At 36.2% G+C, this 134,490-nt stretch overlaps 11 protein-coding genes across 13 annotated transcripts in view; 6 read left to right on the top strand and 5 right to left on the bottom strand.

Annotated features, from left to right (window-relative positions):
• Positions 1-2,218, top strand: part of LOC118348855 (topless-related protein 4-like) — a 6,373-nt gene extending 4,155 nt beyond the window's left edge. Inside the window, exon 12 of the mRNA XM_035691361.1 lies at positions 2,150-2,218. Coding sequence (XP_035547254.1) covers positions 2,150-2,218 — 69 coding nt within the window. The remainder of the gene's footprint in view (positions 1-2,149) is intronic.
• Positions 1,086-4,680, top strand: LOC118343947 (beta-1,4-mannosyl-glycoprotein 4-beta-N-acetylglucosaminyltransferase-like). Its single transcript, XM_035683303.1, has 2 exons — positions 1,086-1,235; positions 2,963-4,680. The coding sequence occupies exon 2, from the start codon at positions 3,053-3,055 to the stop codon at positions 4,142-4,144; it is 1,092 nt and encodes a 363-aa protein (XP_035539196.1). The 5' UTR covers positions 1,086-1,235; positions 2,963-3,052; the 3' UTR covers positions 4,145-4,680.
• An 8,699-nt stretch (positions 4,681-13,379) lies between these two features.
• Positions 13,380-25,430, top strand: LOC108995645 (topless-related protein 4-like). 2 transcript variants are annotated; one of them, XM_035683302.1, is made up of 26 exons: positions 13,380-13,613; positions 13,757-13,919; positions 14,031-14,210; positions 14,339-14,452; positions 14,556-14,714; positions 14,813-14,990; positions 15,089-15,212; positions 15,611-15,723; positions 16,850-17,018; positions 17,148-17,257; positions 17,381-17,450; positions 17,609-17,682; positions 17,910-18,005; positions 18,078-18,173; positions 18,924-19,051; positions 19,163-19,400; positions 19,488-19,652; positions 19,718-19,801; positions 20,060-20,203; positions 21,701-21,811; positions 21,898-22,077; positions 23,255-23,383; positions 23,484-23,579; positions 24,021-24,209; positions 24,463-24,629; positions 24,715-25,430. In XM_035683302.1, the coding sequence occupies exons 2-26, from the start codon at positions 13,840-13,842 to the stop codon at positions 24,911-24,913; spliced, it is 3,393 nt and encodes a 1,130-aa protein (XP_035539195.1). In that variant the 5' UTR covers positions 13,380-13,613; positions 13,757-13,839; the 3' UTR covers positions 24,914-25,430. The 2 variants fall into 2 exon arrangements, with proteins under 2 accessions (XP_035539195.1, XP_018826779.1); XM_018971234.2 differs by having other exon boundaries at positions 17,381-17,468.
• A 590-nt stretch (positions 25,431-26,020) lies between these two features.
• LOC108995644 (actin-related protein 6) lies at positions 26,021-29,329 on the top strand. Its single transcript, XM_018971233.2, has 8 exons — positions 26,021-26,844; positions 26,938-27,154; positions 27,236-27,299; positions 27,952-28,036; positions 28,129-28,179; positions 28,336-28,398; positions 28,484-28,638; positions 28,775-29,329. The coding sequence occupies exons 1-7, from the start codon at positions 26,030-26,032 to the stop codon at positions 28,611-28,613; spliced, it is 1,425 nt and encodes a 474-aa protein (XP_018826778.2). The 5' UTR covers positions 26,021-26,029; the 3' UTR covers positions 28,614-28,638; positions 28,775-29,329.
• Positions 29,330-34,652: 5,323 nt separating this feature from the next.
• On the bottom strand, positions 34,653-60,872 carry LOC108995643 (WD repeat-containing protein 11). The gene is made up of 20 exons (XM_018971232.2): positions 59,711-60,872; positions 56,305-56,785; positions 49,752-49,839; positions 49,458-49,639; positions 48,992-49,128; positions 47,486-47,552; positions 45,723-45,891; positions 45,422-45,536; positions 44,607-44,682; positions 44,316-44,498; positions 43,600-43,760; positions 41,823-41,928; positions 41,096-41,300; positions 40,721-41,007; positions 40,416-40,537; positions 38,155-38,299; positions 37,957-38,049; positions 37,224-37,297; positions 35,491-35,544; positions 34,653-35,413 (listed from the first exon to the last, which is right to left on the bottom strand). Exons 1-20 carry the CDS (start codon positions 60,709-60,711, stop codon positions 35,113-35,115), a joined length of 4,047 nt encoding a protein of 1,348 aa, XP_018826777.2. The 5' UTR covers positions 60,712-60,872; the 3' UTR covers positions 34,653-35,112.
• Positions 60,873-74,007: 13,135 nt separating this feature from the next.
• On the top strand, positions 74,008-76,052 carry LOC108995615 (protein LURP-one-related 5-like). The gene is made up of 2 exons (XM_018971205.2): positions 74,008-74,408; positions 75,621-76,052. Exons 1-2 carry the CDS (start codon positions 74,172-74,174, stop codon positions 76,026-76,028), a joined length of 645 nt encoding a protein of 214 aa, XP_018826750.1. The 5' UTR covers positions 74,008-74,171; the 3' UTR covers positions 76,029-76,052.
• A 2,314-nt stretch (positions 76,053-78,366) lies between these two features.
• LOC108995665 lies at positions 78,367-81,134 on the top strand. 2 transcript variants are annotated; one of them, XM_018971268.2, is made up of 5 exons: positions 78,367-78,571; positions 79,115-79,371; positions 79,461-79,575; positions 79,693-79,807; positions 79,996-81,134. In XM_018971268.2, the coding sequence occupies exons 2-5, from the start codon at positions 79,271-79,273 to the stop codon at positions 80,877-80,879; spliced, it is 1,215 nt and encodes a 404-aa protein (XP_018826813.2). In that variant the 5' UTR covers positions 78,367-78,571; positions 79,115-79,270; the 3' UTR covers positions 80,880-81,134. The 2 variants fall into 2 exon arrangements, with proteins under 2 accessions (XP_018826813.2, XP_018826812.2); XM_018971267.2 differs by lacking the exon at positions 78,367-78,571 and having other exon boundaries at positions 78,812-79,371.
• A 9,152-nt stretch (positions 81,135-90,286) lies between these two features.
• Positions 90,287-91,198, bottom strand: LOC108995609 (umecyanin-like). Its single transcript, XM_035683244.1, has 2 exons — positions 90,905-91,198; positions 90,287-90,633 (listed from the first exon to the last, which is right to left on the bottom strand). The coding sequence occupies exons 1-2, from the start codon at positions 91,104-91,106 to the stop codon at positions 90,311-90,313; spliced, it is 525 nt and encodes a 174-aa protein (XP_035539137.1). The 5' UTR covers positions 91,107-91,198; the 3' UTR covers positions 90,287-90,310.
• Positions 91,199-96,662: 5,464 nt separating this feature from the next.
• Positions 96,663-98,231, bottom strand: LOC108995606 (umecyanin-like). The gene is made up of 3 exons (XM_018971195.2): positions 98,187-98,231; positions 97,885-98,081; positions 96,663-97,150 (listed from the first exon to the last, which is right to left on the bottom strand). The coding sequence occupies exons 2-3, from the start codon at positions 98,069-98,071 to the stop codon at positions 96,864-96,866; spliced, it is 474 nt and encodes a 157-aa protein (XP_018826740.1). The 5' UTR covers positions 98,072-98,081; positions 98,187-98,231; the 3' UTR covers positions 96,663-96,863.
• A 15,904-nt stretch (positions 98,232-114,135) lies between these two features.
• On the bottom strand, positions 114,136-115,310 carry LOC108995669 (cucumber peeling cupredoxin-like). The gene is made up of 2 exons (XM_018971276.2): positions 115,028-115,310; positions 114,136-114,923 (listed from the first exon to the last, which is right to left on the bottom strand). Exons 1-2 carry the CDS (start codon positions 115,209-115,211, stop codon positions 114,334-114,336), a joined length of 774 nt encoding a protein of 257 aa, XP_018826821.1. The 5' UTR covers positions 115,212-115,310; the 3' UTR covers positions 114,136-114,333.
• A 12,775-nt stretch (positions 115,311-128,085) lies between these two features.
• LOC108995622 (early nodulin-like protein 1) lies at positions 128,086-129,747 on the bottom strand. Its single transcript, XM_018971213.2, has 3 exons — positions 129,346-129,747; positions 128,826-129,179; positions 128,086-128,607 (listed from the first exon to the last, which is right to left on the bottom strand). Exons 1-3 carry the CDS (start codon positions 129,530-129,532, stop codon positions 128,201-128,203), a joined length of 948 nt encoding a protein of 315 aa, XP_018826758.1. The 5' UTR covers positions 129,533-129,747; the 3' UTR covers positions 128,086-128,200.
• Positions 129,748-134,490: the final 4,743 nt, after the last annotated feature.

Here is a 134,490-nt window from a genome sequence, read left to right as displayed (position 1 = left end):
TATTTTAAAAATTAATATAATTTGGTATAATATGCTAAATCTATTTTATAATAAAATAATTTTATGATTTAATGTGTTATGTCAATTTATTAAGTTTTTTTTAATTTTTATATATAAGTTATATTATCTAGTCAGTGTGTAGAGCATATCTAATAATATATTTGCATGACATAATTTAATTTTTAAAACTTTAATCTTACAAATTAAATATTATCATTTAAGTGATGTAAGATAATATGCTCTATACACCGACTTGAAATTAAAAATAGAATAACTATTTTTATATGGACGAAGTAATTTTCTTAACAATTTTATAGTTCGAGTAATTAAAGTAAAATTTTTGAGCGGTATCCTTAACAAAAGGAAAATACTATAGACACAAATGAATCCCACAAAGTAATTCCACATAGCTACGTCTCCCCCCTATTTTTTTTCCTCTTTCTTTTTCCCTCTCCTCCCACGCTCGCCACCCCTGCCCTCTCCCTGTGTGCAGGTTGTGGTGGTCGAGGATCGCATCAGGGTGGGCAGAAGACATCGATGGTCCAAGCAGCATTGCAGCGTGGAGCTTATGACAGCTCATCGTGCACATTTCGCACACTTTGTGCATGGTTGACCACTGCGTGACCGCCGCTAGGTGGTCGAGGTGATCGAGATTTGATCCGACGGTTTGCGGGGTGGACGATCGTCGTTCTTTGGTCGTCTATGGTAGTCGAGAACCACCTTGGGAGAGAGAAAGAGAAAGGGAAAGGGATGCACACTATGTGCGTGCTCGACTGCTGCGTGACCGCCGCTAGGTGGCTAAGGTGGTCAGGATCTGAGCCAACGATTTGCGTGGTCGACGATCGTCGTTTATGGTGGTTGGGAACCACCCCGAGAGGGAAATAGGGAGTAGGGGAGAGGGGGGAGAAAGAGAGAGAGGGAAAAAAATAAGAAAAAGGAGACGTGACAGTGTACCATATCTGTGTGAGATCCCTTTGTGTCTTTAATGATCATTTTGGCAAAATAACACTTTTCCTCCACGCGTCTTGCTTTCGTTGGTTACCTTTTCAGTAACCCTAAGGTCGCAAGAGCAGACCCGCAGGGGATGGAATCTGTCCTCACTCCTCGGGTTGTCTCTCCTTGCTTCACTCCGCCATCTCATTCTCACGTGGGCGGTCGACTCTGCCTCTCTTTCTCTCTCTCTCTGGAACTGGAACTGGCGGGAATGCATTCAGGACCCATGCAAATGCAAAATCGTGAGTATTAGTTTGTAGCGTGATTTTCTGTACTGCTTTTCGAATTTATTTGAACTTTGTTTCATTAAATGGAAGATTTTCCATTATATCTTGTATTTGGGTTTCCAATTTATATCTTGATGTTCCTTTACCAATTTCCATTTGGGGATGAGCTATTGTAAGAACTACTTGTCCTTCTTCATCGAACCATTAAATATTTTGTTGAATGTTTGGAAACTTACCCCCAAAAAATAAGCTTTATTTCCTTTGTTCCAATTTTAGTTAGCTATGCTGTAAAATTTTATGCATCTGTTTCAATGCCCTTCACTTTTAGCTTCATCTCATACATATTGCAATGTCCTGTAAAGAATAACTGTGCTTTATATGCATATTTATACTGCAATGTCCTGAATAGAACGAACTCCAGCTCGTAATGTGAGTGATCATACTCATGTATTTGGGCTAAAACACGGCGCTCGATTTTTCCATCTTTTTTCCCTTTTTGAGTAGGTCTTTATTGGAAACCCAGGTTGTGAATCACAGGGACCGACACTGTTGCAGTCATATAATTATTAAGGACACAAAGTTCTCTAAATTGGTTACAGGAAAATGTTAGATATTTTAATCTAAAGGTTTCTCTTTTCTCCCTAAATCTTTAAGCAAGCTAGATTCTGAGCACGTTTAACATTTCCCTGAGAAAGAGGTTGCATATTCTATTTTTCTATTTTATTTTCCTTATTATTTTTTATAATTATAAGAATCTTCCACACTTTTCTCCGGGTTTTAACTAGCTTGTCATTGCAAATTTTTATTATGGAAATCTAGTCCTCTCCCAGCTCACAACAGTGATGTTTGTTTAGACTTTCAAGCACGGTGTCTTTTGTGAGGACAAGTTCGAGTTTTGCAAGATCCTGTTTTATTTCTTGGTTATGCAGATCTCAACTTTGAGTGCATCTCTAAGGGTTCCGCTATTGGGAAGAGAACCAACGTGGGGCTGCATCTAAAGAGTAATGCATACAGTCATGGGTTGTGCAAATGCCACGCACTTCTTTTGAAAAAGATTGGAGTCCTCTATTAAAAACTTAATTTTTTCATGTGAGTCCTATATTTCTCATTTTTCATGTAAATGACGTCCACTGCTATTGGTAAGATGTAAGGAGGCATTATAACTGATAAGAAGAATTCCATATTTTATGGTTAGCAGACCATTCGTTTATCTCTTTGTAAGATTTTGAGGATTGTCGCCCTTGTGATCCTTGTCCTACAAATAAACTTGTGCTGACAAGCGTGACCTGCATTTGGGTTTATGCATCAAGAACTCTTTATCTCTTTGTAAGATTTTGAGGATTATCACCCATTGGATCTTTGTGCTACAAATAAACTTGTGCTGACAGTTGTGAACTGCATTTGGGTTTATGCATCAAGAACTCTTTAGACCAATTTCAAAAGAAACCCTGAGGTTGGGAATACTTTATACTGGATTTAAATGTTTGCCCGTCTTTACCTATCAAAACATCTTTGCCTGTCTAGAGTGATGAATATTATGTTATGGTAAATTTTCCATCTATCTTGGAGAAGGGATTGTTAATGCTTAGATGATTGAACGTGATTTGACTAGAAAGTTTCTTTCTGTAGGCAGTTTCCCCTTTTAACATTGCCCCGGTGCTGGCCTTACTGGCTAGCTCCTGCGTTAATTTGTTTATTGTAGTTATCATAGAGTTCCTAACATATATTTTGATTTTATGCAGGTGAGCGAATTTGGAAGGCACTTGATTTTTCCGGTAGTTGAATTGGCACAACCATGTCAAGTAGTTATCCTAATCATTCTCCTTCAAGACATGGCAACACGAGCTGTCCGCCTGACCTCCAAACGATCACCACCTAAGTTTCTTTTCGTCATACTCCTGATACTTATTCCTATTTGTGTGATTGGGATTTTTACCCATAGCCAGAACATATCCTATTTTTTCCGACCTCTATGGGACAATGCCCCACCCCCCTTCAAGCACCTCCCACACTATTATGCAGAAAATGTATCAATGGACCACCTTTGCCACCTCCATGGCTGGTCCCCGCGCTCCCAACCCCGTAATGTTTTTGATGCCATCTTATTCAGCAATGAATTGGACATACTGGAGATCAGGTGGCGCGAGCTTTATCCCTATGTCACAAAATTTGTAATCCTCGAGTCCAATACCACCTTCACAGGCATTCCCAAGCCTCTCTTCTTTTCTTCAAACCGAGCTCGATTTGCTTTTGCTGAGGGGAAATTTGTCCATGGTGTGTTATCTGGTCAAGTGGCAGTTCACGATTCATACAAACACCCATTTGAACTCGAGACCCAACAACGTAAGGTTATGAATCGATTAGTTCGCCAGTCAGGGATTTCTTATGGTGACATTCTTATCATGTCAGATACTGATGAGATACCAAGCCCACATACCGTGAAACTAATGCAATGGTGTGATGGAGTGCCACCTGTAATGCATCTCGAGCTCCGGCACTATATGTACTCATTTGAGTTCCCCGTGGATTATAGCAGCTGGCGAGCCACAACCCACATCTATGGCCCTGACACCCATTATCGGCATTCTCGCCAAACTGATCTTATCTTCTCTGATGCTGGATGGCACTGTAGCTTTTGTTTTCGGCACATCCAGGAGTTTGTGTTTAAGATGACTGCTTATAGCCATGCAGAACGTGTTAAGCAGAAAGATTTTTTAGATCATGCAAGAATACAGGAGCTCATTTGCAGGGGCGATGATCTCTTCGATATGCTACCTGAAGAGTACACCTTCCGGGAGTTGATTAAAAAGATGGGATCAATTCCCCGATCGGCTTCTGCTGTTCATCTTCCTGCCTACTTGATAGAGAATGCAGATAAGTTTGAGTTCCTTCTCCCAGGGGGCTGTTTGAGAACATCTGAATGAAGGTTTCTGGTCATCCAAAGTACAAAATTTTGGAATTTTGTAGCTTGGAACTTGGGTTGTCCCGTCTCCTTTTTTCAATAAAGAGGCTCTAATGCCTGGAAGTTCCCGAGGATGTGAAAATTATAGCGCTCGTTCCTTTGGATTGCCTTTATTAATGCACTCGAACAAATGAGAGTTGTACTCAACCTTTTCCGCCTAAATTAGTAGCTGCGAAAGGATACCCTTTTGATCTAAACAGAATACTGCTTTGCCTGTTTCTCTTGTCTATTTGATTCCATCTACATTTCGTATGAACATCTGCATTTTGTTTTGCAGCTCTTCTAGCAGAAGATTGCTAGCACTACTTACATTTATGGCCAATGTAATTACTCTTTTCCAAGGAGAACAGGGATTGATACGTTGTAGGCGGGCAGGTAAGCGGTCTTCTAATGGGCAAGCAATAAAAGCAAGGATATACTTATATTTGCAAGATAAGGCCTCTGTTGTTCACAATTATTTTCATTTTATCTCATTTAATTATTATAATTTTTTTAAAATTTTCACTTAAAATAAAATAAACAATTTATTGTATCATTATCCCCCGTTGAGTATCATTTATGTTAACTAGCCGACAATTAAAAATATTGTTGCATAATTTATTTTTCATCCATTTTAAGGATAAGATCCATTTTAAGAATAAGATCTTAAATCTTGGGTATGCAAGTTGCGCATAGTCTTTTTTAAAAAATAAATATATCTAAGACCAGTATGAAAAAATTATTTTTTTAATGATGAATTTCACTTTATTTAAAGAAAGTATACACGACTTGTACAGCTTATAACTATATCTAGCATTACGTTCTTATAATTTATATTTAAGATTGGGATGCTAGATAATAAATGAATGGTTTGAAAGCCACATTGCAAAAAGAAAAAGATGATAATATGGAAGGTTTAATTTACACCACAATGAGAGAGACCAAGACTATATTATAGAGCGAATGGAAATCACTACTTCAATTATTGCAGATTTTATTCTTTTTAGCCCCTCGCAAAGTGACTGAGAAAAGTTGAAAGCTCCCATTCCTACTTCTTACCCATGAAAATAGAGTAGGAAAACACTAAACTCACCGAGGGTTTGTCCCGACAATGGGTCCTGATGGGTGTTTTTTATTTTACATAATGAAAAAAAAGTATTTTTTTAATAATTTTATAATTTTTTTTAAAAAAATATTTATAGGTATACAAAAAAATGTATAAAAAAATAAAAAATAAAGGCCAAATGATCTTCTGGAGAGAATTTGTGCGGCTAATAGAGGGTGTAGCCCGACTCAATAGAGTAAGCTAGAAATTGCAAGAGATATTCCACTTGGTCCTTATCCAAGAATAGGTGTCCTTCCAATTCAAAGTTGGCCTATTGGACAAAGGAGAATTCCATGTATTTTTTTAAAGAAATGATGGTTTAACTTTACATAAAAGTTTCTCTAAGTGCATCAATCAATTTCTTGAATATGGTACTTGATAATATGTGGCACTTAGTAACTTAAAATATAAATGGTTTCTAGAGAAAACCAGGTATATTAGGAGGATTGTTTCCCAAATTCATATGAAAGTTTAAAGAATACTTGCAGTATAGTGATCAAAATTCCTATTTTCAAGTTTTAAGTTATTGTTTGAATTTGAAGATCTTAAATAATCGAGAAATTAATAGATTTATGAAGTTGGTTCTATAGTATTTATTGTTATCTATATCAAATTTTTTTAGAAACGTTCAATATTTAATAAAAATTTTAAGATCCAGTTTATATATTATTTCTCTATCTTTTTCTCATACATAGTATCGATCGACCAAGCTGTTAGTAAGTACTTAATACCGTGGTTGGTATTTACTCGTACGTATAAATCTAATCAACGCACCATAAAAAGTGGTGGGAAAATGTCCAAAATATAGATAAATCATGCAAATCCTATAATGTTTAATATTGCATGTACACCATTTTTAATGTCATGTCTATCATTTTAAATTTGACTATCCAATTTTATTATAGCTCCGTAAAAGTTATTGAATTTACGTAGTAGGAATCTCAATATAGGATCTTAGATTCACTTCCCTTATATGATCCAAATTGGGTTGTTGATCTGATTGACACAAAAGTGGAATTGATAGATGTATAGCTCTATCTCTTGGCATTAATTGAGTTGCATTTAGATAACTATTGATCGAATATTTATTGAAACTTTTCTTAAGGGACTTAAATAGCTGAAGTATGAAGTATTTTCAGCGCATGATTGTTGCTAATACTATTTTAATACAAAAAGTAAATGAAAGTTACTGGTGCTGTTTACATGTGGCCTAAACAAACAATCTATTCAAAGATTTTCAATGTACCTAGTCGTTTTTTATTAACGACCTATTGAATAAAATTGGGTTCTTTGAACGCTGTTGACAATCTTAGAAAAGTGTCATCCTAAAAGATATTGCGAACTGGTTGTCTTAGATAATTAATTGTCGCCTAATAAGATATTTTCCATACTATGAGGTGATGAAAATGAGTTTGTGAAAAGTAGCTAAGACTTCACGTCTCATAAGATTTTGTATAAGAAAAACAGTTTCTAGAAGTTTTTGTTCAAAATCCATAGATAATTAATGAGATGGACAATACCAAAGAATCTAGTTTTGATTCTACTATTTTGTGTTTCCATTATGGTTTGCTCATGGGAGTTAGAGGTTAAAATTTTGTTAGAGGGTAAATATGGCTTACTTGATTAAGTGGATTTGTGATCCGATTGTCGTTAAAAGTAATGATTATACTATTATGATTGTCTTTAAAGGCAAATGCCCTAATCGCTTTACCTTCAATGAAAAATTAATTATGGTTATCTCACATGCTATCTCACATGCTTTCATTGAATACAAGAGATTTATATGAAACCTTGAAATCGTAAATTAAGTTTGATGAATGACATTTGTTGTCACTTTATAGATTCTTAAAAATCGCAGTTGGAATTGCTGACTTGAATCAAAGTTTATATTGTGAGTTTGATCTAAATGAAATTCGCAATGAGTCGTTGCTGACTTCATGGTTTTGCAAAGGGTTTTTATATGTGAAAGCAGAGTCTCTTGGTAGGAGCATGTTTTGAAAAGTTACTACATATTAGAATGCGCATGGAGAGAAATAGTCATTAAACACCACTTGAGAGTTGTGGTTTAATAATTTGTAGTTGACCATATGATTTCTCTCTACCTCATGGTATTACTCGTCGTGCACATGATACTGATGTGTTCTATGATCATGTGGCGTAATTTGAAGCATTTTTTGGTAAGTACACACATTTACCATAAATTCAGGACTTATGGTGAAAATGGTATATTGACAGGTTTAGATCGGCTTACTCACACGAGTGATCGTCTTTGGTACTACAAAGAAGTAGCGAGCAAATATGAAACAATGTGTCACTCGGTACTTGTCTAGAAGGGATAAGTTGTAAGACACAAAAGATATGTCGTCTTAGTGGGAGCTAAGATGAGATCCATCATATTTAATATAACCGTGCATGGTTACCCATAATCCATGTAGCCTGTGGTTTAGCCAGATGTGAGAACCTTTTTGGCGCTTCGAATAGCAAGCAAATGGAGAGACTCAGGTTAGGTGCTGAGACAGCGACTAGACTAAGATCTATACAGTGTATTGAGATTAGATATAAGCTTTTTCTTTTTTTAAAGAGAGCTCCACCATAATATGTATTTCATACTACATGTGTTTTTACGACCAACTATAGAGGTGAGTGAATGAATCTCTGCTTCCTCATCATGTGAGTCTTGTAGATTATAATTGATGACCTTAATTTATTTATGTCTTTAGGAGACCTTTGACTATATCACGAGATTGATGTTTTAGTGTATGCTACTTGACATGTTATCTATGGCCATGAATGATATGGTTTAAATAGACATTGCTGGAAAAACGACTAAACTAAAACTAAATGACGTGAGAGCGAAGTGAAGACTATTTGTTAATACATCAATAATGGTGTGTACTCACTACCGACAAGTTATGTTACTTCTTACGAGTTGGAACATAGCTGTAAGTACATTATGTTTTATGGAGATTGAACATTGCTCTGAGTTATTTAGACTCGAGATGGATTAGAGATACTTAGTCTGATGTGACCAAATGAGTCGGAGCATAACTAGACACTTTTAGGGATGTTGCTATGCTGGCCTTCTCTCAAAGAGATTTGGTATAGTGCTCCTATTTTTCTTTTACAGCTATGCTCGATGTTTGTACGGCCTATTTGCCAGTATGAACAAGATTGAAAACATATTAAGGAATGCAGACTTGAAGTTTTGTCCACTATCTGAGTGGAAGATGTAAAAAATGGGTATCCATAGTGGGCACCCCTTCACATTTTCTTGAAAGTTATAAAGTGGTTCTTAAACCACTTCATGAAACTTGATGGCTAGCTGAGGGTTACACACTCCACCATCGATGTGAAGATTGAGGATGAACAACAACGCTGAAATATTCGTGGAACAAACGCACTAGATCTATGATTTACCAACAAGGTAATATCGCTTCCGTTATGTACTTTGATATAGTATTTCTAACAATATAAAATACAAAGATTTTGAAGTAAGAGTATGTTTAGAAACACAATTGTTTTAAGATATTCTCAAGCTATTTTATTATTATTCATAAATTATTCACTATTATTTCACTACTATTTATAAACTATTTATTACTATTCATACATATTTCAAGATATCCAAATTATTAATATCTTGTATTAATATCCAAATTATTCCTAAATAACCATACTTCTTGCCAGTCAAACAAATGAAAAAGCCGTTAAACAAGACAAAAATCTGTCCTTTTTTTTTCCTATCTAAATCAGGACATAAATCCGTCACACACGTCAATTTGAACAAGTAAAATTCTACAAGTTATACTTTTATCAATCTATGCATGCTGGTCTTCGGCTGAAAAAGGAAGAAAAGAAAATACATCGCCATTACTCGAATAAAGACTCCTTGAAAATGACTTTCCAAAGTAAAGAACAATCCCGATGGAAGAATACATTAGACACACTAAAATACGTGGTATGGAATACTTGCGTGTTTCGTTTAAACTCGTGTGTATGGTGCAGTACCGCTCCATAATTAATACGTAGATTAAAATTTGCCACGTCACTATCTGTAATCAAGAACATAAATGATATACACAATCTTTAAATACACAAATCTCTCACAAATCAGTTATAAAAAAGTGAACCCTATCATGTAAAAGTGTGGATTTTTTTATTTTTATTTTTTATAAAACCTACATTTTTTCAAAAGGCTCATACAAGATTTGTATATTTGAGGTTTATAACTAACAATACTCTTATAAAAATAAATTTATAAATTGATGTGGTAGGTTAAATTATAAAATTATTTTTATTGTAAAATAGATTTAATATATTATATAAAATCATAGTGAGTTTATTTTTATAGAATTTTTTTATTATAATACTTTGATTTTTTTTTTTAAATTGATAAAGCTAAAAACGTAAAAGAAATGTCCAAAACTATCCTCTAAGAATTGTATCTAATATTATTCCTATTCAAAAAAAAAATAATAATAATAATTCTACTTCCAAGAGGTACGTTACGACAACCCCACAACAATCCCAATTGCAGGTCTTCTAAATATAAAATGATAATTTAATAAAATCCAATCCAAGGTCGGGGGATTATTTAAAGCATATATACTTCAAAATTATTGCTGAAGGTTACTGCCAGAATCCAGACAGTGATTGTTATATGTACAATCACTTTGCTTGTCGTTTACATCTCTTTGATTTGAGAGAGTAGCTTTACTCTTCTTTATAATGCTAGTCATGTTGAAAATATATTTATTTTTATTATTTACTATTCAATTGGATGTCTTGGTCTATAAAATTAAAAATATATATATATAGGCATACAATCATTTTTACAACTCTTTACATAATTATATTTTAAATAAATATTTTTATAAAATAATATATAAATAACATCACTTTATATAAATATCTTAGTTTTAAAACATAATTATATAAAGAGAAATGCTGTAATCACAAAAAGATCATATAAAAATAAATTCATAAATTTGAAATAGTTTGATATAGTATATTAGATTGTAAAATTAATTTTATTATAAAATAAATCTAATATATCATATGAATTTATATAAATTTATGAATTTATTTTTATGAAATTAGTTTTCTCAATCTGTTTGTGACGATAGTAATTATTTTATATAAATGAAATAATCTAACCACAAATGAAATACACAAAATTAATCCACAATCTAATGTGGTCTGATGTGGTTTATCAGATTGTAAAATTATTTTTATTATAGAATAGATATAACAGATTAGATAAAATTATATTAATTTGTAAAATTATTTTGTATAAGAGAAATTCTATTTGTAGTCTTTATTTAGAGACTGTATGTACATATATTTTATTAAATAAGAAAAAATATTATTTTATGAGAGATAATTTTATAATTAATTTTAAAAATAAAATTATTTACAATCCTTAAATAGCATTGCAAGTTATATAGAGAGTACTGCTACGACTAAATTGCGGATCATTACCTCTCGCCATCAAGGTTCTATACTCGTTATATAAAGAGTACCGCCACATCTATAAAACGGTACTCTTTATATAACGGTGAGGTCCTTCCCACTTGATCACTACCCCCGCTCCTTTAGACATGATTACAAAATGAGTTGAATATTGAGCTTTTGATTGTAACCGTCTAGAATTTGTCTTCCGTCACAGCCGGAATTGCGAGATGACGTTACACCATTAATATTCCCCGGTACGATATTTTGAAAACTTTAAGATAAGTTTTCTTTCTTCGTTGTAAAATATCTTTCAAAATATCTTTCTTCGTTAATTCCTTTTCCAAATTTCAACTGACGTCTGTCACACGCCTGTACGATAAGCGACGTATTGATGGCTGGGCAACTTCTCAAGCCTTTACTCGCTCAACTGTACAATGTCCTCTACTCGCTGCATATACTACGTCACACGTGTTTGGTATTTTGCGGTTATCAAGGCAAATTATGGTATTTATTGTGTATCTAACTTTAGAGCAGTACCGCCAAAGGCACTTGACCTGATTAATTTCAGACTTTAAAATAAAAATTTAAAGTTCAAAACCTTCCTTCTCTAAATATATATATATATAAAAAAAAACTTTATAGCAGTACCAGTACCAGTGGTCCAGTGTACCACCAGACGGTCACGATAAGAGGATTTTTTTATTATTATTTTTATAATTTTAATGTACCACATTAAAAGATGTTAACTTTTAAATAATCTATTATGACTAAAATATTTCTCTAACTCTTAGGGTTTGTTTGGATTCGTAAGTCATCTCAACTCATCTCATTACTATTTATTACTATTCAGCAACTTTAACTCACAAATTTTACTACTATTCACAACTCATTTTATTACTATTCACAATCCATCTCAAGTCATCTTCGAATCCAAACATCTCCTTAACCTATTGGCCTTGAAAAAGGTAGATATATAATACACATAATCTATTTGATGGCCCGTATAGGCGACTTAATCGATAATGTAACAAAAATAGGCCTCCAATATACGAGTTTTTTGTTTTGTCACGCTTCTTCTAATCCTTGCTTTTTAACTTAGTACTGAAGCTATTCATCATTGTAAAAAAAAATTACAATATTACATTTTGTTAAAAGAGAAATCGGTTGATTTGAAGTTCATTCAGTATGTCATCTCTTATTTATAAAAATAAAAAAGAAAAGAAAAGTCGTAGATATAATTATTACGTATGTACGTATTGCAAAAAAAAAAAAAAAAAAATCTTTTATATGTTACAATAGAATTGTAAATATCATTGGACCAGTTTAAAAAGAAAATCCCAAGAAAAACAAACTTATAACTTGTAAGACCTGATGCTTTATGTTTTTTTTTGCGTTGGACACAACTTAAGGGGAGGTTCGGATACAAATAGTTTTTTAACTCATTTTATTTTATCTAATTTTTATTATTTTTTTAAATTTTTATAGAAAATAAAAAAATAATTTAAAATTTTATAATAATAATATTAAAAAATAATATTTTATTTAAATTTTAACTTTTATTTCAACTCAATTCATCTCATCTTAACTCACTATTCAAACTTCTCTTTAAACACAATTAAAAAAAAGAAAACACATTTAAAAAATCTTTCTCTAAAAGATAGTGATAGACTTTTTTTTTTTGATAAGTAGATAGTGATAGACTTATTAAATCCTACTACCCTTTTACTATTTCATTTACTTTTTTTTATTTACGCTGCGTTTAGATGTTGAGTTGAACTGAATTATTTATGAATAATAATGAATTGAATAGATGAAGTGAGTTATGTGAGATTTATTTAAAATTAATTTAGATGTATTTAGATGTTAAGATGAATTTAATACTATTTATAGAAAATTAAAAAAGATTGTGAGTCTCATGTATAAAGATGTGTTGAGTAGAAAAAGATTGTGGATTCTACGTGTAAAAATGTTTTGAGTTGAGATGAATTTAATAATTTGAGAGTTTAGTGTTTGAATGTTAAAGTCAGTTTAAAATTAGACTGAACTGAATTGATCTCAACTGAATCTTTTAATCAAATATAGTTTTAATGGTTAAAAAAATAATTATTAATGAAATTATATATTTTTTTAAATAATTAAGGATGTAAAAAAATATTTAAAATAAAATAATAAATTTTAAATATATTATAAAATAATAAATAGATGATGGAAAGTAATAAGCTTGCTATCCTCACTAAATATCAAAATTCGGAAAGTTGTTACCGTGCCAAAGATCTTTTACAAGGGATGTCTTGATAGTTTGGGGGAGTTGATGAATTGACAATAAAGCCCACCTCATTAATGATAGCTTTAAAGAGAGTTTAAAACCCTCCAAAGAAAAGCGACAATACAAAAAAGAAACTAGTAATTAACTGTGAGATCAGTGAGCACCTAGAAAATCCCACCCCTAAATCAAATAAAAACAAGATCCAAATCTAGGGCATATACATGCTCCCTATAAGCACATTTGCCTATATATTGCCATTGCATAAGCACTAGAACTTATCACTTTGTAATAAGTCCGCGTACTTATCACACAAATCCATCTCCTCTCTCTCTCTCTATGTCTCACGGTAATTATAAATCTGTCCGACTCCTTATGTTTCTTCGCTTCACACCCCTGACTCTCTCTCTCATTCTTTTTTCCAAATCCCTAATCCTTTCTTTCTCTGTATAAATACTCAACAGACGCGTCAGTTGCGAATGAAAGACTGAAGAAGAGTCAGAGAAAGAGAGAGAAAGCTCTATTCTCCAAAGCCAATGCTCTCTAGAGCGATTGAGGAAACAAAACTAATATATAATTCTCAGAAATTCTGTAGAACCTTCCGATCTGGGCTGCCAATCTTTGTTTCCGGTATGCACCGTCCTCTCTTCTTCCTCTTCCTCATTTTCTTCTTTTTCTTGAATTTTTTTCATGGATTTTGCTCTGCGGTTGAATTCTTGGATTGAGACTACTTTTGTGTTTTGGTTGTTGGATTTATTCGCTGCATAATTTAGGGGTTTGCATGCTCAACTGCTATCGATCTGTGAAGCTCTAAATCTGTGTGGTAGTTTTATTCGGGTTCCTCAGCTGCACAGCCATGTCTTCGCTTAGCAGAGAACTAGTGTTTCTCATACTTCAGTTTCTCGACGAAGAGAAATTCAAAGAAACCGTTCACAGGTATGGTTAATTTTCCATTTTTTTTTGTTTCCTGTGTATGTGTATGTTTGCATATATTGTTATCGTTTTATGGATTAATTTATTTATTTTTGGGTGATTGTGGTTGTGAAGGTTAGAGCAAGAGTCAGGGTTTTTCTTCAATATGAGGTATTTTGAGGATATGGTGACCAGTGGGGAGTGGGAGGAGGTGGAGAAGTACCTCTCCGGTTTCACGAAGGTTGACGACAATAGGTACTCGATGAAAATCTTCTTCGAGATTCGCAAGCAGAAGTACCTCGAAGCTTTAGACAAGTATGTGTAAAAAGCTTACTGAATTTGATTTGCAAAAACCACGGCTTCTTTAGCTTGTCATTTTGTTTGCGCTACTTGGTAGGTTATTTGGTACGAAATATTGAGAATGAAATTAATAATAATTGTAGGGGGGATCGTGCTAAAGCTGTGGATATTTTAGTTAAGGACTTGAAAGTGTTCGCGGCATTTAATGAAGAGCTTTTTAAGGAAATTACGCAGCTATTGACTTTGGACAACTTTCGGTATGAAGAAATTATCTTCAATGGAATTGTTCTTGTAGATCCTGGTTTCTTGGATTTCTTATGATACTGACTATGTAAATCACTCCATGGTAATGATTTGCAGAGATAACGAACAGCTGTCTAAATATGGAGATACTAAATCTGCTAGGGGTATAATGCTTGCAGAACTAAAAAAGTTGATAGAGGCTAACCCCCTTTTTCGAGATAAGCTTCAATTTCCTCCCTTGAAGAACTCGAGATTGCGAACACTAATTAATCAGAGGTACTTGAGAAAGTTTTTCCTTTATTTTGTATTTGGACCTAATGGTTGAGCTTGGCTTTCAGTAATAGGTATATATATTTTTTTGTATTGAAATGCAGTTTAAATTGGCAGCATCAACTTTGTAAGAATCCAAGGCCTAACCCTGACATTAAGACACTATTTGTAGACCACAGTTGCGGAACACCTAATGGTGCACGGGCCCCATCTCCCGTCACGAATCCCTTAATGGGTGGTGTCCCTAAGGCTGGGGTTTTCCCGCCACTGAGTGCTCATGGTGTAAGTGGAAAGTAGATAAGAACTATGTCGCTTTTCTTGTAATTAAGTTGTTTCGAAGTTTGAATTTCTTTATCTGAGTCTGGTCTATATGTTTATAGCCATTTCAGCCCACACCGGTTGCTCTTCCAACATCTCTTGCTGGATGGATGGCTAATCCGTCTCCTGTGCCTCACCCTTCAGCCTCTGCAGGACCCATCGGTTTGACTGCTGCTAACAACTCAGGTATTGACATATACTTAACCTTTTTGACCAGCTGTGTCTGCAGCTGATTTGCTAGCTCAAGACACCTCCAATTGTAAATATGATATGAATGCATATCTAGTTGTTATGGTTGACTGTAATTGGCAATATATAATCAGGATACGGATACATAGAATTGTAGCAAAACCTGAGAAGCATGAAGTGTTTTACACTAATATACTTGCATTTATCTTACCCAAAAAAAGATACTTTTGCATTTGGTTTTCCTACATAATTTCTTTGTTTCCATCTCAATTGATGTACTTCTAACCTTTATATCGTACACCAAGATACTTTTGCAATCTGCTTTTATACCTGAATTATTTTATTTATCTCATTCAATACATTTCTACCTTTTTATTCATTTATCATCATGGCAGCCATCTTGAAGCGCCCTAGAACGCCCCCTACCAATAACCCAGTTATGGACTATCAAACAGCTGATTCTGAGCATGTGTTGAAGAGACCAAGACATTTTGGAATATCAGATGAGGTACTACACATCGTTTATAAATTCAATTTACAAAGTGGAAATCCGAGTCCTATTACTAAAATATTAAACTCTTGCTTATCTGATTTTGGATATATCTTTTAACATGTCTTGAGAATTGTGGTGCCACTCTATGATCCCTGAAGATCTTGATCAATGCAGTTAGTTAGATGTGAGGGTTCTCTTATTACACAATGGGAGTTGAATCTTCCTACCCCTCTCCTGGCCCCCTCGTTTCTTGTTCTTTCTTCGAGTCACAGTTGTGCCATTGTTGCAGTGTTCATCTCTTCCTTGGCACATTGTGAGATCCACCTTGTCACACAATGCAACATTGAATTTATTCTTTTATTCTTTTGTTCTGTTCCTGTGACAGTTTTGCTGGTGTTGCAGTTGAATTCTTTTTCCTTGTCACATTGTGAGTAGAAAATAGGTACCCATAGCGCATCAATGATATTTGTCTTACAATTTTGAGTTGATGGGGGTGCTCAAAAATGTCTTAGTGGGCAATTTTCACTCTAACTTGAAGATATAGTTACTCCTGAGATATTCCATACTTATTAAGTGATGATTAACTGACTTATCCCTTCAAGTGCTCTTGTCCCCCCTTACATATTAGAAACTCCTATTAAAATGGATTATTCTTTATATGTTATGAAAATAGAATGGTCATTATAATAGATTAACATAAATTCTTTTGAATCTAAGCTTATACTGGTTTTTTTTTTTTTAAAAAAAAAAAAAAATCAAATAGAGGGCAGGAATTTCAGAGAAATGTGTTAATTAGGTTCTTTGGGTTTTGGTTTGTGCCTGCCTTTTTTCATCGCACACACTTCACGGATTCCATCTAGTATTTACGATGCCAGAAGGGGGAAGGGGTGGGGGTTGGGGGGGGGGGATAACATGAATGATATGTATGACTGATTTATTTTTTTGGTATGCTACTATGTCATTTTGACGCTAATTCTTTATCTTCTGAATCTGAGGTCCACTCATGTTGTCTTTAAACCCAAAATTTAGCCTTTTCCTTTGCTTGAAAAAAAAATAGTATGTTAGTTTTGCCCTTGCTTGAAAGATCAATGCCAAAGAATAAGTCTATGTAATTGGTGATGCATAAATAATTTTTCAACAGGTCAACAATCTGCCAGTAAATATTCTGCCTGTGGCATACACCCCCCAAAGCCATGGTCAAAGTTACCATGGTACCGACGAGTTGCCCAAAACTGTTGTTATGACTCTAAATCAGGGTTCAGCTGTCAAGAGTATGGATTTCCATCCAGTGCAACAAATTCTTCTTCTGGGTGAGCCTTATTAATGTACTGAATGTAATTTCTGTTTCTATTCCTGTGGTGGAGTTTTATTTGAAATTAGGTTTTTGGAATTGCAGATCTTACCCTTCTTTTCTCTTACTTAATGTGTGCCTGTATCAGTTGGAACAAACATGGGTGATGTCATGTTATGGGAGTTAGGTAGCCGTGAAAGGATTGCTCTTAGAAATTTTAAAGTATGGGATCTTGGAGTATGTTCAATGGCCCTGCAGGTATGGCTTTTGATGCCGGACAATTTTTTTTCTTTTACATTTTTTTGACATGGCATGTTTATATGAGGCTTCTTAAATTACTTTATCTTCAATGAAAAATTGGCTTTTCTTTTTCTGTTATAGGCATCTCTGACCAATGATTATACAGCATCAGTAAATCGCGTGATGTGGAGCCCTGATGGAACGCTTGTTGGTGTGCTCACTAGCTTTAGTTGCGATATTTTATTTTTTAATCATTGCACATTTTGGAAATAAAATCCTGAGAATTGGTCCGTTATACCAGAGAAAAATAATGTTACGAGAGTGATAATAGGTTTGTTGTTGGTGATATATTTATTGTCCCTACTACAGGTGTTGCATACTCTAAGCATATTGTGCACCTATACTCATATCATGGTGGTGATGGTCTGCGAAACCACTTGGAGGTTTGTGCCCTCAACCAATTCCTCCAAAATGTTTTTTCAAGCCCTTTTATCTTAAATGTCTTCAGTAGGGTCATTAACAAAATTTTATCTTATTAAAAAAGTCTCTTCAGTAAGGTAGTAAAGTGATTGTTCCCTTTCTTTTTTCCTTTGATTTTTTTCTTATGCTTATTTGATATTATTCTTTTTGCTAACTATTTTTTTTCATGAATTTCTTCGTGGTTTCTCAGATTGAGGCCCATGTTGGTAGTGTTAATGATCTCGCTTTCTCTTATCCAAACAAACAACTATGTGTTGTCACTTGTGGCGATGACAGAGTCATTAAGGTTTGTTTTGTTATATTACTAGATCTGATTGTATGGGTTGGAAATTATTTTTAACATTTCAAGATTATACAGGTGTGGGATGCAGTCACTGGGACCAAGCAGTATACTTTTGAGGGTCATGAAGCACCTGTATATTCTGTATGTCCACATCACAAAGAAAATATTCAGGTAATGATTGTCATTCTATATATATTGGTCATAAAACAAGCAAACTGAGGTGCTCTTATTCTATTAATTTTTCATCTCCCTGCCCTTATGAAACGAAGATATTAGGGTCCTATATTTGAGGAAGAAAAGGAACGAGATTATGTATAATATATATATGTTTAAGTGAGATTATATGTATGTATATATACGTATTTGTATTCCATCTTAAATCTTGAAGATAGTCTGTATTAGTTTCTAACCCCCACCCCCCCACCACCCCAACAAAAAGAAGAAATCAATATAATTAAAATTCAAGATATCTAGAAATCCCTACAATCCAACTAAAAATTTTCTTCACAGTTGATTTGTATTCTAGTCTCAAAAAATCATACATTGTTTCTACATATCTAAATCAATCATAAATTGTTCCTTATCAAAGAGAAATCATAGATTAATTTTTAAAGAAAGGATTTATTCTCTTTGCCACTGTCCGGCCGAGCCATGAGTTAAAAATTCAGCCATCTAATGATTAAGCATGGGTAGTTAGAATATCTTACGGCTTGTTCACTTTTCCCTTAGCAAGATTGCTTTGAGACTGAATAGAGTTGTGAAACTTCTTTCATAATGTAAAGGAGGGAATTATCTAAGAGGGTAAACATTGAACAAGGAAAATGGACGTGCCTTATTTTGTTGGATTTATTTTTATTGCATGATTATCTAACTATTGCTGTTGAGACTTGGATTTTCTTACTGTTTTTACCCTCTCTTCAGTTCATCTTCTCAACCGCAACCGATGGAAAGATAAAGGCATGGTTGTATGATAACATGGGTTCGAGAGTTGACTATGATGCACCAGGCCATTCATCTACCACAATGGCATACAGTGCTGATGGGACAAGGTATGTACATGAATTTCTACTGCCTTGCAACTTTCCATTCATTTAGGTCAACATTTGGCATCATATGATGTTGTTACCTAACTATCTTATCATGATTTATGGGAAACTCAGATTGTTCTCATGTGGGACAAACAAAGAAGGAGAATCATTCCTAGTAGAATGGAATGAAAGTGAAGGTGCTGTCAGGCGCACATATCATGGTCTTCTAAAGCGTGCACACACTGGGGTTGTGCAATTTGATACAACTAAAAATCGGTGGTTAGCTGCTGGTGATGATAACCTGGTCAAATTCTGGGACATGGACAGAGAGAGGTTATCAGTAACTACTGAAGCGGAGGGCTCTCTACCGGTAATTATTGGTTACGCTTCAGTCCATGTCAATTTTTATCTAGAGAACTTTTTTGTCAACCAGTTATATTGGTCTTGAAACCTGCAGGCTTCTCCTTGTATTAGATTTAACAAGGAAGGAATATTGTTAGCTGTCTCAACAAATGATAATGGTGTTAAAATCTTAGCAAATCCAGATGGAATTCGGCTGCTAAAAACAGTGGAGAATCGCACATTTGATGCTTCTAGAGTTGCTTCTGCGGCTATTGTTAAGGTATTTTGCTCAAACTCAGCCGATCTTGTTTGATTAGAGTTCCTAATTGCACAATTCCTATATAGGCTCCCGCAGTAGGCACCTTTGGATCTGCCGTTGTAACTATTGGAACAAGCATTGGAGATCGTGCTCCTCCAGTAGCAGCAATGGTGAGTGTTAATGTCTTGTGGGTAATTCAGATGCTCAGTGAGCTTATTAAAAGAAGCAAATTGTTAATCTGATCTATGCATATTGTTTCATGTGATTGTGTGTTCTTGTTGATGCGTGCATCCATGGATGTATGTTAAGATTAAGATTTATTTGTCAAGCAGGGCAAGATCCTTTTCCTCATCTTAATGAGATATGTATCTTATAATAAAAACTTATTTGTCAAGCCGTTTAATTTTTTTTCTTTGGAGTTTGTGTAGAACAGTGATAGTCGAAGTGTGGACATAAAACCCAGAATTGCTGATGATTCAGTCGATAAATCTAGGATCTGGAAACTTACAGAGATCAATGAACCATCACAATGCTGCTCCCTGAGGCTCCCTGGTAGTTTAACGCCAGTGAGGGTATGTGCCCAATCTGTGTAATTTTATCACAATTTAAGCTAATTTTTGTGCCACTTCACCAACTTTTGTTCACTTTCAAATGGTGAAGGGCCTCCAATATCACTGCTGAAAGATTTATGCTCCATTTTGCTTTCTGGCATATTTTGCTTCTCTCTCTTTTCCCCCTTGATTCTATATCCTGTTCATTTGAGCAAGTGTAGCTGACAGTGCAGAGTTGTCTTCTTTTTAATTCTGGTGCCACACATTGCTCTGCAAAATTACAGCCAGTTTTCGTGCATCCAAGATAAATATGTGTGTACACACCACTGATGGTCGTCATGCATACTTTACCTAGTCCTTTCTGTGTGTATATATCACGTGTGATTATATCAATGGAATTTTTATTAGTAACATTTTTGCATCCTGCATACCATTTTTTTAAATAAGGAAATTATATTAGTCCCCTCACTTATGGTGGAGTAATACCGTCGTTACAAAAAACTCAACCCATGCCGTGGACTACAAAAAGAGAACCTATATGTAACAACGTGAAGAAGGTGATCCCACTTTATCTAATCTTCAGAAGACCTGTAATCTCAAAAGGCATCTTGCATACTATGCCTGCTAGTGCAACCTCTCTCTAGAGGTATATGATATTATACTTATTTTTTGGAGCATTTTATTTTAAATCCTTGATAAAAATGGCTTGATGAAACGTTTAAAATGTTCTATAATTAATTTTACGTAATCTATTTGTGTAGTTTTAATAATGATGGGATAATATGATGCTTTCTTGAGAATTTGCCATATCTCTATTGAAGTTCAAGTAATCAATAAAATGTGTTTTCCCAGTTTTGGCACCATAAGAACCTTACATGGTCTCTCACAGGTAGTAAACATAATAATGAAAAGCTATTAGTTTGTAGGTTATGACAGACTATAAGATTTATATGAGTTAGGCGGTTGAGTAATTATGATAACTTACATTTGATTCCCTTTGGATCGAATGGTTCACATTCTAGTGGAGGATTGGGGCCAATGAGGATGAACAGATTAGGCAACAGTGCCTATAAAAGATTGGAAAGTGATAGACGTACAACCCTTTTTACAACCTTTTATACAATTATGTTTTAAATGAGGGGCATTTTTTGTAAAATAACTTATAAAAGTAACATCACTTTACATAAACACCCTCATTTTAAAACATGGTTGTATAAAGGGTTGTGCATGTATCATTACTTATAAAGATTAGGTACCAGTGAGAATTGCTGTGGTCTAGGCTGAGGGATTGGACTCATTGACCAGAAGACTCAAAATACATGGATTTGCAGTTGGCTTGTGCTGCAAAATATTTTTCATGTACTTTTCAACTTGATTTGCAAACTTGATTGATTATAGTGTCTTGCATGCAATGGTAAAACAAAACGTGCATGGATTCCTTTGAATTTGAGGTGAAAGTTTGTGCATGTTGCTATTTAGTTTTCTCTTATGGTCTTGACATTTTGACAACTACTTCAGGTTTCAAGATTAATTTATACAAATTCAGGTCTAGCCATATTGGCCTTGGCATCAAATGCTGTACACAAGCTCTGGAAGTGGCAGAGAAATGATCGAAATTTAACAGGGAAGGTATTGAAGTTTCTCTTAAGGTTGCATTTTCTTTATATCATTTCAAAACCTATCAGCTTACTATTTACAATGACTGCCTCTTTTAGGCCACAGCTAGTGTAGTACCTCAATTATGGCAACCTCCAAGCGGAATACTAATGACAAATGATGTAAGCGAAACAAATTCTGATGATGCTGTTCCATGTTTTGCACTGTCAAAGAATGACTCTTACGTCATGTCAGCTTCGGGGGGGAAAATTTCATTATTCAATATGATGACATTCAAGGTAGATGGCTTCCTTTTTTTCACTGCATATATTTATTGTACTTGGTTGGTCACTTCTGGAAATCTTTTTTTATAGGTAATAGAATTTTATTGATATAAAAATAAGGCATAGCTCAGGTACACAGGATGTATATAAGATAAACACCTATTTGAAGATAGAAATAGTTACAAGGAAGTCGTGAAGACGGTCCATCAGAGTCTATAGCAATTGCCCAAAGGAATAGAGTATTCAAGAAAAAAGTTTTAAGTTCACCTATTGTCTGCCCGTGATCTCCAAAAAAAACTTCTATCATTCATTTCCCTCCAAATGCACCACAGTAAACATACTGTGCCTTATTCTACATTCCTACAACTTGTGAACTGCCATATAAACCACTTCAGTTTGCAAGGTCTACAACGCTTCAAGGCATAACCCACGCTAACCCAGCTCTGCCTAAAAAAAAAAAAAAAAAAATTCCATAGAGGCTTGGTAATCTTGCAATGAAGTAGCAAATGATCCTACAAATTCCCCACTCTTTTTACCCCTACAACAATCAACTGCAATAATCTGATGTTTCCTTAGGTTCTCCATGGTGAGGATCTTCATTGAAAAATCTGTTTTTAGAGACACTTTAGTCTTCCAAGTACTACTACAAGGAAAAGAATTACCATCCTAAGTAGTTCTTTTCCTAGAAATTACCAAACAGTCGTGATGTGTGGAAGCTGTTATCAAGGATAATCTACCAAGTAGCCGCAGAAATAATTTTCTGCTAAAAATCCATCATTGAAAATTTCCAATTTTAGTATTCAAGAGTTTTTTGACCTATTCTCTCTCCCCCATCAGCCATACTCAAAGTATACTCCCTATGTACTGTGATAATGCCCATGCTTCTTTTTTCTTGATTATAAATAAAATTCATCTTACCTATAAAAAAAATTCCATCCTTGAAACCTTTGATTGGTTTGAAGATCATTATCATAATGAATAGTTGTCTAATTTGGTATTCAGGATATGAGAATAGCTGTACTTTTTTCGAAGTATATTGTGTTGGGGGAAAAAACCAGCAGAAGGCACATTACTTACCAGATCTTATATTGGTTAGATTTTTAGTGGGGAGCTCTTGACATATTCGTACATTTTCAATAAATTTGCTTCTTTATATGTGATCATATTTTTTGTGATGCTTCCTCAATTGCAGACAATGACAACATTCATGCCCCCACCTCCAGCAGCTACATTTCTTGCATTTCACCCTCAAGACAATAACATTATTGCCATTGGCATGGAAGACTCTTCTATTCAAATCTATAATGTTCGGGTGGATGAGGTCTTACTCTATGTTACTAAATTTGGAACGTGCAAGTTAAATCTGTAATAAATAACTGGCATTTGGGATTCATAACAATTTGCATGCTTCATTACCACAGGTTAAGACCAAGCTGAAAGGTCATCAGAAAAGAATTACAGGCCTTGCCTTCTCTCACACTCTAAATGTGCTTGTTTCATCGGGAGCTGATTCTCAGGTAAAATACATAAGAGTTGCGTTATACTAACCAACCAGCTGCTGAAGTACTTACAAGGCCTCAACTGCATTCATGTTTGGCTGACACTTGGTTCTTTTTTAGTTACCATTCATCACTGTTCATGTTAAGATCTTTTGGTTAGGACCACAAGTGCAGGCGGAGACTGCAGAATGCTTTTCTAAAATGAATGTCACAGGAAACAGTTCTATTTACTTCCCTTGCGTCACTATTTCACAAGCCTTTTTTTAATGCCTTTGCACTTCTCTCAAAAACAATAATTAAAAAATAACTTAAGCCATTTTCTTTTTGTCCTCCTGTGCCTTTTCAATAATGGAGAAAATTTGAGTAATTTGACCAAGTAATTCCTAGTGGATACATCAACTCAAAAATCTCCATCTCACCTTTTTATTTTTATTTTTGGTTTTTATTTTTTCTTTACAGCTATGTGTTTGGAACACAGATGGATGGGAGAAGCAGGCTAGTAAATTCGTGCAGATTCCAAGTGGGGGAGCTGCAGCTCCTCTTGTAGATACACGAGTTCAATTTCATCTAGATCAGATACATTTGCTGGTTGTTCACGAAACGCAGATAGCCATATATGATGCACCTAAATTAGATTGCCTTAAGCAGGTGTGCCAGTTATATAAATACATGCATACAGAGATAGCATGCATGAAACTAGACACCTATTGTATTTTACAAATTTACTCACCCTGCTATAGATTTTTTTATTTTAATTGCATATGATAATTATATTGAAAGCATTGGGTATTTATGCAAGCTTTGTCATTTGTTGTCCAAACCAACAATGTGATTTTGAATTTAGTTTTATGTAGTTCAAGGCCACTGATAGCTTCTTTTTAAACTGTGTTTTCTCAAACAGTGGGTCCCACGGGAAGCTAGTGGTCCAATCACGCATGCTACGTATTCCTGTGATAGCCAGTCAATATACGTGAGCTTTGAAGATGGAAGTGTGGGTGTTCTGACTGCTTCAACGCTAAGACTGAGATGTCGAATAAATCCAACTGCTTATCTACCTCCCAACCCCAGGTGTGTACTATTATCCAATTTGGATTCAGCCATTTGATTTGTATTGTGCTTATCTTTGACTTAGCCATCGACATAACTTCTACAGCATGAGAGTGCACCCTCTTGTCGTTGCGGCACATCCATCCGAACCAAATCAGTTTGCATTAGGTCTTACAGACGGTGGTGTCCATATAATCGAGCCGTTAGAGTCAGAAGGAAAATGGGGCACCTCCCCTCCGACTGAAAATGGTGCTGGACCTAGCACCACTTCTGGTACAGTTGGTTCAGATCAACCCCAAAGGTGACAGATCCATGTCTACTTTCACCAAGGAACTTCAGTGTATGTATCTCTTTCATGTGACCGCATACCCGGTCGCAGCATATTAGATTTTCTAGGGAAGCTGTGGAGTTTAGGTATTATAGTCTTAGGATACATCAACTCAACCCAGCAGGGTTTGCTAGTGACATCTTAATACCAATTTGTTGTTGATCCATGGTGGCAATTGATTCCCTTCATTTAGCATGACTGGAGAAGTACGAGTTTATGATGTAAATTTGGAGGAAGGTAAAGGTCTAACTATAGAGGTACTCGGGGTCGTGAGTTGCTTTGGTCGCAGGCGCTGGCTGTTTTGTTCATTTGACTTTTCACTAAGTTAGTCTTTAAGTTTTTGTCCCTTTTTTCTTCGCTCATAAAATGAGTTGTGAAACACAGACATTGTTAGGTCTTTCTATGTGGCAAGTATAATTTTTTTTAATCTTCTGTGACTAATTGACTTCCTAATTAAACTTAGGAAGATGATAGAACCGCCGAGGATTTGTATCGATTATGTGTATCGAAATGTATGTGTTTTTAAGCGTAATGTTATATACAGTCGTGAAATGCGCAAACGCCGTGCAGTCGCTTTGAAAAATAGTGGGGTCTATTATTAAAAAATTAATTTCTTTTCATGTGAATCTCATATTTATTCACTTTTTTTAAAGTGACTGCACGACGCTTGCACACTCACGACTGCAAGTATCATTTCTCATTGTCAAAAGTACGAGATACACCATCCCGAGGGATCATCAAACTTTCATCAGCAACATTCCCCATTCATAGTGTTTGGATGCTTAGAATATTTAAGTTGAGATGTTTGATTAGATTTTAAAAAATGGGAGAAAAAATATTGAATAAATATATTATAAAGTTAAAATTTTTATTGAATATAATTTTTTTTTTAATTTGAAAGAATAGTATAACTTTTTGTGTTTTATTTGAAAGTTTAAAAAAGTTATCACATTACTATATAGATAATTTTAATTATATAATATAAGATGAAAATACTTAAATACTCTAAAAATATCTAATCATATTCCTATCATATAACATTATTTATTTATTTTTGGTAAAATCTTAACTCCGTTAAAACTAGAAGGATGGAATGATTTTTGAAGTAATTTTTTTCAGTTTCAAAAGCCCTACTACACCGAGACTCGAACAAATGCAAAAAATCCAGTACCAATCCCATTCTCACTTCCCGGGAGACATGTCGAACGTGGTCGTCGTCCTCGACAATGGCGGTGGCCTTCTCAAGGCCGGTCTCGGCGGCGAACGCGACCCATCCACCGTCCTCCCCAACTGCCTCCTCCGCCCCCTTTCCTCCAAGAAATGGCTCCACCCCTCCCCCACCATCGCCGCCTCCTCCTCCGAAGACCCACTGGACCTCACCTCAGCCGCTGTGCGTCGTCCCCTCGACCGCGGCTACCTCATTAACCCTGACCTCCAGCGAGACATCTGGGCTCACCTCTTTAACTCCCTCCTCCATATCAGCCCCTCTCAGTCCTCACTGCTACTGACCGAGCCCCTCTTCAACTTGCCCTCCATCCAACGCGCCACGGACGAGCTCGTCTTCGAGGACTTCAACTTTTCAGCACTTTACGTCGCCGACTCCCCCTCCCTGGCCCACCTCTACGAGACCAGCCGCCGCCACGTCGTCTCGAGGGGTGCGGCCCAGTGCAGCCTCGTGGTTGACTGCGGGTTCTCCTTCACCCACGCTGCCCCCGTGTTCCAGAACTTCACCCTCAACTACGCCGTCAAACGTATCGACCTCGGAGGCAAAGCCCTCACCAATTACCTCAAGGAGCTCGTCTCCTACCGTTCCGTAAACGTCATGGACGAGACCTTCTTGATGGACGATGTCAAAGAGAAGCTCTGCTTCGTCTCCCTCGACGTCGCGCGTGACCTTGGCGTCGCAAGGTTATTACTAGCTCAGGCACTCCACCGATTTCTAAATTCCGTATTTTTGAAATATTGGGTAGCTTAGAGTAATTGAATTTTCATTTCGTATAGGAAGCCCGGGAAGAAAAACTTGTTGAGGTGCACTTACGTGCTTCCAGACGGTGTTACGCACACCAAGGGCTTTGTTAAGGACCCGGACCAAGCGCAGAGATACCTGTCGCTGACAGATGGGGCTCCACCATCAAACTTAGGAGCTAAGGTGGATATGGACCACATTGAGGTTACAGAGAAACCTGAGGACCGAAAGAGAATTGATTTAACCAAAAATGTACTGGTGTAACCCCTTTCCTTGGAGCAGCCAATTCGTGTCTATTTTTATTGATTTTCAATATTTCTTTACTTTGTGCAGGAGTTTGACTTGACAAATGAGCGCTTCCTTGTCCCAGAGATGCTCTTCCATCCTGCGGATCTGGGTCTGTATAATCTTACAATACCTGCAGTTATTAAGTATATTTTAGGGGGTTTTCTGTTTGATCTGTGAAGCAAAGTTTTTGTTTTTGTAGAATTTAGCTTTTGTTGGATTGCTGGGTAATTATGTATGATAAGATTTCAGTCAGTTTTTCTGTTCATGGTCTAGGTTTGTAATTACCTTGATTCTTACACGAAAGGGCTCTGTCTCGTCTTCTTTGTTCAAAGCATAAACTTGTTCAACAATTTTAACATTGTAATCACATGAGAATGATAATGGTGAAAAGCTTGTTTTGTAGATTCTTTGGTTGGAGTTTGGGGGATCTTCCAATCTTGTAAATCTAGATTTACTTCTGGGAAATTGTATTCTTCTTCATTTATTATACTTGGGATTGGAGGTATAGAAGACCTTGAACTTATGGAAGAATTTGATGTAAACATTAGAATCAAGGTAGTTACATGCTTCCTCAAGTTGATTCTTCAACTTCTTCAAGTTGTTACATGCTTCCTCTTGAGCAATAAAATTGGAAAGAAATTGTTTGGAACATTTTGGAAATGTTGTTAAATCTAGTGAGAAATAAAATCTTAATAACTTCTGCCGATTGCCTCCTATTTGAGGTACTTTTACAAATTGTCTGACTTGAAGCCATTAATCAGGAATGAACCAGGCTGGGCTAGCAGAGTGCATTGTTCGAGCTGTCAATTCTTGCCATCCTCATCTTCACCCTATACTCTATGAAAGGTTTTTTTTTTTCAAACTCTTGGACTCTATGCTAATTATGTTAAATATATCAATTCAATACCAATGTCTGTTTAAATTTTGTGTTTGGACAGCATTATTTTAACAGGTGGAAGCACGTTATTTCCTCGATTTGCTGAGAGATTGTAACTTCTAATCACTCTGCCATTTCATTTTAGTCAATTTTTTTTACATGTGATTTATAGTCAAAATTACTAATAAAGCTTTATTTAGACTTGAATTTATTTTTTGGAAGCAAATTCAGACTTGAATTTTTATATTATTGCTTTATCAAATTACAGAGAGAGGGAGCTTCGGCCTCTTGTCCCTGATGACTACCAAGTGAAGATGACAACTCAAGAAAAGTAAATTTTCCTCGTAAATTACGTATTTTGTTTTCAAACATTCTACTGCATCCCATGGGCTTAAAACTTTGTGATGCTTGTTCAGTCCCATACTAGGTGTCTGGCGGGGGGGATCGCTTTTGGCATCCAGTCCCGATTTTGAAGCAATGTGTGTCACTAAATCCGAGTATGAGGAGCTCGGATCTGCCCGATGTCGAAGGAGATTCTTCCATTGAGTTCTTGATATCTTGAAGCCTGAAGGTATGTGGTTTCTGTGTTACATATGTCATGCATCATAGTATCTCTTATGTGTTGCTAGAGATGAAGTTTGGTTTCTTGAAGCTTTCCAAATTTTTATCAATTGGCGGACTTAGAAATTTTGTTGAATTTCCTATAGATTGGCAAGGAAATTATACATGACAGAGATGTTGCTGAGAATCGGACTGTCTTATAAACCAGAAGAGAAGAAGGGAGGAAGTACCTTTGGTGGTTTTATATGGGGACAGAGATCTTAATGACCGTGTTCAATTCGTTGCCATGATATAATAAAGTGCAACACTCTGGCTTCTTGGATCTTTAAGCTGAAGGATGCCCTGGGGTGACTTGAGCCATATATCAGAGGGACGGTCTGATACAGAGTCATTTGATACATGCAAAGATAGATGAGCCATATATTGTGCCAAAAAAAAGGTTCAACTCAAGTAAAACTGCAGGTTGTCGATGGAGGATATCAGATTCTTGCCTGTAGAAATGCTGAACCCCAGTCTGGTTTGTGGTGCCCCACTTCAGTTTCCTAAAAGTGTACCGCAAACAAATAAGCTTAACGTACGAGAATGTTCATTCACTTTAGTTTCTTATCTCCAACTGATTGCTTGACAATGTAAGCATTATTTTACATTTGCTGTTTGCCTTGAACATTAATCTATTACTTGTTTACAGCTGTCATTTACCAGCAGTGCATTAATTCATCACCATCCTCTTTAATAATGCGAGAACCTGGACATAATTTCATAGAACTGCATTTTGCAAATTGTATTAGTTATTTGACTTTGTAGTTTGTAGCGTCTCGGAACCAGGCGAGACCTTAATTTTGGACTTCTTTTCTGGTAATATGTGTAAAGAAAGATTTAAAGAGCAAACTACGAAAAAGAATATTAAGGAGAAAAGAAGATGAGCAATGCTAGATACAGTCCCCATTTGGGGACTGCAATACAAGTTTAGGTAATTTTATCTTTAATTTTTTTAAAAATTATAATACTATCCCTCTTGAAATGATGTTTTTTTTCATTTAATAAAGGGTCTGCACATGCAGTCCCCAAGTGGGGACTGCAAATAGAATTTCTCAAAGAAAAGAAAATAGCCGTGTTTTCACTTGTCACTACCCTTAAGGGCCTTTATAACCTTGAAAGTGCGATTTCTCATGGTTCCAAGTAGTTTCATTTATAGGAATGTAGCCATCAAGCCTAATCCAACGTTAAAGGGAACTAGATATTAGCCTTAATGCATATCGGATTTTTGGTAGGCAGGTATCGATTGGGATGACCATATTGTAGGATCTTTGGGTTAGAACATCCACATTGGGATGGCTAAATTTTAGTCAAAAGTCTTTCCCAATTTGAACTACTCATCTTTTCAAAATATCCTACATCTCACTTCCTATCATATCTCTATTCTATTAAAATAATTTTTTTCTATTATTTTTTTTTCTCTTACTTCACTTTACAATCTTGATTATTCACTCATTTGTCTTTTTCATTCTTTTTTGAACTATTACCCTCAGTAAATATTTTAAACAAAAATTTAAATCATTGTTTGTAGGTATGATAATATTTTCAAAATTATTATGTATTTAAGAATAATTTAATTTTTTGTCAAAATTTGCCTTCTCCAACATTGATATTTTGTAATAGTTAAATTCTCAACAGTAATACTTTTTTGTCCTTCTAATGGTAATATTTTTTGTCATTTTCCTAACGGTCATATTTTGGTGTATAAATAAGAGCAATTGCTCTTTCATTGACATGCAGAGCAACCAACATTTCATTTGAGATTAAGAGAAGATTTTCGTTCCGGCCTCATTCTTCACTTTTATCTTTAAATGACTCATTATTTCTTTTGCAAATTGTTTCATTACTTATTCTGAAGATGAGTTCAAGATAGTCCTCAACAAAGATGGAGGATCAACATCTACTTGTGGTGGTATTTGTCAACGTCGTAAGTATATAAGGCGTGATTATATACAAGGGCACGAACAACTATTTCGTGACTATTTTGCAGAATCACCAATGTATCTCTGGAATCTATTTCAAAGGAGATTTCATATGGGTCGTTCTCTTTTTCTTCTTATTCAGCATGAGATAGAAGCTTACAAAACCTATTTCATCCAAAGAAGATATAATGTTGGAAGACTCGGTCTATCTTCCATGCAAAAGATAACCGTTGTACTTAGAATGCTTGCGTATAGAATAACTTCTGATTTCATAAAATAATACATACAGATTAGAGAAAGCATCACTCCGCAATGGAGAGCTTGAAAAAGTTTGTGAAAGCGGTCGTAAATGTTTTTTCTAATGAATATTTGAGGACTCCAAATGTCAATAATATTGCTTGATTGCTCTCGTTGTTGGTAAACAATGTGGATTTCTAATGATACTAGGAAGCATTGACTGCATACACTGAAAGTAAAAAAAATTGTCCGGCTGTATGAAAACTATGTACTCTGGTCACAATCGTGAACCAACTATTATATTAGAATCAGTGACATCATATGATCTTTGGATATGACATGCATTTTTTGGATTACCCAGTTCTCATAATGATATCAATGTACTAGAGAGATATTTTATTTTCACTGAGCTCACCCAAGGGCGTGCTCCTCCAATTAATTACTCAATTACTAGTAATCACTACACCATGGGGTACTACCTTGTCGATGGTATCTATCCAAAGTGGTAAGCATTTATGAAGACGATTCCATCTCCATAAGGGAACAAGAATAAATATTTTGCAGCAGCACATGAATCAACAAGAAAGGATATAGAACGTGCATTTGGAGTCCTTCAACAACGCTTGCAATTGTTCGTGGACTAGCTCGAATGTTCAAAATTAGTGATCTAAAAAATATTGTGAAAGCATGCATAATTTTATATAACATGATTATTGAAGATGAGCGAGATAATAATGGGTTTCCTGACTTTGAGTGCGAATAAGTTGATGATAATCCTCCTGAACTATCGCACAATCCTACAATTGAACTTATGGAGTCCGTTCAACGTCATCATCAAATTAAAGACACATCAGCTCCAATCGAATCTAATTGAGCATTAATGGCAATTATATATCCAAATTTAGAAAATTAACTAGCTAGTTTAATATTTGTTGTCAGTTTGGTTTTTACATTCCCATGTACAATTTCAATTCCTTAATAAAAGTTATCACAACAAGATTTGGGCTAATATTTTCAAATGAATACCTGTTTACCACATTTCTATCCAAAACCAAGTTTACCATATTTCCAACAAAACAAACATTGTCCAATATCACAGACAATGTCCTCAAATCTAAATTCTCAATAGAAGAAGTTAAAGCGATACAAATTAACCAATGCTTGCTATTGGTGAAAACTATGGGGATAGATTAAATCAATTACATAAAATCGTAACAAAACAAACTATCATTGTTCATTTGCATTATGTTTTGCCTCAATTTCTATTTAATGTTGCTAGAAATATGTGCATTGTATTTCAAGTAAGGTAGTGACATCCATCAACATGATCCGCTCCTTTATTTCTAGAGCAATAGAAATACTAGTTGGGGTTAGCGATATCGTGGATCTTCGCTTTGGACCATTCTTGGAGCAATGCTCAATCCATTTTGATTGGTCCTTTAACAAATACCAACAATACTCGAATGAAAATTGGTCTTTCTCCAATAAATGGTACATAAGCTTTGCTTTGTGAAATATGCAAAATACAAAGAAATAGAAAATAATTAGGGCCACCTTTTATCCAAAAGTTTAATAAAGCAGCACGTACAAGAGCTTGAAAGTAGTGGAAGGATATACCTTATCTTACTCGATCATGTCACTTTAATTTAACCCTTCGACTTGGCCTAGCTTCACACAGAATTTATTGGTCACTTTTTGAATCGCCATCCGCTGATGCATTAAGGAGCCAATGGTCTGATGTTATACTTTGTTTACACTGATTGAAGTATAAAAAAATTTTCTCCCAAAGTTGGTTGTGTTTTTTAAGTGTCCCTTGGATTGTATCTAAGCTACTATTTAACCATGCCCAGATAAGTAGTTTGTCCTCCTCTTGTGTGAAGTTGGCACCCCTTTGTGATTTTTTTGTGGTAAGAACCTTTACTTGGTGTGGGGGTGGAGAGTCTTCCACCAACACTGGACTTTGTTGTGTTTGACTCAAGGAAGAGTGATCATTGTTAGGGTCCTGATTTAGGAGATTCGTGAAGAATATATTTCTATACTCTTGTGAGTCTATCTTTATAAAATCGTAGACAATGAAGGAATTTAGGTATGTTAGAAACTTAAAATCAATGGTGAAAGCATTTTGCAAATCAGCTTAGGAAAATAATGGTGACATAGAGGTAGGGGCAATAACTTATGGTTGCAGCAATCAGTTGCCAATATTATGAGTTTTCACATAGATATTGGCCATCTGTGTTACCTTGACATGGAGTTTGTGCCCATTTTTCTTTATCTCCACTCAACTTTATCATCATCATAGCCAAAAGGGAAACAAAATCCAACTAGCAAATAAAGCACCGCAATGATTTAATGGAGCCAAGAAAACACAAAACAATGCAGATAACATGTTCTGACACATGATTTTGGGGCTGCCAACACTTGTGGGTGGGGCTGCCACATCAACCAATAAGGACCAAATCCTTTTGCACACCCAACCAATTAAGTAAGTCAATAAAACCCAAACCAAAGTCCAAAATAGGTTATAAGGCATAGAACAATGCAAAAAACATGTTCCGGCACATGATTTTGGAGTTGCCAACACTTGTGGATAGGGCTGCCACATCAACTAACAAGGGCCAAACCCCTTCGCATACCAAATCAATTAATAAGCCAAGAAAGCACAAACCAAAATCCAAAACATGTTATAATTCAATAACATGGAGGGCTCAAAATGGTACAATTTCAAACATAGTAAAGGGGCACGGTGGAATGGCTATAAATCCCGTTGCCTTTGTGAAAATATCACAATAAAAATCATTGTCATTCGGGTTATCCTGTCATACCAATCGATAAGCATTCACTATAACTATTGATATTACACTCGCACACCCAACAATCCTACCATCATCACAACCTCATCAAATTACAAATACAGCCCCAACGACAGCTTGTGCATATCAATGGAAATTGAATGGTAATCAAAACCCCAATTGAACACCAAACACAGAGTTTGTACATTACACAAATCACCAATCACAACCCCAATCGAATGGCAAACAAATAATGAAAAACAAGCCCTAATCGAATAGCAAACAAAGCATCGCGAATAATGGTAATCACAACCAACAAGCAACCAATAACTGAGAGCACTAACGGAAATCAAAGACAATAGAAATCCTAGCATTTGTACAATGGAAATCACAAAATATGTACAATAGAAATCAAAGATAATGGAAATCTGTTGAAGCCCTAAAATAGGAGCATAGAGGCTTGATGAAACCAAGATAGAATAATTGAATTAGAAATCCAATGGTGACCATATCAGAGACCCAATATCATTGCTATACAATCGAATGGTAAACGAGCCCAATAGAAGTAAGGTATAATACAATCGGAGAGGCTGCCATATGGAGACGCGAAGAGGTGGAGGCACTTACAAGAGAAGACGATCTGAGGGCTGCCAAATGGGGATGCAAAGGAGACATAGTAGCAAATAGGGTGTGAGAGAGAAGCTACACGAGAGTGAAGGAATCAAAATGAGGAAATTGGATGCACAGTAGCTCTTCAAATATAGGGATCCACTGTACCATTCTGAAATTGAAACCCTATTTTGGGGAGCCAGATGGAGGATGCATTTAAGATTTTCCTCAAATGTAAACCCTAAATTTTGGAGAAAATAAAGGTATAGAGAGCCTGATAGTGCTCCTAGATAAGATGCAACAAAGACGATCGATTATTATGCAGGCGACCGTCGAGATGGGGTTATCCAAAAACAAATAGGATAGTCATATACTTAGAACGCTCTGAAGATTAGGAGGCAGGGGGCAAATACGAAAGAAAGAGCAAAGAATTCAGCAACAAAAGAATCTGGCTGCAAATAAGAATGTGATCTAGCGTATAGTCTTGTCCAAAATCAAATAATAACATTGAAATTCTCTGTAAAGAAAAATGAATGACATCACTATGACAATCCTACCAGCCATACAACGAATGTGAACATTCTTTGCTGACAAAATTTTATACGTCAGTTACAACAATACAATCAACCTCACCGTGATGCTTTTCTACAACAAACAACTTCGACAGGAGCCAGTCAGCTAAATTTCAGTATTCAACCATAGACGGTATCTATAATGACTGGTAAATCCCCTCTCAAGTTGGCTCCTTATCATCACTGCCAACTACCTTCTTTCAAACCCAAAGTCATCTTTTTGATTCCGAATCCATCTGGCAACACATTTTCCAGTTTTCTCTGTAGACACAATTGTATGGATGAGAAACTTGGAGGTAGATAACCAAGCCTGGTCCTATCAATCAGAGAATGGTTGAGAGTCCATGCACAGATGCACCAATTTTCTCTGGTATTGCCCATAAAATTCACCTACTGCAATAACATCTTCATTATCTGGGTCCAAACCGGGCAAGTGACGCAGCTTATCCTTCGTCAAAGAACTTGATTCATCATCTGAATTCCCTAGATTAGCAATTATTTCTTCATGTATTTCACGACAAGAAAGGATGAACATGGCAGCTGTGTCTGGTTGTTGTGCCTCACGAAGTGCTACCAATACCTCTTGAAGTGCACCAGCTGCAACATACAAAATCAAAGCCCTGCACTTGGCCACGTTAAACTCAGAACAATCAGATGAGAGTATATATGGAGAGTCATAGAAGAAAAATGGTGATACCTCCAAATGTTGTGTTCTGCATGAAGAACATGCCCAGCCCACCTTTGTAACACCCTGGATATAAAGACAACACATAAAAAATCAAGAGGGATAAAGAGTTTTCAAACCATACTCTCAACAACAACAATTTAAAATAAAAATGAATTTTAAACTTTATCCAAATTTTTTTACAGGTAACTATATCGAGTATCCATATACAATATAATTCTCAAAGCATAAGCCTAGCTCTCATGAAGCCACATCATTCACTATCTCATTTTATTATTGTAAATGAAAAGTATTCCTATGAAACCACATCATCCCTCCAATTGTATTATTATTAAATAAAATCAAATAATGTATGCAATTAAGTTCAACATATTAAACGAACACGAATATATCTAATTAAATCAATCGTTTTTATTCAAAACTAAATTTCTTAATTAGAAAATAATATATTTAATCAAGTTACTATTTTTATTTAAAATTAACAGTTTTTGAGTTTTCAAAACACTTCTTTTAAAGAGAAAAGTGAACCTAAGTGAGTATAGAGACCTGACTAACTTCATTACCTAATGATACTGCAGAAAAAAATGGATTTACAAAGATGGATTCCTCTTCTTTTTTCTTTTTTTCCTTGCTGTAGAGGGTACAAAATAAATCTAAAACATTAATAAATTTTAAGATATTTTAGAAAAAATCATATATACTATTTTTAACTAAATATCATAAAGATATTAATCTAGCGCATCGTGCAAGTCTGTGACTATCATATTTAGAAATTGAACTCCAAAAATTGTAGTACAGCACGTCAGCAAAAGGGGAAAACCCCCAAAAGCCTGTTACTGAAATTTAATAAACATGCTGTTATTCAGTACACTTTTCAAAATTAATTGTACAACATTGTTTTAGGAATTCTTTTTTATGTCGAGGAATCTTGGAGACCATGTAACCGTAACGTCTTTTACCCAGTTAAACCCCGAACCTATGTAATGCATCCCCATCACACTGATTAAGTAAATCATCCACTTTTCGTTGATGGAATGTGGCCCACAGAAAAAATTGACATGATGAAATGATTTTCCACGTGAAAAGATGATTATGCCTATAATCATTATTGCAGATCTATAGCTATGCCTTTTGATTATAGTTATATATCATAACTAAGCGTTAAAAAGCATAACAGCTGATCACTTATAAGCAAAAAAGATATGAGTTGATTAGTTAAAATGTTTTATTTTTAAGGAAAAATGGAACCGAGTGGGGGAAGAAAGTCTTTAACTCATCACAAGGTCATCAATAAATTTTACGAGTCACATGTCATGAGAGCCCTCATAATATAGTGAAAAGCAAGGGCAATCAACTTGTCGTTTACCCTACAAACAATGATCAATTGAGAGGCTTACGTGTTACGCCATAAAACACTAAAAATTACGCCAAAAAATCAGGCTTCTTTATAGATACAAAAGCCAGGAATCAATTAAAAAAAAAAAAAAACTTGCTCCCCCATGTATGATGAAATATCCTATGCATAAACTACATAGGCAACTTGATTTTGTGTTTTCAAGGCCCCAAATGAATATACATATTTGGCTACCACAAGGTACATGTGACAGAACATGCAAGGAAAAATACCAATAAGATAAAGAAAAGCAATATGAAAGATGGATCAACCTCGAAAACTCAAAAAGCAGAATAAGTTGCAAATTAAAAAAAAAAGAAAAGAAAAAAAAACCAAGAAGAAGAAGAAAAACCTTGAATAATCAGACCCCTTTAAATGTGTAGCAGCTAAAGTTGCAGCATCTGTCCAGCAGCCAGCATCTTGTAGCTGCATTAAGAGATGTTATGATAATCAGCCTAGCAACAATAAAGCATAGCACATTGACATGAAAATTTCACCCCTGTTCCATTTTTGCAAGAACATTTCCTTAACCAGCAGGGATGCTTCACAGTCTGCACCAGACACTACAATGAATGCAGCAAGGAAACCTTCAACTTGTTATCAATTCTCGTTATAGGTGGTATAGACCTATATCCAATGGCACCAGACATTATCTCAATATTTTCCTGACATCAACACTCTTTCTGTCTTGACGAAATCAGAGCCCAACAGGATCAGCTCCCAGTCATGAAGCATGATGTTCATAGAATTGCACATTTAGTTCAATCAGTTGACAATTTACATGTCTCATTTCTCTTACATGCCAAAATTTCAGGCACTTCGTTGGACAAATCTTAGGGTACACAGGGATGCAGGGCGTTATCATCTCTGAGGTATTAACCTACTATATTCTTATGTCCATTTTTCCCAGATACTGTCAACACTCCAAAAGTTTTATGAGAATACCTTAAAGACTAACCACAAGCTTTATAATTTAAAAGAAGGGAAAATGACATGCTTCTGAAATGAAAGACGGACTGTTGTAACTGGTAATTTTTTACGAGCAAAAAATGATCAGAGGACATTTATATAAGACAGATCCTAACCTGAGAACAAGCTTCCTGATACCTTCCAACAGCACAGAGAAGATGAGTACCAGATAGTGACCGATCGGTCCTGACCATGTTGGCTGCAACAACCTAATTGAGAATATGGTGATGAAGTAAACAAAATGTGGAAAAGTATACCATTTTTGTTCCAATCACCATGTCTTTTGACAGTGTACAGATGCATAAAATACTCACCTTAACTGCCAGTTCAAGAAGAGACCTTGACACAGCAGATGAAAGGGCAACTGCACGTAGAGCATTTGCATAGAAGTAAGAGCTCTCAGGAGGAGTGGAAAGCAATAAACTAACTGCAGCTTCTAAGTTTCCAACTGAGACAAGCCTGAATATAAGACATGAAAAGGTACAGGTATCAGAAGATGTGATCCCCACAACTAATTTTAATATTTCTTTATAAGTGAAGCCACAACCAGTAAAGTCCAGGAGCCTGACCAAAACAAGCGAGGTCACACGATGCTAGTCTGCTAGATATTCTACCATTTGTAGGTAGGGTGTAACCTTAATGTGTCAATAACAGGAAATGCAAGCAATGGGATCCAATAAATCTAGTATCCATTCTTGCGCATGCTAATTTATCTTGATCTCTTACTTATATTGCAGATAACCAAAGCCAGTAAAAGTACATGGCCCCTTTTATTTCAGATTTCACTAGTTTGTAATTGAGAAATTGGAAAAGCCAGTGGATACAGTCTCAAGAATTCTCATGCAAACAGGGAGCTGGGGCTTGTAAAAATTTAGGAAGCTCGGAATGTGTGTTGGGTGGGGGAGCATTTGGGAGGATGGGATCCATCCTTGACACATACACCCACATAAACATATAGTTATATCATTGTGAGTGATGGATAATTAGCCAGAAGATACATGGTCTTACCAACCAGTCAACTAAATAGTGCTGAGTGGAAGCTTAGATAATTCGAGCCCATATGCAAGATTTTATTATGCGAAGGAGAAAAAATACATAGAAGGTCGTGTTTTAAAAGATAAAATACAAACTCCCACAATGGATCATAAACAGTTGGGTTCTGGCCAGCCTCATGTTGTTCACAACATATTTGCAATGGAAAAACCGACCAAGTCCATACTTTCTCCTCATAGCCAATGAGAAATAGGTTGCAAGATTTTTTTTTTTTTTTTTTTATTGGCACCGAGTGTCTGGGAACAGCATCCCGACTAATTCCGGGGGTGCACAGGCCGCAAGGATTTTTTCGCAAGTGCACTTTAGGTAATTCAAGGGGAAAATCCCCCAGTCCGATGGCCCCTAGAGATTGTTTGTACCTAAGGGGATTTGAACCTTAGACCTGGGGGGAGCATACCCCCAAGCCTAAGGCCTTTACCACTTGAGCCAGCCCCTAAGGGTTGAAATAGGTTGCAAGATTCTTGATCTTTATTTTCTGCAAAAATCTAGATCTAGTAATGGCCATCAAGTTCTGTCTAAAGACTCTAACCTGAAGCATATAGTTGCTTCACAATGAAGTCCTTGGGCCTGACTTCAATTGTGGCCCAATAAACTTTCTTTTTCTTCTTCAATTGACAAAAGGAGGGTGAACACTCGAGTGCTTGTTATTGGTTCAGGCAGGGTTTCTAAGCACCTAGCTATAGCCCAGCACAAAATTTAAATAAGCCTAATTTTATAATTCCGGCCACTTAATTGGACCTCAAATATGAGCCCAATCCTGCCCATTGAGGACAGACTCGCATGGGCTGGGTGGACCACAATTCTGTATTAGCATGGGTCAGGTCTAACACGGAATAACATGCAAACCATGTATTAGCATTAAGTCAAACTAATGCTTATTCAGGAAAAAATGTGAACTGGCACAAGTAAAAATAATAGTAAGATTGACGCAGGACTGGGAAGTGGATGCCGTCACTTCACTCCCCAACCTTGTGTATTCAAACAAAGATATAGGGGTGAACATGAAGATAGAACAGTGGATCCATACCAGAACACAATTTGAGGTCAGAACATGTTATTGTGTTCTACACCCAGTGGATAGGGCCTTGAGGGTGGTCATATTTCCAACTTCTCAGGACATAAAGGGCAAACCACTCCAAGTATTGGAATTAATAGCGGCTTGGGAAGGCACTAGAGGTGGAGTCACGGATATAGAAGTCGGAAGGATGGGACCTCTGTGCTTGATGTGGAGTATCTGGAGGGAACGCAATGCCCGACATTTCAAAGATTGTAAAAAAACTGACAGAATTAAGAACATTCATACTTAGATCTTTGTATGAGTGGACTACAATCCACGATAACTCTAGTTTTGAATTCTTTATAGATTTTTCTAGCTCTTGTTTCCTTAACCTTCCTTAAACCAGACATTCCCCTTCGCATACCCCCAGTGTACTTGGACTGCACCCCTAGCGCTTCTACAAGAAGTGGTATTGTTACATACAAAATAATAATAATATTAATAATAAACTTAAGGAGTACTCACTCATGTACACGATTCTGAATAGCCTCTTCTCCCTCTAATTTCTCATGCCATGTAATACGCTCATTAGCAGTTTCCCACAGCTCTTCTTGCTCAAAAGCCATCAACCTAAGTTGACCGTGACTCTGACCAGATGGAAAAATTAGTGTAAGAGAATATGAGATTGCTTAAAATGTTGAGGAATAATTCATACAGATGTTTGGGATTTAAAAGATGACAAGCCAAAAGAAACAATTGAGCTAGAAACCTAACAAAAAATCTCAGTACTCTTAAGTTAAAAATAATTAGCAGTTAATAAATGGACTTACAAGCGCATCCTTCTTCCTTGTTCCAGGCATCGATCGCTCCTTTGATGTTATCCTCTTCAGTATAGCGGTGTCATCGAGCTCTGAATTTGATGCTGCTACATGGGGGTTTTGTGGAGACTTATTTACTAATTTATTTATCAAATACTTGAGAGCATGGGGCAACTGCAGCCAGAAAAATGCTTCGGAAGATTCGCCAAAGATTGCAGCTGCAAACGCAAACCTCACAGAGCAACCTTTATTCACCACCTTAGCATATAATTTTGCCCTCTCATCATCAAGTATGCAGCCTTGAGCAATGAAGCATTGGTAACAAGTAAGAAAAAGCAAATACCAGTATATACAATGGAAACACAACATATAACACAAAAGATCCACCTTCTTTTCGGTAAGGTTCTAATATTTTTAGGAGCATCTCTGGCACCACAGAGTCACCAACAGGAGGTAACTCAATCATGTAATTGCGAAGATCTCCCGAGTATAAAGCAGTCCCTGGAATTAGGTGTGGCCTTTTCTCTAGAGTTGTACTGCATGTATTAAACCATGAGGGCCTTACACCCAATTGCAATACCATTCGCAGAGCCTGTAGTGTAAATTTGAATTTAAAATCAGTAGATTGCAAGAAATTGGTTCTTCGTTCTCTCTCTCTAAATTTTTTTTTGATAAGAGTGATAGTAAAGGCATAAGCCCAAGTACACCAGGAGCATACATCGAACATGCCTAATTACAACTAAGCACTAGTCCCATATCTTATTCTACATGTTATTTGAGACAAAGTAGCATTTGCAGTTCATCCGAGGACCACACCATTTTCTCCAATATGTTTATGGAGGAAGAGGGGAAGTTGAAAAGGAAAAACAAAGCTCTATTCAGTAATGAGATATGCATGTTAAGTTTTATTTTAAAAACTGCTAATTGATTATCCTTTTCTTTTCCGTTTTGGTTTAAATTCTGTACATTTGCCTAAATATAAGATATAACCATGAACTTAGATATAAAAGTACATCATCTACTGTTGACAGTTCAACTAGGACAGGAATGTATCTGATAATGTCTTGACACAGAAACACTGAATAAATAAGTGGAAACAGAGTATACTTGTTACCAGGGCATGTGGTGTAGGAAGTAGAATGGGAGAACATAGGGGCATTGGCCGGAATCTCTCTTTAATATTTCTGGACTGGGGTCCATAGCCAAGTTTTTTGTCGTTTCTGCATAAAAAAGAACAAGATGAGCAAAGCACAAAACAAGACAATATTCATGATAGCTTCTCAACCTCAAGGTTCTTTTTCTTCTTTTCTTTCTCCCCCGGTGCCCCGGGGGGGGAGGGGGGGGGCAGGCGGCGCTCTCAATAGGCACAAAATATACTAAAAGTGAGCCACAATGCTCAATATTGACCAATTGATATAAAGCAGATGTTCAATCAGTCCTTTAAATCATCTTATGTCAGCAAGATCAGCCATCAAGGAGCAATGTACAATTAGAGAATAGCAGTTTACCACTCTTCCCACAGATAAGAGACCAAAACAATTCACGAATACTGGGCCCGTTTGGATACCCATCTCATCTCATCTCACTTTCTAAACATCACTCAAACACAAACACTATTCAATTTCAAATCTTCAACAGTTTCATCTAATCATTTTACCTAATCATTACAACTTTCCAAAACTTCTAAACAAAACACAAAAAAACAATTCAACTTTTTCAAATTTCAGTACAAAAATAATATTCTAATAATATTTGAACTTTATAATATTTTTATTCAACTTCTTCTCTCACCTTTCCCAAAACCCAATAAAACATCTTAACTCAAACCATTTTACTACTATTCACAAACCACCTAACTACTATTCACAGATTTCTCATCTCATCTCAACATCCAAATGAGGCATCTCTGTATTCAAGATCCATTTCAGTCTATATTACCATTTCTTTTACAATTTACCCCTTTTAAAGATCCAAGCATTAGGATCGTGCCACGTCACTTACGTGTTAACTAGTTGAAGTTTTTCAGTTTCAAGTTTAAAAACAGTGACTTATCCACCAAACAAGAAAGCAAAAACAAACATGTTTTTTTTTTAAATTATATATAAATATATCTTTTTTATTTTTCTTTTCAGAAAGAGTGTAGAACTTAAGACTTAGAGAATGCTTAACAAATTCATTTTCAATTGAAACTGAAAGTCTATAACTGACAAAAACTCTTTTAAAGAAACGAATTGCTATTGAAAAGAATTTAAAAGCAAGCTAAAAGAATAACAACAACAACAATAATGCTACCAAGAGAGGAAGGAGGAGGGGGGGTCAATGTCTGTGGAAGTTCTTCAATTATCATGCACATTTTCTATCAAAACATCAGATGTAGCTGGAACAATGCTCCGCTCAAAGTGGCGATAAGTCATTCATAAGCAAGTTTGCTCATTAAAAAAAAGCGTTATTTTAAATGATTTGCATTGCTATCCTCGTGCATAATAGCCAAAAGTAGTTTTTTCACTTTATCAATTGAGGACCTGTACTCCATCATTGGATGCAGACATTACAGAAGGCCACATAGTGACACCAATACACATGCAGAGAGACACTATAAGAATGATTGTCCTTCATAATAGGTCTGAGTGCCTTAATCCCCTATCCTAAAAATAATTATGTGAATGTGTCACCCTCATCAGCATCCCTTGATTATTAGCCACTCAAAACCTTTCAAAACTTCAAATCTAACCAGAGCCATAACAGAGCATCATCTAGCCTCTACTGGATCTCATCAAGAACATCTTACAATTTCTTACATCATCTCAAAGATGTACTCTTGACATTCTTAGTCAAGTAAACATAAAAAGGACAGAAAATAATCCAAAAGCACCAAAGAATCTGGCACATACGAATGAACTTCAACAAGGCGAAAGCTACTATCAGCTCCAGCAATGCACAATACCAGAGGGTCATTTTTATCAGTTCGCAAAGGCAACCAGTCAAGCTCCAGTACTAGGGTTCCAGGAAATTGAGGTTGTAAAAGAGAATTGGCTAATGGGTCCTGTGAATCCTGCAAGTAATAAACATGTAGAAATTTAGGATCGAACAGAAAAATGATCCTTTGAAAGGGGTGGTGGAACAAAAGGCATATAATTGGAAAAAATTTACATCAATCAACAGAATATACAGCATACACATGCAGGATTTTGAAAAATGTCCAGACAAACAAGACCCTGAAGCAAGCACATAAAAAAAGCTCTGCCAGTGACTAAGTTTTCATGAGTAATAAGAATTCATTGAAAAGCGTAAAAGGCACAATCCAAGTAAAACAAGGTGTACAAGAAAATCATCTAACTAGTCCACCAGTGACTAAATTTTACCAAACACATACAAAATGGACGAGTGGTCTGCTCATGGTAGAAGTTGCGGTTCGTTTGTTAACTATATTACACAGCAAATAGGCCAACGAATTTCAATAACATGCTGAATGAGTGTTTTCTATTTGTGTAGCAAATAAGAACCAATAAGTATAAATCATGGGCTACAGCAACTGAGAGTATAGTACAACCATATCAAAGAACAAACTGGAAAAGAAAAATTTAACAATACCATTTTTCATACTCACAAGATCAAATACAGAAAATGTATTGTCATAAAATAGTACAGCAATACGCCCTCGGCTATGGTCTCCAGCAACAACAGGTGAGAATTTGATTCGCCTGATTCCTTCTCTATGGGTATTAAATGAGGAAGAATGTCCAGTTGTTATATCCCACCACCTTACGTTCCCCGACCTGTCCCCCATGACCTGGAAAATTAATTAAGCAGTTGCCACTCATAGTAGAAATCTTGGGAGGATCAAATTCTAGTTAGATTATCAATCAGATGAAACAATTTCAAAAGATATGATACATACTACATGAGGCAAGCGGTATGCCATGGCTGTAATCAATCCATCAAATGACACAAATGAGGAAGAAGGCCATTTTGGTCTGGAGACAAGTAAAAATGTAGCCTTTATGAGATAAAAACAAATCAAATCATATGTTTATGAAATTTATACAACACAGACAGTCAAATTATCAAAGCAATATTTGATCTGTGATCATTTGAAATGATCATCGATCAAAACTATCATGAAAGATATTAGGAACAAGAATACCAATATAGGGGGAACAAACCAAGTCGTAAGGGCACTAGTGGAGAACAAAACTGTTTGAAAAGAATCGATCCAATACCCCAACTAAACAAACATACCACTACAGCAATCCTTTTTTTGTCATTACATGCAACAAGGATGCCGGCCAAAACATGTGCTACAAAAGCATGTTCAAGCACAACCACTTCAAATCCGGACTTGCAATTTAATAAGGAGTCGGGTGTGTGTCAACGAGACACTCATATGCATATAAGAAGCACAAGTGAGAGTGATTCAGATAGCAAAAATGATTAATTTTTTTTATATAGCCAAGGCTTTCAAAGAGCAATATATGCAATAATTTTCATGGCGATTCATGCTTCCCCAAGGCACGATAGATCATTCCAGAAAACAAATAATTTGATCTTTGAAATATGACCTGTAGCCCACAGTACATTATGACACAACCTCTTTCTCTATAAACCATTTGGCAATCCAAGAATATGATCTATTTGTACATCCATTTAGCTAACATGCGGACCAAAGCATTGATATATACTATATTGTTTGTTCAAATTGAAGAAGAATCATACCTGAAGTCTCGGATCCTTCGCCCATGAACCTCAAAAACCCCAAGCGCACCGTTTACCAGCGCAAATGCAAAACTTTCAGAAGTGTCATCTTGAGATCCATCTGAGCTCACTGCCTCTGCATATGAAAGTTACCTTCAGTTACATATAATTATTATCCAAGAAAACGATAGGCAAAAATACAGACCAGACACTAGTCAAAATCTTTGGTGCAGAAAAGAAAAACAGTGATTAGTTTTATTTATCAGTAAAAGAAGTAAAGGAGATTTAAAAATATGTAAGCATATCAACAAAAGAAGCTCACTAGAATCTGAAGATGATGCCTGCGTTGGCATAGATGCCCCATCTGATGCCAAATCTGTACGATCTCTAGATAATGATGATGATTGCCTAGAAGATCCAGTTTGAGAAGGCCGTGGAACTGTCGGAAGAGTCCATTCCACTACCGTAAAGGGGAGAGCTAATGATCTAAGCTACATAGAGACATAAAGTACAATAAACATCTTCATCAGAAACAAAGTCTAAACCAACATCTATATGTGTGTGCATAAACGTATTATCCACAAAGTAAACATTAAATTCATTGCACATCAAAAACTAAAAACAAATAAGAAAGCACAATAAACCGTATATGAATACACAAATACCTATCTAACACACTCTTAATATATTGGAAGAACGTACAACCCCTAGGGGTTGGCTCAAGTCATAAAGGCCTTGGTCTTGGTGGTATGCTCCCTCCAAGGTCTAAGGTTCAAAACGTCTTGGGTGCAAACAATCTCTAGGGGCCATCGGACTGGGGATTTTCCCCTTAAATTACTCGAGGCGCACTTGTGAAAAACTCCTTGCCAAGGGCCTGTGCACCCCCAGGATTAGTCAGAACGCTATTCTTGGACACTCGGTGCCAATCAAAAAAATATATTGGAGGACCATACAAGATATGTGAAGGCACAAAATATTATGTATTAAAAATTCCTCAACACAATCAGCTAGAAATATATATATATATATATATAATTTTCCAATCCAGGGGGCAATCTCAATGATAGAGGATAAGTAAATAAATAGACATTCTGCTACCAGATTTAGAAAAAAAATTCCAAGTCCTATTTAGCAATCCAAATGTACACACACCAAAAAAAAAACTGGAAAATAGATGAATGCTTAGAATAACATATACTAAAATCACGTGCCTCTGGGAATGAATTTGTGGTACCTACATTCTGAGAATTTTACTATAATATTAAAATGAGACTGCTTGTTAAAAACCTAATAATAGCATATCTAAGAGCATATCCTAAAAAAATTAGGTAAACTGCTGAGCTCATCTTGAGAAACATCAGAACAACTCCCACTCCGAAAAAACTAGAGAGCAACAAGATAAACACACAGCTACCCAATCCCTTTGCTATCTAGGCAGTGGGGGGACACTAATGAGGAATGACAGGTACATACAACATGGACATATAGAGACCTACTAATGCAAAAATGGCAAAAAGGTCTACTTGTCAAAAGAGGGGGATGCTTACAGCACTCTTTGCAAAAGAATCTGGCACTCAGTTTCCATGTAAACCACAAAAGAAACTAAATCAATCAATCCATAATACTGTGACTGAGATATCAACCTCATGAGTATTAACAAGCAAATATTATTAACCTTTCTGCCTAAAGGATTCTGATTTTCATGCTATTGTGCTCCAATTGTTCTTTCGTGAACCTTGAGTTATGAAACACTTGGGAAGAAAGGAGCCTTAGATGCGATGGTTGGCAAATACCGAAACACATAATATTTTATGATAAGTAAATTAAAATAAAATAAAGGGCATCACGTCTCCAAGGTGACCAAAACACATAATATTACAGACCACATACACTATGTCATGCATGTCATTCATACCTCAAACCTTCCAAAGCATATAACCAAATAGATATATTTTCACGAACAACAATAGTTGCAGAATCATATAATATTGTTGTCCAAAACCCATAGTCCCATAATCCATAGATGACTTCACTCATTAGACAACATTTCAAGAAGGAGGGAAAGAAAGGTAGCTGCCAAATTACCATGATGGGCGTTTTGGTCATTGCCCAAACCTCTACAGGCGCATCACGAAACAAAATTAGAAGATATCTGCAAATTTGCTAACATGATTAGACACAATATTACCTCAAACTGCAGATGAAGTTACAAACACCAAAAATAAGGGCACAACCATTTAAGAAATCAGAAGAGATACAGCACCAAATGAAAGTACAATTTCAATGAAATATCAGCTCTTCAAGACAATATCAGTCTGTATGAGTCAAAGAATATCAATAAAAATTTATCCATGGAAATTTCATCAATGAAGATATAACAACTACTGATCAATTATATGAACCCTAAGCAATTATCTTAAGATCATAGATAGATATTTGTCAAATACATTTTCCATTTCCATATACTCAATATTTTCCAAGAAGTTCATTGAACACGACTCTTCCTAAACCTGCACACACTAGTTTTTTAAAATATTTTATGATGTAACACTTTTGATGACAAGGAATCCCAGAGACCGTACAAGCCCAACACATCTTTAACCCAGTTAAACCCCGACCTCGTGCAACATGTCCCCATCACATGGATCAGGTAAATCATCAACTATTCACTGATGGGATGCGGCTCCTAGATATTTTCTAGTGTAACACTGTTAGTCATTCCTAAATAAACATAACGTACCAACTGCAGCTCTGACAGAAAAAGAAATGCTTGCCAAACAATTATCCAACATTTTTCAACATTCCAAATTTTTTCCTTTCCCTTTTTCAATACCCATTTGGTACAATCTGTTCCAGACTTGTAAGTAGCAAATATCCAACAATTATATATATAGATCCATGCTCAAGTGTCCCCATTTACATTCCTACCTACATACTCAGACTATAATTTGAATGTTTCCCTCCCTACCTACTTAGACAATTGATCGCGACCGGCCAATGGACGAGCTTAGAATGTTTTTCTTTACTACTCTATTTCATTGGTCAATCATAATAGACTTAAATGGAATAAATATTCATGACTTCCTTCTATCCCTAGCCTAACAAGTATAGGACCGGTTTGGATTCAGAGATGAGATGAGATGGTTTCAGATGAAAGATTAAAGTTGAAAACAATATTGTTAGAATATTATTTTTTAATGTTATTATTGTTTTTGGATTTGAAAAGTTGAATTGTTTATTATATTTTATTTGAGAATTTGGAAAAGTTGTAATGATGAAATGAGATGAGATGAAATACTTTCTGAATCCAAACGGGGCCTATGTGTTTCTCTTGTATACGCCTCATGCACGGTTTTTTTCATCAACCAAGAGAAATCACAACTCTGTCCTAATTTTAAAGTTCTTTTAGGTTTATCAAACCAAACCAACACAATATAGAAAAAGGTTTTTACCTATAAGCTACAGATGACAAACTTAGAATATAGTACTTTTGCATGGATAAGGACCAACGAAATCACACAATTTCAAATATAAGATGTTAAATTGATGGGCATAAAATAAAGATGAGAGAACCCATGGTTCAGAGCCAACCTTCCAGACGAAGAAGTCCTTAAAGCTCTTATGGGCGCGCGTTCTGGCTTTTGTAAAACCCGAAAAGTTTTATTCAGGCCACTTCTAGTACAGGTAACAACAAGCCTATTGATGTAGCCTCCGGATTTTTCATTCACCTGGATCAACAAAAGTTAGTGTGCACATAAGCATAAAGTGTAGTAATGGACATGGAAATGTTTTAAGAGAAATGCACAAATTTCATATAACTAGAGGATGGTGAGAAAATCATCACCCTAGATGCCTGATAGAGAGAAAAGATGCAAATCCAGAAATTTTAATAATGTAAAACAAAATAAAGCGAAGCAAAAGGAAACAGGAAAAAAGTGGTAGGGGAAAGGATGGGGGTGTGCTGAAAGCCTGAAACAAATGACATATAAATAGAACATATTTTTTTTTTACAAGTTTTTTAAACAAAAAAATAATATCCTAATCAAAGATAATCCACCTGACTGTAAGAAAATGAGACCAGTCTAGAATTTCCAAGCCACCGTAATCCTCTAACCATTCCATTATGAACAGAAAAACTTGCAGCAACAGAATTGGCAGGAACATCAACGATATCAATTGTCCCAATTTGAGTTCCCAAAGCCACCAGTGGAACAGCTACAGCAGGATAGTTTCCCCCACCTTTAATAAATCATACTAATCAGCATACAAAGCATACAAAGCATTACCATTTTTTCTTCAAATCACACCAAATTGAAGTGGACTCAATAAAATTATACGTAAGGATACTAACGGGCCAAAGTAGCTGTTAAAGAAGGGGAAGGTACGGCAAGCATGGTCACAGTCGAAGAAAGAAGCTGAAGCTGTCCAACTAAGCTAATCTGCATGAGTGACATGACTTGTAAGTATGGATGAAAAAATAAAGAAAATGCCCAGACAAAAGAAAATAATGATATTCATCAGCGATTGCATTTTTCAAAGGATAAACAACACCAAAAAGAAAAAAAAATAAGGTGCCATGTCCACCCTAGGATGCAATCTTGACACAAACAAAAAGAAATGCCAAAAATCTGCAAGTTACACCACAATAAAGTAACAAATGCACATCATGTCAGTTGGATATGTGCTGGCTGGCTATCTATTTATGGCAGGATTTTGTATATATTGCTGTAGATATCGTGTCTATCTATTTATGGCATGATTTTGTATATATTGCTGTAGATATTGTGTAATTAGTAGGACTTTTATAGCTTCCTTATTTAGTTAGATTTGATTGTTGTAATGGCTGATTTTCAGCCTTGTAATTAGTGATATCGTTCTATATAATGAGAAGAACCCTCACAATGAGGGACATTCAATCCAATTGACACATCAACGACCATCAAATAGTCAATCCAAAAGCTCCATGTTTGTACTTCCAAATATTGGGCTAGAGATAAGAGATAACCAAGCCCAATTAAATAACATTCATTAAATTTTAGTGTGGGATAAAAGTTCTAGAATAATTTTTTTTTTTTATATATGTAAACAATATATATTACTCCAAGAATAGGCCTAGCCCAGTATATACAAAAGACAACCCTGACTAGGAGAGTGCAAGGGAAACAAGAAAATCATGAAAGGCCATGCCATTGAAATTAACAGCATAGGACCAAATACATAAAGTGATATAAAATAAAGCTATAAGTTCCTCTAGCAATCTCTCACTGTCCTCAAACGTCCACACCTTACGTTCCTGCCATAGACACCACATGATACACATTGAAATCATCTTCCAGACTGCTAAAATCTGATGTACCCCTCCAATACTTGGCCAGCTAGCCAAGGCTACCACCACAGTCTCTAGCATAACCCAACCCAACTCTACTCTACCCAACACCTCATCCCATAAAGCCCGTGCTATGTCACAGTGTAACAAGAGATGATCCACCGACTCGCCCCCTCCCCTACACATACAAAACCAATTTGCTATAATAATTCTCTGCTTCCTCAAATTATCAGTTGTGAGAATCTTGCCCAAAGATGTTGTCCACACAAAGATAGCTACTTTGGAGGCGTCTTGTGTCTCCAATCCTCCTCCAAAAGAACCAAATGTTGGGATCTTGGGTAAGAGCCTTACAAAATGAGCAAACTGAAAAAACACATTTCCCGACGGGCACCCACCACAATCCATCTTCTTGTACATTGCTTGGTTTCACGGAGTACAAAAGACTATAAAAATCAGTAAAACTATTCATCTCCCAATCTTGCGCAGCCTTACTAAAACTGATATTCCAATGAAGTTGCTCTCCCGATATTCCCATAACCTCCGTTATTGAAACCTATTTGACACTAGCAATTTGGAATAATGAGGGAAATGCATCTTGTATAGCAGTATCTCTACACCAAATATCTCTCCAGCATTTTATCCTAGATCCATTGCCCATCAGAAGACGAGTGTGACGAAGAAAGATCATCCATCCTCTAAAATGTTTCCACAACCTCACTCCATCAGCTCCTCTAACTTCTTTAGTGCACCATCCCCCATATATCATCATATTTGCACCCAATCACCCCTCTCCACAAGGCTTCCAGTTCCTTATTGTATCTCTACAACCACTTGCCAAGTAACGCCCAATTGAAGGTCCTCACATTTCTAATACCCAGACCACTATTGGATATTGGGCGACATACCGTTTCCCACTTGGCCAGATAAAATTTAAACTCCTCCCCCAAACCACCCCACAGGAAGTCACGTTGGAGTTTCTCAATCTGGCCGGCCACACTAACAGGTATAGGAAAAAAAGATAGAAAGTAAATAGGTAAGTTAGAGTGTACTCTTAATTAGCCCTACCACCTTTCAACAGGTACAATCTCTTCCAACACGCTGATCTCTTCTCTATTTTCTCAATCACTGGCTCCCATATAGCAGGCCTCCTTGCACCAACCCCCAACGGAAGACCCAGGTACTTCAAAGGTAGAGAGGTAACCTTACAACCCAACGCATGAACTAGTTGTCGTGCATTAGACACCACACCGATTGGCACCAATTTCAACTTATCAAAATCCACTTTTAAATCAAACACTGCTTCAAAACACAGCATCAACACCTTTAAAGCCAGCACCTAATTCTGATCTGGATCACAAAATACAAGCGTGTCATCTGCAAACAATAAATGAGATATGTTAATGATCCCCCCCCCCCCCAATCTAGGGTTCCAACCGAAAATTCTTCCACAAAGCCATGATGGGTCAAGGCCGAAATCATCTTGCCCAATCCATCCATCACAATAACAGATAGTAAAGGCAACAACGGATCGTCTTGTCTTAAGCCTCACGAACTATGAAAGAAACCCGTCGGGCTACCATTTATCAACACAGAGAATTTGGCACCACCGGATCCATGACCACCACCTCTCTCCAAACCCACATCTCCCAAGCAGATAGAGAAGGAAATCCCAGTTAACATGATCGTATGGCTTTTCCATGTCTAACTTGCATATGATCCCTATTGAGCCTACCTTAAGGACCGCATCAAGTATTTGCCTACCTTTAACAAAGGCATTTTGGAGCTTGGTGATGATCTTCCCCACCACCTCACTAAATCGGTTGGCTAACACTTTGGAAATAATCTTATAAACCACTCCCACTAAGCTAATGGGGCGATACTCCGTTATCTCGTTTGCCCCCACCTTCTTAGGGATCAATGCAAGGAAAGTAGAATTTAAGCTTTTCTCAAATTTTCCAGCCACAAAGAGCTCTTGAAACACTTTCATGATATCTTCATTTACAACATCCCAGAAATCTTGGAAGAAACCCATGGAGAAGCCATCCGGCCTCAGTGCCTTGTCCTTGGCCATTTTCTGCACTACTCCCGCCACGTCCTCTTCCTCAAAAGCCCTCTTCAACCGAGAGACATCACTCGTTCCAATGGCGTCAAATACCAAGCCATCAAGGGACGGCTGCCAACACATCGGTTCAATTAGGAGTTGCTCATAGAATCCAACTATGTGATCCTGAATAACCTGTTCTTCTCTACACTCCATACCACCAATCTTCAGCATCTCAATATTATTGTTCCTCCTATGAGAATTTGCAACTCGATGAAAGAATTTGGTACTTCGGTCTCCTTCCCTGAGCCACAATGCTCTTGATTTTTGTCGCCAAGAAATCTCTTCTAAATAGATAATTCTCTCAAGCTCCTCACCCAACAAAGACTTTCGAGTTACTTCATCTTGGGTAAGGGGCCTAGCCTCTTGGATCCTCTCAATTTCCTGGATCTCCTTCAACTTACCCTTCTTGTTTGCCCCTAAATCACCAAAAGATTGCACATTCCATAGTTTCAAGTCTCTTTTTAGCGCTTTCAATTTACCTGCAAGGACAAAACTAGGGGAACCCTGGAACTGGCATGAAGAGCACCACTGTTTTACTCTTTCAACGAAGCCTTCAGATTTTTACCACATATTTTCAAATTTAAAGTACCTTCGACTGCCTCGGATACCACCACAATCAAGCAGGATAAGCCAATGGTCCGAGCTAATACGCAGCAAACGCTTTTGCCAAATGTCTGGAAAGTGGCTCTACCACTCAAGAGAAATGAGAAAGCGATTCAACCGTGACCAAGTTTGATTATTAGCCCACGTGGCAAAGCCACCAGCTAGTGGCAAATCTACCAAATTCAAATCCGAGATGCACTCAGAGAACTCTATCATAGCTGTCCACCCTCTTCCATTACCGGAAGACTCACTTGGAAATCTAGTGACATTAAAATCTCCCCCTATACACCGTGGGAGGTTCCACCAACTGTGAATTCTGGCCAGTTCTTCCACAAACATACTCTAATGCTATCTAGATTTGGACCGTAAACGTCTGCAAAAGCCCATAAAAAATTATCTGGCACTCTTAAAAGAGCATGCTACTGTGTATCTCCCTATAAACTCCTCCATTTTCTCCACCACTCGTCGATCCCACATCACAACCACTCCTCCTGACGCCCCATTAGAAGCCATATAAACCCAGTCCACATGAGCTCCACTCCACAAACTTCTCACAATTCCCCTATTGATCAACTTCAACTTAGTCTCCTATAAACACACAATGTCCGCCTTCCACTCACGAAGCAAGTTTCTTATCCGAAGACGTTTCTTGGCCTCATTGAGTCTGCGGACATTCCACAACACAATTTTGGGCTTCATGGAGAAAAGGTCAGCCCCTTCCCTTTCGACCTACCCCTGCTAGAGCTACACTCAGTGTTCAACGACCATGTCAACCTATTAAGCTCCTGCTGTTTTTTCGAAGCATTCTTCCGATGTTGTTGGTGCCCCGCTTTGATGGCCGTTAGCAAGGCCATAAATTGATCTTCGTATCCTTCACATTCCACTCCCACAATTTTCTGTATTTCTATAACCTTATCAAAAACCCAGTCCAAGACTCCCGATAGGGAGGGGAGCAGAAAATTCAACTGGGTCGGATCCACCACCCTGCTAACCCCCAAAAAATCTCAAGTCTCCTCCACCACCGAGATTTCTGTCATACCAAAATGATCACTCAAAGCCAGTGCATTTTCTTCATCTGATGTCACCCCTTCAACAGAATCATATTAGGACAAACCCATCTCAAAATCCGAAAGCTTCCCATCCCTCACGTCCACCTCAGAGTCCACAAGAAAGCCCCCAAAGTGGTTCGCTAGTGTCCCCCTCCCCTCCCCTTCTTTTGTCAGCACTGTCTGTTGCTCAAGCAACGGAGAAAACCCTCCCCCACGAGTAGCAGAAACCATCGCAGCACCAATCCCTTCATTTTGAGCACCCCAAACCTGTGGACCATCGTCGGAGAGTGCCACCCCGCGAGGACGGTAGACACTCCGTGGTCTCTGCTAGCGGCTCGCCAAACTCAACTACGGGTGAAGCCCTAGGACTTTCCCATGCCAACTGGGCCCTGTGATAAGGCCCATCCTTAGTTTTGCCCAAGCCTTCAGAAGAAAGGCCCAAGGGTTGTGAGCCCATAAACTTCCCTTTCAACCCAACCTTCCTCCAAATAAACCCCACGTTTTATTACTCTGGTGGGCCAATCCCTTCACGTTGGGCTGATGAGATTTCAATGACAAGCCCGGCCCCTCATTCTCCATCTCCTTGTGAATGCCTTTATCCTTATTACACCGGACCATTACCCTCAACTCCGCAAGTTCCTTCTGCAAATACCATATTTGGCTATGCAAATCGTTCATCACCCAACGCACATCCCTCTCCATCTCCTTGCCACCATATGCAAAACGTACGCCTTGAGGAGCTCGAGGCATGCGTCTGTCAGAGTTCCAGTCCCCATCTCACTCCCCATATGGTGCAAGTGCCTCCTTGTACGACCGTGCCTTCTCCACCTTAGGCCTCACCTGAGTACCGACGGTAGGAGCACCACTTTTGCTCTCCTCTCCTGCAACAGCTCCCCCAACGCCTCCTTCAACCTTTTCCATCCTCCCCTGCCCTCCCCTTCCGGAATGATGATGAAGTTTCTCCTTCCCCCCTCCCTATATTTTGCCACCCTCACAAAACAACCTCTACTATTGAAGCATCTTTGTGCAAGGTAACTGCAATAACCCTCTCTGATGGAGCTGTAAAACTCCTTCTCCCCACTAAAGCAGACCTCCAACGCCTTGACCAACCACTGCACAGTTCTATGTTCCACCAGTAGTTCATGCTTCCTACTCCACCACCTCTCTATTATACAAAATAATCCACCTTCATTGCTAAGAGTGAATAATTTCGATTCAATCCCCACCTCTCTAAAGAATCCCATCAGAACCAACTCAAACTTGCACTAGCAAGATCATCAGTTTCAACAAGGAAAATTATTGCAAAGTGTGCAGAGAGAAAATTTTAATAGGAGAGAGAAAAGTTTCAATATACTCTCTCCTCTGACATAACTACAAGGTTTGCCACTTTATTAATCTTTCTTTTCTTTCTAACTGGGCTATGACTTGTGTACTTAGATTGCGCTTTTTTGCTCATTAATAAATCTTGCTTATTAAAAAAAACACTGAGCAGCATCTACATTATACAATATCAAAAACTGACCAAAAATTGTCTTGAAGAAGAAACACATACAGTATGCTACTCAATGCCTAAACACTTAAAGTTCTAGAATACTTCATTCCTGTACTAGTGGTCTTTGGCAATAAAGCTTTTCAGCTCTCTTTGAATACTCTCTTTCTACCTAAGTGTGTGTGTGTGTGAGAGAGAGAGAGAGAGAGCTTATACTTAATAATTGGGTTTTCCCATTGTTCATGTCATAATGCTACTCCTTTTATCTAGCTTGGGACAGCATTGACAAATATGAAAATAAAAAGGACTGTAGAAGGAAATAATTATACAAACCTTAAATGACATATCTTCCAAGGTAGAATTTGACGAGCAGCTTCTGCTACCATCCAAACACTTCAGTTGCTTACCTGCTTCCATCGCAGGTCCACCAGTAGAAGAAACTACAATGCTAGCATTGGTCTCTGGAACTGGTGCTTCACTAACATCAGCAACCAAGCCCAAGTTTGTATTGTCCTTCTGCATGCTTTCAGCCCCTTCAGCAGTCAAGAGCCAGTTCCAAATTTTTCCATCATCAGAAATGGAGATTAAATGTGTCTTAGAAACAAGAAGCGGTTCATCACAAAAATCAAAAGGTGTATCAAAATCCACATCTGGAGAAGAAGAATGAGGTACATCAGAATAGAGCTTGCCAACATTTTGGAAGGTAGAATCTGATTGGCAGATGATTACAGCAAGAATTGAAGGAGAAGGGACAGATGTGCCTATCGAGGGAATCAACTCTTCCATTGAGCACATTATGTGTATCTGCTCTCGTCTGTGACAATATTCAAGTAAGTATATTCCCTTGGACCAGAAAACATTTGCCATCTAATCAGTTTTATGATTGTAGAGAAAACAGAAATTAAGTTCAAAAATCAATTGATACAAAGTATTTTTTAGTAATGAAGGATTCTATTGAATTGACACGAAGTATTAAGACTTTTTTTATATAACATTCAGAAGCTTCTAGTTGTAGAGATGAACATACACCTGTTAGCATAAGCATAATGCAGTGCAGGTTTTTTTCAGATACGTAAACTGCATTGTGAAGTATTTCCAGCAGTAGCAGTATCTTTACTCAGTATTATCTAGTCTCTGGATATGTTCAGAACTCTGGTAGCCTAAATGATAAGACCTCACTCATAGCATCCAAGATGCCCTTAACCCAACTTAATCAGAAATCTCCGACTTACTCTCACCTAAATTCACAATGTTTTTACTAGCTTCTTTAAGTACCTCAAAAATCATCTCAGCAAAAACATTGACATTTCCAACTTAATATCAATAAAAAGTTAGGTGCCTTTTTTTCTACAAGTAATAGATGCCTTATGATACCTAACGTTCCGAAGATGAAATTAATGAGTCTAAATCTCCACATTTGAAAAATCATTTGGTTTTCTAGAAGGCTTAAGTTTCTTTGTTTTGGGAAACTGGACTTTTTTAAATGAACTGAATTTTCCTTCTCAAAGAAACACATGAATATCTACAATGCAACTCTTCTGACCCAGCTTATCAAAAACGAACTCTTCAAACCCAAGATCTATCTTAGTCAACAACTCTTTCAATTAAATGACCTAAGGAAGGCCCATGCTGTTACAAATTAGAGATTCCAAAATCATTCTAAAGTGCAAGAACTCTTTCCCCCCTAGCAAAATGAGACCACCTTCCTCTACTCAATCCGTGGAATTACAATCTCCCCTTCTATTTTTTTTATCGGCATCGAGTGTCTGGAATAAAGTCCCGACTAATTCAAGGGGTGCTTAGGTCCTCGGCAATGAGTTTCCCTCAAGTGCACCTCGAAAAATTTAAGGGGAAATTCCCCCAATCTGATGATCCTTAGAAATTGTTTGCAACCAAGGGTTCGAACCCTAGACTTGGAGGAAGCATACCACCAAGACCAATGCTCCACTCTTAAATCTGGTCATTCCATCATGGGTAGCACAGCTCAGGTCCTACACTTCTAGTTGCATTTGGCTCTAATATCATTTGTAACGACCCAAGGAAGGCCTAAACCACATCTAGACCCATGTTCAAAAGAACTAGTCAATGTTGCAATTAAAACCCTATATATCATTATAAAGAGCAAGAACTTCTCCTTCCAAGTAATGCGCGATCCTATTCACCACCTTCCTATACTCAATATGGGGTACGGCTGTACAGGAACCAACAGGACCGACCGTCACAGACGGGAACTGGCTGCCAGAGTCCGGAACCGGTGGAGAACTGGCCGACCGGTGGTACGAAATACAAGAAACCGATGTCAGCCAGTTCGGTCCAGATCTAAACCAGATTTAAACTGCCGAACCAGCCAATATAATATGTATATATTTTATATATATCTTAGGTAAAACGACGCCGTTTCACTTAAGTGATTTAAACGGCATCATTTTATACCCACAGTTTTGAAAAAAAAATATATGAAACGAGGCCATTTGATTTAATACACCAAACGGTGCCGCCCGAGCCCCCCCTTCCCCTCAGTGCGCCGTTCTTCCTTGAAAGAACTCTCTCTATCTCTCTCTCTGATGCCATTGATCCATTTAAGATTTGTTGATGGGGTTCTTGTTCCATTGCCATCCCTCTCTCCCTCCATCCATTTGAGTCGTTTCAAACTTTCAGGCTTTCGACTCTCTCTCTCAAATTCTCTCATCTCCGATTAATTTGAGATTTGTTGATGGGGTTCTTGGAATGATTTGGTTGTAATGATTTTGTTGTGATATTTGTTGATGGGGTTCTTTTAATTTTTCTAGTTTTTGTAATGATTTTGTTGTGAAATTTTTTTATGGGCGTTCTAAAGTGTAAACCGACAAGAACACAACTGAACCAATGGTAACCGGCCGAAACTACGCCGGCCGGTTTTATCCCCCTTCATTGGCCGGTTTCAGTCGGTATCACCCCCTAAAAAACATGTCAAGACCGAAACCGCGAGAATAGGATCAGTTTCCACCCCTAATATGGGGGTATTAAAGTCACTAATGGCAAAAAATCATATGGTAAACCTACTTCCCCGAGTTGCTAGCTAAGAGGTGAAGTAGCATTTGTAAAAAATGGCCCCTAAGTCCTAGATACGGACCATGCCAGACCCTGAACAAGACTAGGGATTGCAGTGGCCAGGTGAATTACAAAAATAAAGGGATGTGACATATGTGTTTTTATATTGGATCATAGTATATCCTCATTCCAAGCATTGCTGCTAAAGATCACTTAGGTCTCGTTTATTTTTGCAGATGAGATGAGTTGAGATTAAAGTTAAAAGTTGAATAAAATATTGTTAAAATATATTTTTTTAATATTATTTTTGTTTTGAGATTTGAAAAAGTTAGAATTGTTTATTTTATTGTGTGTGAGAATTTGAAAAAGTTATAATAATTAGATGAGATGAGATGAGTTGATAGGAGTTATGAAAACAAACGAGGCCTAGTAGTAAGCATTCTGGTCATAAGGAAGTGACTTAAACTGAGCCACCTATTTTAGTGATTGTCCTAATTAATGCTTCTTAGATCGATGAATATTATTTATACTACTCTTCCGTAGGAAACTCACGAATTGTTCATGTACAGCTAAATCCCTTTGGTCTTTCAACATCGTATAGTGGCAGAACTTGGTATCATAAATTTTGAAACATGGTAGATAAGATGACTGAAGCCTAGTATAGACTATAACCATATTTTCAGAGAAAAAGGTAAAAAATAATGCTTACTCTTTACGGCGCCAAGTACTGAGCTTCCCATCAAGATGAGCACAATAAAGTAGGTCCTTATTAGGATCGGGCAAGACGTCAAGAAACTTGCCGCAGCCACGAGGCAGCGCAGTGGTGAAGAGCGCGGTCTCGTACTTCATGTCGAACACCACCAATTCCCTCGGGAATGACACGAAAACAATGTGCCTCCACTGCGGCGAGAACGCGAACCTGACCATGTAAAGCGGAAACACCGCCGAAGCCGGCGACGATGAATTGGAACCGTTAGTGGAGGCGGCGGCATCTCTCTCCAATTTCTGCAATTCGGCGCAATCGGTGGGGATCTGATGCTCCCTGAGAATTATATCAGCCTCGGTCTCGCCGAGGACTTTGACGGATAAGAGGAAGCCCTTGAGGCCGAGTACGCACAAGTGGCGGGAATCAAAAGGATCACGGCGGAGACAGGAGAGGAACTCGGGCGCGGCTTCATACCGGAAGACGCAGCGGCCGGAGGAGATGTTGTAGAGGGAGAGAGTGGAGGGACCGTTGATGGCGGCGAGGAGGCAGGAATCAGATCGGCCCTGGACCCAACAGAGATCCTGGACGCCGGATTTGGAAGCTGGATCAGTTTCGAACCAGAGGACCGGAGATCTAGAACGGAAATCGAGAAGACAGATGCGACCTTGACGGTCGGCAGCAGCGAGGAGGAGGTGGGAGGAGGAAGGTTCAGTGGAGAGGAGGTCGCGGCGCAGGGGGAGAGGAGTCCAGCGGACGGAGGTAACGAATGGGGAGAGAGGATTGGAAGAAGTGGAAGGGGGAACAGGGAGGGGCAGAGTAGAAACAAGCTGGAGAGAGCGAGAGTCGAGGACAGAAATGGAGCTGCCGGAGGGGAAGGCGAGGAGGCCGGAGGGGCTGAGGTCAGAGGATCCGAAGTTATTGCGGCTCGGAGGGCCCGGAAGCATGGAGTCCCAAGAGTCTTGGGGTGAATGTAACACTTGTGGAGCTGGTCTAGGGCTCGACATTGCCGATTATGACTGTGATCGTTGCGAACCCGAATACAGAGAGAAGCGAGAAAGATCCTCGGATGTGATCTGTCCGACGGATGGGGTTGGGGTGTAAGGGGGAGGAGGTCCGAAAACGGTTGGTTTCTTGGGTAAGCGAAGTGACACAGTCTTTCTCAGAATCTCGGGCTAAAAGATAAAATCTATTTAAGACATTTTTTTGGTTAAGGGAAAATGGCAGCTGATGTTAAAATGAGTTGAGTTGAGTTGAGTTGAGATGATAAAATATTGTTAGAATATTATTTTTTAATATTATTATTATTTTAAGATTTGAAAAAATTGATTTATTTATTATATTTTATGTTGGAATTTGAAAAAGTTGTAATGATGAGTTGAGAGTATTTTATGATCCAAACGCAGTTTGACGTTTTAAGGTTGCGTTTGTACTTTAAATTGAGATGAAAAATTATTTTTTTTAATATTATTATTATTTTAAATTTAAAAAAATAAAATTATTTATTATATTTATATTAAAATTTAAAAAAATTATAATAATAAGTTGAGATGAATTTACTTACTAAATAAAATTATTTCTTTTGAAAGCAAACTATTAGTATTAAATGTATATATTTTTTTAAAAATATTTAAATACATTTAAAAACATATTTAACAAAAAATGAAATGCATTAGGGCACGTACAGCTGGACAACCCTAATATTATTTTTTTTCTAACACACTACTAATATGAAAGTTTTTCAGATCATTTATACTAATAAGTTATTTGTATTTTAATTTTAAAATAAAATTCACTATAAATAATGTGTTATACCGATTTATATATAATAAAAATAATAATTTATACAAATCTTAGATAGACAAATTTCGTATAAATCTTTATAAACAAAAAAGTAGATCCCATTTAAAAAAACTCACATTTTTACAAAATATTTATACAAAAATTATTTATTTTAGACTTATTCATATTATTACTCTAACAAAAATAAGTCAAAAATACAAATTACTTGCAATGCGCGTTCTGCGCTCAAACTTCCTTTATGCATCACAAAGGTCATTCGCATTGAATATTATAAAAATCAAATTTATAAATTAATGATTTTACTTATTCGTTGGTTACGTTGATTTAAAATTTTTCTTTTTCTTTTATCAAATTTCTAAAAATTTATTGAATAATCTTATTTATTTATAATCTTTACTTTTGAATTTAATTTTCCTCTCTAAAACAAAAAATTGGTGTAATTTCTCACATGTTTTGGCATTATTTCGTTTTTCGCATGCCTTGGATTGATGATGGTTAGACATGATAGTGCAATATAGTGGCATTGGCACTTAATAATAGTAATGCAAGTCTTTTGGTTTCAACATTACCTCCCTTAATAATTCACTTTTATTTTTCTCAGCCATTTATGATGAAGTTAAGGGGCTGAATTGATTATTATTGTAATGGATAAAAAAAAAAATAGGCCTAGGATATTTCCTAGGCCCAGCCTAACGGGGACTCACCAAGAGAGAGAATGAGGGAACATACATGAGGGAGGGTAGTGTTTCAGGAGAAAAAATGGGTGATGTGGGATAAAGCAAAAAAAAAGTGACATAAAATAAATGGGGTAGGAGATAAAAGGCACGGGCACATATGACTTCAGTAGACTTTTGGCTTCTCTGAGACTTCACTTTCTTCAACCTCATCACAAATACTCCAACAAGAGAAGAAAAATCAGAGGATAGAAATCAGATCTCCATTATACAGTAAGGATGAGAGACCATGAGAGATTGTAAACAAGCATATTATAGTGTAATCTCCCCTCCCTGAACCCTAGTAGACCTAGGCCTAGTGCCGAATCATGTAAATCTGTGTGTCTCCCTCTATTTATTTCATTTGCATTTAAATATTGTTCACGTCATGAATATACGCATGGACACCGTACAGTCACACCAGACCATTGTCGGAGGCTCCACACAACATCGATCGAGGCCCAAAACAATCTCAACAGGTTTGGGAATGGATCTTTCTCATCTTCTAGACTGTTGCACTATTTTTAGGTATTAACAGTTGGCGCCATCTTTGAAATCGATATTATTTTTAAATCAAAAGTGGAAGAATGATGATTTCCTGGAGCGCTAAATAATCTCCAAAGAAGCAAATGAAACTCTTCCAGATAAGTATCTTCAGCCTTTTTGTTTTAATGTTTATGAAAAGTAGTAAGCATTATTGCAAAAAATGAGCGAGTGAACATTTCCTCGCCCAAGCGATTAAGTGCACTACACTTAAATGTTTTTCCTTGCACGTAACGTGTAAGCCAGGAATCCAAACTCCCTAACTACTTGAACTGCAAGTTTTTTGTGCGTTTTATGTATGTCGTCGGCATATATTTTAAATACAAAAATGTACTGTGTATAGGCACTCACACAAGTAGGCAAACACTGTGCACAGTGCCTGTAGTGCATGGATGCACGTCTCGACTATGCACGGCATGTGCAGTGCCATGCACAGTATGTGTGCATGAGTGTAGGGAACCCAATAGGGCCACGGCTAGTAGTCGTGGGCCCTATGTGACGACCGGCGACCACCCAGCATCTCGTCGGCACCTTCTACTAGCCTGAAATTGGTTCCTGACCACTAAGGCAGGCGGGTTGTGGCCCACAGCCGCGCGTTTGCACGTAAAGTGAACCCAGGATGCTCACGACTTCCCCACCATGAGCCCGATGAGCACCACCGATGGCCACCACATGGTTTGTTGGTGGTTTATGTCTTCCCCCCCAGGTGATCTGCCACTGGGGGACGTGTACATTGTGCACAGTAGAACTATTGGGGCGCAACAATCACCCCGTGATTGCCAATCGTTGGCCAAGAAGACCAATGGCAGTCACCAACCAAACCGTAAAAATTTTCTGTTTAAAGGGAAGGGGGCCCTCTCCGACGGAGGCTCCTCAACTACAAAAAGCTCTTCACATCGGAACTGCCTACGCCACAACATGGCGACGTTGCTCTCGGTTCGACTTAAAGCACCTATGAAAGCCAATGGCTGGCACAGTGTGGCCACCATCAGCGTTTTCTGCCGCAACACTAGGTCCCCAGTCAAGTTAACCCTCGACCACGTCATGAGCTATTCGACACCCCAATGGCGGGCAGGCCCCTAACAACCTGGGTGTTTTTCGATCCTTAGTGAAGGGCCCACACTCCTCTGCCAGTGGTCTCTTGGCCATGCATGTCTTGGCCACGGAGCATGTTGCCCGACCACCAACTGGTGAGCACCACTCCTTCTGCTAACCACTCATCTCGACCAGCACTGTGTTGCCCGACCACCCAATGGCAGGCACATCACCTCCTCGGCCATTAGCTTCTTGCCCCTAGGTTCATCGGTCAACATTATGACGGCCCTTCTCGGCCCCAGGCTTCTAGGCCTCCTTTAGCTGCTTGCCCACTGCATTTGCCCAAACTCCTCGCCCACTACACCTTGTCCACTACATCCGACCAGATGCTCTTCGCCCAAGTTTCCCGGCCAACGTCAAGCTTCTCAGCCATCTCTCTCACAGCCCTAACGGAGGACTCCTCCTCGCCCGGCTCAACCCTAACCCACGGGAGAACCCCTCCCTCGGCCTGTACATGAGCCACATCCAAGGCACGTTGCATGGCCCATGCAATGTGATGGCCATGCGATGTGCTCCACCAGCCTCACTTGCTTGGCTGCCACATGCACGGCCCAATCACCTTGTGTCACCTGCATGCACCTTGGCCACCTTGCATGTCGCATGCACATCTTAGATAGCCCACCTCCCGGCCACCCAAGCGGGCAACCTTCCCAGTGTCCTACATCTCGGTCACCTTGCATGACACATACATGCGCCTCGACCACCTTGCATGTCGCATGCACTCCTTACACAGCCACCGTCTCGGCTAGGGCCAAGCAGGAAACCTACACATGATACCAGCTGCCGTGCTCAGCCAACCCAACAAAGTATCTTCACTATTCGGCCACATGCATGTGTGTTGAGCATGTGTAATGTGGCCCATGCATTAGCCATGCACGGTACACGTGATGGAGAATAAGAAGCCACCCGGTGTTTCACTCACCCACATAACATGGCCTGAGGAGAAGATGAACAAGAAATTTTCTAGGAGATGGTTAAGTCCACATCGCTTTGAAGATACTTAAGGACAGACAAATTCCCTAGCAGTAAATTGACTCAATTGAAAAAGGAAAAGAAAAAAAAAAACAAAAAGAGAGAGAAGAAGAAGAGGAGCAAGAAAGAGAATAAATAACAACTAGTGATGGAGAATATTGGTCAAGCAACAACTGGATACAAAGGCTAAAATACTCTGGTTTGTCTCCTTCAAAACTTATGTGGATTTTATTTTTACTAACATGATTGATTCCTGCAGTGCGAAACATTGGCTAAATGCCCTGTCACACTCAGATACTATTCAGACACCAATGTATTTCCCCATCAGCATAATCTCCACCAACGTAATCTCCATCAATGTAATATCCATCAATGAAATCTCTATCAACGACTACTTAACTCCCCGGGAGATCCAAATGGGTGGGTTACGCTTTAAAGCTACTTTATCCCTATTGCGATGGAAAGTAGGATCAGTACCAGCCTGACCCGACACTTACCTTCCTTGTGGCGTAAATAGACAGGAGCGGGTCTAGTCTTAAACTAATCAGTAGCTTACCTCCTTGTGACGGGCGATAGGCAGATCTAGCCCCTTGGCGATTTGACCTCCCTAACGGAGGAGAGTGGGTCTAGCCTCTGAGTTGCCCAGCAACTTACCCCGACCTCCGCATGGCAAAGAGCAGGTCCAGCTATAGCCTGACCCGACACTTGCCTTCTCTGTGACATCAATGGGCAGGACCTCCTCGCGAGAGTCAACATGCAGGTCCACTCCCTCGGGCAGCTCAATCTCCCTCGCGGAATAAAGCAGGTCTAGCCCCTCAGCTGCCTGACAACTTATCCCGACCCCTTCACGGCGAATAGCAGCTTGGCTTCTCAGTTGTCCAGCACTTACCTCCATGCGAGGTACCAAAGGGATAAGTTACGCTCGAAAGCTGCTTTATCCTTCTTGCGGTAGAGAATGGGTCTAGCCTTCGGTTGCCCAACGCTTACCTTCCCCGTGAGCATCAATGGGTGAGAGCGGATTCAGTCTCAAATTGTCCGATAACTTACCTCCTCGCGGGACACAAAGGAATGAATTACGCTTTAAAGCTGCTTTATCCCTCTCATGATGGATAGCGGGTCTAGCCTCTCAGTTGCCCGACAACATACCCCCATCACAGTGAAGAGTAAACCAGCTCCTTAGCTGTTCGGCAACTTACCTCCTCAGGAAGAACAAAGAGGTGGACTTAGTCTAAGGCATCTCGACCTCTCATCAGTTGGAGAGCGGGTTCAGTCTTTTGACTACCTGACATTTTTCTTGGGACGCCATCTCCTGCAACAAAACGCCATATGGTAACGCCTCATACCCTCGCCACACTCCATCTCATGCAACAGAACGCTAGAAGAGTAACGTCTCATACATTCACCGCACTTAGCAAGACAGCTCAGGTTTGCGTATTCCACACCCGTGATTGGAGATTGTTTACACCAATCGGTTTTACTTTTGCAGCATGATCAAACATCTCCTACTTATCTTCCCGTTGAGGGTCAACGGGTGGGTCCAGCTTTAAGGTGGCCTGGCCTCCCTCACGGCAAAGTGCGGGTTTAGTCTTTCAACTGCCCGATGTTACTCTAGGAATCACATCTCCTCTAGCAAACGCCGAGCCTCTAATTTTCGCCACACTCCAGGACAACAGATCAGGTTTGCAAATTTTTCACTTATGGTTGGAGAATATTTACACCGACCGGTTTGAATTTTGCAGCACGGTAGAACACCTCCTACTTACCTTCCCGTTGAGAGTCAATACGTCGGTCCAGCCTCAAGACAACCTGGCCTTCTTCACGGCGAAGTGCGGGTCCAATCTTTCAGTTGCCTAACATTACTCCTGAGACAACATCTCCGCCAATAAACACAAAGTGTTTACACTCGAGCCACGACCGCCCCTCCTGGGTAATTTTCGACAACGAGTCAACAAATGAGAAGGGTCAGGGGCAACTCAACCCCCCTGTCGCCCAACAGGCAGGCAGATCACTCGACTGCCCGACCTTTGCACCTTATGCAGTAGAGAACATCTCTCGTCATAGCTGCGTTAGCGCCCAACAGGCGAGTAGGACATTCGACTGCCCAACCTTCACACCTTACGCATTAGAGAATATCTCCCGCCATAGCCGAGCTGGTGCCCAACAGGTGGGCAGGGCACTCGACTGCCCGACCTTCGCACTTTACACGGTATAGAACATCTCCCATCGTAGCTGTGCTACGCGCTCGAGACGCGGTAGAGTACATCTCTAGCCATAGCCAAGTTACGCGCTCGCAACTTACGCGTTGTAGTATACACCTTGCCAAATCGAGCTTCACGCTTGCACTTTACGCGATCGAGTCTATCTCCCACTTATCTTGCCAAGTCAAGCCCCGTGCTTGCACTCTACACGGTTGAGCCTATCTTCAGCTTTTTCTCACCATGTCAAGCCCCGTGCTCGCACCTTACTCGGTCAAGCCTATCTCCTGCTTACCTTGCCAAGACGAGACTTGCGCTCGCACTATATACGGTCGAATCCATCTCCTGCTTATCTCGCTAAGCCGAGCCTCACGCTTACTCTCTCTACAGTCGAGTTCATCTCCCACCTAATTCGGTGCTCAAAAATTTTCATTGCGTAACGTGAGAGGAACGGATAACCAGGGACTAGCTCTCAGAATTTATTTATCTATAGACTTGAGTGGATTATTTCAATTGCATATTTTATCTTTGAAAATTCTCAAGATCTTCTTTTTGAAACAAATTGCCCTTAAGAATTGTGGACAATTGTAAGAGATAAAATATAACAGGCCCATGGTATTTCCTAGGCCCAGCCCAATGGAGGGGACTCATTAAGAGAGAAGAGAGAGAGAGAGAGAGAGAATGAGCAGACAAAAGCATGAGGAATGGCAGTGTGTCAGGAGGGTAAAAGGTAAGTGACATAAAGCAAATGGGTAGGAGATAAAAGGCATGAACACATGACTCTAGGGGACTTTTGGCTAGACTTCTCTGAGATTTCACATTTTTCAACCTCACCATAAAGACTCTAGCAAGAGGAGGAAAACCAGATGATAGAACTTAAATCTCCATTGTACAGTGAGGACGAGAGACTATGAGAGATTGTAAAAAAGCATATTGTAGCGGAATCTCCTCTCCCCGAACCCCCGTGGACGTAGGCCCAGTTAGGGGTGTAAACTCAAACTGAAAAATCAGTCCGGATCGGACCGAACCGGACCGGTTTTACCGGTTTTGAACTGGTCCGGTCCGGAACCGGTTTTTAAAATGTAAAAACCGGCCGGTTCCGGGATTTTTTGGCCCAAACTGGACCGGTTGATTAAAAAAAAAGAATTATATATAACTTTTATACAAAATATTTTATATATATTAAATATTAATATATATAAGTTTTATATATAATGTATAATTATAAATTTTTATGTGAAATTTTATATATAATATATATTCATGTATGAAATAATTTCTTATTATAATTTATAAATTATTACATAAAATGTTAATACTAAATCACTAAAAGTTTATAACTAATACTAATATATAACTTATAACTATATCAATAGTCTAATATTAATACTATTATATAGTCTAATATATTAATAAAAGTATAAAACATTTTTTTTTAAATCAAAAAATTTTTTTTAATAAATAAATTTTTAATGACAAATTGTGAAACTTACATTTTAAAAAAACCAGAAAATCGGACCGGACCGAACCGAAAATCAGTAAAACCGGAAGTACCGGTTTAGGAGGGTAACCGGTGCGTAATCAGTTTTGAAAAATACAAAACCAGTACATACCGGTTCGGTCCTAGATTTTATCCAAAACCGGACCAGACCGGACTGATTACACCCCTAGGCCCAGTATCGAATCACATAAATCTGTATGTCCCCCCTCTATTTTTTTCTCTGCATTTAAATATTGTTCACCGCCATGGATGTACGCATGAACACAGTTCAGTCGCACCAGACCACCACTGAGGGCTCCACATAACACCGATCCTAGACTAGAACAACCTCAACAGGGTTGCAAATGGGTTTTTCTCCCTTTCCCAACTGTTGCACCATTTTTAGGCATTAACAATTACATTCTACCTCCTTACACCTCTATGACCAACTTTCCTCCTCCTTTCCGTGGACCGTGGCAATTGTGTTTGGATGGTTGAGTTCTTTATATCAGCAACTCATGAGCTATCTTAACTATCACTAACTATATAGGCCGTGTTTGATTTCCTTGTAATCCATTATATCTGGATATGACACAAGATAATTCACCTCCTAACCTATTTTCTTCGATAAAACTTAGCTTATTAAAAAGTTGTCCCCTTTGAAAAACAATCCGCTCTTATGGATCTTCTCATTTCTTCCTCATTTGCTTTTTTTTTTTCTATTTATTTAAATTTAGAATAATACTAAAGACTGTTTTAGAATGTGTAAATTTTGTACATTTCCTTTAAAGAAAAAGTGAAGTCCAGCATTAAAAAAATTATTTTTTTATATCAGTTTCAGATTTATCCATTTTTTTTTAAAGTGAATGAGCGGAATTTACAAATCTTAAGAATGTAAATATTATTTCTCTTCAATTTATTATTCTATTTATTCGGGCTTTTCAATGGCTAGATATGTGACTTTTAAACTATATCCAATTATATATGTTCGTCCACTCTCGTTTTCGCTTTTCATTTTATCACCCTACTCGTCATTCACTCGACATTCAAAATGCACCGATGAATACAAAATAAATACAATTGTTTTTAGAGAAATGTTAGGTAGAGTAGACCGTCTACAGAGCATTTGCACCAATGGGTGCATTTTTATTTGTTTTTTTTTCTTAAATATTAAGAAATGCATTAAATATTTTTTTTTGGTTTTTTTTCCCTTAAACATTAAGAAATGTTTTCCTTAATATTTAAGGAAAAAAAAACAATTTAGTGGTAATCGATCAGTTATCGGTCTCCGTAAAACTGCCCTTTTATTACCTTGAAAATGTATGACTATTTTCTTCGACTTCACCACCTATTTCTCTTTTATCCATTCTTTTACACTTATGACTTATTATTTTCGACTTCACCACCGAGTTGATTATACAATATTTTACGCATAATAAATATTTTCTTTCTCACATGGGCTTTAACGAAGAGACTTCACATTTCGTTAGAGTAAGTGACGTAGGCCCAAAAGTTAGCAAAGAAGGACAGTGGCTAAAGTAAAAGTCTACCTAGGAAGGAAGTGCCAACCCATCTTAGCCTTGGTTTAACATCTTTAAAAGGAAATGACAGGATGGAAAATCTGGACACATAAAAGCTACAAAAACGCCACCACCCTATGATATCAAGTACAATTTATGATAGAGTAATATTACATACAATCGTGGAATGTATAAATACCGTATAGTCATTTTAAAAAAGAGTGAGATTTACTATTAAAAAATTAATTTATTTTCATGTGGATCTCATATTTATTTACTTTTTTCAAAGCGATTGCACGGTATTTGCACACTCACGACTGCAAGTATCATTTCTCTTTATGATATACGTGTAAGACTGTTTATGCTGAGTTGAATTTTTTCCAACCCGATTATCGGACCTACCTGGTAATCCGGGTTTTAGTTACTGTTTCCATTTCAGGTCAAATCCAGGCCAAAACTCACATTTCAAAATCCGGGCCTACCTGGGCCGGGCCGGATATAAAAAACAGATTGGTTTTTTTTTTTGCATGCATTTAGCTAAAAATATAATTAGCTGTTTCTAACTTTATTTATTTTTGACATAAAATTTAGTTTTCCATTTTAATATATTTTTATTATTACAGACATTGTTCAATGCATTAGTATTATGGTTTTCAACATGACTTCTTGAAAAAACTTTAATAAAATATATGCTTTAGATTAAAAAAGATTATGCTTTTCAACATTAAAAAGATTTAATAACATATCGGCTTTTGTACAAAAAAAAAAGAGTACAGCCTAGAATGCGAATTTTTGAGTTTCAAAATATTAGATTTTATCCGAATTCTTACCTAGGTTTCAGACCGAGTATACTCGAGTACTCGAGTTAAAATCCGGGTGAACAATCTTACATCCATGTCTAATCCATTTGATAGAAGTCACTTCTCTTACCCTAAAGGAGAGTAAGGTTATTTCAAGTTTTTATATTTAAAATAAATTGGATAGATATATAAAATAAGTTTTACAGTGTTTATTATTCATTTAATATTATCTGAAATATTTATGCGGCCATGAATAAATGTTATAGGACTTACTTCATTCTCTACAAAAATAGAAACTTGGTGCTTTTGTAAGGCAACACTCATAATAATACAAATTTAAGTAGGAAAAAATATAACATGATAACGAGATCATACCAACCTACACTGCATCTGATGTATGGCTTTTAGAGCATTGACAACGATTTAATTATTGTCAAGTCTAAATTTTGATTAGAATTTGAGATTTTGGCTATAGTCAAAATTTTTGGTGATGTTAGTCTATATTAGGCTACTCATCTTAAAGTCAAAATAGTGATATAATATTATATATTTTAATAATATTTTTTAAAAATTTAATATTTGTAAATACGCTTGTATTAATATTAAAAGAGAGAGGTAGTTGGATGGAAAAATCATAAAATTTGGATTCGGTCCTTCTATAATGACTCTCCAAATATAACTAGGGATCTTAAATTACTGTAACTCAAAATTTTATAAATATCCATTTGACTAGTCCAATGCAAGAGTTTTAACAAAAAAAAAAAAAAAACTAAAATTTAAACTTTAACTTGGGCTCTTAAGCAAGCAAAATCAATAAAAAATAACAATTCACATTAATAGGTGTGTGGTATAAGACTATTTTACAGAACAAAAAATCTACTCAACTTCCTACTATTCACACAACCTCCACACTCTACATTATTTTTAATTTTTATTATTTTTTTCTTTTATTAAATATTTATTATATGAATAATGAATAAAAAATTTGAAATAATTTAAAAAGAATAAACTCAAAAAAAAATTTTAAAAAAATATTAAAAATTTAAAAAATTTAAAAAAATGTGAAGTGTGAAGTGTGGTAGAGGTTGTGTAGCAAAGATCTTTATAGAATAACTCTAAAAAGAAATGATAACCATGTTGATAAGAAAAGACATACTTTATTGGCCAGTACTCTCTCCTTCATGTCACATCATTCAGCAATTTACACAGGATCACCTCTTGTTTTATTTTGCAAATCTTAACACTGGTGATCTGCATTCATGTAACCTTACGATGAAACGTAACATCAATTACTATTCAAATTAATTTTATTATAGAGAAAAGCTAGTCCCTACCTGATCCTGATAATTTTTTTAATTTTTTTTTATTTAATGATTAAAGAACTATTTTTTAACCATTTTTTTAAAATATTTAAAGATCTGAAAAAAATGAATAAAAGAAATAAAAAAGGCAATTGATCTTGTCGGTAGCCATTCTCGTGCTACACCCTCCGAGCACGGGTCTTTATTATATTTGTTCATATTTAAAATAATTATGGTTAATGTAACCAATGTTATTTAAAAATATATTATATCAGTAAACTTGATTAAGGATGACAATAATATTTAAAACGAAGAGAGATTTTACTTTTTTAATGCACGCACCTATATATTTTTAATTTTACCTATAAAAAAGTATATACCAGGTCTCATTTTGGGAAAATGTATGTATACATATACATATACGTATATATATATATATATATATATATATGCAACATCATATTAAATTGTGATAAAAGAAGTTGATTATAAATAGAATTATGAAGAAAAAAATTGAAAAATCATATAATCACGTAAGTTAATTGTATATTTATTTTTGCCAGATCTTTTGTGGTTAAAATATTTATATTATATATATATATGTATGACAACTGTATGACTATATGTATGTGTGTGTCATGTGTTTAGCTGTTTGTATCAGTGACAACTGCAGGCACCTAATTATGAGAGACATCAACTAGACACAGCAACAATAATTCTAGCAACTATGCTTCCTATTATTTGTTGGTATGCTAATTTTCACAGCGACCCACTACCACCGCTGTAATTTTTCTCACCCTTAATAAATATCAGATAATTAATATTAAAAAGCAGTACGATCTATAATGCCAAAAATTAAAAAAGGGGATAGAATCTATTATCATAGAGTCTCAAAAATCACAACATAGAGTTCTCAAAACTTTTTCGAGGGGTGTATGCAGCCTTTTCCGTCTAGGATATTTGAATAGTAAGTTGAGTTTAGATAAAATGTGATGAGAGTTAAAAGTTAAATAAAATATTATTAAAATATAGATTTTTAATATTCTTTTTATTTTGAAATTTAATAATTTTAAATTATTTATTATATTTTATTTAAAAGTTTGAAAAAATTGTAATGATCAAATGAGATCATAAGTTGAGTTGAGATTAACTCCGAATCTAAACAACCCATAAGTCACTCATTCTTAGTTTCCAACGGATAGAATGCTACTATGATCACATACAAATATAAAAACTATCTTTGATTATCATCTTCTACACATTTTTATTTAGGAAAAAGGAGTTCGCTTGACCACATTATACACAATATTGAAGTTAATTGAGTAGGAGATTCAAAATTGGACGTACAAATGATGGCATTAATGAATATATAAAAGATAGATCGCCATTGTCTTTTGCCATGCACAAATGATTGCAACACCGATCTCACTTATAAAATCTTGTGTCAAGATTCAACTCGTATCGTATTGACCCTTTAGATAGACGATATAATATTTCCTTTATAAATTATTAATATTGAAATACATTCATTGTCTAGAAACTCTACGAAAATATAAATGAGACCCATACCTACTTATCTCATATATATATATATATATATATATGTCAAATCCAATTTAGCATTATGTATGTATGAAAAAGAGAAATGATTTGTATAAGTTTTAAATAAATAAGTCTCATACAAACTATTATAAAAAAATAAACTCCATCTAAAAAAAAGTCTAAAAAAACTATTGTTTATTAGTGAGATTGACTTTTTACAAATAATTTGTATGAAATTTATCTATTAAAACTTATACCTAACATTATTACGTGAAAAATATACACGAACTGAATGATCATTTGCACGCATGACCTCCAACTCGAGGCATCTCAGAAAAAGACGTAGATGGCAAAGGAAAAAAAGGGCACAACTACCATGCGCCATTTAAATGGCATAAATTACCCACTTTGGGATGATATGCAATGATCTGCATATTTCCACCGATCGATTTTGTATACTACTGGTTTCTGTTCTAAAATCTTGAAGTCTTTGCAAGGTGGCAATGAATATGGACAAGGTTGTCATGATCATCGTGGACGAGAAATTCTGCTTCCCTGAAGAGACCCTTCTCACAGTCCGGAAGACCTCCGTCTTCTTCCCCGGTGACGGTTTCATCGTGTATGATCCACAAGGGGTGCTTCTGTTCCGGTTTGACTCGTACGGCCCCGATTCCAAACCCAAAGACGAGCTCGTTCTCATGGATTCCTCCGGAAAATGCCTCCTCACTCTTCTTCGAAAGGTTTGTGATATAACTACGTCACATCCCGCTTTAACCACTTTAAAATTGAGTTTTTTTCCAAATTTATTTAACCATTTAAGAAATTGATCAATATAGATCGCTAGAGTATATGACTAGCGCATTTTTTTTAATCAAGGATTAAAAAATTCAAGTTTTTCAAATCTCAAAATAAAAATAATATTAAAAAAATATATTATAACTTTCAACTTTTATCTCAACTCATTTGCAAAAACAAACTAAACTTAATGAATAATTATCATTTCTTTCAATCTTTATACTAATTTAAATATATAGTATAGCTTTCTTACTTTTTAAACATAATAATTTAAAAAAGATAATAAATAATACACAAATCCATGAAAATGTATTTTATAATTAATATTTTTTTAAAAGAAACTACAACTTACCCTCTAGATTTCTTATTTTTATTTTCTCAATTTGCACGTACTCTCCAATAAAAAGTCAATCAGCCCTTCTTATATACGAGAAAGCTATAAAGCGTGCCTTGTTATCCTAAATTAATATTATGTATTGATTATATCTAGTCCTAAATTTTACTATATACTCAACAATACTAAAGAATAAAATATTTAAATGTCAATCTAAATAAAAGATGACCTTATGTTTTGTGATGGGATATACTATTAAAATGAATCACAAAAATCATGATTTTTGTGAGATAATTAAGATAATTAGTTAATTGTTATAAGTTTTATGAGAAGTGTTACAACCATAAAAAAATTTTATAAAAATAAATTTAGAAATTGATATAATTCATATGATATGTTAGATCTATTTTACAATAAAAATAATTTTACAATCTAATATATTACATCAAACCATACCAATTTATGAATTTATTTTTATATTATCTTTTCGACTAAAGTATTTATCAAGATTTATTTATAATAGAATAAGTGCTACAAGTAGTACTATTCTTTCGGATTGGGGTTCTTTAGCCGAGTCTATATCGAATGTAGGTCATATTCGAAGACTGATGTAATAAATATGTAGAGTCCACATTCTAGGTTGGTCCCACATTATTAAATACTTTAGGGTCCACATGATCTTGTTTCATTATTTAGATTTGAGTATCCAATTTAGATAATAATCATCCATTAATCTTTATTTATCAGAGTTAATTTAAATGTACTACACATTTTCACTTTCTAATACCAAGTGAATAATGAAAGAGAGGGTGTTATGGAATAGAAGCCGAGTCTTTATCAAAGGTGGGAAGGATACAGAGGAGACAAAGCAGATCATCAAAGCTCGATTTTTAGTGTATCTAGATCATCCATAATTGGACGGTCTAGATTGATGATAGAGGTTCATGGTGATGTTTCAGAGGAGTACCAAATCGAAGGCTCTTTCCCACGTCGATGTTGTACAGTTTACAAGACTTGTGTGGAGAACGCATCAAGAAAATTACCTGTGGCTCGGATCAAACGAAAAGTGGACCCCTCAACATGTGTGATGCTTGGGAAGGATGTTTTCTTGTTGTGTCTTGAGCCAGGGTTTGATAGTGCTTTCGCCATGGGATTGGTGCTGATTCTTGACCAAATGTACGGTGATGATGCAAAGCAGGCTGGACCTACGTCCTTAGAAGATTCATCTTAATGATGAAACTTAATTAGATTGTGCACCTTACATATATATATTTGAATCATTTTAGCAATGTTCTTCACCTCAAGATTTTGTTTTCTCTCCTCTCTTATTTCATGATTGCAGGTGCTTTAATTTGGGGAGAGAGAGAGCATTGAAGAGGATTAATTAATGAATAAAATACAAGTTTCACCTCTCAACTAAAGAGGATTTTATATTTTACATCAAAAACAAAGTATATAAAAGTAAAGTCATAAATTGACGTGAATTGATGTGATTTATTAAATTATAAAATTATTTTATTGTAAAATAGATATAACGTATCATATGAAATCATGTCAACTTTTAAATTTATTTTTGTGAGATATTTTGTGTGTATAAAACCACACAAGACAGGCTGAAAATGTTGCTACTTGTATAATACTTGTGATGCAAACGTCCCTTTAAAACAAAAGCAAAATAAATAAGAGGAATAAAAAGACAGAGACTATCACCAACACACACACACACACACATATATATATATATAATAAATATAGATAGAAGTCACTATTATGAGTATTCATTTTACACATATGATGTAGCATCATCTAAACTACACATTTCTCCAAGTAAGTGTTAGAAATAATCAACTAGAAGCAGCCACGCAGTAAATGTAAAGTGTGCACTGTTATAATGACTTTTTTCTAACATTACTCATATATATATATATATATTATATATATATATATACACACACGGAGTATTAAAGTAGTGGCAAATTGCTCAATACAATACATACTTTTATCTCTCTATCACATCACATGGAAGAACTTGAGAATTCCATATATGCCTTTTTATAACTCCCTAATCCATGAGATACAAAAGAGAGCAAATAAAATACCAAAGGAGGCCAGCTCAACCAACGCAACATTTCGATATAGTTGTTATAAATGGAATCAAAGTCGACCTAACAACGTGTCGGTATATTGTGATGCACAGTAAGCTTTTGTAATGTCTCCATCAATATGTATGTGAGAGCATGTGCATGTGAGGAGTCCTTTTATCATTCCTATAGGATTAGTTTGAGACAGGAAAAAGGTGTTTAAATTACCCTCAAAATATGGTCGGAAAGCTTCAGCACAAGGCCAATTCAGTTGACATGGTGGTCGGCTTTTTGCATGGGAACTGTACAAGATTGTCGGAGGAGGACAAGATTGAGTTATGTGTAAGTGACAGTCCTTGAATGGAGCCAGTAAAATACAAATAATTTTGATAACTCATGTTGGCACGACAGTCTATACTTTTTGGATGAAGTTAATTTGGTACGAAATCTTTTCCTTTCAAGAATGAAGGCTAATTGATGTTGATGGGAGCTAGGAGAATGTTGATTAAAAAATAAATATTTAAAAAAAATATTTTAAATACAAAGAATTATATAAAAATAAATTTATAAATTAATGTGATATGTGAGATTGTAAAGTTAATTTTATTATAAACGGATAATATGAAATCATATCAATTTGTGTATTTACTTTTATATAATTTTTTGTGTATGTAATAATTTTTTTTTAAATATAATAATATAATAATGCTAATAATTGTGTCCTTTTCATTATTTTTGTATAGGCTGTCCCTTTCATTATTTTGCTCAACCCCCAACCAAAACAAACACTGAAATAAATGAAAATTAATTTGAAGAATAGGGATTTGGATCCAAATTCTCTAATGAAGTGTCTCTAAAACATTATTGCTATTTTTAAATAGCTGCACTTTAATCTATGTTCATGATCTTGCAGCACCATTAATTCATCTTATCTCAAAAGATATCCACTTAGCCGGATAAGGTTGAGGGATCCATTTAATATCCTAAGTCCCACTCGGGAATTAGATAACACCAATTCCATAATCAACTTCTAACTACTTCAGTTATTTAAAATGTCAATATAACTTGAACTCAAATTGCTTGTTTTAGCTATTTCAGGAGCACATCTCCTGAATCTCTCTAGTTACAATCGTTGTCTCCCTAATTACACTCATGCCTCCAGAAAGATCGCTTCGTTTGCTATTAAAAACTCAAGCAACTCAATCTGATGATTCCATAAGTGACCATTCATACTTCTAAAGCATCTTTTCATGACTTTCTAGATTGTATAACTTTAAACTGAGCTAAAATTCAACACAATTCAGAAAAATCTAAGCACACTAACTACTTGCAGTTGAAGCTGAGATGGTCACCGGTTGGGATTAGTATGTAGAAATTAAAAACGCAGTGATAGCATATGTATCAGTGAAGGACTTCTTTAAGAGGAGGAGGGCCAGAGGTGTTTCCTTTGGGGTAAGTAGGGTTAGATGTTGGACTGCCAAAAATTGCAGAAAGAGGTTAAGGGGCTGTATCAGTGAAGCCATTTTCAAGAGTGGACAAGACATGAGTGAGTGGGGGGGAAGACCCGTGCATTGTCAGGGCCGTATCAAAGACAGTGAGAGTGTGCCATTAGGCCATCTTCACGCATAGTTGGGGCTGCAAAAAGGTTTCACTGTGCGTTTTATCGAAGAATCCACCTAGCCTGCAAAAAAAGGTTTCATTTTTGTTACGTTGCATTGCATATATGTAATTTTTACTTTCCTTTTTTCGATGATCCAATCTTTTTTAAAAAAATACAATATACTGCTTAATTTGCTATGGAAAGTTTTTGTAAAATGAGTCAAAAGAACAGCGGCACTGGGGGAGAGGGGGCTGTTAGCAGGGTAGGAAGGAGAGAGAGAGAAAAACAAACTTCTTTTTCATTATAATAACATAGTAAAGTGAGTAAAATGCAGTTAAGGTTGGGTAAATGGGATGGGTGCAGACTCCAGAGGGAAAAGAAGAAAATAAATAAGAAAGACAAAAGGTCATGGTTTAGGAGGGAGATTTTAGAGATGGAGTAGGCCTGTAGTACTTTTTGATACCTACCTCTTTAACTCTCCTTTTCACAAGAGGTGACCCCCTTACACCTAAGAAAATATTGAACATCAAAGTGTGGTAAAGTTTCTTAATTATTGGAGAAGACAACAGAATGGTGAAAGTGCACAAGCAGCACAACTGTCCTGCCCAGCTAAACTGTCCCATTGCAACTTGGCAGATGGAAGTGCACAAGGAGCGCAGAAGTACAGTTAACCCGGCAACCCCCACGTAGAGCCCTACGCCTTCTTCCCCACCGATAAAGCGCCTTTCTTTCTCTTTGTCACTCTCTCTACCATCTCGCTGTGGTCAGACTGAGTCGCTGCTGCTATTGAGGATGCCACGGCCGGGCCCTAGACCTTATGAGTGTGTTAGGAGAGCTTGGCACAGCGATAGACACCAACCCATGAGAGGTTCTATTATTCAACAGATTTTCAGGTTCTGGGTCTTCTCTATTTCGATCAATCTCTCGCTCTTTGATGCTGTACATGTGCTTCTAACTCAGTGCGCACCACATGTTTGATTAGGGTCGTCAATGAGTCTCACAGCGCTGCAACTAAAAAGAACAAAGAATGGCAAGAGAAGCTTCCTATTGTTGTCCTGAAAGCAGAGGAAATCATGTACTCCAAAGCAAACTCCGAGGTCTATCTTCTTCATTTTGCTTAGAGATCATTTGATCTTTCCTGTGTGCGTGCTCATGTTTAGAGATCTATATTTTGTACTTTGTACTGATGTTGCGAGCGTACTTTCATTGCCTAGGCTGAGTATATGAGTCTTGAAACACTATGGGACAGAGTAAATGATGCCGTCAACACTATCATTCGGAAAGACGAGAACACCGAAACCGGTGAGCTATTGCCGCCATGTATAGAAGGTACTCATTTATTGTTCTACATCATTTTATTCTGGAAACAAGTTGCAATGATGTTTCTGGGGTTTTCTCTGCGAAAAGAATATTAGATCAAGCTCAGTTATTTGCATTGAGAAGTAGTTCAAACTGGAATTTAATTCAGTTTGTAATTTGTATTTGCTTCCTTTTATTCTTCCTCCTATGTTGTTCAGCTGCCCTTAACTTGGGTTGCATTCCTGTGAGGGCTTCGAGAAGCCAACGGCTCAGTAATCCTAGGAGTTACCTCACCCCGAGAGCACAAGAACCGGCCTCTGCACCTGCTAGACTTTTAGATAAAACTAGTTGTGAACAACGCCCATTGTCGCCATTTCACTCTGGAAATCGGTTACACCTTGCAAAAACCACCACCAGGAATCCTGCTTTTCTGATTTCAGAATCCAACAGCCAGATCAATCCAAATCCTAACCTCACTGCCCCTTGCAACCACCCTCTCTCAGTAGAGAACATTCCTGCCGGCCCTAACCCGTTGATAATGGAAAGAAACACCCTACTGAACTTGGGTACAGTGTATCCATTGTATTATGGAACTCACTATCCAACTGGAGGGTCTCAATTAGGCTCCCAGATCCCAGAAAAACCACATTCTAAGACTATATATTTTGGCAAACCGATTCTTGCAGCAACGGGAGAGTCTGCTGAAAGGGGTGTCTTCCAGAACCCGTTCTCCTTTAAGAATGCTAAAAATGCTTCGAATAGATTAATGCAAGTGAATGTCCTGGACACCCAAGAGAAGCCACAAGAGAGAGAATGCGATTTGTCTTTGAGGTTGGGTCTAGTTTCACAGTCACGTATGGGCATTGAAAAGAGTTCAGCATGTGAAGTGGAAGATGTTGGTTCGACCTGTTCTCAAGAGGGGGGAAAGTTTAGTGATTTGTCTCCACATACAAAAAAGGAGTTCAGTTTTTTTCCAAGGAGGGTTGCTTGTGATCCCGATGACTCCACTTCAAGAAAGTGGAATACAGAGAGTGAAGGTCAGAATAAGGAGACAACAAATAGGAAGCGCAAGGCACCGTCTGGTTATAATGATGATGGGTAATTTTACTGGAAAATAGAGCTCCCATCCAAGTAGTCTACTGGTCATATTAAAAGGCAAGGTTTGTAGACAATCTTTCACATTTGTATTGTATATGCTTGGACATCCAAGTTGCCCTGAGATATGTTGTTAATTCCGTTTTCCGACCTCCAAATCTCTGTTGGTCTCATTGTAAAATTTTAGAAACAGATGGTAGGAAGTTGCAGTGGTGTAAAATGTGAAAGGGAAAGAAAACCTTGGTTTGATTTAATCCAAGTAGTTAAATGACTAAATGAGAGAATAGTATAGCTTGTAGTTTTAAGGCATTGCATCCTGCAACATCTAGCAGATATTATTGCAACTAATTTAGAGTTTACACTGCAAATTTACCCCATTCATTGAATAAAATAGTTGATTTCTAGATAAATTGATACACTGATTTGAGGGAAACAGAAAATAAATGATGTGGGCAGAAGATGTGAAATATAAGACTCGAAAGAAATGGACTCAGTATACACTTATGTACCTGCACATGAACGGCTTGTGTTCCCTGTGGCAATGGCGCAGGTCTTATATGCATTATCTTTCCTTATATTTAACTGATGAATAAAACAAATTGGAACGAGTCTTTCTAATTCATATGATCTATTTTGAATTATTTGGAAAGCTTCTGTAGGTAAATATCCCTTTAGTTGGAGATGGTTCAGGGGTTTCCTTTTGACACGTTATTTGTCTTTGGGATGATCCTGTGGAAGTATCGTCTCTTCTGGCTCTGTAGGAAGGAGTGTTACCTACAGATTTTATCCAGTTGATTGGATAGGAACATTTGGTGCCCTGTGGAACCTGTGTCAGGTTTACCTGAAGAAGTCTTTGATTGTTTCTTTTCCGGGTTGATGGCCTGCTCGAATTGCTTGGAACTTTTCCTGGTTGGTTATTTGTAGGGTGGATGGTGGCGTGCTTGCTCAGCTAATAGCTGTGTAGCTCCCTGTATCCAAGGTTAAAGTATTCATGTCAAAATCTCTCGGCAAGGAATTTGGTGGAGTTTATAGACTTTTCAAAAAGAGAGAGAGAAAAAGAAAATGTAGTTATAGCTGTTATACTTCCAACCATTGGATTGTTTCCTCATTTCGAGTCTCGAGTGTTTCTCCTTCTACTGTCTTTTTGCGCAGAAAATTAAGGTAGATTACAAGTGTATTTTTAGTTAAGAAAGACCATTGGCTAAAATTTTGTCCTCTCCTTTCCACGAGATTAAAAAAAAACTTATGTTGTAGTTACGTTTCTTTCTATATTTTGTTAAAAAAATCTCCTTATTTCTCTATTTTTTAGTATATCAATTGAAAAGTTATATTTTCATGCTGGTGAGAAAGATACCCTCCACACCACTGACATGGAATGATTTAATTTGCAAGAAACTTAATTTTAAACTTTTCTTGGAAGTTAAGTCTTGTTATATTAATGGTATGTAGGGTTTCCTCCAAACAGGACTCTTACCATTATTCTTTATTTTATTTCTTCTTGTTTTGCTCCACTGATGGATAGCCTTGGCTTATGGACTATACATCTTGAGAGACAGTTAAGAGTTGAAAGGAAACCAAATTGTAATCTTGCTTGGTAAGTTAAGAGTGAAATCGGGTGAATGGTTTAATAGGGATTCTATATTGATCGAATCTAGCATTGCTCATAATGAAATTCTTCTCTGGAACAGAAATATAACTTGATCAGTATTCAAGGCCCAGTATAAGTTTTGACACACCTAAGATCCATATCTGTCGGATTGCCTCAAAACATATAAGATTTACCTGAGTCTGTAAATTAAACCCAATCAAAACTTAAAAAAGCAGCGGGAGCTCAATCCAATTGGACCAAAAAGAAGAAAAAAATCCAATACATGGAGTTGGGATTTGGAAGATCCTCTTAACATATTTTGAAATATGATCTACATAGAAGTTTAAGCCAAATTCTTATCAAAACCGTTTGGTTATGACTCAGATACAAATCATTAGTGGGTTTCCAGCCAGTAAGTATATATTGTTCACACTGTTTATGGATTATGCCAATACCTCTTCTGTAGTTATGTTCCTCTCTGACTCCTCAAGTCCTGCTGTCTTGCCTTGTAGCTCTCAAACTAAAAGAAAGACACTTATAGTTATCGAGTCTTTCACCAATTATGTGCAGTGCAGTCCTATCCTATATTGGGTGTATATATTGATCTGTGCTGTCCCCTTTTAGTGTGATGATAAGTTCCATATTGCTTGCATCCATTGGCTACTGAGAGCCAGTGTCATAAACTGAAAACGTACAAAGTTGCATGCCACTCATCTCCATTATTTTGAAAATAGCTTGATAGTGAGATGATATGGATGAAATTTCTCCTCTCACGGAGTGGTGCCTCCCTCTTTTCGTTTTAGCTTAAATATTGCGTTCTTGTGGGGCCACATTGAATCCTGACCATGAAAACGTCAATGACCATTAACTCCTTGATGGAAGTAGCCTATGATATTTGTGGAAAGGATTGGTCACAAGTTTACTTGAACAAATCGATGATGACAGGCAATTCAAAAATCCACCAACTGCATTGATTCTTTTCCTTATTTGAAATTCATTCCAGATATGTATCACTGTCTTGAAGATTGTTTAAGTCCATATAGTGATTTCTTCAATATGTAAACTTTTTCTTCATGTCTTTTAGTTTGGAATCATTTCGGCTGAATCATAAAGATATCATCTTTTAATTCACTATTAAGAAAATCTGTCTTTACATCTAACTGATGTAATTCCAAATTCATTCTGACAACAATAGATATGATAATCTTTATGGATGTGATCGCCACAAGCAAATACCTATCCACAAAGTCTACACTAGTAGTTGGGAATATCCTTTAGCCACTGATCTTGCTTTATACATTTCCAAACTACCATTAACTTTCAATTTTCTTCTAAGAATCCACTTGTAACCAATAACTTTTCTATCATTTGGAAGATCTATTAACTCTCAAATATTATTTTTTTATCGATTTTATTTCATCTTTTATGGTCTCAAGTTATTTATCTGAATCGACATTATCGATTGCCTCAGAAAGATTTTTAGGATCATTTTCTAAAATTTTCAAACTAGTATTTAGTGCATAATAATCTTGAAATACTATCGATAGTCGTTTGGTTCTTTTACTCCCATTGTCTCCAACATTAATATCTGAAGATTAATTTTCATCTGACTTTATTATTTTTATTATTTTGTATCTGAATAATATTAGAATTTTCATTTTCAGACTCTGTGGAGATCTGTTGATTTTCTAGATCATTTAATAAAGCTATATGATCAACTAGAGTAATAAAGTTAGTATTTTTCAAGAAAACAACATATATAATTTCTATAAATTTTCTATCAGAATGATAAAACCTGTAACCACTTCCGTTTTCTAAATATTCAATAAACCTATATTTCCAGATTTTACTTTTTAATTTATCTCTTAATTGCCTTGAGATAAGTATTTGTGCCTTACAACCCCACACTTTGAGTTTACTTCAGTCTGATTTATGTCCCGTCCATATCTCGTAAGGCGTAAGAGGTTTTGTTTTGGTTTGGTTTTAACTTTATTTAATATATATGTCACATTCAATAATGGTTCACCCTAAAAATGTGTTGGTAGATCAGCATATGTCATAATTGATATCGTCATATCCAATAAAGTTCTATTTCTTCTTTCTATAATGTCATTTCTTTTAGGCTAATATGTCATAATATAAATATGTCTTATACCATTCAATGTGCAAAAATGTCCAAAACTTCAAATTCACCTCCTCTATTACTATTCAAACCTTGGGTCTACCTAACTGAGTTTCTACTTCTACTTTATATTTTAAAAAATTTTCAATTATCTCAGATTTATGTTTGAGTAAGTAGATATAACCATATCTTAAATAGTTATCAGTGAAAATAATAAAGTATTCCATTCCTCTATGGAGTTTTATTTTATAAGGTCTACAAATATCAGAATGTATAATTTCAAATAAATATGTGGATTTTCAACTTTTGAAAAATGATTTACTACTTATTTTTTCTTTGATACATGGTTCATATATATCAAAATTATCTGGATTTATTTGTGGTATTGATGCACTTTTATATGTTATAATCATTTTATTTTTATTTATATGACCTAATCTTAAATGTCATAAATATGCACAATCAGTAGACACATTCAAATAATTAGAAACAAATACTTTATTAATATACATATTCAGTACATACATATCGTGATTTTTCACACATTTCAATGATATCTCACCCTTACTTATTACAATTTTTCTATACTTGAATTCAACTGTGTTGCCTTTTTGATCTAGTACATGCACTGATACTAAATTTCTACGAATACTAGGTACATATAATGCATTACTAAGTAAAATAATAGAACCATTCATTTTAAATTTACATGTATCTTGCCCCAAGATATCGCAGTATGTGTTGTTGTCAATATACATTTTGTGCTCTCTTGTTTGTTTCTCTTCAAGTTTGACAAACAACTCTTTGTTCCAGCATATATGTTTTGTTGCTGCAGAGTTAACCCATCATGAATCTGACGCTGGTTTCATGAGCATTACTTATGATACTGTCATCACAATTTTCTTGTTTTCTTGTCTTTTTCTCTTATGAGGACATTGTGATTTGTAATGCTCATTCTTTTCACATTTAAAACAGTTTCCAGTAATGGTTTATTTTGCTTCTTTTTCAACCATTTATTTTTCTTAAACTATTTTGGCTTTATCTTGTTTTGTGTAGAACGCTTGTCTTTAGCCATTATAAAATTAGATGATTCACTATCTCTATTTCTACTCTTCATGTTTTCTCCTTCAAGTACTAAAAGTATTGAAAGTGATGTCATTATTATTTTATTTTCACTATGTGTTAAAGAAGTAACAATATGATCCCAAAATGAAGGAAGACTATTCAGTATGGTTGTAATTTACATTTTATTAGTGAAATGATGACCAATATCATATAATTCTTTTGCAATTAATTCCATTTGATGCACATGATCGCCAATGTCATCATTCTCTTTTATGCAATTCGGTTATACTTATCCAATAATTGTATACAAGTATTCAACCTTAAACCATACTTTGCCTCAATTGCATCCATAATTTATTTGACAGTTTCATAGTCTTCAAAGAGATGAATGATATGATCATTCATACACTGCATAATTAAAACTTTTGCCCATGTATTGTGTTCTTTCCATTTATCTTTGCTCTGTACGTTGCTTCCACTTTTATTCGGCCCATTTTCAACATTCTTTGATGGTTTTTGTGTTATCAATGAGTATAAAGTCTTTTATGGGTTAGAAGAAAAGTTATGTCTTTTTCAGGCCAGAAAATTTATTTCATTTAGTTTTTTTAATCTCGAGGGATCAAACTTTTCTTTAGTATCATAAATAATAAATCTTAAAAATTAACAACAAGAAATATAGAAATAATAAATTTATTTTATTGTAAATACAATAGTTCAACTGTGAGAAAATAAAATTATTAAAAACTTAATAATAATAATCATTAGATTTAATCCAATGTGACAGTTTTTTAATTCTCCTATTATATTTTAAATAGGGAGAATAATGGAAGTAATGTCCCAATTGAATATTTCCATGAGCTTTCCTTGATGTTTCACTCTTTTCAAGGAATTGTTGGCGATAATCTCGACCAACAAGTGCTCTATAATGAATGTGCACGAAATTTGGAGCACAACTGTTTTTGAACGGACCAAATCAATCTTGAAATGACCCAGAACAACCCAAAATATCAAAACTGGCTCGAACCGATTCAGAAAACCGAGTCAATCAGTTCAAATCGGGTCCAGGAGAAGAAACCGGTGGTCAGCAAAAAGGTCAACGGCGTAGTTAGCGGCTTATTTCTTCTCTCCGTTTGCAGCTTGGCTTGTGGCTGCAGATGATGGTCGGCTCGCTGGTTGGTGGCTTGGGCTTAGGCCCAGTTCTTTATGATCCACAAGCTTTAGCGAAGTGAGTTGGCGACAAGGCTCGTATACGTGCCGTTTGAGGTGAGCTTGTTCCAGATGAAACATCGTCGTTCGACTTGGTTGAAATGGTGTTGTGTTGTTTCTTACTGATGGCTTTTAATGTTCACGGAACGACGTCGTTTGGGCTCTTGCTAGAAACGACGTCGTTCGTTGCAACGTTTGGCTTCCCAGACTCGGCCAAAATGACAATGTCATTTTGGTTGTTTTTCTTTTCACTTAGTTGAACGACAATGCATTTAACCAAGAATAATTTGAATTTTCTTGCCTGTTGGTCGAAACGGCACCGTTTCGACTGATTCGTTCTCCTTTTTCTTCCTTGCCCAAGGATGACACAGATTCTAAAAGAAAATGGTGTCTTGGCTTCCGTTTGGCAAGATGGTTTTTGGTGACCAAGGTTTCGACTTGTCCTCGATACTTTCAACTCCCGGTGGCTGTGAGTGGCTCTGGCGACCGACCGAAACAGTGTGTGAAATGGGAAATGCACTGTTTTTTCTTTGTGTAAAAATGTGCCAAAAATTTTCTTCAAAACAATAACAACTCACCAGATTTTGAAGATTCTTAGTAGAGTATTGCTACATCTATATTACACAAAAGTAATCCCACAAACTTATGTGATTTTATCTGATCAGTTAGATTTACTTTATAATAAAAGTAATTTTATATTTTGACGAACCACATCAATCTACATCAATTTGTATGATTGTTTTTATGTAATCCCTTTATGGCTAGAGTATTTCCCTTCCCAGTATATTCAAGGCCTCACATCGTAATTTGGAAAAGTTTTTTACTTGGATTCGAAAGTCTTCAACGATAATTGTAATATGCAAGTATGGTTGCTAAACCAAGCACTTGTCTATTGATCTTCTTTTTCTCAATGCGCGAAAATATCCTCTCTGTCATGACTAGACTTTGATACCACCATAGAATTAGGGAGAACGAAGATGAACAAAAATTGGACAAAGATTGGATAATATGGCGACACGCTTGTGAGAGAATTTGTCCAACAAGTTGGCGATGGACAAAGGTGAATCAAGTGCATTCATTGTACACAAATGATCCCTATTTATAGATCATGAGGCAATGGTTGACAAATGGCACAACCATTGGTAAGATAATATATAGTTAGTAAATGACACAACCATTAACAAGTGATTATACAACCTTTTGACTAAATCAAAAGATTGTGTCTCTTGACACTTCCTCAACCATCGCCCACTTTGAGAACTATTGCTATGGAGAGGGTATTATTTTAAGAGAAATACTGTTTGGTATTTGGTGATCACACCTTTTAGAATTACAAATATAACTTATATATAGAGTACTTTTTAGTTCTTTTAAGTTTGTAAGGTACATCTATATGTTTCAAACAAGGGTAGTGCTACAGCCCCCGCTGGGGGCTCCCGCTGGGAGCTCCCGCTGGGGTTGTAGTATTATTTAATATATATTTTATTTAAATAATTTTTATATAAATTTTTTAATATTTTAAAATATTTTAAAAAAATAAAATAAAATAAAAATATTATTAAGAAAATATTTTTTTAATCCAAAAGTAAAAAATATATATTAAAAAATACTTTCTTAATCACGAAGTAAAATAAAAAATTATAAAAAAATATTTTTTTATAATTTTTTATTTTACTTCATGATTAAGAAAATATTTTTTAATAATATTATGATATTTTTTAAAAATATTTAAAATAGTCATATTACAGCCCCCGTTGGGGGCTCCCGTTGAGCTTAACATGTACTTTTTTATGTGTAATTTTTAAATTTATTTTTTATATAGATTTTTTTTTACACTTATAAATATTTTTAAAAAATAAAATAAATTTAAAATATCATTAAAAAACACTTCCTTAATCAGAAAGTAAAAAAAAAAATCATTAAAAAACACTTCCTTAATCAGAAAGTAAAAAAAAAATCATTAAAAAATACTTCCTTAATCAGAAAGTAAAAAATAAATCATTAAAAAACACTTCCTTAATCAGAAAGTAAAAAAAAAACACTTCCTTAATCAGAAAGTAAAAAACAAATCATTAAAAAACACTTCCTTAATCAGAAAGTAAAAAAAAAAACACTTTCTTAATCAGAAAGTAAAATATAAATTATTAAATATTAATTTTTATTCTACTTCGTAATTAAGAAAATATTTTTAAATAATATTATAATTTTTATTTTATTTTTTAAAATATTTAAAATTATTAAAAATATCTATATAAAAATAAATTTAAAAAAAATATATAAAAAAATACTACACGCCCCAGCGGGAGCTCCCAGCGGGAACCCCCAGCGGGGCATGTAGCATTTTCCTTCAAACAAACATGCCTCTTATATCTATATTTATTTCAAGGCCCATATCTGGCCAATTGGTCAGTTGAAGCTAGAATTAGGCATGCCTTAATTAATTGGTAATTAGGAAAGTATAGAACTTTCCTCGACTGGATTAGAGAAAGTTTCTTCTAACCTATTTAAAAAATTGAAATGCGCACACTTTTTTTTTTTAATGAAGGGACATGCCGGTTTTTTAAGTGGACTTTTTAAAATGTATGTATTTGTCAAATGATTAAGAAAAAATTTCATATTTAATATAGAGAAGTGCTACAGGTATAAAGAATCTTATAAAAGTAAATTTATAAATTGATATAATTTTATCTGATATATTAGATTTATTTTTCAATAAAAATAGATTTATATATAATCTAACGTACTATATCAAGTCACGCCAGTTTGTGAGATGTTAAATCATTTCTCTTTAATATATGGTTTCCTCCAACTCAATTCATAGGAAAACTCTATCCATTAGATAATTATTCTAAGAGTTCTTCTATTCTGAAATCCTATACCATACATATGTTGAGAGAACAAATAAAAAGATAAAAAATAAAAATAAATGTGATATATATAGGAATGATGAATATAATTTTTGTTATTCTAAACGCATAATGATTTCATCGAGTACCTGCGTCAAGATCTTGACGTGCCTCACGATCAAAATGGTTCATTTATTGCTTATTAATTGTAAAACACTCGTGGACTTGAAAGAGTCCACGAAAGTGAATATATTATGAGTAGGATATTCTAAGAATTTGAGAGGATATTGAATCGATCATATACGTATGTACTTCAATAATATTGCTACATTAACTTCCACGAACTGAATATTCAAGATCTATATAGGCTAATTAGCTAGCGCTAGAAAATAGTAATTAATTGACACAGTGCATCTTCGAGACAAAGCCATGCATCCATGATATACTTTAAAGAACTGTTTTAATTTATTAACGTAAATAATCGGGAAATAGAATACATCATTTATTCGATCGTATATATGATGAAGAATATATATATATATAGATATTTATATATATATATATATATATATATATATATATATATCTGCTAGCTATAGTTTGGGGAACATTTAGATCATCATGTAAGTCTGGAAAGAGATGGCTGCGGTGGAGAGCACAGCAAATAAGGCACCGATGGTGAGCGATGAAGCGGAGGAGATGGGCGGTTCTGCCGGGGACTCACTGACGGTGGTGAAGTTTGGGGCTGAAATGGTGAGAGCCAGCTTTTGGCCTCGTTCACAGTGGTCATTCACGGTGCAGATGAAGTAGTAAGAACCGGTTGATGGAGGAGTGTAGGTGACTGGGCTGCCAATGTAACTTGATACCTTGGTGCAGTTATCATAATCAGCCTTTGATACTTCCGCCAAATTGTGCGTCCCCGTCCAGTTGAAAACTGTTCATATTTTGAGGGGAAAAAAAACCCAATAAATGATTTTTAAAGCCTAATCTTATTAAAAAATACTAACCAGTACTAATGATCAAGTTGAAAGGAAAAGTTTCATGCAGGTTTGATCAAAACAACGTACGCTAATAATTATGCATGTCTCGTGCAAATTATTTAAAAAAAAAAATGAAATCCACTTGAAAATAAATCCACTGGATATATAGACATGACATGCATGGTCCAAGGACTGAAATAAAAGACGATGAGGAATAATGCTTACAGAATTTGTCACCAAGGAAGAAAGTCTGGGTGCTAGCCCAGTCGGCATAATATGAGGTGTTTGGGGGAACATCCCACCCAAGGCTGTCTCCAACCTTATAATCTCCTGCCGAGGTTACTGTTGCAGCACTTGCACCATTGATATGCACTAAAGCCACCACAACGATCAAGCACCCGATGATCATATTCATGCGGCTGCCCATTTTGCTATGTGTTCCCTCTAAAAATGTACTTGTACTCTTGATCTGTAAAAGTTTCTCTATGCGAGATGATGAGAATTGTATATGGTTTTGGATATGGATGTTATATGTATAGAAGAGAGATGGTGTTAATGGTATATATAGCTGTGAAGTTGCGTAGTGCTTTTGCAAAAGAAAATTGAAAAAAGAGAAAAACATGATGCTTGGTTCGGACCATTCTCCAGTCCTTTAATTACGTGCTGCTCTTGGAGTAGAACAAATACACGCATGCATGCAGTTGGACCAGGCCGCGCACAACGTGGCTGAAGCGTGGCTGAAGCCTGGTCCATTCAAAGGGCTCATTCATGAATATGGCTGAAGAAAGACTGACGGAAAAGATTATTATATATGTATTCAAACATGCAAGCAACGTACCCAGTTTGATTTTGAATATTCTCGCCCCCAACTGGCAATAAACAAATCAAACGAAATGTAATACAGATTCAACGACTAAGCTAGCCCAGCAAAGCCTGAAAAGAATGGGGCCAAGGGGGTGTGGCCAACTCCATGGGCTGGCCTAAGCCAGCCTGGTCATGGGCTGTATGATTTTTTCCTAAAAAATTGGGCTGCCTTATGTTAGACTTGGATATATTTCAGTCTTTATTCTAGATCTTAGATCTGTCATGTTTGTTGATTTAGCACATTTTAAAAAATAAATAACAAGCTAGCAGTGTAATTATCTTGCACTGAACAAAAACTACTGTACGTTAGCTGAGAAAAAAAACCTACTAGTGTTAGTTTCTCCAGGACCAAGCTATGGATCATCATGAGTGCTATTCATCTTCTGATCAAGTCGTGCTATTTACTCATAATTAAGGAGAAATCTCAAGTACTACTTTATAATTTGAATCTCGATTAATTCAATCGGTCTATCTTCGAAGCATTTTTCTCTCCCAATATTTATTTTTCTACAGGAACTCCACTCATAATTCCTTTTATTCAACATAATGATTCAAATCGAGACTCACCAATTTTTACATTATTACTCAAGTCAACATTGTCAGTCGTACTTGATCCTCATCTGGCTGGTGGCCGTAGCCATAACTCATACACCATGGGAGAAAACTCATGTTACATATTTGAATTTCTGGAATTGTAGATCGTGGAGAATAAGTTTCGTATTATGGTTGTTGTAATTTGTCTCGGCCTGAATAACATGTTCAAACCATTTCTCAATTAATTCATTTGGACCTGAATTAGACGATCGAGCTATAATATGTCACTCTCTATTTTTGTCATGAAAGTCATGACGTTGTTACTTGTCTATTCAATCATTCTCCTTCTGAATAATATGGTTTGTTCGTCTTTTTTTTCTTCTTTTAATATTACTTAGTGTGAAGAAGAGAAAATGTACATATATGGTCCGTTGGGTCCAATTCCCTTTCATGACACAATAATATTATTCTAAGATGGCGGCTAGGAGGACACGCGGCTTCTCCAATGAAAATCATGAAAGCAAAGCCAAAACCAAAGACTTTATCACATTCAAACTTGTCATATATATATATATATATATATATATATATATATAATATATATGTATTATGTATGCGTGTGCGAGATTCATTCTATATAAGACTAATAAAAGGGTACTGTTGTTCATGTCAAGGATATTTGTGGCTCAAAACGGCGTCAAATTTACCTTATGTCGATGGGATCGAATGATAGCATCGAAAGTACTGTAGAGGGTACATATACAATATGGGAATAATTTTTTTTTTTTTTAAAAAAACAAACGTCTGTACGTACGCATGATGCCACTAATTGGTCGTCAATAATCAAAGTATACAATCCCAAAACCAGCTAAACAAACATAACAAGATAAATCTCATATATAATAATTATAGAGTAATGTTAAATCTTTGGTTTTGTAATACTCGGACCCAAACCTGAGCCCAAGCCCAAGCCCAAGCCCAAGCCCAGACGTAGGCCCATGCCCATGCCCACGGGAGGCTCAACTTTGAAGTTCCAAACGACGTTGTTTAGCTATGTTTCCCCCTCCAATTTCAGTTTTTTTTTTTCAATTTCTTCTCTTCCTTGCAGTTTTTTTGCAACCCGAAAATCCCTCCACCCTGATACAAACCTTCCACGTCCATAGCAATTCTTATTTCACATCAAACTTCTCTCAATAGACCATACTCTCTCTAAGTGTAGGTCACATTTTCTCTTCCTCTCTTAGGAATTTATGTGATTGTGGGTGATTCGGTGCGTGGGTTTTCTTCTGATTGGGTCGCCGTCGAGCCTCTTCACCGGAACAGGGCTAAATGGTGCTAAGTCTCTCCTCTCACTCTCACTCACTCACGCACACACTCATACTCTCACTCACATAATTTTCTCCTTCACGCACAAAACACTCTCTCCGCCACCATGCCGTGCACCACCACCATCAAGGGTCATTGCCGGTTGACCCTTATTCACACTGGTAAGCCTTTTCCCTTTACCTTTTAATTTATAGATTTTTCTCTCACCCTTTGTTCCCCGTTCATACCCACATACACACACAACCACTATAATTTCTCACTTTCAAGCTCTTTGCAGATCAACCTCCACGTTGCGCATCTCTGCGGTTTAGGCATTGCCATATACTACCCCCTTACTGTCTGTCTCTGTCGCTGCCCAAGAGCCCTACACCACGAGCAAACACCTCTGTGTACTGCCAACATCAAATCCTCCCTCTTTATTTTTGGTGATATGACAGACAAAGGCCCACCCCTCTTGCCGCCAAGGTATTTTCCTCTTTAATGAGTATTCAAAGTTTAGCCCTACTACAATGTGTTTTCCACTGAATAAACCCAACTTTTGACATTGTTGGTGGATCACAAAGAGATAATTTCATCTCTAGGCAGCTTATGTTGCTCTCTAATTCCACGAGTCATTGCACGAAATTAGGTATCGTAAATTTCTCCCCTCTTTGCAATGTACTACTGTGATGGTATATTTGTATGATTAAGCCTTGAATTATTTGAAGTTTTGGTGTTGATTTGTGGTAGTGTTATTGGTGTTTGTGTTGAGTTTGAGATTGAGGTTGTTTGTGTTGCAGGTGGGATTAATGTGTTGGTTGTTGGATTGATATGTGAAGGTTCGGGTTTATTTGTTGCTAATTGGTGAAGTTGTTGGTTGTTTGGGTCATTATGTGACCGTTTGGGATTGTGTTGTAGTATGGAGTTATGTGACTATCCAGAGTTACTTGGTTGTTTTGAGCTATATGTGGGCTGTGTTGGGGTTTATATATTGATAATTTGAGTTGGACGTTAGTTATGGTGGGTTTATAAGTTACTTTTGGAGTTTATAAGTGGCTCTGGGGTTAATTGATTTGGTTAATATACTTGTTCTTGAGTATTTGATTTTGGGACATGTCGGGAGTAAGTTGGTTAACTAGGAAGTATGGTTGTTCATAGGGGTGTGCAAAATTCCGAAAATTCCGACTCCGTCCGACTTCCGCTCCGACTCCGACTCCGACTTCATCGGAGTCATCGGAATTCGGAGTCGGAATTCGGAGTAGTTCCGAATATCTATTCGGAGTCGGAGTCGGAGCTCCAAGAAGCTCCGATTCCGACTCCGAAATTTTTTTTACTGTACACTTTCGCTTGAGCGAGGTGTCGAGCCACGTCGAGCACACGTTGTATTGAACATTGGCTCGAGCGACATGTTGAGCGGAAGTCGAGCGAACCTCTCTGGAAGAGTTCTGCTCGAGCGACAGGTCGAGCGGAAGTCGAGCGAACCTCTTCCAGAGAGGTTCGCTCGAGCGAAAGTCGAGCGGAAGTCGAGCGAACCTCTCTGAAAGAGTTCCGCTCGAGCGCTACGTTGAGCGCACGTCGAGCTCCGATCTTATGTCGGAGCTCCTATAGGAGGTCGGAGCTCCGACCTCCGATCGGAGTCGGACTCCGACTCCAGTTCGGAGTCGGAGTCGGAGCTCCAATTTGGCTCCGACTCTTGTCGGAGTCGGAGGTCGGAAACGAGCACTCCGACTCCGTCGGAGTCGGAGCCCAACCCTAGTTGTTCACTTGACGTGTGTGTGGCTGCGTGAGTTGAGTTACATGACTATTTTGGTTTGACTTGTTCTTGTACGGGATTAGTTAATAGAGTTAGTCGTGGTGCGTTTGGATTATTAAAACTTAGTGAATATTTTTCTGATTTAGGTGGTGAAATTATTAGAGGTCGGATTCAAGACTTAGATAACACGTTGCAAGAGTCAAGTAAGCGGGATTCCTATACTAGACTTTGTATAAAATAAAATAAAAGGATTGAGATTGATTTTGAAAATATGCATGTTTGTTTTGAAAAGAAACCTAAAAACAACCTTAAATATGTGTTCTGCATACTCATGAAATCTGTATAAAGTGAAAATATTTTTGTTATGACTGGTATAGACATGAGCAAATTTTTGTTGGTATTCAGTTTTTGAATTATGAAAAAATAGCGATTAAGAAAATATGAGAATTTGTGCATTGTTTATGAAGATGCTTTGATTCTATTTATGAAAATGCGAGAATGATATGAATCTGTTTTGTACTCTATTTGATATGATATGGCATTTGAAAACGTTTGACTTGATATTATGATTCGATATCTGATTATGATATGATTTTGATTATGTTTCAGATTAGTTCCGTTAAGGCCCTACCACGGGTATAATAGTGGTATACGGACCTTCCACAGATATAATAGTGGTATACGGTCCCGCCACGGATATAATAGTAGTTTATAACCCTATCGCGAAGTTAAACATGGTCTTTGTCTCGATGTGATGCTCTGATATGATATGAATATAATATCTCAGATTTTGATATGTTAAAGGATATTTTTGAATAAGAATGTTTTCTAAAAATTTCGTTCTGATACTTTGATAACATGTTTCTGATTCTGCATTTTGAAAGTAAACGTTTTGTTATGTATTCTGAACTCTGTAAATGATAATGTTTACATATTAGTATATCTTCTCTGTTTAATGAGTTGTTGGTAACTCACCCATTTATCTTTACAATATTTCAGATGACTTTGATGGTTTAGCTGAGGATCAATAATGGCGTGCGCGGGCATGATTAACCGAGGATAGTAGTTGAGTACCTTAGGGTATTATTTCTGTTGGGGGATTTATTTTATTCAGTAAATGGATATTTAAAGATGGTTTATGGAGATTTATGTAAACTCTGGTTCATTTTATTATGTTATTTGGGATATGTGATTCAGTTGATCTATTTTATCTGATTTATTGTATAGAGGATTCGATAGATGAGTATGTGTAGTTAATCAAATTAGAGGAATTTATGTTTGATTTGGAGTCTTTGGAAGTATATATTTGGATTTGGAGAATATATTAGCATTAATGTTGAAGTTGATTATCAGGTAACATGAGTTAACTCTCTAGACTTCCGAGATTGGAGCGTTATAAGTTTAGTTGGATAAAGTCTTTTGAAAAAGAAAATTATTAATTTTTTCTTAGTCATATTTTTTTAAAAGGACACGTGCGCGTGCAACTTGTACACCTGTACGAATCATTTTCCATAATTAAATAATAAGTTTGGGAATCAAATGAGCTGTGATAATCTCCATTATTGTAATTACTTATCAATCCAATATATGGTACATGATTCGTGACGTGTTCCACACTACAAGAACAACATACAATTTTCTTAACAAAAAACAAACCACAAAAAGAAACAAAAAGAAAAGGCTGCATTAATGATCACATAATGAATAGTTTATATCTTAATGAAAGCTTCAGAAAAATGTCAAGAAAGAGATGGCGATGGTGGAGAGAATTGCAGAAAGAGCACCAACAGCCAGAGATGAAGCTGAGCTCCACTGATCTCCGATATTGATGGTCACCTTTTGGCCGAGGTCGCAGTGGTTGCTAATTGTGCAGATGAAGTAGCGAGTGCTGTTCGTCGTTAAAGTGAAATTTGCTGGGCTTGTTTGTCTCAGATCAATGGCGTCAGTGCCTGTGCAGTTGTCGTAGTTTTCTTTAGTCACTTCAGCAACATCGTGCGTCCCAGTCCAGTTGAACACTGCAGTTAGAATATTAGTGAAACGCGACGAGTTAATACTCATGGAATTTCGAATTCATGACTTTGACTTTAAGTATGTCCATATCGAAAAATACTATTATGCCGTGTTTTAATTATACTGTTCATTTTTTCTCATTGATGTGACATCATATATATTATTAAAAAATAAAAATAAAACATAAAAATAATAAAGAGAATTTAAAATTTTAATTTTTTAATTTTTATAGTTTTAGACACTATTTTATTTTAAATATTTTTTTTAATAAACCATATGAAATCACGAGGTAGTGCCGCATAGGACAAAATGAATAGTATAATTGGAGTGGTATAATGGCAATACCCATTTAAAAAATTTAAGTTTAATTAGTTATTTAATTCATATTATAACAATAATAATGACTATATATTGAAGATCATAGCTTTTGACAGTACTAAATATTTAACAAAACAAAACAAATATCTGAAAGAGCAAGCTGAAGACTTCTGGTAACAAAAAAAAAAAAAAAAAGCTGAAGACTTCAGATTAAAAATGGAACAATTTATGTTACAATAAGTGCATTCTATTGATTGATCAATATCGATGGATCGATGAACGTACTGGAAAAGAGGATCGAGGGTTGGAACGGCACATAGAACTAAAAATCCTCAAAACTCTTTTGGAGACTCTTGATTGGTCATGCCGAATTAGATAGTAAAAATAAATATTACATAAAAAAATAAATAAAATTACGTACCTATGGTGTCACCAAGTTCAAAAACATTGCTACGAGCCCAGGTTCTGTAGGCAATGGAGCCAAGTGGAGGAATGTCCCATTCCATTCCGTCGCCAACAATGTAAGTTTCTGCAGTTGTGGCCTTAAGATCAAGAACAAGTACTAGTGCAATCAAGCACCAAATCATCAACCCAGCACGATTACCCATTTTAATTTTCCTGCCAATATCTGATCTTCTAAAATTGATGGGACAAAATGAAAGGGTATGAAATAAACATGAAAGTGAGAATATTGGTTATTGGAGCAATGGCGATGAGACGTACCTTTTATAAGCTGCCAACCAGCTAGCAGCCAGGCCACCCCATATGCATAAGATGTATGGATTCTTAGACGTCAACTTTTATAATGTGAATTAAAGAACAAGTTCCTTTCTTTCAAAATAGGCTACCCATACCAAACTTTGAGGGATTCGAGAACATTGACCCACTGTAAATTGCTTTGCCCTTGTTTTTTTTTGTTTTTTTGAAGACCAAACCATTGATACCAATTTCTTCGTCAAAATAGTATTCACTTGTTCTCGAAGCAAAGACCAAGCAAGAATATCCATGTAATCTTTTCTATGAGAGACATCTCCGGCTGGTTAATTAATATCCGAGGACTCATTATTTTGACTCCAACTCATCAGATTTTACATTAACAGCTCGCAGCTTGACTATAGTTATTTTGACTACAAGATCCTGAATATTTCCGTCTTAAAAAATAAATCTCCATTTCAAACACTATTACACAAAGATCATGATTATAAATTAATCAAGGTCTTTGTCTGTGCTTGCTATCCGTTTCTTAGACCCTATAATAACCACAAATTGCTGTTTCATTCTAAAAAATGTATCTATTTAGATTATAGCTCAAATCATAAGAGTCGCTGCTTAGAGCCCTCAACTAATCGTATCTATCTCAATTGTAATCTTTGATGAACACATGTTACCTGCTTGTGCCTTCCACTCAATCCCTACAAAGGCCACTTGCCATGGAGTATAATCCTGGAGGATGCACTCTCACTACAACTCCTGCTACTACTCAGGTATCTTATCATGCTTCTTATTCATTATTTGAACATTCCTCTCATATTTCACTACCCTTTTTCCTAACATAACTCTGCCAATTAACCCACTCACTTTTGATCCACTTAGCTCCCCATTGTCCTTAGATTCTATTTTGCCTCCCTCCCCAAAACCTACAAGTGGTAACCAATCCATTTCCTCCTCGAGTGTTAGTCACCTTGCCTCTACACATCCTATGCTTACCCTTGCTAAGATAGATAATCATTGTCCCAATTGAAAGCTTAAAGACGATTCTATAATGCAGAATAAACACTTTAAAAACAGAATCGACAAATTTAATGCCAAGAAACAGTACCTTCAGCTATTGATGCTCCTTACTGTTTTGCTGCAGTTTCTCACTGATGTTTGGCACTTCTAAACTCTACTCCACTCTATTTAGATGGGGTAAGACTGAAGGGGATTCAGTGAGGGAATCTGGGGACCAAACACAGTATTTATAGCCGAAGCCTCCATCAAGCTTCGGTGCTACGTGTCCCACGTACTCAGTTTATCATGGGAGCAATTTCTATGTTCTATGAAAGTGATGAATAAGACAGAGTGGACCACTTCAAGGGCTCCTAAACTTAAGGAAGCTAGAGACTCGTTCTCACGAACGGCCTCCGTGAGAAACAATCAACATTCTCCCACTTGGTCCACACTTCTAATATAATATTTCATATTAAACCCATCGATAATCTACATTTAAGTAATAAATACATGAATCATAGTGATAAGTCATCTAATGATGAGTATTACCTTCCATGTATTACCATGTATTTATTTCTTAAATATTATAATTTATGTGGCAACAATTTCTTAGTGAATAAACTCTATGTTTATTCTTGGTCCAACACAGTTGAATTTTTTCAAAATTAAATTAAGGTGCACATCAATATAAGAAAAAAAATCAAAATATTTAAGAATTTCATTAAAATAACATTGTTCATACAATAAAAAATTACATAATGGAACCAAGTCACATATTCACTATATGATCTTTGAATTTCAATGGTGGCATGCCCTTAGTTAAAGGATTAGCGATAATTAGCTCAGTGCTAACGTGCTCAATGACCACTTTCTTTTCTTTAACACGTTCCCTTATGGCTAAATATTTAATGTCGATGTGTTTACTTCGACTCCTACTTTTGTTGTTCTTAGCCATAAAAACAGTAGCTGAATTGTCGCAATACATTCTCAATGGCCTAGAGGTAGAATCCATAATTCTAAATCCAGAATAGAAAGTTTTAAGCCATACACCATGTGAAGTAGCCTCAAAACAAGAGACGAACTCGGCTTCCATATTGGAAGTGACAGTCAATGTTTGCTTGTCACTCCTCCATGATACAGCTCCACCGGCCATTAAAAAAATGTATCTTGATGTTGATTTGCGTGAATCAATATAGCCAGCAAAGTCAGAATTTGAGTAGCCAATTACTTCCAGATTGTCCATCCGTCTAAACATAAGCATGTATTCTTTGGTTCCTTGAAGGTACCTCATTACTTTCTTTGCAGCTCTCCAGTGGTCTGAATCTGGATCACTCTGATATTGTCTCAACATTCCCACATTAAATGCAATGTCAGGTCTTGTACAGACCTGAGCATACATTAGGCTTCCGATAGCAGAAACATATCGAATGTTCTTCATTTGTTCCATTTCAAGGTCATTCTTCGGGCATTGGTTCAAATTGAACCTATCACCCTTTACAATGTGAGCTACAGTTGGTGAATAATCATTCATCCGGAATTTCTCTAAAACTTTATTAATATAGGTTTCTTGAGCATACTCAAGATACCTCGAAATCTGTCTCTATGGATCTTAATGTCAATAACATAAAATGCCTCACCCATATCCTTCATATCAAAACTTTTAGAGAGGAATTGTTTCACCTCATGCAGCAAACCCTTATCAGTAGTTGTTAGCAAAATGTCATCCACATATAAAACAAGAAAACAAATTTTACTCCCACTGACCTTCTGGTATATACATTGATTCAAACGTTTTTTACAAAATTGAATGAATAAATTACATTATGGAATTTCAAATACCATTGGTAGAATGCTTGTTTTAAATCGTATATGGATTTCTTGAACTTGTAAACCAATTGCTCACCATCACTAGAGGGGAATCCTTCAGGCTGTTTCATGTAAACCTCATCCTCTAGATCTCTATTGAGAAATGCTATTTTCACATCCATTTGTTACAACTCTAAGTCAAAATGGGCTACTAATGCCAAAATAACACGCAAGAAATCCTTCTTATATACAAGAGAGAAAGTCTCCATGTAATCGATTCCTTCTTTCTGAGTGAATTCCTTAACAACGAGTCTTGTATTGTATATCTCAATGTTACCCAATGAGTCTTTCTTTGTCTTAAAGACCCATTTACATCCAATGGCTTTTATAACATTAGACAACTCAACAAGATCCCAGACTCTGTTACTCTTCATAGAATTCATCTCTTCCTTCATGACATTGTACCATAATTTTAATTTTTTGCAACTCATGGGTTGTGAAAAGAACTCGAGATCATTTTCAGTTCCAATGTTATAGTCAGATTCTTGCAAATATACAACATAATCATTAGGAATTGATGATCTCCTTGCTCTAATAGATCATCTTAATATTGTACCATCATCTTCCTGAGAAGTATGTGCTTCAATTTGTTGTTCAAAAGTTGTTGGCAACTCATAAACTATCTGATCTACTGGAATGTCGTCAGCAGCTTGTGAAACTTCAATGATTGATCGTTCAACACCAATTTGTACTTGAGGGGTGCTGTAAACAATAATCAATCTATCACTTGAGGTGGAAGGTTGAGATTCTGAATGATCATTCTTAGAAACTATGTTCTTGGTTTGATTACTCCCAATGATCAAGTCATTTTCCAAAAACTTTGCATTTCTTGATTCCACAATCCTAGTACTGTGAGATGGACAATAAAATCTGTAATCCTTAGACCTTTCAGCATATCCAATGAAATACCCAATAATGGTCCTTGGGTCTAGTTTATTCTCTTGTGGATTATAAATTCTCACCTCAGACGGGCATTCCCAAACGCGCATATGTCGTAAACTCGGTTTCTAATCTTTCCATAATTCAAATGGCGTTTTAGGAATAGTCTTGGTTGGAACTCGGTTTAATGTATACACTGCCGTCTTAAGTGTTTCAACCCACAAGGATTTAGGAAGATGAGAGCTGCTAAGCATACTCCACATCATGTCCAATAATGTTCGGTTTCTTCTTTCTGCTACACCAATCTAGTCCGGTGAACCAGGCATGCTGTATTGGGCAACAATCCCATGCTCTTGAAGAAACTTTGCAAATGGTCTAGGTGCTTGTCCATCCTCTGTGTATCTACCATAATATTCTCCACCTTTATCTAATCTCACGATCTTAATTTGCTTACCACATTATTTCTCTATTTCAACCTTAAAGATCTTAAAGACATCTAATGCTTCGTTCTTGTTGTGAAGCATGTAGAAATACATATATCGTGAGTAATCATTTATAAAAGAGATGAAGTATTTCTGACCATGTGAGTCCATGTCTGGACTACATATATCAATATGTATGATCTCTAATATGTTTGAACTCCTATTGGCACATTTCTTTGACTTATTGGTCTGCTTTCCCTTTATGCAGTCCACACAAATCCCAAAATCAGTAAAATCTAGAGTATTAAGTACCCATTCATTTACTATTCTTTTAATTCTATTTACGGAGATATGACCTAATCTCTAGTGCCATAATTTAGAGAAATATTCATTAATAACACACATTTTAGTGCCAGTATAAACATGCATTGAATAATAAGTGGCATTGTTTTGTAAATTAATGCAGTAAAGACCATCAGATAAAGTATCATTCTCAACACAATCAGATTTATAAAATAAACTGAATGATGAATTTGAAAAATTAAATAAATATTCAAAAGGTACAAGTCTTGAAACTGAAATCAAGTTTCAAGAGAAACTTGGAACATAAAAGGTCTTTTCCAACTTTAAAACAAAATTACTAAATAAAATTAATTAGCAAGTTTCTATAGCTTCTACATGTGAGCCCATTTTGTTTCCTGATAAGATGTTTTGCTCACTTCCCACTGGCTTCCTTAAGTTTTGCAAACTCTGCAAGCAATTTGAAATGTGGATTATTGATCTAGAATCAATCCACCATGTGTTAATATTGACATTTACCATATTAGATTCATAACAAACAGATGAGTTTGGATTACCTTTGTCTGCAAGTCATTTCTGAAATTTGGCACATTCCTTCTTCATGTGTCCCTTCTTTTTACAGAAGAAACACCTGGAATCTTTCTTAATACCACATTGGGGATATATTTTGTCTTTTTCTTTCTGATTGGCTTGAGATTTTTCCTTTCAACGCGTTGCCAGCATTGCACTTTCACCCTATTCCATCATCAGTCTCCCTTCCTCATGAACATACATGGTCATAAGTTCATTAATTGATCACTTATCCTTATATGTGTTGTATGAGATTTTGAAGGGTCCATATTGATGCGGGAGGGTGTTCAGGATGTAGTGCACCAGGATGGACTCCGACATTTCAATTTCGAGTTACTTCAATTGAGCCACATTGTCCTTCATTTGCATGATGTGCTCACGCACACCTCTCACACTAGTGATCCTTAGGGATGAAATAGAGGAACGCCACAAAGGTTGTGATTTACTTTTGATAAGTTCAAAAGTTCAATTAAGAACAAAAAGAGTAAAACTCAACTCACAATGAATAAATTCATCAAATTTCATAAACTTCTTAAAATGAGGCTACAAAGAGTATTTAAACCAAAACCTAATTAAAACCCAGGCCAAAATAATGCCTCATCTTTAAAAAATACCCCTGAGTGAATAGTACCGAGACTACAGTACGGTGCTACAGTAACTCGGCTCCATTACTTTTGAAACCTAAGTTCGCTACAGTACTTTTTGAAACCCTAGTTCAACAAAATAATAAATTTTCCAACATGCCCTTGCATAAGCCCCCTTAAGTCATTCCCATAATAAACTCCATTATTCTAAACTAATAAAATAAGTCATTTAAATGAATTAAACAAGTTGAAATCAATCAAGTGCCTAAAGCCTTTAAGTCATGTTGTTGCCCTCTTCTAAAGTTTAGCAAATGAATCAAAACTGAATTTTCATCATTTAAGCCTATCTTGAATGTTGGCCCATTTGGAACTTGCAAAATATCTTTAAGACTGGGCTCACTTTGGTTCTCATCATTCTCTCTCTCCTTAAAAGGATTCGACCTTGAATCTCCACCTGGATCAAAGGGAAAAATGTTAGTAATATTGAAAATAGCAGAAATATGATACTTACATGAAATGTCCATTTTATATGCATTTACTTTAATTTTTTCAAGAATTTGAAAAGGTTCATACAAGCTATTCATATCATCAACAAGCAAAAGTATTAAATCCAAATGAGTAAGTGAATTAAAACCATAAACAATGTCAAACAGAGAATAAGAAATAGTAGTATGTAATGTTTTATTATATTCACACTCTAATAAGGGCAAATGATACTCCCGGAAACGTCTACGTAACAATTCAATGAATGGCAAATGATTCTCCCATAAATGTTCGTGAAACACAGCTAAAACTTTCGTTACACTAAAATGACCACTCTAGTTATATGCAAACTCAATGAATGCCAAGCAATACTCCCACAAACGTTTATGCAACACGTTAATGAATGATAAATGATACTTCCACAAACGTTCATGCAACACGTCAATGAATGATAAATGATATTCCCACAAACGTTCATGTATCACATCTAAAATCTTCTTTACACCAAAATGATTCATCAAACCAAATCCGTGCATAAGCAATTCACGCATAAGACTAGTAGGCTCACAAAATTTATTCCTTTTAAACAAATACCAATATAGTCTATAGAACTGACCAAATGATGCATTCTCACGTACTCTATACAAACTAGCCAAGCCATCATCATTAACATACAATTTCTTATCACATTCAAGTCTCAATAACTTTGCGTCTAAAATGATGATAATGACATATCTTCTTACTAAAGCAGCAACCACAAAATTTTCTATACCTTATTTGTATTTGAATACATGAGGAAAAGTCTCAATACAGTCCTCCCACTTAGCATGCATTCTAGTCAACAACTTACATTGTCCTTTCAAGTGTATCAATGACTCATATTCTTCAAAGAAAGGTTGGGTAAGGATTGTTGTACTTGACACAAAATCAATATAGTGCTTTATCTCCTTTATAGGTGGCAATCCACTAAACATACCGTTAATAATCATGACCTCATATTCTTCCAACAAAGAAACAACAACACTAGACAAAGAGTCGTTAAATTCATTAGCATAAAAGTTTGTCTTAGAATAAAAACTCACTTTTATTTTTCTGTTTCTCTTTGCAATCTCTCTTTTTTTTTTTTTTTCTCTCGTGGCTTCACTCTTTTTTCTTGACTCTCGGTTACCTCTCTATTTTCTTTTTCACTCTTTCTTTCTCTTGATGTTTCGGCCTCATTCTCTTTTTTCCTCTCACTCACTTTTTCTATTTCATGCTCTCTTTTTCTTCCACTCTCTTCTGTTTTTGAACTCTTGGCCTCACAATATTTTTACAACTCATTCTCTTTTTTTGTTGAGGTTTCAGCCTCAACCTTATCTTTTTTGTCCTTCGATTTTTTCTCTCTCTCTTTTTCAGTCTCATTATTTCTTTTTTCCTCAATCTCATCCTCACTTTTACTTTTTTGCTCAATCTCACTTTTCTGTTTCAGTTGGTCCCCATGGGCCTGTGTTGGAGTTAAAGGAGCAAGTTTGATTTTTTTTCCATCATTTTCAAAATTGTACATGTTCCTTAACCCATCATGAATCACCTTCCTGTCATACTGCCATAGTTTCTCCAACAAAATATGGCCAGCACGCATAGACACTACATCACAAAGCACCATGTCCAAGTATTTTCGAATTGAAAAAGTAAGTAGCACTTGCTTATTTATCCTAACATCCCCACAATCACTCAACCACTACAACTTGTATGGTATAGGGTGTTTCAAGGTAGGTAAATTTAATTTCTCAATTAAAGTAATTCTAGCCAAATTAATACAACTCCTCAAATCAATGATTATACTACATACCTTGTTGTTGATGTTGCATCTAGTATGAAAAATGTTCTCGCTTTACTGCTCTATATCATCCATCTTAATTTGTTTATTGAGTTCACGCCTGCCAACGAGAGAATCAACATACTCTTCATTCTTATACCCATTTTCATCACTAGACTCATGTCGCCTCCTATCTCTTCTGCCTTGTAGATTTATAATTATCGCATCTTGATCCTATCCCTCACTTCACCCAACACCAAGTTCAACCGCTCAAACTGTTGTTGCATGGCTTGCAATACAAATGATGAGTTATCTGCCATCCCCTTTGGTGATGAGTCACTCCTATGAGACAATCATAATGTGCTGCACAAAAAGAATGTTAGTGGAAAACCCCACACACTCCCTTACGTGTTTACACTCGAATAATGACACTCCAATCGTGTTTAACTCTTAATAGGCTTTTTCCTGATAATAGTCTTACACTCTCTTGCCTTTTACCTCAATAGTTTTCCCGCTCAAGTTCTTTAAGAACTAATTGAACTCAATCAAGACAATGTAACTTTGTTTTATCCCAACTAGTAATTAAGTCCAAGAAACAATAACAAAAAACAAGGAAGTAATAAAATGACACGAGACTCAATGAATTTATATGAAGGAAAGTGAAATTACAAAACAAGATATCAACTAGAAAGATGTATTTAGCCCTTTTGAGGATAAAGTTCAATCAACAAATGTCTTTCTTTCTATTCTTTGTAACTATATAGCAACATTTGAATATGCAACATTTTCTTTTCTTTTTTTCTTCTTTTCTTTTTTGAATTTGTTTTTCTTTTCATTTCATTTCTTTTCTCTAATTCAATCACAAACAACAATGTTCAATTGTGAAAATCAAGCAATTGAATTGAAGCACACAAGAATTGATAATGAAGTAGAAGAGAAATAATGGAACGACACTCCAAGTAATTGACAAACTTTGAGATGCAAGAAACCCTAAAATTTTGAAAACCTAGAAGATGCAAATTTCAGCCATACCAAAAAACCCTAAGAATTTCGGAAGCCTAGTTTTTGTTTCAATTTTTTTAATTTTTTTTGCAACCCTAGAACGATGAAGCCCTAGAATCAAAATTAAAGATACAATAATTAAAAGATAGAATCAGACCTAATTGGAAACCTTACTCTGAATACCAAATGATATGAACCCGCGAGAATAGAATCTCTTGAACCCACAATCAATTTGAAAACTTCCTAAGAAAGTCAAAATCAAATCAATGGATGGAGAAAACCTAGATTCGAGAACTCGTTTCAAGGACCTAGATTATATTAAAATCTAGACTCGTTGAAGAACCCGTCTCAAGAACCCAGATTACATAAGAGGAACACCACAAAGATTGTGATTTACCTTTGATAAGTTCAAGAGTTCAATTAAGAACAAGAGGAGTAAAACTCAACTCACAATAAATAAATTCATCAAATTTCATAAATTTCTTAAAATGAGGCTACAAAGACTATTTAAACCAAAACCTAATTAAAATCCTAGCCAAAATAATGCCCTATCTTCCAAAAATACCCCTGAGTGAACAAAGCCGCGGCTACAGTACGTCGCTACAGTAGTTCGGCTACAGTACTTTTAAAACCCTAGTTCGCTACAGTACTTCTTGAAACCCTAGTTCAACAAAATAATAAAATTTTCAACATGCCTTTGCATAGGCCCCCTTAAGTCTTTCTCATAATAAACTCCATTATTCTAAACTATTAAAATAAGTCATTTAAATGAATTAAACAATTTGAAATCAATCAAGTGCCCAAACCCTTTAAGTCATGTTGTTGCCATCTTCTAAAGTTTAGCAAATGAATCAAAACTGAATTTTCATCCTTTAAGCTCATCTTGAATATTGGCCCATCTGGAACTTGCAAAATATATTTAAGACTAGACTCACTTTGGTTCCCATCATTTTCTCATAATATAAGCATAAATATTGCACAATCAAAACTATAATATTATGCATAACATTTAATTACATGTCTTTAACTATATACTCATCCAAAAATTGCATGTATTAATATAGTGCAAATTTAATCAATTCATGCAAACTAAATACGAGCATAATAAATAAATTTGCACAACAATTATCCAAATTGCATATAATTAAATTAAATAAAAATTATAAGCATAAAGGGCGTGGACCCAAAAACCCACTTTACAAATCATCTATAAAAGTGAAAAAAAAATTTATTTTTTTATTTCTTTTTAAAAACTAATCCATATAAATGATATGTCGTTTTATTAAAATGAAAAACGGCCTTGTCGTTTTCCTCATGGTTTAAAAGAAAAAACATCCCATATAAACGATATGTCGTTTTATCGTTGTACTGAATGAACGATGGCCAACTAAATGACATGTCGTTTTCAACAAAATTGAAAACTACATGTCGTTTATCTCCATGCTGAATAAATGGCTCCACGCTAAAAGACATGTCGTTTTCACCAAACTGAAAACGATGTATCGTTTATCAATACTGAATGGACAACTTTCCCACTAAACGACATGTCGTTTTCAATGAAGTTGAAAACTACATGTTATTTTGGTCGTCTTCAACCTCCAGACAGCTCGCAGATCATGATTTCTAGGACCATTTTCACGTCAAAAACGCGTTTTTAATTACATAAAATTTAGAAAAACTATTCTAAATGATTTCTAAACTTCTTTCAAATAAAAAACATCCAAAAATCAAAACTTAAAATTTTTCAAAACTTTTGGCCAAAAAAACAGAGATGAACAGAATAATTCTATAAACACCAATGCTTAGATAAAACGGGGCTCTGATACGAAATGAAAGCTTAAAGACGATTCTATAATGTGGAATAAACACTTTAAAAACATAATCGACAAGTTTAATGCCAAGAAACAGTACCTCTAGCCATTGATGCTCCTCACTGTTTTGCTGCAGTTTCTCACTAATGTTTGGCACTTCCAAACTCTACTCCACTCTATTTAGATAGTGTAAGACTGAAGGAGATTTAGTGAGTGAGTCTGGGGACCAAACACAGTATTTATAGCCGAAGCTTCCATCAAATTTCGGTGCTACGTATCCCACGTGCTCAGTTTATCATGGGAGCAGTTTCTACGTTCTATGAACGTGATGAATAAGACAGAGTGGACCACTTCAAGGGTTCCTAAACTTAAGAAAGCTAAAGACTCGTTCTCACGAACGGCCTTCGTGAGAAACGATCAACACCAACCACTTTTTTGACTACCAAATATATTACTCCACCAAGCATCCCTTGTGTGCTTTGCATTCTCAGGTGATTCTTACAGCTCCCTTATCATTCACTCAGATTGTAAAGTGTGCTAATTTGAGAACTGTCATGCTAGAGGAGTTTCGTGCACTGTAGGTCAACAAGACCCGGCCTTTATGTCCTAGGCCTCCCAACAACAACATTTTATAAAGTGAAGCAAAAATCTAATGGTTTAGTTGAAAGATTTAAAGTTGATTTGAGAACTGCCATGCTAGAGGAGTTTCGGGCATTGTAGGCCAACAAGACCAGGTCTTTATGTCCTAAGCCTTCCAACCACAACATTTTATAAAGTGAAGCAAAAATCTGATGGTTCAGTTGAAAGATTTAAAGCTAGTCTTGTGGCTAAAGGATTTCAACAGCAAGATGTTCTCGACTATTTCGAGACTTTCAGCCTTGTTATTAAGCCGTCCATCATTCAAATAGTGTTAGCACTTGTTGCTCAATTTGATTGACCTCTCCAACAACTTGACACGTCTAATGTCTTCTTGCATGAGACATTACAAGAGGAAGTTTTTATGGAGCAACCACCTGGGTTTATTAAACCTCACTTCCCAACTCATGTGTACACTACACAAGTCCCTTTATGGACTTAAGTAGAATCCAAGAGCTTGGTTTCATCGGCTCACTCGGTCTTTGTTGCAGCTTGGCTTAAGCTTTTCACAGGTGGATCACTCTCTATTTACTTATCATCATCACGACATTCATTTGTTCATTCTAGTATATCTTGATGATTTAATCATTACTAGCACTCATCTATCTATAATCATGAGCTTGATTTCCTCCTTGCAACAGACTTTGCAATGAAGACTTGGGACTATTATCTTACTTTTTGGACATCCAAGGTCACTGAGATGCCATTGGTCTGCACCTATCTCAAATTAAATACATTGTTGATGTCCTTCATCAAGCCAAAATGGTTGGTGCAAAGTCTTGCTCTAGTCCTTTTGCTTTAGGAGTCAAGCTTTCCCAATCAACGATTCAACATGTGACTCTTTCCCCAACATTATTGAGTATCATCAGATCATTGAAGCACTTCAATAATGCATATTAAAATGCCCAAAAATTGTCTTTGTTATGAATCGATTATGTCAATTCATGCACTCTCCTACCTTCACATTTGGACTATTGCAAAGAGGGTGTTATGGTATCTTAAGGGTAACATTCATCAGGGTTTGTACTTTGGCGAAGGCTCCCTAGATTTGAATGCTTTAGTGACTCTTATTGGGTAAGAAATGTGTATGACCGTCTCTCTACCACAGGTTATAAATTATATTGGTTAATATGCTTCTTCGCGAGCTTCACCTCCTTGTTCCTTCTGCCCATACTTTGTGGTGCGACAATTTTGGTGCTTTGTTCCTTGCTGCCAATCCCATATTCCTTGCTAGCACCAAGCATATTGAAGTGGATTACCACTTCATTAGAGAGAAGGTTTCCAGGAAGGATGTTCAACTCAAGCTCATCTCCACCTTTGCTTAGCTGGCGATATATTTACTAATGGTTTGACCTTTGCTTGCTTCATTCAACTTTGTGACAAGTTTTTGGTTTGTGCCCTTCCCTTCAGCTTGAGAGGGGATGTTAGGACAACTTTCCCTCCTGCACATAATTCAGCAGAGCCTAAGTCCATGTCCCACTCCAATTCTACCCATGTGAGTATCAACGATAATTGCCAAGAGAATGATAGAGATAAGTTTCAATCAAGCCAATGCTAGAGTTTAATACTGTATGCATTTGCTGATATTACCTTGTTATCGATCACTTGTAATTCAAATATTGTAGATAAGGACAAGTGATGGATAGAGATAAGTTTATGTACCAAACCTCTGTACAGAGTCGATGCTATGTACTCTATATATACTCAATGAATATAAAGCAAGAGGTAGGCTGCTATTTTCAAAACAATATTGTTATATTTCAAAATTATCAATATAAACCAATGTAGTGCATAAATTTTGGGTTAATTATACTTTACCCTCTTCAACTATCACCTAATTCATAATGTGCCCCCGAAACTTTTGATTGCATCAAAATGGATCCTTTTACTTTCAAAATGCCACAATCCCCCCCTTCCGTCTACAATGAGCATTAAATCAAACGAAAGACTCAAGGATGCGAAACGAATCCCTCAAATCGACAAGGTCCTCTACATTTAGGATCGAGCGCCACGAATACCATCAAAGGAAGTGGGTTCATGGGAACGAGAAGATTTGAGCTTCTGACCGAGAGGTATTTTGCCGGAACCACGACCAGCCATGGAGAAATACTTTGGAAAAAGAAACGGGGGAAAAACAAAGGGAAATGAAGCGAAGAGAGAGGAAACCCGAAGAAGGAGAAGAAATAGAGAAGTAAGGAAGATGAATGAGAAAATGCAGAGATAGAAGAAAGATAAAAGGGAAAAAGAAAGTAACTAAAGAAGTTACAGGAAGCAAGTGGCACTTGAAGCGTGCGAGACAATAAATAATAAGGGTCCTTAGGAATCCAAAGGGTTGATTGTGCCGGCAGTTACACCTTTTTTTTTAAATCATTAAGTTAGCGGGAACAGTTACATCTAGGGGTGTCAATATGTTACACGATCCATTAACCCAACACGAACACGACACGATAAAAGCGGGTTAGGATTTACTCTTAACGGGTTCGGGTCAAAACGGGTTGACCTGTTAAGACACGATAGCTTAACGGGTTGATAACGGGTCAACCCATTATGACCCCGTTAAGAAAGTTAAAATTACAATTATACCCTTATACCTAAAAAATAAAATTGTTGGGATTTTAATTTCAATATTTTTATTGTTTAGATTGTAATTTTGGACTTGTAGTTAGTTTTATATTTTTTTTATAGATATTGTGATTTTAACATTTATATAAAATTATGCTAAACTCAACTAGATTAAAGAGGTTAATTTTGGGTTTGTTTTAATCCATTTACATAAATAGGTCAAAACAGGTTGACACGACACGACCCGTTATGTTATTGGGTCGTATTAGGGTTTGAGATTTTGACATGATAAGCTTAATGGGTTGGGTTAGGGTTGACCTATATAGTATAATATATATGTCTTGATACGACACGAACACAACTCATTAACACGATTTGACACCCTTAGTTATATCTGATGTCACTTGGCATGAACTACAGCCAAAAGAGAAAAAAGGCACGAGTGAATGCTTACAGAATAACGGGGTAGGTAATAAATTTCTTTGAATGATTAATTCCCCACAAGGCATCTGCAATTAGCAAGATAACTGGAGGTGATATTTAAGCCCCTGGGCTTCGAGCCCATATCTAAAGGTTAGGCCCATCCATACGTTCCAAAAGACTTGTTGAAGGCTTGATTAAATGTTCCCTCAGACAAAAAGGCCCGTAGCTCAAGGAGAGACATCCCTAGTTCTGCGGGGATAAGGTCATCGAGTGGATCCCAATGTAATGGGAGACACATTTTCTGGTTAACAGGGAATAATAGGAGACAAGTAGAAGAGGTTATGGACCAAGGTGAATGACCCTCAGACCACATTCTTCTATAAATAGATCGGTAAAGGTAACAAACAAAGGTAGACTTTTATTACACACTTTGATATATATATATATATATATATGTATTGTTACTGACTTAAGCATCGGAGTTTATACAAGACATAGAGCGTCGCCTATTCTGCAACATCAATACCATCGTACAGTTGGTGGTGTGGAATACGTCCTTAACACATCCATTTCATGCAAAATTATAAAATAATTATAAAGTTATCATTTTTCAAAACCAATAGCCACACTTGAAAGGGCAATACAGAGTTAAAACGAAGTCCATATATACAAATTATGCAAACCAAGAAAGGGGCCTATCCAACTACTTGCAGTTAGGAATATAATTTAATCGGAACCATTTCATTATGGCTGGAATTGCAGTTGCTTAATTGGGAACCATTTCATTGCAGGTGGACACGTCCTTCAAGCCAGTTCCAGGCTGCAGGATTTTCTCTTTTTGCCACTTCATCTTGTGTATGAGAGAAACAATTCCAATCATAACTAAAATAATTGAGAACGGATACAACAAAAAATTTAAAAATATCAATTTAAAATACAAATAAATTAAAAAAAAGAAAGAAAATTATTGTATTAAGTAATATAATTTATAATACATCAATTACTATTCAGTCTCATATTTTATATTTATAAAATATTTTTCGGTGTGATAATGAATAATGGCTAAAGAATTATTTTTAGGTAATTATCAATTAATTGTGAATGAATTGATTCCTTATCATTTCTGAAAATAATTTAATACTCGTCCATGATCACATTCTAACTAGTCATAACTCATGTTGGGTAATCGTTCTAACGAGAGATTTGATAGGTAAAATGAAAGGAATTGAAACGAAAATAAAATAAAATATTATATTTTAATATTATTATTATTTAAAAATTTTAAAAAATTTAATTATTTATTATATTTTATATAATAATTATAATAATGAGAAATAAAACGAATAAAAACACTTTTTTTTTTATCCGAAGCTCCCCTAAATTCTCTAACCAGCTCCTCTTTTGAACGAAAAAAAAAAAGAAAAAAGGAAAAAAAAAAAAAACAGAGCCTCCATCTGTTTCATGAATCAACTAGAAACCCCCAAACCATCATCCTTTCTAATAGCCATCGAATGGACATCCATGATCCAGCCTTTAATTCTGACACAATTCAACGTGTGCGAAAGCCAAGAGTTCCATTTTCTAACCGCATAACCGGCCACCATGTCGAGACAAAAAGGTCAGCTGAAGTGGGCGTTGAAAATTTGAGCTCATACACCAACTAATTTCCAATTGCAGTAAACATCAATCAACATCAAACTCAACTACCACTAAAATATGAAAAACAGCTTTATTATGATCAGAAATTGAACCCAAAAAAAAAATCTCAATCCGTATACCTACAATCACATATGTAAAATGCTACGCAGTGATTCTCCAGAATCACGTCTAATGCAAGAAGGCTAAGACGATGGACAAGAAGCCGGCAGATAAGCTGCCACCCAACCCGAGCGATGTAGCAGAGTTTGGAGGTGGAGGTGGAGGTGGAAAAGCATCACCTGTAGGAGACGGCGTTGAAGGGCTGGTGGGCGGAGTGGCGCTGGAGGATGGTGGGGTGGCGGGCGGGGATGGAGGAGAGGTGGTGGGGGATGGAGGAGATGCTGTGGGGGATGGAGGCGTGGCAGTGGGGGAAGGAGCAGGTACGACGGAGGTTGGAGGGGTGGCGCTGGAAGGCGATGGTGAAGGACTGCTAGGCTGTGGAGCAGCAGCAGACGGAGTTGGTGCTGTTGGAGTGGTTGCAGGTGGAGGAGTGCTGGGTTGAGGAGCCGGGGAAGTAGCTGCAGAGACATTAATTGCCAACTTCTGACCAAGGCTGCAATGGGTAGAAACGGTGCAGATGTAGTAATGCTCCCCAGCCTCGTTGAGATTCTCATTCACGGGACCGTCCGTTTTAAGGGAAATGGGACTAGTGCCATTGCAGGCATCAAAAGCTGCCTTGGTCACTCTGGCTACATCGTGGCCAGTTGTATAGGTAAAGACTGCAAAAGATCAAATAAATCAAATTCAAATTCAAAACCCAGAACCTTATTTTATTCAGTCATATGTATGGATATGATTCGTTTGAAAAGTTTGGTTGTTATACCAAGAATGTCGCCAACGGCGAAGGTCTTGCCGGTAGCCCAGTTGATGTAATCTGAGGCGCCATTAGGAGGAATGGTCCAGCCCAAGGCATCACCCACCGTATGGGAAGTCTGTGCCACAGAGCTTTGCAGCAAAGCTGCAACAGCTATTACTGCAAGAAAAACGATGTCAAGTCTCTTTGCCATTGCTGTGTCGTTTTGGAGGTAAACTCAGGTCGCCCCTGTTCTCTCTTTCGTGCTCTGTTTTAGATCGAGGGGGAATAACTCTAGTTAGTGAGGGAGGGACAACGCTCCATCTCTATATTTATAGAGAGATGGGCTACGGAGTCGTAGGAATCTTGTGGCATTGGATGGTTGACACGTACACACTTTATAGTCAACACGATTGGTGGTTAGCATTTTGGAGTTGAGTTGGAGTTGGAGTTGGTCTATTCCACTTCGGGCAGCCGAAGTTTGTTGGATTGCCGCGTGAAGTTTTTCAACAAAACTTAAAAGTATTGACTTTTTGGGGGTTGACAAGTCAATATGCTTGTCCTAGAGAATATCATCTGTATCTACTATCGACCACCTTGTATGATGGGAAAAGACAATTACGAGGAAAAATAACATACATCATTTCGATCTCACTCACAATTCTCTCGGGAAATCTATAATTAAAAAATTATTTAGACGACTGTATATATGTACAAATACGAACTGTATATGTATTCTAACATATATATATATATATATATATATATATATAAATTGTAGATGAAATCATGCATGGGTTTGTTTACTCCCAAGTTTTTTTGAAGACTTTTTTTTATTTTTATTTTTGAGTGACAAGTTTATGAGAATTTATTATTTGTTTATATTAAAATACAGCAAGCAGCAGTAGTTCGTGAAGACGTGGGAGAAAGTACGTAGGAGATCATCATGTGAACGGGAGAATTTGTCAATAATTAAGCATTATATATATTATTTCAACTAACATATGGGAAGAAAGTTTCAAAATTCTGCGAATTCATGTGTTGTACGTTCATGGAAGAACACAAAATAGAATATTTTGTATAACTGGACACACAAATAATTAAAGAGCCAGCTCAGCTGGTTAGAACCCATCTCGTATTTTCAGAGAAAATCATTCGGTCACAGTTGTTCAAGGAAAATTTAAAAACGATTCTGAAAAGATCAATTGCATATATCATCCACACCCTCTCAAAACATAATATTTTTTAAACCATTTATTATATCACAAAAATAAATACATTATGCGTAAACACGCATACATATACACATATAATATATATATATATATATTAATGCAAGTTTGCCAATAAATTTTAGGGGTGACAATATAGTGACACGATCCGCGAACTAAATATGAATACGATACAAAATTAATAGGATTGAATTTGATATATATAGATTCGGGTCAATAACGGGTCAATCCAAAATCAACCCACAATAATTCATTTAAATTTTATTATTGTTGAGTTGTAATATGAATTATAGGTGTAAAAAAAATCGAAAAACTGGTTGAATTGACTGGATTATTGGATATAACCGGTGAGTTTGGTCCGGTTTGTAACCTGTCAGATACCGATTATTAAGGACCGAAACCAGTTCGATACTAGTTTTCTTATTTTGAAAACTGGTTTTAACTGAACCGGACCGATATATATATATATTAATTTTTTATATTATATATAAAATATTTTTCATATAGTTTTTATATTATATATAATTTTTTAAATTACATTATATGCTAAATTACTAATTAATATAATATGAAATTTTAATCTTCTTATTTATGTCTATTAATCTTATAACTAACAAGTTAATCTTACCAATAAGTTAATCTTATTATTCATTAGTATAATTAGACATTAATGAATTAGTAATTGTTAATAATAAATACTAAATCCTAACAATTAAATTTAGTGTTAAAAAATTAAAATATTAAATTTATGTAGTGACATATGTGTAAACGATAAACTAAAAAAAAGGATCGGGTTAGACCGAAATTGAAAAAATCGAAAGTTCTGATTTTGATAATGACTCGGTCTGTATTGGTTCTTAAATTTTCAAAACCAGTGTATTCCGTTTCAGTTCCAAAATTTTTCCAAAATCGAATTGAATCGAACCGGTTACACTCTTAATATTAATGTCATTTCTCAATATGCTTATGATTTTATTGTAGGGATTGTACTGATTCTGGACCTATGCTCATATTTGTTATTGTTGGGTTTGTGATATTGGTTTTATGATAGGTTAAAATTTTAGAAATACTGATATTTTTTTTAGTGGGTAGTCTTATCTTTTATAGATGTTGTAGCTACTAATAAATATATATTTTAACTTTTATGTGAAACTATGTTAATTTGGTCAAATGGATTATGCGGGTTAGTTCAAACTTCAACTCATTTACATGAAACGAGTTGAAATCGTGAGTTGTATCGTGTTGACCAATTTTTAATTAATAATTAAACGGGTAAAAATGGGTTAGACCTTCTAATCCTAATTATTAATTAGGATTTGAAGGTCTAACCCGTTTAGCTTAACATACTGTGTTCGAGTTAATCCATACAATTAAATATCCATAACTTAACATGACACAAACACAACCCATCAACACGAATGGCCACCCCTACCAGTAATTGAAGTCAGTCCCATCCTCCATCTTCGTGTCAAGACTGGAGAACTCAATTTATTTCCATCCATGTTTTTTTTTTCCACATTCAGAAAAATCAGAAATGCATTTTGTTAACTTTGTGTTTTGCACGCCTTTGGACCGGGTTGTAGCAACCCAGGTCTACTGTCTTTCACCTGCACATTTAAGCAAACACAAAGAGTGGGAGGCCTTGGTGGTGGCTAAGGAGTTTCCAATGTTAAAGTTAGTATATCTCCTTAATAGTTTGTTTGTAAGTTTAGAGGAATCAGAGAGCAAATTCTCCGTACCTTGGGATTGGCTTTTATACTAAGTTTCTGGTGGGGACAACTCATCCCTGACTTTGAGGAACCTATGTTCTTTCTATTATTTATTTGTCAGAATCATTTAATGCGGCATGGCTTATGGGACAGCATCATTAATGCGGCGTGAAGTCCGGATAGTGTTTCCATTAATGCGACATGGCTCATTGACTCACTTTATTCTGTTAAGTCTCTCCATGTCTTCTGTCAGAAGATTAAGGATTCTCTATATTTCTCGCCTACCTGCCTGTGCAGGTTCCCTAGGGCAAGGTGTCATCAGGGTAGTGTCAGGGCGATGCGTCCCATCTGCCCCTACTGTTTGCTTTTCCTGCATATGGGTCGAGTACTCTGTAGAGGCCCACTGACTCCAATTAGTGGAGGGTTGTCGGCCTCGATTGGGGTTGACCGGACTCTCCAACTTACTTTCCTAGTAGTCTCTCGTGGATTTGCTTTAAGGGCCGATAGAGGGGGGAAAACCCCTTACACATTTATTAGAGGCCGTAAGCTTGAGGCCCTGATCAAGCCATTAATATCCGGACTTTTGGTTCTTCCATGCCCAACATCATAGTAATAGTTTAGAAGTAAATGCATATAATATCAAGCGACATATATCATATCATAAATTGATGATTATGTAAAAATTCTTAATAATATGTTATTTTATGATAATTTGAGAGTACCACCGTATTTATTGTTAGACGCAGCATAAGATAGTGGAATTCACCTCAATAATGTTACTATATTGATGTACTGATATATATATATATACAAGAAAAAGGAATAAAAGTTTGTTATATGTAACCGTAGAGAATAACAGAAAAGATTCTAAGCTACGGTTCCATTGCTTGTCTGCTGCACACTATGTGTTTGTGATAAGTTCTCTTCATGAATGGCAGAGTCCAAAACAGAATCAGGAGCAGGGGTATATATCTTAATACGCCCCTTCGAGTCCAACGGTGTATCTACAACTTTGAGACTCGATTTGAACTGAAGAAATTTGTCAGCTACCAGTGGTTTTGTGAATATATCTGCAATTTGATCCTTGGAGCTTATGAAAGAGACTGTAAGTGTGTTGGCAGCCACCCTATCTCTAACAAAATGGAAATCAATGTCCATGTGTTTGGTTTTTGAGTGATAGATAGGATTGGCTGAAAGGTAAGTTGCACCTAGGTTGTCACACCATAAAATGGGAGCTTGAGATAGCTTGATACCAAGCTCACGTAGCACTGTCTGTAACCAAATAAGTTCAGCTGCTGCAGAGGCTATTGACTTGTACTCAGCTTCGGTTGAAGATCTAGCAACAGTTTGTTGTTTTTTTGAGCTCCAAGATATGAGATGTTTGCCAAGGTAGATGCAAAACCCTCCCGTGGAACGGCGATCATCTGGACAGCCCCCCCAGTCAGCATCGGAGTAGGCTTGCAGTGTAGAACTCGAGTTGGAAGCAAAAAAGAGACCATTATTGATGGTGGCTTTTAAGTATCGAATGATGCGCTTGACTGCACTCCAGTGAGGAGCTTTGGGAGAGTGCATAAATTGACAAACCTTGTTGACTGAGTATGAAATGTCAGGTCTTGTTACTGAGAGGTATTGCAAACCTCCCACAATGCTTCGGTATAATGTAACATCCTCAAATTCTGGATTGTCAAACTTTGATAGCTTGAGGGAGGCAGCCATTGGTGAGGTCATGGGTTTAGCATGAAGCATATTGCTTCTGCTAAGAAGATGTTTGATGTATTTTCTTTGAGATAAAACAAGTCCATCAGCAGTATAATCAACCTCAATACCCAAGAAAAAAGAAAGTGGTCCTAAGTCTTTTACTGGAAAAGCAAGCCCTAGATCAGAGATGAAAGCAGTAATGGCCGACTGTTTTGAGGATATTATTACTATGTCATCCACGTATATGAGTAAATACATATGAATGTCATTGTAATTGAGAATAAACAATGAGGGATCTGCTTTAGATGCAATAAAACCGTAGTCAAGGAGCCAAGAACTTAACTGAGCAAACCACGCTCGTGGTGCTTGCTTAAGGCCATAGATAGCTTTCTCAAGCTTGCAGACGTAGGAGGGCATAGAGGGATCCACAAATCCTTGTGGTTGCTGCATATACACACTATCAGTAAGCACACCATGTAGAAAAGCATTTTCAATGTCAATTTGATGCAAGAACCAGCCACGAGAGACAGCAATGGATAAAAGTAATCGAATGGTTGAGGGTTTCACTACTGGACTGAATGTATCATGAAAATCAACACCTGGTTGTTGATGAAAACCTTTGGCAACGAGACGTGCTTTTCGTCTCTCAAAAGAGCCGTCAGCACGGGTCTTGGTCCGAAACACCCAGCGGCATCCCAGCACGTTCATGTTAGGGGCAGGAGGAACTAAACTCCATGTGTGGTTCCGAATTAGAGCCTCATGTTCCCGAGCCATGGCTTCCTTCCATTCTCTGTGTTTGACAGCTTCGGTAAAGCTTGATGGATCATCCGGTACAGCTGCAGAAATAGTGAAACAATTTCGAGTAGGATAGAGTATGGTTCCATCATTAAATCTTATGGGACATGAAGTATTTGTCTGAGACCGAGTGATGATAGGTGAGCGTGGGGGATTAGGGCATGGAATGGGGATTTCCGAAACAGAGAGAGGTGCGGGAGATGTATCTGAGGAAGAGGATGAAGAATGTGGGTTTAGTGGGCCGGAGTGAGAGGCAGGAGGTATTGGGTCGTTGTTGAATGCAACGGATGGGCCTTGGGTGCTTGGGTGTGGGCCTAGAATGGAGGGGAGGATTGGTAAGGGAACGGTATGAGAAGTAGGAGTTGCGGAATGAAGTTTGGGCCGAGTTTTGGACAGTGGAAAGGAATTTTCATTGAATTTTACATCACGAGAAATGTACATGCGATTATTATTTAAATCAAGACACTTGTAACCTTTATGAGCTGGACTATAACCTAAGAAAAGACATGAGGTGGACCGAAAATTTAATTTGTGGGAAGAATAAGGTCGAAGATTGGGCCAGCATTCACATCCAAAGACTTTGAGAAATTTGTAATCAGGTTCTTGATAATATACCAAAGAATAGGGTGATTTGTTTTGTAGAACCGGAGTGGGTAAGAGATTAATTAGAAACACTGCGGTTTCAAAAGCCTTGACCCAATAAGAGAAAGGAAGTGAGGAGTGAGCTAGGAAAGCAAGACCCGTTTCTACAATATGACGATGCTTTCGTTCAATGAGACCATTTTGTTGGTGAGTGTGAGGACAAGAAAATCTGTGAGTGATGCCAAGTTGTTTGCATAGAGGGGTGAGAGGTTTAAACTCACCTCCTCCATCGGTTTGCAAGGTAATGAGCTTTTTATTAAATAATCTTTCAATGAATGGCAAAAAATGCGAGAAAATTGAGAGGACATCTGATTTTAATTTAAGAGGAAAAATCCATGTAAAGCGTGTAAAAGAGTCCACAAATGAAAGATAATATTTATAGCCATTTCTTGAAACATGATGAGATGGACCCCATAAATCAGCACATAACAGTTGTAAAGGCTGAGTATAATGGGCACGTTTTGAAGGAAAAGAAAACTGATGACATTTTGCTAAGGGGCAATCTGAGCACTGGAAGGCAGAATCCGAAGGAGACATTGGCAAATTCTTGGACCGCAGAACATTGGAGACCAAGGTTAAGGAGGGATGCCCAAGTCTTCGATGCCATTGATCCATGGAGGTTCGTTCACCAATGTGAGTTGATGGAGGTGGCGAAGTGAGTGCAGTGGATGGAAAATGATAAAGTCCATCACGGGTTGGACCAGTGAGGAGGATTTTCTCTGTTACTTTGTCCTTTACACAAAAATGAGTGGAGTGAAATTCAAAATAGCATGAGTTATCAATACAGAATTGAAGCACAGAAACTAAATTTTTTGTGATGGCTGGAACGTGAAAAATATTCTTGAGAAGAAAATTGGATGAGTTTACGGAAAAAGAAGTGTCACCAGAGTTTTCGATGGAAAGTCCATTGCCGTCTCCTACTCTGATTGTTTCACCACCTGCATATGCTTCAGATGAAAAATTCAAGTTAGCCAAATCATTTGTAAGATGATGTGTGGCTGCAGAATCTGGATACCACAAAGAGTCCGAAGGTTGAGTCTGCGCTGTGTAATTTGCAGAGAAGTTGTTGGGAGCTTCATATTGGTACGAGTGGTTGAAACGATGTCGGCATTGAAGTGCTACGTGCCCTGCCTTGTTGCATACCTGACAAGTTGGGCGTTGAGCATTGTATTGCTGAGATGAATTTGATGGATATGGAGGTCGGCCTCCACGACCATTGTAAGGGTAACGTCCTCGACTTCGTCCTTGTCGTCCTCCTCGAGTGGGTCCTCGACTTTTCTGATCTCGTGAAGTGTAGTTTGCTGAGGGTTCCAGAGAAGAGGAAATGGATCGGTTTGTATGGGTGAGTCTAGATTCATGAATTAAAAGAAGTTGGTAAAGTTCATGGGAGGAGACTGGAGTGGGTCTGGTGGTGATAGAGGTGACGAACAGTTCGTAAGATGGACCAAGTCCATTTAACAGATAAGTAACAATGTCCTTATCTGATAAAGGACTTCCAGAAGCTGCTAGAGAGTCTGCAAGGAGTCGAACTTTGCCGAAATAGTCGGAGATAGATTGGTCACCTCTGGACAAGTTTGTGAGTTGAAAACGAGTTTGAAAATCTTTGGCATGAGATTGAGAAGAATACATGGACGAGAGAGAAGTCCATAGCTGATGAGCCGTTTTAGATGAGAGAACGTGACCCAAAACAGAATCCGAAAGAGAGGAGAATAGGATGCTAAGAACTAGTTGGTCGGTGCGTTTCCATGAGTGAAACTCAGGGTTGGGTTTCGGGTTGGAGGAAGAAGAATCGGGAAGAAATTCTGATGGAGGTTTGGAAGAACCATCAGCAAAAGGGAACAGATCCTGCCCACGTAGGTAAGCAGAAACCTGAACACTCCATAAGAGGTAATTATCAATGGAAAGTTTTGTGGAAACAATGTGGGAAAAGGAAGGGGTAGCGGAAGAGTGAGGGGAATGAGAGGTGGGTGGATTGTTTGTCATTGATTCAGAATCGGAGGGACTAGTGGTCTGTTGGCTCTGATGCCATGTTAGACGCAGCATAAGATAGTGGAATTCACCTCAATAATGTTACTGTATTGATGTACTGATATATATATACAAGAAAAAGGAATAAAAGTTTGTTATATGTAACCGTAGAGAATAACAGAAAAGATTCTAAGCTACGGTTCCATTGCTTGTCTGCTGCACACTATGTGTTTGTGATAAGTTCTCTTCATGAATGGCAGAGTCCAAAACAGAATCAGGAGCAGGGGTATATATCTTAATATTTATACTGAGATTAAATCCCTTATTTAACTCGCATGATAATAGTGGAAGACCCACGTTTACAAACCCTGATGAAATTCTAGAAGAATTGGTTGGACTTGAACATTTGCTCGAGTTAGCTAGGTACATGCATGCATGGAGTATAATTGGGGCATAAGAGTGCAAGTAGCTAGAATTAATGCATGTTACTTTGACAAAAGATGTTTAATTTGATGTATGCTTTCGTAATTAACATTGCCCGAACAAATACGTACGTTGGCAGGAAGACGTACGTAGAATGGCATAAACACGATTAATTCATCATCATGTGGGCATAATCTAAATCAATATGGACGTGCATGCAGTATGCAGGTTCTTGGAATGTGGTTTCGATGAATCTGAGTATCATTTTGCTACTAATAAAGCAATACGTACAAATATGCCTCCTACTTTGGAAATTTGATGGTCTCCCCGATTTCTTCGATCTCCGTATATTTGCTTCTGTTATATTAACCTTAATTTGCTCTGATCAGTCATCGTATCTCTATCTTATATTAATTGTTTTCCCAGTTTTTGGGTGATCCTTAATTCCTAGGTAGAGAATCGAGATAGTTCCACAACAACAACATGATATATTCAACCTATACTAACTAAGTTTAATTAATTGATGAAACTTGGCGATATTCCTAAACCACAAGCTAACTGCTATGAACATAGATATATTTATATATATATATATATATATATATATTGATGATCAATTAATCACGTACGTGTAATGAGATCACAATATATATATATATATATATATATATATGGACTAGTCTAGTAGTACTCCTGGCTCGCTAGCTAGTTAGTTCTAACATGAATCGGACATGCATGCATGGAGTCGCTGCCAATTCTAACATGAACGTCATCATAAATTGCAAGTTTATTATCATTTGATCGATATTGATTCGGAAACAATTAAGAAGAAATTCTGGAGATATTTTGAGATTCGGCAAAGTTCGTAATAGATTTTGTTAATGTCATGTTTAGTACGCCTTTGAGTCAGATTCCAGCAACTTAGGTCTTTAGAACTGGGCCTGTAAAAAAGAGAGGAAAGCAACTAGGAGAGGGTGACCTTAGGGTCAGGGAGTCTCCGATGCCAAAATCAATAAAGTCTCTTGGGATTTTATAAATAAGTAAAAAAGTATAGGGACCAGAGAGAGTTTCTCGTATCTAAGACTTGATTATAAGGAGTCTAGGGGGGACAAATCTTGTCTGCCCCCTTGGAGTTTGTATTATTCGTACTGTTCATTTTGTTAGAGTCATTTAATGCGGTGTGGCTCTGCGACGATGTCATTAATATGGCATGTAGATCGGGTAGTGATACTATTAATGAGGCGTGGTTCTCCCCTGATTTACCTCACCCCGCTGGCGTCCTTGGTAGTCCATCGATGTCTCTCATGTAAAATGATCGAGGGTCCCCTTACTTTCCTCCCATTACGCGGACAGGCACTCAAGGGCTGAACACTATTCGAGGGGTCTCCAGGTGATTAGCGAGTCTCATCCCCTTGCAGTACGCTCCCTCATGAAGGTTGCGTCCAGGGGAGTCTACTTGTGGGCCGAGTTGAAGAGTCTACTTGTTCTGGGTTAGACCTTCGCTTTTTGTTCCCTTAGTTTTCCTTCTCTGGCTTGCTAAGATAGAAGGGAGGAAAAACCCCTTACACTCCGTATTTTTCGTTCTGCCCTGTGTAAGTTTCCATGATCGGAGTGTGGCCGAGCGATGTCAGGTTTGTCTCTCCCATCAGTTACCTGTTTACTTTTCCTTACAGATACCTTACTTCATGAGTAAGCTTAGACCATGGTGCCAAGTATCGGGCTAAGGCCCAATGAGCTTCTAAAATGAGGAAAATCTCCTTACATATTTCATAAAACAAAAGTTTTAAATCACAAATTAGACTCGGTCAACAAATATACCACTCGGGTGGCTAGATTCGAATATGTACTATGTTCCATGCTAGTAATTAATTATTACGAATTTAAATATGTAAAGATTTTATTTCTCTACATCACACACTAATATATAATTTATCATTTTTTTCCTTCTATTTAAACACGTACACATATTGATATCTAAATTATAGCAATTTTGAAAGTACTCCAGCTTCTTCTAGTCTATATATAGCTTGCATTAATAAGCTACGAATGAATTCATCCTGCATCAACGTGTGGAATTATACATAGCAACACCGATGGGACTATTAATATTACCAAGGTCCAAGCAAAAAGTAGTCAATTAATTATAAAGATGGTTTTTATATGAAAAAGAGATAAACAAAATACTTGGGCCACTTGGCCCTGTCTTGAGCGAATATTGTTTGCAAATCTCCTAATCACTGCATTAATATATATACGGGCTTAATTTTGTCACGTTGCCCAACAAATTTACTTCTAATTATATGTTAATATTCTTAAGGCTATGACTAATATGATTATACTAATATACTTGAGCATTGAGTACTAAAGGGTATATATCTTTGATATATATAACGAGAAAGTTTTCTAATTTATTTTTTTTCAATCTCATTGTAATCATCTAATTTACGCAAGAAAAATCTAAAAAATAATAATTTTCGTTATTATCTTGACTAGAAGAAAATCCCCGGTCAAAATCTTTTCACAAACGTACATATATACTTTCAATTAATCCCACCATTTTAATTTTACAAACCCCACTAAAAATATCTTCAATGAATTTTCCCAACCAAACGGATTTTTAAGAAAAATATAAGTATAATTGTAGGTATATAAAAAAATAATAAATTTTATTCTTTTTAAAAATAATTATATTATATTTATACACTTTATTATTATATGCAACGTTACTCTATTTTTAATAGGTATTAGGCGGTTCCACCACATTCACAAAATCTCACAATGGAAAATGATTTATCTACAACACATTTTACAACACATTATATAATAATGTGTTAAATGAGGGGTATTATTGTAAAATTATCTTATAAAAATAAGATAATTTTATAATAATGCTCCTCATTTAACACATTGTTATAAAATGTGTTATAAAATGTGTTGTAGGTGTGCAACGTTACTCTATTTTTAATAGGTATTAGGCGGTTCCACCACATTCACAAAATCCCACAATATCCACTGTTCGTTCAACATGAATGGCGGCCTCTTTATTAGCATTGAATCGATCGTGGGCTTCGTGCGTTTTAATTCATTCACACTGTTTATTTTTTAAGGAAACTTCGACCGGTCTTATTCAACTATTGCGGTTTGACCCAAGCTCGCTGGCGCTTCCAGAAAGTTGAACTTGTGCTGCATGCCAAGCACAACAATCGAGGAGGGATCGAGGGACAATTAATAATAGGCCACAAACTTGTATGTATATTTATACATACGAAAAATCAAAACATCATGAGCATTCAAACGGAGAGAATGAAAAGCTGCATGCATTTAGAATAATTAATGGAGTCAACAAATTGGAGAGTTCTCCAAAAGTCGTAATCAGGTTGAATATTAAGCATTGCGTGTTTCTTTTATAAATAGAATGGAATGAGATAAGAAAAAATAAGATCTCAGATGAATTAATATTAAAATTAAAAAATTAAATAAAATATTATTAGAATATATTTTTTAATATTATTTTTATTTTAAGATTCAAAAAAATAAAATTATTTATTTTATTTTATATAAAAAATTTAAAAAAATTATAATAATTAAATGAATAATAAAAACAAACGAGTTACAAATCTCATATATCTTGGAGAATAAGTCCAAGTTATTAACTAATTGATAACGTACGTGGCCACCCAATTGATCAGCTCATGACTAGGGAAGGCGGTGGGAAACCAGATGAGGATAAGACCTGCCATTCTTTCTTTCTCGCAAGGAAGGAAGGCCTATTGATATTTTGTTTATAGCTAGCTAGCTAGCTAGAGTGACTCAAAATGATATATACTTCTTACCTACCCCTTAATTGTAAAAGAAAATGGGAAAAGGATTGATCAGAGGTTGACGCGGTTTCAAATTCAAATAAGAATCACAATTACCACTTTTATATTTTTATAAAAATAATTTATATAAATATTATTATAAAATGCATTATGTGAGAATAGTGAATACGCATGGTACTTTTTTTCTCATCCTGAAAAATGTCACGTCAATTACGTAGCCCACACGATCAGTTTAGAAAATATATTTAATCAAAATTACCGTATGATCTTTAATTAATATATATTCTCTAGAACTTAATATTAAACTATATATAAATAATTTCATTGAGCGGACTAGTATTACTCGAGTTTCATGGAAACTCCCGGCGGAATAATTGGCCCTCGATCAATTTGCTGCTGGTATATATGTCTCTAGAATTTCTAGATATTCTGTGATACATAGTAGAGTTTTTTAAATCTCCATATATATATATATATAAATATAACCAATTCTTAATTATTTTTTTGAAGGAAATTCTTAATTATTATATATCTTAATATTTATAATTTATATAACATTTTAAGAGTTAAAATTAAGCGTGATCGATGTCATAGCAAGATCAATGAAATATGCATTAACTAATTAAGGCCATGAGTACTACTACTAGCAAGCTGAGTCAACACAAAATTAAGGCCGCCATGACCCATGATCACGAGGAAGATCGAAATACAAAAAACAGATCAATATACTCTATATTATATATGTATGAAGTATGAACTGAATAGATCGAATGAGTACATAATACCTGAGACTGATCACATCGTATAATACATGTACAAACATGTACGTGTTATTCAAATAGATACAAAATAACAAAGTCAACCCCTACAAGATCGACAAGCTGTACTCTCCATGCAACTACATAGTAATTATAATCAATGAAGGAAACCCATGGCCATGGGCAACAGTACTATGAACATATAGCCACCGGAAATCCTACTATTTGGGGCTGCATTTGATGGTCCTGGAGCGAACGGGCTTCCGGTGCTGGGACCGGGTGCTTGGCTTGAAGGAGGCTTGGCGGTGCCTGAAGATGGACTACTGCCCGGGCTGGAAGGTGGAGTGGCGCCAGTGCTGCTGCCGGTGACGTTGATGGCAAGTTTTTGACCCAAGTCGCACCGGTAATCGTAGGTGCTCGTGAAGTAATGCTCCCCGGTTCTAGTGAGCTTGATAACCGCCGGACTACTGTTATACAGCGCCAACGGAGTGCTAGTATTGCAGCTGTCATAAGCTTCTTTGCTCACCACGGCGACGTCATCCGTTTCGTTATAAAAGTTGAACACTGCACAAAAAGGTTCCGGCTTTGGCTTAGTTTGGAATTCATCTCAATTTTTATAATTTTTTTAAATCTTAATATAAAATATAATAAATAATTAAAAATTTTTAAATATTAAAATAATAATAATAATAAATAATAATATTTTATTATCTCAATTTAATTTAACAGAGAAATCATATGAGAGATATTTTCTTATTTGTTTTAAGATAATCTTTACGTACCTAAATGGTCTCCGACGATAAAAGTCTTGTCGTAAGCCCAGGTGATGTAAGCAATTTCACCAAGGGGAGGAACGACCCATCCCAACCTATCACCGACGGTGAAGTTTTCCGGTTTTGTTCTGGGCGTAGGACTGGGAGTGGGTCCCGGAGATGTGGTGACGTTGATTGCTAGCTTTTGTCCCCTGAAGCAGTTGTTGTCGAAGGTCCCTATGAAGTAAAACTCTCCGGTGGAATTCAAGGTGATATTCGCCGGCCCGGTTTTCTCAAGAAAGATGGGGTTCGTTGAATTGCAGAGGAAGAAAGCTTCCTTCGATACTCTGGCTACATCTTGTGATCCAGTTGTGAAGTTGAAGACTGATAATCCAAAACATCAAACCATCAATGAAGTTAGAAACAACAAATTCATATATACATGCATATAAAGATCAAGAATTAATTAATAGCAGAAATTAACGTATAATAATCGAAACGTGTTTTTAATTATCTCATCATGTATGATCTTAATGAATTGTATACGTACGCAGAATGTCGCCAATGATGAAGGTTTGGTTCGCAGCCCAACCGGCATAGAAAAGAGGGTCATCAGAAGGTGGAACAACCCACCCCTTGCTGTCTCCAACCACGTGTGTAGTCACTGCAACTGTGGTTTGTGCTAGAGCTCCGAAGAGTGCGAAGGCTAGAATGGCTAATCTGATCATTCTAGCCATAATCTTAATTTGTCTGGTTCGATGCAACTTCTCTTTGTGCGTGTCTTGTTTCTGTCGTGTTTGTCTGTTCCTGCCAGATCAATTTTAGGATTAATGGAGTTGTGATCCTTTTATAGAGGTTTCATCAGATTGAAAATGGAAAAAAAATACGTACGATGGCTAAGCTTTTAATTGTCATTTGAAGATTACGACTTTAAGGTGCACCCAAGTAAATTACACATGATGTGCCCTCCCCCAAATAAATATAATTGTCAACATCCGTGACTTCTAGAACATGCAATATATCTTAACCAATTAAAGTAATCAAATGATACAACCAAATATACCTTTTTTATTACATAATTCTTATATCTAACCAAAATCGGAGGTCAAAGATATATAAAAGTAAAGTTACGTGTGGTTATGGATTGCGTAAATATTGTGCAATCATTTTAAAAAAAAGTAAAATTTATTATTAAAAAATTATTATTTTTTTATGTAAATATTGTATTTATTCATTTTTTTTAAAGTAGTTATGCGATGCTTGCACACTTACGATTAAAACTATCATTTCTTGATATATAACTATTGAAGTTTTATAAAAAAAAAATAATGTTAGATACAAGTATCAGTTATAAAAATTTTATACATATATTTTTAAAAATGTGAGTCGTCTAATCAAGAAAAAGAAATTGATCTTTTACACTTTTTCGTAATGAAGATCACTTTTTTATGAAAGGTTTGCACGATACTTGTATCTTTAGAGTTTATATATATATATATATATATATATATATATATATATATAATTTCTCTTCGTAAAAAGTAAAGCGACCGCGTAACTTGGTAGCCAGTGGCACCATGCATGCATGGGATCGATGCATGGCTATATGGCCAGAGCCTGACCAGCGAAGGATTGGCTAAATCGGATTGCACGCGGCTAGCTCTAGCCACAACTTGGCCTCTCTTTGGTGGCTAGAGAGCACGCCTCAGGCCACCATAGATAATCAGATCTAGGCCACTTCGTGATATTGGTTAAGGTGGTGGTACACTTATGTAAACAAACATTATTTGAGAGAATTTTTTGAGTGGCTTTGAAAATCCTTAATTATGATGAGTTTTTTATATTGTACATATTATGTTTTTATATATATGTTTGTCTCTAGCTAGGATGTTGTGAAAAACCATCCGAATCCAGTGTTTTTTTTTTTTGCCAAGTGGCTAATATTCATTGGAGATTTATATGTAATCTTTGATTAATTCATATTAAATTAACGACATGCAGCTTTCAGCTTTGATCCGGCCAACTTAATTAATTGTGGAAAATATGATTTTTTTTATGCGCTCTGAGTTTGGTAGACATTTTTGTCAATTTCTTGAGGGTTTAATTAAACTTTTAGAACAAATCAAAGCTAATTAATTTGTATCAACGTTCTTAAACGAATACGAATATTGCCGTTTAATCTGTGACGTGATGATCGGGAAATTTATCAGAACTTCTCGGAATAATTCCTAAATCCTAATTAATGAGTTTCTGTATAGCTAGATCTACCTGGCCTGCCCATGTGTAAACATCTGGCACGGTATTAATTATTATACAATATTATTTTTATTTTTATTTTTTGTTAATGTTTAGTACTGCTAATATTTATTCACGAGGCTGAAACCGCAAGTTTCGTTTCAGCCTCATGAACCAGTGAGCAGCAATCTGCTGTCACAGCTAAATTACATATACATATATATATATATATAATATACTTTATTTATTAAGGATCGAAAACTATTTACATGATCATGTAATAATTATTAATTATTAATTATGCACATTAATTCATGTAATTGCCAGTACTTCATGAAAAATATGTGTACGTTACATGCATGAGATCATGAGGGTTTGAACTATATATTTTGTTTTGGTAAAAAGAAAAACAAACGAGCATGAAGTACTTAATTATCATGATCTAAATTGTAAAAAAGATCAGTATAATTAATATTATATAAAATATTTCAGGCATCAGTTGCGTGTCAATCAATCCATGTATCATACTTCTTCTTCTCGCTGGACCGATCGATCGTTTTTCCAATATTGATGGAGACATATACCAAATTTGTAGCTATCTAGCTTTGAAATTTTCCAATTGATTTAATGTGAAGGATCGTTTGGAACTTGGATTAAAATGTGTTCATTTTTGTTTAATCTAATTTAAGATGAATCTAACATTCAAATACTTAACTTTTAAATCACTAAACTCATTTCAACTCAAAAGTTTTTTACACGTGAGACCAATAATATTTTCAACTCAACATCTCTTTACATGTGGGATCAACAATCATTTTCAACTTTTCATAAATATATATAAACTCATCTTAACATCCAAATACATTTAAAATTATCTTAATTATGCTCCACAAAACTTACTCTACTATCTCAATTCATTATATACTATACATAAAAAAAATTTAACTCATCTCAATTTAATTCAACATCTAAATAGTGCCTCCTCTCGCAGACTTGCAGTAGCAATGTCAATGCCAGTATAAAGTCTGGGCTTATATATATAAATATAATTCATTTGTTTTAATAAGATCATTTTGACTCGTTCTATATACACATACACGCATCTTAATTTAAATGTTAACAAAACTAAAAATGTCATCATTTTATGGGTGAATCATGCATTAATAACCATGACCCATGACACGATCATATGGTATATGCATGATGGGAAGTTTATATATATAGCTAGAACTGCATGCCGGGGAAATTAGACATGCGTGATTAATTAACAATGATTACGAACCGTGGAATATAAGCTGGTGGGCTCAGGAAAAAATGAATGGTTGGAGTAGGTGGATGTATAATAATGATAATGATAATATTTATAATTAAAAGACTGAATCATGATCACGTGGACTACACATGCAGTTACATATTATAATCGTTCAAAAACTAGTAGAGAAGTCTTGATTTACTTGCAAAGGGGTTAATACATGGAGAAGAATCCCTTATATTAATGTGATATTCCTAATAAGTGATAAGAGTATATTAAATACTCATTATCCACGTATCAAACACAATACATATTTTTTTTTCTTATTAAATATATGTTGTATAGATAATGAATAGAAGAATCAACTAGTTTAAGAGAAATAAAACTAAAAAAATTAAAAGAAAATAAAATGCCTGATTTGGTTTGATAGATGAAATGAAAACTTTTTTAAACTTCTACATAAAATATAATAAATAATTTAATTTTTTAAAATCTTAAAATAAAATTTATATTTTAATAATATTTTATTTAATTTTTAATTTTTATCTTATTTATATAATCAAACGAGATGTGATGTATGATATATAAGATAACGAGTAGCAAAGTTCCTAAAACGTACATTAGTTAACAAGAAAAAAAAAATGTTCTTAAATTGTGTTTAGAGGTGTACGTAATGGGGGGCTACGTACGCGTGTTCTAGACACAGGCAGGCCAAGTATCTCGGGGGTAATGATGCATGTAATTGGATTTCTTTCAGCTTTGTCACAGGTAATTACTAAAGGTAACTGATCTCTCTTTGATAACTAACTAGCTAGCTAGGGTGGTACGAGTCAAACTAATTAATTAATTAATTCCCTCTTCTATACGTAATAAATAAAATACAGATCAGAAAATATTGCAAAATTATGGAGCTTTGAAATTACTCCTCTGGCCTCATGCATTCTCGTAGTACGTGGTGATCAAGATAAAACAAATTAAATATTATATCATATTATGATCATCGATCGGTAGTGATCGATCATGACATGAAGATATGATCAAATAGAAGATAATTTAGAAGAAGAATAAAAGATCTTTCAAATTTTATATTATTTTTAAGGCAATCCCTTAGAAATAGTTTGGTAGGCTACACCAGTTTGGTCAATATATATATAATAGATAATGCCTTCTTCTTCCCGCTTGCTTCGAATGTGACAATAAGATTTCGAGTGATTTTCAAGGCCAGCTTCTTCGTTCGCTAGACGTCCATTTTCCTAGTGTGCATATATAGATCTTTCCATGCACTTCCCGGAATTAAATCTGTATTCATTTTAATTTGTTTTTTCATGATCGAGAAAGAAGCTTCCATGCATGCATGTATGCATGTCGTGTCCAATTTGTCAACAACGTTCATTATCATGATGGGCAGCACAAAAGTCTTCTATTAGAATTAACTAATAATTTCTCACGTACGTTTGAAATAGTACTACTCGTGATTCATGAACAAAAAAATTACTGATTTACTCCTATTTCCAATTAAGTTGATGCTTTCTTTCCTTTCCTAAACAATATTTTTTGGACAAGCAATACTACTTCATCTAAAATAATTAATTGACTAATGTTACATTTTACTGTATATACTACAAGAAAATTACTTATTTGCGATTAATTAATTTCAACAAAATGACTATTTGCAACTAAAATTAATCGCGAATAGTCTTCTGGTTGTAATAAATTAGTCTAAAAACCCGTTTTTCTTGTAGCATGTTCTGATCTACCGCTTATAAACACATTCTACAGAAAAATGTCTTTTTCCAACACCAGAATTAGTCGCAAAAAGTACCCATAATCGCCACAATTACATTAATTTTCCTATCGATTTTTGCATCAATGGACATTGGACTCCATAGTTTCTTTACAACTGTTCTTAACCAACTATTCTAAATTATTGTCACAAATGGCTATTATTTTTGACGTCCACTCACTGCCGCAAAGAGTCAAACTAAGCGCCAGAATAAGGCCACACGAGTATCACCCATTTCATTGGGAAATACATTTACTTGCAAAAAAGCTTTGGAAGCAAACATGAATAAAAACACTGCAAAGATTGTGATTATTTTACCGACAATATTTGGGATCGTCGTTTCAGTCACTATACAAGCGCCGAAAATAAGTTTTTGCTCATGAAATAATTATTAGTGGCGATTTAGTAACGCCGAAAATAGATGA

Source organism: Juglans regia, chromosome 1 (assembly GCF_001411555.2).
Source record: "Juglans regia cultivar Chandler chromosome 1, Walnut 2.0, whole genome shotgun sequence".
NCBI lineage: Eukaryota > Viridiplantae > Streptophyta > Magnoliopsida > Fagales > Juglandaceae > Juglans > Juglans regia.
The sequence above is the reverse complement of the archived record's forward strand: the minus strand, read 5'-3'. Positions and strand labels throughout refer to the sequence as shown.

Excerpts from the sequence above, each read along its gene's own strand:
- LOC108995644 (XM_018971233.2), top strand. The coding sequence starts at position 26,030 with ATGATTTTTGAAGTAATTTTTTTCAGTTTCAAAAGCCCTACTACACCG. Across the intron at positions 27,155-27,235 it reads GAATTGATTTAACCAAAAAT|GAGTTTGACTTGACAAATGA; the intron begins GTACTGGTGTAA and ends TACTTTGTGCAG. Across the intron at positions 28,399-28,483 it reads AAGATGACAACTCAAGAAAA|TCCCATACTAGGTGTCTGGC; the intron begins GTAAATTTTCCT and ends ATGCTTGTTCAG.
- LOC118343947 (XM_035683303.1), top strand. The coding sequence starts at position 3,053 with ATGGCAACACGAGCTGTCCGCCTGACCTCCAAACGATCACCACCTAAG.
- LOC108995615 (XM_018971205.2), top strand. The coding sequence starts at position 74,172 with ATGAATATGGACAAGGTTGTCATGATCATCGTGGACGAGAAATTCTGC. Across the intron at positions 74,409-75,620 it reads TCCTCACTCTTCTTCGAAAG|AAGCCGAGTCTTTATCAAAG; the intron begins GTTTGTGATATA and ends GTTATGGAATAG.
- LOC108995643 (XM_018971232.2), bottom strand. The coding sequence starts at position 60,711 with ATGTCGAGCCCTAGACCAGCTCCACAAGTGTTACATTCACCCCAAGAC. Across the intron at positions 49,840-56,304 it reads TGGAAGATATGTCATTTAAG|ATTAGCTTAGTTGGACAGCT; the intron begins GTTTGTATAATT and ends TCACTCATGCAG. Across the intron at positions 41,929-43,599 it reads CGCCTTGTTGAAGTTCATTC|AAACGACAAAAAACTTGGCT; the intron begins GTATGTGCCAGA and ends TTTTTTATGCAG.
- LOC108995622 (XM_018971213.2), bottom strand. The coding sequence starts at position 129,532 with ATGGCTAGAATGATCAGATTAGCCATTCTAGCCTTCGCACTCTTCGGA. Across the intron at positions 129,180-129,345 it reads CATCATTGGCGACATTCTGC|TCTTCAACTTCACAACTGGA; the intron begins GTACGTATACAA and ends TTGGATTATCAG. Across the intron at positions 128,608-128,825 it reads TATCGTCGGAGACCATTTAG|TGTTCAACTTTTATAACGAA; the intron begins GTACGTAAAGAT and ends CTTTTTGTGCAG.
- LOC108995606 (XM_018971195.2), bottom strand. The coding sequence starts at position 98,071 with ATGGGTAATCGTGCTGGGTTGATGATTTGGTGCTTGATTGCACTAGTA. Across the intron at positions 97,151-97,884 it reads TGAACTTGGTGACACCATAG|TGTTCAACTGGACTGGGACG; the intron begins GTACGTAATTTT and ends TTCTAACTGCAG.
- LOC108995609 (XM_035683244.1), bottom strand. The coding sequence starts at position 91,106 with ATGGGCAGCCGCATGAATATGATCATCGGGTGCTTGATCGTTGTGGTG. Across the intron at positions 90,634-90,904 it reads CTTCCTTGGTGACAAATTCT|TTTTCAACTGGACGGGGACG; the intron begins GTAAGCATTATT and ends AAATATGAACAG.
- LOC108995665 (XM_018971268.2), top strand. The coding sequence starts at position 79,271 with ATGCCACGGCCGGGCCCTAGACCTTATGAGTGTGTTAGGAGAGCTTGG. Across the intron at positions 79,372-79,460 it reads ATTATTCAACAGATTTTCAG|GGTCGTCAATGAGTCTCACA; the intron begins GTTCTGGGTCTT and ends ATGTTTGATTAG. Across the intron at positions 79,576-79,692 it reads ACTCCAAAGCAAACTCCGAG|GCTGAGTATATGAGTCTTGA; the intron begins GTCTATCTTCTT and ends TTCATTGCCTAG.
- LOC108995645 (XM_018971234.2), top strand. The coding sequence starts at position 13,840 with ATGTCTTCGCTTAGCAGAGAACTAGTGTTTCTCATACTTCAGTTTCTC. Across the intron at positions 17,469-17,608 it reads TGGTGTGCTCACTAGCTTTA|GTGTTGCATACTCTAAGCAT; the intron begins GTTGCGATATTT and ends TCCCTACTACAG. Across the intron at positions 19,401-19,487 it reads AAGCGGAGGGCTCTCTACCG|GCTTCTCCTTGTATTAGATT; the intron begins GTAATTATTGGT and ends TGAAACCTGCAG.
- LOC108995669 (XM_018971276.2), bottom strand. The coding sequence starts at position 115,211 with ATGGCAAAGAGACTTGACATCGTTTTTCTTGCAGTAATAGCTGTTGCA. Across the intron at positions 114,924-115,027 it reads CGCCGTTGGCGACATTCTTG|TCTTTACCTATACAACTGGC; the intron begins GTATAACAACCA and ends GATCTTTTGCAG.